The sequence below is a fragment of the Nuphar pumila genome, chromosome 7, assembly GCF_984573655.1.
Source record: "Nuphar pumila chromosome 7, dmNupPumi1.hap1.1, whole genome shotgun sequence".
In the NCBI taxonomy this organism is placed as follows: domain Eukaryota; kingdom Viridiplantae; phylum Streptophyta; class Magnoliopsida; order Nymphaeales; family Nymphaeaceae; genus Nuphar; species Nuphar pumila.
The window spans coordinates 45,076,857-45,221,035 of NC_143255.1; the positions used below are offsets into that span (position 1 = coordinate 45,076,857).

Genomic DNA, 144,179 nt, shown 5'->3' on the forward strand with positions numbered 1-144,179 from the left:
TAGATCTTAGAATTAGACAATGCCGCAAAAGAGATAGACATAGGATAGATCCTAGAATTAAGTGGTGGGCACTGAAAGGAGCTAAACAAGGAATGTTTGTAGAGCAGGTAGTTAAAGAAGTTGATTGGTGTCTCGAGGAGGATTCAGAATCAATGTGGAATAAGATAGCGGGTGGCATGAGAAAAGTGGCTAAGGAGGTATTGGGTGAGTCTAAAGGCGGTGCACCACTAGGTAAGGATACATCATGGTGGAACGAGGATGTCAAATTAGCTATTAAGGTTAAAAGAGAGTGTTATAGAAATCTAAGTAAGAGTCGTGATAATGAGAATTTGGAGAAGTATATGATAGCAAATAAGGAAGCTAAAAAAGTTGTTCGAAACGCGAGGGCTAAGGTATATAAGGAGGTTTATGACAAGTTGGATACCAAAGAAGCCGAGAAGGATATTTATAGGCTTGCAAAGATGAGAGATAGGAAATCGAAGGATTTGGGTATGGTTAGATGTATCAAAGATGAAACGCAAAGGGTTTTAGTCAAAGATGAGGAGATTAAGGAGAGATGGAAAGATTATTTTGATAAGCTTTTTAATGATAGTCATGCTCAAGATCTTGAAGACTTCTCCATTCCTTTTCATGAGATAAATCGTGACTTCATGCGCAAGATTCAAAAGAAAGAAATTGCAAAGGCTTTGAAGAAAATGAAATCAAGAAGGGCAGTTGGCCCAGATGGTATACCTATCGAGGCTTGGAAATGCTTGGGAGAAAAAGGTTTAGAATGGTTGACAAATCTTTTTAACTCGATTTGGCGAACAAATAAGATGCCTAATGAGTGGAGGAAGAGTACTTTGGTGCCTTTATATAAGAATAAGGGTGATATACAAGATTGCACAAACTATCATGGTATAAAACTCATGAGTCATACTATGAAACTTTGGGAGAGGGTGATTGAGTCTAGGTTGAGGAAGGTTGTCATGATATCGGAGAATCAGTTTGGTTTTATGCCTGGAAGATCAACTATGGAAGCTATACATCTTCTTAGACAACTTATTGAAAGATATAGAGAGAGGAACAAAGATTTGCATATGGTTTTTATTGATTTAGAGAAGGCTTACGATAGAGTACCTAGGGACGTTCTCTGGTGGACAATGATGAAGAAAGGTGTTTCTCTCAAGTACATTAGTATAATTAAAGATATGTATGAAGGAGTAGTAACCAATGTCCGCACTTGTGGAGGGGTGACAACCAATTTTCCGATAACGGTTGGGTTACATCAAGGATCTGTTTTAAGCCCTTTCCTATTTGCGATAGTGATGGATGAGCTTACGAGATCAATTCAAGAAAATGTACCGTGGTGTATGTTGTTTGCTGATGATATTGTTTTGATTGATGAGTCTAGAGCTGGGGTTAATGCTAAGTTAGAATTATGGAGACAGACATTGGAAGCTAGAGGTTTTAAGTTGAGTAAGAGTAAGACTGAATATATGGAATGTCAGTTTAGTAAGCAACGAAGTAGTGATGGGAGTGTAGTGAAGCTTGGTGAGCAAGAAATACCGGTGAATGATTATTTCAAATATTTGGGATCCATCATTCAAAAGTATGGAGAAATTGATGGAGATGTAAATCATAGGATAAAGGTTGGGTGGATGAAATGGAAAAGTGCAACTGGAGTGTTGTGCGATCGTAGAATGCCATTGCGGTTGAAGGGAAAGTTTTATAGGACGACTATTAGACCCGCTTTACTATATGGTACGGAATGTTGGGCTGCCAAGAGACATCATATTCAAAAAATGAGTGTAGCTGAGATGCGGATGCTTAGATGGATGTGCGGAAATACAATAAAAGATAAGATTCGGAACGAGGAGATACGTAAGAAGGTAGGTGTTGCACCCATTGAAAATAAGATGCGAGAGAATCGTTTACGGTGGTTTGGACATATTCGGCGAAGGCCTAATGATGCTCCAGTTAGAAGGCTGGAGAAATGGGAAAATATATTAGTTAAAAAAGGTCGGGGTAGGCCTAGGAAGACTTGGATGGAGATGATAGGAAAGGATATGAATGCTTTGAACCTCACCGAGGACATGGCATTGGATAGAAATGATTGGAGGAAAAGGATTCATGTGGAAGACCCAAAATGAATTTCTTTTTTGGTTCATATCGCTGACCCCAATTGTTTTGGGATGAAGGCGTAGTTGTTGTTGTTGTTGTATATATATATATATATATATATATATATATAACAAGGTCTATAAAATTATCAAATTTATCATCCAACATCACATGCCAACCATCCATGTTTATCAACACTAAACTATTTAGATACAAGTTCAAAATATAAAAATGCATTCAATCAAAATAAAGCATTCCCAAGTACTTCAAGGTCCACCAGTAATCGGGTCCATGAGTCATACCCTCTTACTTGCTGCACTTTCTGATCCTACAGTTGTAACCAAGAGAGGCTAAGTCTAAAACTCAGTAAGATTTTATTTACAAATATAAGACACGTCGACCGTTACAATTATAGTGAGCTCCAAGTTTCTAATCTAAGCTTAGTTCTCTAATTAGCACACAAGTTGTTTACATATTTTATTTTTTATTTTTACCTTTTTTCCTTATTTTTTCTGAAATTATTCTCATTCTTAGAGTAGACATTCTTAATGTCGTACTCTACACTAATCGGCTATTTCAAAAATTACCTCTTAGGGCATAGCAACCCATGTAAACAACTCCAGAGTTTTTAAATGTTGGTCAGACTTATGAAACACTCCACAATAACATAGTCTAAACCAGTACAAACTATGAACTTTCAATCGATGCAGCTTTGCTCACCGGTTACAAGTTTGAGAGCCTAATATGCCCATCAGTAGCTAGCCGAAGAGTCTGGAAGGCTATACCTGCCCTAAGGTGTCCAAAAAGCTATAACTTCCTCTTAAGGTTTATGGTTCATGCTACTTTCTACATGTGTCTAATAGGTAATGTTTTTAGCCTGTAAGGGTTACCTAATAATTCTTCAAAAATCTCATGCACAAACGAAGTACACACACCTCTAATAAAGTCTTAGATCATGTTATTCTTATTAGAGTTCTTTATCACTCTCTATGTTGTTACCCTAGGTGTATTATTTTTTTCTTTTCTTTTCCTCTCTCAATGTTAGTGTATTATACAGTTTTAAATGTATGTTTACTAACTAATGTTCGATATGTAATCACATATACTAACTATAGTTCTAGGGACAACAATTCATCACAGCGACACATTATCAATAATCATGACACACCACTTATAATATAACTCCAAATGTATAAGCATAACATTCTCATAATAAATACATTTTTTTCAAGAACCTTGGAACTCTACTTCCTTTTCTCAAAGCCCAACATTCCTTTCTGCTTTCCACATCATATTACATGTATCCAACAATTATCTCTATTTTCACAACAAGCATAAATATGATACAAGGCATATAATCTATTAACATTTATATGACATGTTCGAGTACTAAAAATAAACATGTAATATGCACCACAATCTTCATGCATCTTATTGAAAGTATCAGATATATAGATTCCTAAGCATGCAATTCACTCAATATATTCATATATATGAAATAATCTGCATACTTCTAAACAACATGTAATCACATAACAAGATGCATTTATGAAAAAACCTATATTTTATTATCTAGGGAGTCATTTGCAAATGTCCACTTACCCCGAGTCGTCCAAATCTCAAACTAAGGATCAACCTTCGTCTTTCTATAAATCTTGATCTAAACTGAGTAGAAATCTCCGCATTCACTAAAAATATTATTATAGCCTCTGCTTGTATAAAATTATGAAAAATGCCCCTAAGCCTCTTTGTTAAACTCTGATCTCAAACTCTCAAAGTTTTTCAACTTTCTCCATGTCAATGGATCCCTCTTGAGAAGAGAAGTTGAGGGGTCCAAAAATCACTTGAATCTGATATCAAGGTGAAGAGTTATGCTCGATTTACTGATTGGGCATAACAAGAGAAAAGTAATATTTTTACCTATTCAACGAGTCTGAATCTGGATAATAGAATTGTGAGGGTTATATCCGTCCCTCTGATTCTATTTTCCAATTTTGGATCTGATCTGACCCTTATCTGCATCTTATACCTATACTTAAATCAGGTATAAATACAATTTGTTTGCTACTCCTAACCAATTTGCCTACTAGTTAGGGGTAGTTCTTTTCTTATGAGAGGTTGGGGATTTAAATCCTAACCCCTCCCCACCCTCTCATACACACATATTTATTTTCCTTTTTCTTCACTCACTTATGTTTTTAGATTCACTAAACTAAGCCTTTCATTGAACCCCACCTTTCACTGAACCTAACCCAGACCCATCCTGGGCTGGGTCCAGTCTTGACCTCACATTAAGCCTAACCCAGACCTAGCCTGATATAAGTTTAATCCAAACTAGACTTTCTAGTTTAGTTCTTTATTCCCCAACTTGGATCCAGATCTAAATCTAATCTAATGTAGATCCCAAACTAGATAGAGATCCAGTCTTTGTTTCATATACTAGGTTCAGATATGGTATAACTGATCCAAATCAGATTCGTTTTAGGTTTGGTACCTTATAGAACCAAAAAACCTAATCCAAATTAGGTTTGGATCTGAACTAGACTCAAACCCGATCCATTATGGTTAAGTCCTACTGGATCCAAATCTGGTTCGATCTGCTTTGGTCTTACTGGATCCAAACTCGATATGTTCTAGTTTGGTCCACTTGATCCAAACCCAATCCATTCTGAGTTTGATCCAATTGGATCCGAATATGATATGTTCAAGATAGGAAACTAAGACAACCACTGTCGTGATTTTTTCCCACAAATATATATATATATATATATATATATATATATATATATATATATATATATATATATATATATATATATATATTATTTTTATTATTTTTATTTTATTTTTAACCCATGCTTTGTCTGAGTCCCACCCAGACCGAACCGGTCTGAGTGCGGACCCACCTGACTCGGTCTGGGTTACACTGAGATCGAGGGTCGTGGCTGGCTCGGTCTGATTCAAACTCAGACTAAGCCAGTCCCAGGTTCTCACAGATTGAGACACAGAGAGAGGCTTCTCTGTGTCCAACTCATGTTTGTCTGAACTTGTTCTAGGTGAACCCAGACTAAGACGATCTATCTACATACCGACCAAGACCTGAGAGTATCAAACTCGGTCTAATTCAAACTGGGTTTGGTCCCATCTCATTCGGGTTGAGACAACCTCTATCTTTACCAAACTAGTTTTGGTTTCATCCATATCAAGTCGGTCTGCGAATACGCTGAGATAGATAGTATTACTCTATATCTCGCCCTACTTTTGACCAGAATCGGTCTAGGTGAATCTAGACCGAGTTGGTCTTTCTGCTTACCGAGACAGAAAGTGAAAGCTCTTTGTCTTATCCAAGCCTTGACTAGACTCAGTCTAGTTCTTCACCCAGACCAAGTCGCTAAGTAAATAGGTTGTGACAGAGAGATTTTGCTCTTTGTCTCACCCTTGACTTGACCAAGCTCGGTCTGGGTTACAACCAAATCGAGTCGGTTTGATATAAAGGTTGAGATAGAGAAGTTGGCTTCTCTATCTCGCATTGTGCCAGTGACCAGGCTAAAAATTTATAGCAGGTCGAGACAAAGTGAGAAGTCTCTCTGTTCCGTCCTACCAGACCCGACTAAGTTTGGTTTACCCAAATAGAGTCGGTCTGGTTCTATTGTCCACATCAAGATAGAGAGCTTTGTCTCATTTTTTCCCCTATTCGCAGCCAAGCCGAGTCGAGACAAAGAGCCTCGGCTCTCTGTCCTGGCTTTAACCAGACTGGGCCCACTCGGACTGGTCAGCCTGATGGCCAGTCCACCATAGACTATGACAGAGAGGGCTGCCTCTCTGTATCACCCTTCTTCGGCCTGACTTGGACTAGGTTTGCCCAAACTGAGTCAGCCTGATGGCTGGCTCGCGACTGATTGAGACAAAGAGAAATGTCTCTCTGTCTTGCCTCCAACATGGTCAAAGTCGGTTTGGGTTAACCCAGACGGAGTCGGTCAGGCTGTTGGTACCATGGCTGAGATAGAGAGCTTTCCACGGCCTGCAAAAGCGTCAACCCGCCCGATCGCAACTTTTGACCAATGAGCCAAAAGTGTCTAACAAATTTCCTTTGTGAATTGTGATAGTGACAAACTTATGTGCATGTATGTCTAGTCTTTTTCATTCATTGGTGTTCCACAAGCACTCGTGGGTCCGACCGAACTTAGGCTCACTCATAAGCCATGTTCATGCTCATACCACATATTCATTATCATTATGCATATACCGTGTTACATGCCCACATGTTTACATAAAAGTTGTATATATAATTCATTCATGACAATGCTCATTCAACAAAATCACATGTGCATTCATTTCTTTCTCAATGATTATGCATCATGATACATAATGCACCTTATCATATATGACATATAAATTCTTAACATTAATGATTCAGCATGAAGAACATTCAGTTAACATTCATATCACATCACAAATCATGTTTTAAGCATCACTCATCATATTAAGCAATGTAAGAAACAACTAAGCATTAACACATGTTAATTGTTTAATTCAGATCCCTGTTTACCTGATTTTTAAAAAATCATAGAAAATCACATAAACCAATTTTAGCCTTCAAAATTTAGTTGGAGTTGCCTAAACATGTCAAGAACACAATCCAAGAAACATAACTTTGTTTCCCTGTGACCTACTTTGTACAGTTGTGTCTAGAATATGTTTTGCTTTTGTTGAGTATTAATGTAAGTGTTAAGTCACTTGTAACTTTCTTTGGGCCACCCTTACACTTTGGTTCAAGTTGATCAGTACCCTAAAGGGTTAGCCTGTAAATCTAAATTGTAATGAGCCTACGGGCAAATTAGTGAATGAATGCAAATACGTTGAGTTTTCTTTGTTCACTCTCGTTGTGATTACTTTCAAGTGATTACAATTTCTCTCTCTCTCTCTCTCTCTCTATATATATATATATATATATATATATATATGTATATATATATATACACTCAAAGCTTCTGCAGCAACAAGCAAGCGATCAAAAAGGCTTGCGGCGGTAAGGAAGGACCGTTGCACCGCACTAGCCCACTGAAGAAGTAGGCCCGTGATAAGTGGTAACAGATCCCATTTTCAAGCAGAGGAAGGGACTCTAGAGACAATGTTGAGAGATGCGCCAATAGGCTGCGATTTGTGAGCAAGATATCATGGTGCCCCAATACATTGTGTGTAGCACCAAAGGTAAGACAGTCATCGAGACTGAAGAGATGGGTTCACCACGGTGCCAAGAACAGATGGCCGAGACTGTCAATAGACTGGTGGCTGATGTGATTTTGAATGAGGAAGTGATTTCATGTGAATTTGAGTCATTTGAAGGACTAAACAATAAGGTAAATAGCCTGCGAGAGCAGGTGAACTTGCTGATGGGACATGTTACTTCACTGGATATGATAGTGACCACCCTACAGACTAAAGTAGGGGAGCTTCAATTGAAGAACCACACTTTGCAACGGATAATGACCCTAAATGACAGAAATGGCGATAGGCCATCAAAGATAGATGTGTCGAGGCCAGCGAAGTTTAATGGTTTCAGAGACAGCAAGGCCATAAAGAACTTTTTGTTCCAAGTAGAAGACTACTTGGACATTTAGAACGTATTGGCCGAGGACCTTAGAGTGAAAGCAACATCAGCTCTACTTGATGGAGATGCTATAGCCTAGTGGAGAAGGAAACATAGCGACATAAAAAGAGGACATTGTGTAATTTATACTTTTTAGGCCTTAAAAAATGAGCTACACAACTACTTTATGCCAAGTAATGCACAAAGACAAGCTTATCGGATGGTGACAGAACTTAAGCACATTGGATCACTGCAAGACTATGTCAGAATGTTCTAGAAGCTCATGCTAGAGGTACCCAATATGCTAGATAAAGACAAACTCAACTATTTTATTGTGGGGCTATAGCCGTGGGCACAGTCCGAAGTGGAAATGAGCAATCCCGAGATTTTGGAAGATGCATATATGATGGTTGAGTGCTTAATGGATACTCAGCACAAACCCTTCACTCCATCGACCAATGTCGGGAAGAAGCCAGACCACGGAGGCAAGAAAGAGGATCAGTGTGACAACAAGGGTGAGGTGTCGACCCAACACCACTTCAACAAGAAGCAAAATTACAATAAGTATAACAACGACAACAAAAGGCGGGTTGTAACTTGTTGGTTCTGTGGTGATAGGCATATCGCAAGGCAATGTTCAAAGCGCCTTGTGAAGGACGACAGACAAGCCAATGCAGTACAGGCAGAGAGTAGCAACACTGAGATCATACAACTAAGGATGGGAGCTATGCGGTCGGTTAACACAGTAAGAAGCTGCACAATCAAAAGCATACTGGTTAGCAAAGAACTCATATATCTAGAAGTCATTGCGAATGAAAATTTTACTACGACAATAGTAGATTTCAGGGTCACGCATAACTTCGTCTCGCAGGAAGAGGCAGAGCGGTTGGGCTTGAAGCCCGGGCCAAAGCAAAGGACCATCAAGACGGTGAACTCTGAGTTCAAGCCCATCCTTGGTGAAGCAAGGGATGTGGTCATCCAAATTGGGAGTTGGGCCGACAAAGCCAACTTTTCAGTGATGACCTTGGACGATTTTCAAATAATTTTAGGCATAGAGTTTCTTCGTAGCCAAAATGTGATGATGTTGCTGAAGTTTAACTTGTTGATGATCATGGGAGAAAATTCTTCACACATGGTGCATTGTCTTACTGTTGAAGGCAAGTCTTCAATTTTATCTGCCATGCAATTGAAGAAGGGTATCAAGTGGGAAGATCAAACATTCCTAGTTGATGTGCGCATTGAAGAAGGAACGGGAGAACCAATAGTGTCATCGACCCTTGTCCCACTATTAGCAGAGTTTCGGGGAGTGATGCCCTCGAAACTGCCAAAAGTGTCTGCCGTCGAGACGCGAGGTCGACTACAAGATAGAGTTGACCTTGGGAGCAAAGTCCCCTGCCATGGTTCCTTATCACATGGGACCGTATGAATTGAAGGAGTTGCGTAGGCAGCTGGATGAGATGTTAAAAATAGTTATCGTTCGTCCTTCGAAAGCACCCTTTGGCACCCCTGTGCTCTTCCAGTAAAACATTATGGTTCTAAAAGGCTATGTGTAGATTACAGTACATTGACCAAGGTTACAGTAAAAAAAAGTATTTGTTGCCACTAATAGCAGACTTATTCGATCAACTAGGTAGAGACTGTGTCTTTTCGAAGCTAGATTTATGATCGAGTTACTAGCAAGTGAGGATTGTTGACAACGATGAGCCAGAGACAACTTGTGTCACTCGCTATGGTGCCTATGAATTTTTGGTGATGTCATTCGGGTTGACTAATGCTCTGACCACATTTACAAAATTGATGAACAAGATCTTCTACCCCTACTTAGACAAGTTCGTGGTAGTCTATCTTCATGACGTTATGATTTACAGCAGCAACATGGAGAAACATGGCGGGCACTTGCAAACAATGTTTCAGGTACTGAAGGAGAATGACTTCTATGTCAAGCGAGAGAAGTGTCTCTTCGGTCAGGAGAAGATCAACTTCCTTGGGTATGTCGTGGGGCATGGTTTGTTGTGCATGGATGGGCAGAAGATAAGAGTCATCCAAGAATGGAGTCTGCCAACCACAGTGCCAAAGCTGCGATCATTTCTTGGCTTGGAAAACTACTATCAATGGTTCATCGAAGGCTACTCACTCATTGTTGCACCCCTCACGGATTTGCTGAAGAAGAATCGGGTATGACTCTAGACAAAAGACTGCCAAGATACTTTCGATGGCTTGAAGAAGGCCCTGGTGAGGGAGCCAATGTTGTGGTTGTCGGACCACACAAGACCCTTTGAAGTCTACACAGATGCTTTAGACTTCGTTATCTGTGGAGTTATAATGCAGAAGGGTCATCTGATTGCTTACGAGAGTCGAAAGTTAAAGGATGCAGAAAGGTGCTACACTGTGCACAAGCATAAGATGATGACCATCGCGCACTACCTCAGAACCTGGCGACACTATCCTTTGGGTGCCTAATTCATCGTTAACACGAACAATCTCGCCATGAGCTATTTTCAAATACAGAAGAATCTGACACCCAAGCAAGCTCGATAGCAAATGTTCCTAGTTGAGTTCGACTTTGCTTTAGAGTATAAGGTGGGGAAAACCAATGTTGTTGTTGACACCCTGAGTCACAAGACAGAACTGATGGTTGCGCGGGTGAAGCCTTTCAAAGTTTACTTGGAGGGTGCATTGCTGGACCACATCCGCATAGGTATACAACAGGACACAATGGTGCAACACCATATCTCTCTGGCGTAAGCGGGAAAGACTCAGCAATTTTGGCTATGGGGCAGCGTCCTCATGATTAAAGAGGGATGTGTCTTCGTGCCGCGGTGGGAAAGCATTCACCATAAATTGCTTAAAGAGTGCCATGATACATTATGAGCTGGTCATCTAAGTCAGGAGCAGACCTTAGCACTCCTTGAGCATGGGTACTATTGGCCGCAGATCAGAGATGATCACTACAAGAAATATGTGGATTAGCGATGGTCGTAATCCGTTGCTAATCCGTCGCCAATCAGTCGTTGAACAATTTAGCGATGGATAACTTTCATCATAATTTCCTATTCGCTAATTAGCAATGGAACATATCTATCGATACTTCAGTTGCTAATTTGTGATGGATTAGTGAATGCCATGATTCATCATGAGGCCATCGTTAATCCACAAAGATTTGGTTTTGCAACAGATACACATCTGTCGCTAATTCTATCGCTATTATAACAACAAAATTATGATAGATTACAATCCGTCACAAAAACATTGGCCGATTTAGTTTTGTGATAGATAAATATTTGTCCTTAATTCATTGTTAATATGGAGGCCGATACTAATTAGCGACGGATAATATCCGTCGCAAAAAAAAATTGTTTGAAATATAAATATTGAGAAAAAATTTCTCGTTATATAATTTATATATCCTGTGTATAAAAAACAAAGTACACATAAAAACATATATATACAAAGCAGGTGAAACAAATTTAACACAAGATATAAGGTGAAAAAATTTATCGATCCACTACAATCCTTGCCAAGTTTTAATTATTTATAAGTGAACTTTTACAAAGAGTTTATTTTAAAACAACAAGAAGGTGCAACAAATTCAACATATGAATCTAATCATCGCCAAGATTCTGAGCATCATCTACTTCATTGTCTTGATCTGCCCCTTCATCCATGCCTTCATCAGCTCCTCTACGCTGATTATCTCCAGCATCCTACAAGATATAAGAAAGGTTAGTATTGATAAAGAAAATATAATGAAATAAATTATATGCAATGCACCTAATCTAAGGCAATCAAAGTAACATGAATGAATTACACATAGACTAGCTAGCAATAAAGTAAAGGACATTAACAGAATTCAGATATGTGTTCTAAGGCTGACAGAAAAAAATTCATAGTGATTCAATCATGTAGATATGTGTTCTAATGTTGTCAAAAAAATATCATAGTGATTCAAGCATGCATATATGTGTTATAAGGTTGTCAAATAAATGTGTTCTATATCACAATCATGCATATATGTGTTATAAGGCATTTTAAAAAAAATCATAGTGATTCAATCATGCAGATATGTGTTCTAAGGTTGTCAAAAAACGGTCATAGTGATTCAATCATGCATATATGTGTTATAAGGCAGTCAAACAATTTCATAGTGATGAAATCATGCTTATATATGTGTTCTAAGGTTGTCAAAAAACTTTCATAGTGATGAAATCATGCTTATATATGTGTTCTAAGGTTGACAAAAAACTTTCATAGTGATTCAATCATGCATATATGTGTTGTAAGGCAGTAAAAAAACTTTCATAGTGACGAAATTATGTTTATATGTGTTCTAATGTTGTCAAAAAACTTTCATAGTGATTCAATCATGCATATATGTGTTATAAGACAGTCAAAAAATTTTCATAGTGATGAAATCATGCTTATATGTGTTCTAATATTGTCAAAAAAACTCTCATAGTGATTCAATTATGCATATATGTGTTCTAAGGTTGTCAAAAAACTTCTATAGTGATTCAATGATGCATATATGTGTTATAAGGCAGTCAAAAACCTTTCATAGTGATGAAATAATGCTTATATGTGTTCTAATGTTGTCAAAAAACTCTCATAGTGATGAAATCATGCATATATATGTTATAAGGCAGTCAAACAATTTCATAGTGATGAAATCATACTTATATATGTGTTCTAAGGTTGTCAAAAAACTTTTATAGTGATTTAATCATGCATATATGTGTTCTAAGGTTGTCAAAAAATGTTCATAGTGATTCAATCATGCATATATGTGTTATAAGGCAGTAAAAAAAACTTTCATAGTGATGAAATCATGCTTATATGTGTTCTAAAGTTGTCAAAAAACTTTCATAGTGATTCAATCATGCATATATATGTTATAAGGCAGTCAAAAAACTTTCATAGTGATGAAATCATGCTTATATGTGTTCTAAGGTTGTCAAAAAACTCTCATAGTGATTCAATCATGCATATATGTGTTATAAGGCAGTCAAAAAAATTCATAGTGATGAAATCATGAATATGTGTTCTAAGATTGTCAAAAAACTTTCATAGTGATTCAATCATGCATATATGTGTTATAAGGCAGTCAAAAAACTTTCATAGTCATAAAATCATGCTTATATGTGTTCTAAGGTTGTCAAAAAACTCTCATAGTGATTCAATCATGCATATATGTGTCATAAGGCAGTCAAAAAATTTCATAGTGATGAAATCATGAATATATGTGTTTTAAGGTTGTCAAAAACTTTCATAGTGATAAATTCATGCATATATGTGTTTTAAGGTTGTCAAAAAACTTTCATAATGATGAAATCATGCTCATATGTGATGAAATAATGCATATACTAGCTTGAAATCTAACGACATGAAACAAATGACATGAAACTTTCATACCAAAGAGGCACCTGCAGACGAAGTTCCTCTATCCTGAAAAAAGTTGCACAACTCATTACGGACAACGTCGAAAATGACTTCATATAAATAGTCACGCATTGTGTCATTAACAAGCTGATGGACACCATCCCAAGAATTAGCAAGGTCAATCGGACGTTGGGAGTTGATGCTGGCAGAAGAACTCTGAGAGCCCTGGCTGGAGGAGGCAACGACTGGTGTGGTGTTCATATTACTCTTAAACCCAAACACACGACCCTGTTTTGGTTCACCGGGTGCAGTCAACCATGCTGCAGGATCAAAAGGCAGATGCTGAGTGAAGTTATCGCCATATCGCTCTACCATCAGTTGCTCGTATGACTCCTACAAAGTAATGATTATAGTATGGATTAATAATTAAGAATTACAATGTTTATTAATACAATAAATACATATCGTTATCGCTCTCGCCTTTTCTAATGCGAACTTTCCCGTGCTCTTACGTTTATGTGTTTCAACAAACACATCCTTGTAAGGCACAATGCCTTCTTTTTCTACTTCCTGCAAGGTTAAATGATAAAAAAATCAATTAAAAAGTATATAACAATACTTATAAATTTGATAATATATATTGATGAGTTACCATTTTCTTCAAGTGGTTTATGAAAGTCCTAGATCCACCTGTGTGTAGATGGGCATCATGCATCTTCGTTCGGTTTTGTATAGCCTTTGCTGAGCAATTTCAAAATTCATGGCCCGCCCACTTATTGCACATTGCATCCCAATAATATGATCTGATAGTAATAGGGTCATGACCCTTCTACTATAGTGGATCATCTATCCCACTAGATGCTTTTATTACTGAAGTCTTCATATTGTGCAACATGTCTGCAAATCGACTGGCAGTCACCTTCTGCCACACTCGTCTTGCGTCCTGCTCTTTATTCGAAATCGCAAAGCGATTCGAAGCCTACAAATAATTTTAGAAAGTTAGTACACATGACTATAACAAAAATTTAAATATGAAATACATTAGCTATGATAAACGATTGCATACCATGAATGATGACCATAATCTGCCCAACACCTCCTTCGAGTACTCTTTTCATTGAGCGATCGATCCTAGAAGATGCTGAACTAGTGACTGCTTAATTTATCGTATTACTTCTTGTGGCTTGAACCTCGCATTGCACATGAATTTGTACACATTAACTATCGATATACACTATTTATAAGATAAGTATTGGATAAGAGAAAATAAAATACTTACGATCGATTATCGATACACTATTTAAATGAGTCATCGTGAGTTAGACTGAGAAGACCCTGCATTCGACGTTGTCTCGTGATGTGTATGAATAGCTGGTGTAGGTGAGTCATGTGCAGGCGAAACATCATCTATAGAAAAATAAGCTAGAAATTTACACAATGTACATTTAAACTAATCAAGTATACAATTAGTTAAATGATATACCTATTGAATCAGCCCATGAAGATGAAGGTTGAGACTAGCTACCACTGGGTGCTCGACCACTGACCTCCATGAACCATATTCTAACAACTAAAAATTTTATTTGGATCAATTATACAACTCTATATCTTCATGGATACATAATCAAATAAAAAATAACTTCATGCAATATATTCAAATATCACAATACATTCAAATCATGGCAATATATTCAAATCATTCACATCAAACATTGCAATACATTCAAACATAAGATATGACATCACTTGTCAATCATGGATAACTTATCATTAACTTGCAATACAATTGGATCAGTTACACAACTCTATATCTTCATGGATACATAATCAAACAAAAAATAACTTCATGCAATACATTCAAATCATTGCAATACATTCAAATAATTCACATCAAACATTGCAATACATTCAAACATAAGGTATGTATTACAAGATGTATTTCACTAGCTCGAGTATGCTTCCTCATCACATGTTTGACTTTCATAGTCTTTTTCTTCCTCCTCCTCCTCTTCGTCCTCTTCTTCTTCTTCTTTATTGGGTGCCCATCCACTTAGTATATCATTTGGATCACATTTTTTCATATATGTGTCATCGAACAATAGAGATATGACATGCATACCATGTGCGACATTGTGACCATAAGAGAACACTGTCATCCCACAGTATTTTCAGTTCATCAATCAATGACCTTAAATATACATCAAGATTTTGGCTCGGAGAGGTCAAACCAGGAATCAATAGAGACAAGAAAAGATTTTGACACTTCATACATAAGCTTGGATGACGGTTGTATGGGGTGACAAATACTGACCAACATGAGTATAGAGTTGATCTACTCTAAAATGGATTAAATCCATTTATACATAAATCGAGTCTAACATTTCTCAGTTCCATTGTGAAGGTCTAATGAGTACGATCAAAGTGCTTTCAAGCTTCCGCGTCAACAGGATGTGTGATCTTGTCTTCATCATGTCAAACTTTATTTGCATGTCATCTCATGTGTTTAGTTGTCCTCAAAGATATATATAATCGTTGCAATCTAGGGGTCAGAGGAAAGTAGCGAAGTGACTTGTATGATACTTCTTTTGACCTTATGCTACCATTGCCTCTTATCTTTGGCTTGAATCGATGATGCCCACATGACGAACATGATCTGCTATTTTCTTAATCTTAAAAATACAACATGCAGTGATTTAGACAAGCATTTATCTTTTGATACCCCATACCTAAAGCGTTGACCATAACCTTCGCATGATAAAAATTTTATGGCAATTTCTCATCTTTGGGCAACATACTCTTCACAGTAGAGCACAGACGGTCAAAATATGATTGACTCAAATTGTACTCGGATTTCAAATCCAGTAATTGAAGAACTTCAGACAAGATAGTGTGACTTTCGCAACCATTCCAAAGTGGCTCATCAGCATCTCTAAGTAAATCATAAAATCTACTAGTTGCATCATTTACTGTTACTTTCTCTACCCCAGTTGGTACATCACTAGGACCCATAGCAGAACCCATTTCTGGTTCTGCGGTATCAAATATCAAATCCATATATGGATTATCATACACCACATACACTCGTGCGTCAAAATTATTCTAAAATTCTTCACCATAAAGCATCTAATTCTGATAATCACTCACAAAACCCTTCATGTATAGGTGATGTCTAACGCCATGAGGTTCTATAAATCGATTGTTCTTACACATTATGCAGGGGCACCTGATCCAACCTATGGGATCCACTGTACTGACACTTGCCATTGCAAATTCAATAAAACTATCAACACCATCCATATATTCAAGTGATACCTCATTGTCAACTATCCTACGGTACATTCATTCATGGTTTGTAGCTATTTTTTTTAATGATATTTATGTATATTATTTTAAATGGTTAAAAGATAATCATAAGAATGCTATGATGAAGAAAATATTTAATTTATCATGTATTCATGGTGGATGTAATGATTTGATATATATCACACACACACACACACACACACACACACACACACACACATATATATATATATATATATATATATATATATATATATATATATATATATATATATATATATATATATATATATATATATATATATATATATATATATATATATATATATATATATATATATATATACACGATGTCATTCAATCACAAGAACTATGATGCATGCATTGATAACTTAATATTTTCACGTGCAAAACCATTCATTTGAAGCATTGATAACTTATCATTCATTTTCATGTGCAAACCCATTCATAACACAATACATTCATTTGAAGCATGTTTTCATTATACAATTTCACATGAAAAGCATAATCAAATTGAAAATAACTTCATGCAAGGATAGATGCAGTCACATCAAACATCGCAATACATTCAAATCATTCATATCAAAACAATATCAAACATGTACCTGCAGCAAACACACTCCAATATTCTGCTAACTACTAGCATGACTAGCATGGAATCCGAACTCCAAAAATAAGAGCACTTTCATTTTTATACATCAAAATCATGCTCAACATGATCTTTGAACTCCATCAAAGTAGTCCTAGATATCCACAACTAAGTGAGTGTGTGAACAAAAAAGTGTTGCATCCAAGAAATTAAATAACTTGTGATGTTCTTGCATCACTTACTCACCATGGGTATTTACTCGATTTGCATGTTATTGCTTTTGTATTTTTTCCTTATTATTTTTTATATTACATTTTTAGCCGCATGCGATGCTTAGCACTAAGCATCGTGCAATTAGCTCAGGTACGCACCTACAAAGCACATTTATATACGACAGGGGTAGTAACCTTAACCGAGAAGGAGGTGGGCTCGGCTACCTGGTCGAGCCCGACCCCATCGGAATAGAGAGAGAGAGAGAGGGAGAGTAGGGAGGGTCTCCCTCTCCTCTGTCAAAAAGAGAGGACAAAGAGCGAGCGAGCAAGGAGGGGCGACACCCCTCCCATTGAAATCAGGAGGCAGAGGTTGGGGTTACATCGTGCGAGCAAGGTGAGAAAGGGTGGGGGGCGAGAGAGGGGCATTGGCCCCTGCCGAAAATAAAAGAGGGACAGAGGCATCGGCCCCTGTCGAAAATAAAAAGAGAGGCAAAGGCATCGACCCCTGTCGAAAATAAAAGAGAGACAGGGGTTGTCGGACCAAGAAGAAAAAAATGAGGGGGGGGGGGGGGGGTTGCACAGGGGCAAAAGGCTCTTGCGACTCTTGAAAAGGAGGAGGCAGGGGCCAATGACCCTTGTCATCCTTGAAAAGAATCGGGACAGAGGCCCCTACCGAATTTTGAAAAATGAAGCAGGGGCCAAAGCCCTCTGCCGAAATCTTTAAAATAGGCAAAAGGGGGGAGGGGGGGTCCAGACCCCTTCCACCTGCCCGCTAGGTGATAGAGGGCAAAACGAGAGAGAGAGAGAGAGAGAGAGAGAGAGAGAGATGAGGGGAAATAAGAAGGGAAGGGAAGGGAAGGGAAGGGAGGAGATGTACCTAGGTGAGGAGGTCACCGACATTGGCGTCGGCAGACAAGCAAGAGGGAAGGAGAGAGGAGACGAGCAAGAGGGGGCAAGAGAAAAATTGGACCACCAACAAGGTGGTGCTGACGAAGCTGCCAGAGAGGGATGCGATCGCCAAAAGGGGGAGAAGGGGCGAGAGAAAGGGCAAATGTGTGCGATGAATGAAACAGAAAGAGAAAAGAAAGGGGGCTCACATTAGGGTTTTATGAGAAATTTAGCGATGGCAAAATTCCGTCATAAACGTTGTCACAAATTTATGATGGAGTAGCGATAGAAAAATGATGTCACTCATCTGTCGCGAAGTTGCGACAGAGTGTGAGACAAAAAATTTTTATCGCTAATCTGTCATAAATTTGTGATGACATTTATGGCAGAATTTTTTCATTGTTAATTCTGCAACTAATTCCAATTTTAGAGACGGATAGTTTTCTCTTGCTAATCTGTCGCAACTTTGCGATGGATTATTTCTGTCGCAAATTTTTGTCGCTAAATAACATTTTTCTTGTAGTAGATATGGAGGGGTATATGCTAACGTGCCTCATCTGCCAGCAAGATAAGGGGACCAACAAGAAGACTATCGACCTCTTTGAGCATCTACCTATTTTAGAACGTCTTTGGGAGAGTATTTTTATGGACTTCATTGTTAGTCTGCCAAAAGTAGATGGCTTCAGCTTCATCATGGTGGTGGTAGATCGTTTATCTAAGTATGCCACCTTCATCCTAGCTTCGAAGGAGTACCCCACAAAAAAGACTATGGAGTTGTTCGTCAAGCATGTTGTGAAGCACTGAGGTATACCAAGAAGCATTGTGAGCGATCGTGATGCTCATTTCATGGGCAAATTCTGGCGTAAAACATTTTGGCTACTCGACTTCGATCTATTATTTTCAATAAATTTTCACCCATAAACAGATGGGCAGACAGTGCATCAATGGACTGTTGGAGAAATACCTCAGGTACTTTGTTAGAGTCAATAAAAAAGACTGAGTGAAGCTCTTGGATGTGGCCCAATTCGGCTATAATCTTCAGAAGAGCGAGTCTTTAGGCCACAACCCATTCGAGATAGTTACGGGGCAACAACGGCTGACTCTGCATACTCTAGCCACACAAGATAAGAGAAGGTCATCCTTCACCTATTAGTTTGTTCGAGACTGACACAAGCAAATCGAACTGATGAAGGCGTTTTTGTACAAGGCAGCTAAGATAATGAAGAAGTGGGCAGACAAACGTCGTCGGCCTGCTGAGTTTCGTATTGGAGACTAAGTGTTGGTGAAGCTTTATCCAGATCACATAGGCATCTTTCATGGACGACAACGCAAACTGATCAGGAAGTACGAAAGACCATTCACCATCATCAAGAAAGTGGGCAACCTAGCATACAAGTTGGACCTACCTCCGGACTTTAAGGTGCACCTAGTGTTTCATGTGTGTAACCTGGAATTGTTCTATACGAATGAGAGAGATCTGAAACGTAGCATGCCACAACACGCTCCTATTCTGCAGAGAGCTCAAGCAACACAACAGGCCTAGAAGGGTCTCAACAAGATACTTCGCCATAAGGATTCATGGATCACGAGGCATTGCGGTGCAAAAGGACTCACTGATAGCTAGTCGAGAGTCTGTCTTAGAAGAGCTATACCTATTCTGAGGTTCGTGGTTCATGCTACATCCTAATCTACCTAGATTCCCACTCACTGTGTGAAAATAGCCCCTAGAATATTTTATGCAACTCTTGCTTTTTTAAGTGAACTGCCTCAAGTTCATTTTATCTCTATCTCAAGTAAGTATCTCAGAATATATCTAAGTTTATGATATTTATAAATATCAAAGCATGCAGAAGATATAGGTAGTAAAAACTAAACTAAGGCTTGAAGCTTAGACCACACTATAGTTGTAAGTCAGAGTTTTCAATTATTTATCATTATTTTTTATTGAGTTTTAGACTCATCTCCTTAATAATTACAATTATAGGTTGTAGGAGATCTACCTGAGGCAGCTCGATGTAGTTGCTTCCATCAAATGGCCAGAGAGCCGAGCAAATACTTGTATTTGATATTTTGTATTATTGAATATTTTATAAGTTGATACTTGTTATGTTATGAATGATGCAGCGTGTGAGGGCTTTTGATTATGAGATTGTGATGTTTATTTGAAAAAAAAATTATGCCATGTTTTATCTATACTCACTTTAAGTATTTTTCTCGAAAAAGTAATATCCACGAAACCAGACTCTAGTGGTCTCAAATCGAGGTGTTACAGAAACTGAATTGGCTTTTGCATCTCCATTTACAACATAAACAAAGTCCCACCGGTGATAGTCTGAGTTTGTTTGTACTGCAGTACTCTCTATGTTGTGTTATGCAAATGCCACCTAAAATCCACAAAAGGATAAGCACCTGAATGATTAAGTAAGAGTAATTCTTTTAAAAGTCACGAAAGAGCAAAAACAACCGAATGCTTGAGACTTAATAGTGGTGTTTCTAAAAGTGACAAAAGAAAGCAATCGCCCGAATAATTGAGAGTGGTGTTTGCCTTATGAAGGCGCAAAGCATCGAGTGACCCTTTTGGGCAGCTCTAAGGCAGAATACAAACAACTTGTGCTTCAGCATCAAGCCATTTATGGTATCGGATATTGGGGCACATTTTTTCAGCTTTGAGCCGGAGACCTGCTGCGCTAGCTGGAAAGTCCGGCCTAGCTGGTGCCCATGGCCAATAGTGTAAAACCCTGAGGCTGCCCTCTTCTCTTAATTGGTAGCCTGCTTCTTTGCCCTTGCAGCAACAAAAGCATACCCCGGGTGATCAACTGGTGAACGTCCTTCCGCTTGAATGTCTTCAGTCAATCCAGTTAGCTAGGTGTAAAAAGCACTTGTGGGTAGATAAGGGCATTCCTGAAAGAGAAGATTCATAGTATTACAAGTGGCAGCAGGTAACTGAGTGACTTATTTGCAAGCTCACCACATTGTCAGGGTATCATTTTCCCTGTTGATTCCATGCTTGGCAACTGAAAAAGGATTTGGATGAATGACTAAAGGTAATATACCCGTACTCCTTCTTAAACAGACCTATATATTAAGGTTCTGTGTTCTCAATGTACATAACATCTTTTTCTCTCTGAGACTAAAGAAATGGAGGCACTGTTATTACCCGTCATCGCCATCATCATTATCATCATTGGTGTGTTGTTTAGAAAATTGAATCGAAGTACAGACTCAACGAGCATCCCTTTCAAGGAACAAAATCATGGTTATGGTTTCGATGTATTTTTTAGTTTTAGTGGAGCAGACACCCCAAAGGGTTTTACTGATCATCTTTACAAGGAGTTAAACCAGCGAGGTGTTCGGGCATTTATCGACAGCAAGAGATTGGAAGAAGGGAGTGAGATCTCAGAGCTGTTTGGTATCATTGAGAAGTCGCAGATTTTCATTCCCATCTTCTCAAAACGATATGCGGAATCGAAGTGGTGCCTGATGGAAATCGCCATGATGGTCAAGTGCAAGAGGTTGGTTATTCCCATATTCTTTGATGTCACTCCCTCCGATGTTCGCCATCAGATGGGACCCTTTCAGAGCGACTTCGATGACCATGAAGGGAAGCAGAAACCAGAAACAGTGAAAGAATGGAGGCAAGCTTTAAAACAAGTAGGAGACGTTTCCGGCTTTGATCTCAAGACTGAAACTGATGGGTATGTGCTAGCTTCTTTTTGTTTAGTAATCAGAAAAATTGAGTTCGTCTGTTTTCTTCAGTTGGGTAATTGACATTTGTTGCCATAATTATTAGTTTATGTAATACAATCTCTCTTTCTGAACCCCAAAGCGTCTTTCTTCTCCACTTCTCTCCTCTTCAGTAACTCCAAAGACCAGATCCTCTAACCTCCCTTTCTCTTCCTCTATCTGCTCTTTGACTACCGTTGATATCGTCTGCCTGCCTCCTCTTGTTTCTTTTCTTCGTTCCTTTCTTTCCTTTTTCTCTCTTCTTCCTCTTTATCTTCATCCTCCATCTTTTACTCTTTCTCTCTCTTCTTCCAGTTCTTTCTCCGTTTTCACTTTTTTCTTTTTCTTTATATTCGTATTTTCATTCATCAAACATGGAGAGAGAGAGAGATACCATTGCTTAGAATGACCCTGGGTAGGTCCATCTAAACGTGTTTGCTGGATTGGTTAGGACCTTTGTGGCGGTGGAAGCAAATTCAAATCCATATTGAAGATGGATTACTCGATGTCTTAGGCCGTGTTTGATTCACAAGACAAGCCCCTTGCAGGAACTATCTAGTGTTTGACTGCAGCGACAAAGCAGTCGCTGCGAGGCCTTTTCGTCCCTTTTTGTTATTTTGCAAGGGGCGAGGCAGGACTCGTGCGACTGTCGCATTCAAATGCACTCTTAGGTGGATTTGCGTTCAATTTTGTTTGTGAAAGTGGATCCAAACAAAAAGGTTGGAGAGAATTTGTTTTTATTATGTTGAATTACTACTTTGGTTTGGACATTCGTTACGGCGGGAGGCATGGCTCTATTTTGATGTTAGTGAATAAAACTTTGCGTGCTGAGTAGTTTAGTGTTAATTAGCTTCAGCTTTGTGACAAGGGATGTGAACCCCAAGTATAGAATTATAAGGTACTCTTTGGATGACACCAAAATCTAGGGTCAAAATCTGGTTTGTATGTCAAACTAGGGTTTACTGAAAAAAAAAAACATGATTTGGTGGCTACATGGGTGCCACCAAAACTAGGTTGGTTTTGAGTAAAACCCTATTTGCTAAAACTCAGTTTTAAACCAGGTTTTACCATTCACATCTCCACTTGTGTCTGGCCATTTTCAAACAGTGTTTGGTCAGATTGGTACTACTCATGTTGAATGTGTGGTATCATTTCGACCATTTTCTAGCTAAACACCTATAATACCTCGATTCGGGACCTCTAAAGTATATGTCCAGTTTATTTTATTTCTTAGAGAGAAAGTATACAAAGTTCACAAAGAAAAAATAGGACTAGTTTTTTTTTTAATGGAATCAAATTCTTTAACAAGGTTTATCATCACAACATATAAAAATAAATATTATACGAATGTTCAATGACAAAAAATAAACCTAACAAATAATTTTGTTTCACAATCGAAGTACTTGATCATGTCTTGCCTCTTCTCGTGTACCTAGAACCTACAATTGTAATTATTTAGGAGGTGAGTTTACAACTCGGTAAAGAATATTTATAAGTAATAAATGACTTTAACTTACAACTGTAGTGGACTCTAAGCCTCTAATTTGAGTTTAATTTTCGACACACCACACAAGGTTTGTATATTTTAAATTTCTTCCTTAATTCTCTTAATCTAACACTCACTCGCAACATATTATAATACTAAGTCGCTATATCGGTCATAGTCGTTTATGGGTGTAACAAACCATGTAGAGTATCTCAATCCTACTTTGTTGACCAGACTATGAACCATATACTCCCAGTAATCCCTGGATCATCAGGCACTGTGCTGAAACAACAAGAGAGACCCCACCGCTAACTAGCTGCGAGGTCAGGATCAAACTCGACATAGTTCATACTACATTCTAACCATAAATGACTTTCAACCATCTATAGTTGCTTAAAGTCCTAAATATTATGTGAATATAAAATCTTAAGACATATCTTAAGTTCATTACCTTGAACCTTACTCTCAAGCTAGTGTTTCACTTGTTCTCCCATGAGTGTTATCGTAAAATAATCACGACGAGTCTCATTACTAGTGTACATACTTTATATCATACTAAGCATACAACGAGGTAGAGTCTTTACACTGTTAAATCGTTGATGACCCACTCTCCATAGTGGATGCACTCTAATCGCGAACCAGGTAGCCCTTTTCACAGGTCGCAACTTTCAAAATTTAAAGAATTAAACATGCTAATTTTAATTTAAATTTAAACAACATGATTAAATTCAAGGAACTCAAGGCTAATCATCATGTTATTCGAAGATTCTAATATAGATATGTTGTCAAAAGACAAAATTACTTTCTAATATGCATGACATATCACGATCGACATGTGCATATAATCATTTCATTGCAATTAACTCATGCATAATCATTCTATACATATCATGTTAACACTCAAGAGTTACATTTCTAAATATGCTAATATACAATAACCAATGATAACATGCAATGCAATATGATTTATTCACAAGTAAGATTACTTATAATATTTCTTACCTCGAATGCGAGTGTTGCACTCTAATCGCAATTGAGTCTCAAGTGGCTCTGACAATAGAATCTGATCATCACACAAGTATGTTCATATATATATATATACTATTTATATTTTGACAAAATTATCAAAACACCCCTTTCAAGATGGTCTGTCAAAATTTGTTTTTTGTGCCTTTGGTTTGGTTAGAATCATAGAACATGATGATTCCTCTATGTAATATGAATCTAATGCACTAAATCTCATTCAATTTTGAGTTTGAGGTGTGAAGTTATGCCTATTTTACTTAATTGAATATTGAGTACATATAAGGGTAATTTAGTCATTTCAACTTTGTAATTTGACCTGACTCATCCTAAGTTAAAACTAGTTCAATTTGAGTTTAAAATACTAGGTTTAGTGAAACTAGTCTAGACCTAGCTGAGTCTAGTCCAGACCTAGTTGAGTTTGGGTTCAAACTCAATTGAATTCTTAAAAAACCATAATGGATCTGCTAACTAATAGGTACAAATCTATATTCAGTTTGGTGTAATTGGACTGAACCCAACTATTCCAATTGAGTTCAGTTTTGTCTTAGTCAAGGATATATTGGACTAGTTCAGTTATGTTTCAGTCAGAAACAGACTGAATTGGATCCAATTTAGTTTCAAACTAGATCCATACTAAATTATAAACTAGATCTGGATCCACTTATGATCTAGATCCATAACTATCAGACTAAATTCAGGCCTAGTTCTGATCTGGATTCAAAATTGATTCATTCAGCTATATATTGGATCTGGGTCCACCTATGTGTTATATGCAGAACTGATCTGAATAGTCTTGAACTAGATTCAGATCCAATTTTGATATGAATCCAGGATTGATCCATCTAGCTCCATACTAGATTTAGACCCAATTATGTCTGAATCTGGTTCAACTTGGATCAGACTAGGTCAACTAGATCAAACTGAATCCTGATCAAGTTTCATCTAGTTTAATCCAAACCGAAACAGGGAACCGAGACCCTGTCAGACCTGACTCGGTCCAGTTCGATCAGAATTGGTTCAATCAATAGAATCTGGTTCGAGACTCATTGACTAGACTCGGTTTAGACCAACCTAGACCGAGTCAGTCTTGGTGACTAGTCTGGGTTTATACATAGACTGGTTTGATTAGACTGAGTTAGTGCAGACCGGTTCGGTTAAACCGAGTCAGTTCAGTTCAGCCCAATCTGGTTTGGTCAACCGAGACTCCTTTTTTTTTGTTCAGTCTAGGTTGCACCCAAACTGACCTAAAACATGACAGACCCTACTCTGTTTAGTTTAAACCCCCAAGATCAAGTCGGTTTTGCCGACATTTGGGTTAGGGTTAAGGCGGAAGGGGCACAACTCGTTCCTGACTTCTACTTCCCCATTATAGAGGTTGACGGCAACATCGGGTTGTTGCCGCCTCTCTCTCTTTGCAATAATGCCTACAACCATGTCTGCCGATTTTTTTCTCTATAATATGCTGCCATGGCGGTCAGCCTTAAAAAAAAAATAGACAAAAGGGAGAACAAGGGAAGGGTGTACCTGTTGGACCTCTGTTGAAGGAGGAATCTCACAACAATAGCCTGGAAGAACAACAAAAGGGACAGTGAAAGAAGAAGGTGGAATGCCTTTTGGAGGTTTGCTTCAGGAGAAATTCAGATTCTTATTATGTTTTTGTATGCTGAGCATGCCTCTTTATAGGCTACTTTCTCTCATGGATTCCCTCAGACTCGATGAGCAGTTGCGCCAGCTGGGAGAGGATTTTGGAGGACCAGAATTTTGATAAGCATGCTTTTGAAAAATAATTTAGAAAAAATGGTCCACGGTTCATCCACGAACGGGCCCTTGTTCGTGGATGAAACCGGTTTATGCGGTTTATGGCCACATAGACTATCAGTACCTACCGGTGATGGCTCCTCAAGACGGCGTGTTTCAAAAATCCTCCTCCCACTCTCTTTGTCCCTCTCGAAAGCTCTCTCTCATTTCTCTCCTTTCGTGGGTAGAGAGGTTCACCTAGAACCCTCACAATGGGTGAGGATAAGCCTCACCCTCCCACCCAATGATCGTAGAGGGAGAGCTTTATCCTCATCCCCCACATGTCTCCTGACATGTGGGGGAGACGGTTGGGGAACCCATGTTTGATTGGCAAACTCCTTGTTTAATCCAAACAATCAATTCTATGTGAGTTTTGATTTGAATATGAGAAAAAACTGGGATTGGGGTTTTGATGGAACCCTATCCTTTTCCATGGAGTAACGCTGGGAAGAATTACTAAGAAATAAAGTAGATAAATCATATCCAAATCATTTGAATCACAAACATCATCCACTTCACTGCATGTTTGAGGCAGCAAGATCATTCAGATGCATCCGACTTTAGTATGATAAGTAATTTCAGAAGTTTAGACCATTGCAAGCTAAATTATGTGGTAAAAAACAGAGCAGGGAATTGGACTCTTCAATGTTTACCCACAGTGACCTTTCCTGGGACAAACCTGTTTACCCACAGTGACCTTTCCTGGGACAAACCTGACCTCAAACCATTTTCCAGTGAGGGCTGACACAAACACTAGATTCCTTCTCATAGAAGGTACATACATAACATCATTAAACAAGACATTTGTTCTACCAATGTTCAACCTATAAAATCCAAATCCCAGCACATCACAATAGGAATTGTTTTCCATATAGACTTTATGTTCACCAGGTTTCAGCTCTTTTAGATCCACAACACCATCGGTAGTCTTGGCTATGTGACGAGTAGCTCCTGGGTCTACCCACCACCCTGAAAGCTCCTCATTCGCAAAGTGGCATTCCGACACAAGATAAACAATCTCTTTGTTGTCATTTTTCTTATGGTTGTTGTTGTTGTATCGATTATTCCCGTAAGTCTTGTTGTTTGAATTCTTGGATCTACAGTTTCTCTGGATGTGACCCAATTTTTCACACTTGAAGCATTTGACTTGGGAGTCATTGTTCCTTTGAGGTTTACGAAACTTTGAGCCATGTCCTTTGTTGAACTTGCCATTTCCTTTTTTCTTAAAATTATTGGTTTTAAAAGGTACTCAACTACTAGTGGGTGTCTCTTTGGCAATCAACAACTCAGATTTTTTCTCTTTGTTTATGTGTTCTTGTTCTATAGCTAATTGCAGGGGCAACTCGGTTAGCCTAAGATTTTTGGAGTTTAACCTAAGGGCAGTAGTTACCATCTTCCAGGAGGATGGTAGGTTGTTCAAGATAGTGGATACTTGCATACAGTCTAGTATAACATTCCTGGCTATGGCTAGGTCTTTTGCCATGACTAACATCCTATTTACATGATTCACTACACTCTCATTTTCTTTCATTCTATATGAGTTATATTGCTCTAACAGTAGCTGGATGTGAACCTCAATTATTGTGTCGTATTTTGCAGCAATTGCTTCCATCACATCCTTTGCTGAGGTGAAGTCTTCAAACACCCTAATTAGGTCATCATCCACATATGTAAGCATGATTGTCCTAGCCATTTAGTTATCTTTCAAAAACTTTTCATATTTGCCTTTTTTGTCTTTAGTTGGGGGTTCTTCAGGTTTAGATAAGGGGCATTTAGGATGTACTCTAGACCTTCTAAAGTAATGGCTAAGGGTATACGTCTTTTCCAGATGGCAAAGTTTGATCCACTCAATTTGTCAGTTTTGGCTAGTTCAGAAGCGCACACTCGACTGCCAATTTTTTAAGACTATTGATTTTAACAAGTTCAACAAATTCAGATAAAAGAAAAATAGAAAATTAATGAATTAATCCATGACTTAAAAGAAAACTTAGAAGAATACACTCTCTTAAAAAAAACTGTCCATTTATGTATAATTTTTGTTTTATATTTTTATTTTATTATTTTTTTGATAAACCTCTTTCTAAGATTTTCAAAAAAAATAGGTACTCAAAAGTAAATTCTTAAAAACTAAAATGGTTTTTGAAATTTCAAAAAACCGCAAACCCTGTTTTGCAATTTTTGAAAAGAAAAGAATGTGAAATAAAATGTTTTAAACTTTAACCCGATTTTTAAAATACTCAAAAATTTTAGGGTGAAACTGAAAATTTTCAAAACCGGGTATAAAAAACCCTTTTCTAGATTTTTTTTTTCAGTTTTCTTTCGCTGGTTCTCTCTCCTCTCTCAACCGACTTTAGGGCTATAACATCATTGGTGGTCTTTTTGGCCGATCCCGACGACCCTCCAGCTTGTTGGAGGCTTGAGTTTGTAGATCCGGTTGCAGACTTCTATTTTCTGAGTGTTTTGATGTTTTCCTTTCTTTCATCTCTCAGTTTTTCAAAGGTACAAGTCTATCGAAGATTTTTTCAGCAACGCTCTGGCTCAACGAAGGTTTTGGGTTTGTAGATCCGGTTGCAAGCTTATATTTTCTGAGTGTTTTGATGTTTTTCCCTCTTTCCTCTCTTGGTTTCTCAGAGGTACAGGTCTGCCAGAGATTTTTTCAGCAATACTCTAGCTCAACAGAGGTTTTGGGTTTGTAGATCTGGTTACAAGCTTCTTTTTTTTTAGCCCCAACCTTAGACGACTTTGGTAAAAACCCTGTTTCCCGTCTCCCTGTGTTTTTGTTGTTATTTTATTTTTTCTTTTAATGAGCTTCCCAGTTGTGGGTTAAGGCGCAGTATGCTGGTGGTTGTCTTTCAGCCAGTCTTAGGGGTTTTATGGATATGCTGGTGGTTGTCTACCAACCGGGCGTTCAAAGAGAGGAACAAGAAAAAAAGAGCAGAGTTTTCAAGGTGAACGCTGGAAAACAGCGTCGACCTAAATATATTCTGCCGACAGAATATATATGTTTATTTTATGTCTAACATTAACTAAGTTGACATGCTTGAAACATATACTGGCTAATTTGCAAAAAATGGCCTTTGTATGTCGAGGTTCTGACAGAGATTTGAGCAGTTTCAGATGAGCTTTGGTGTGCTATTTCGCACACACAACCCCTTTAAAAAAAATCCTTTTAACCCAAAAGGAAAAAATCTTACCTGGTTTTTGCAGACGCCGATATACAACGACCATAGGAGAGTTTGATTGCTTCAGGCCACAGGCTGCAATTCAGGACCTAGCCTCGCTTTGATACCACTGTTGGACCTCTATTGAAGGAGGAATCTCACAGCCTGGAAGAACAACAAAAGGGAGAATGAAAGAAGAAGGTGGAATGCCTTTTGGGGTTTTGCTTCAGGAGAGCTTCAAATTCTTATTCTATTTCTGTATGCCGAGCATGCCTCTTTATAGGCTACTTTCTCTCTTGGATTCCCTCAGACTCGGCGAGCAGTTGCGCCAGTTGGGAGAGGATTTCAGAGGACCAGGATTTTGATAAGCATGCTTTTGAAAAATAATTTAGAAAAAGCAGTCCATGGTTCATCCACGAACGGGCCCTTGTTCGTGGATGAAACCGGTCTATGTGGTTTGTGGCCACATAGACTATCGCTCCCACTTGGCCATAAATCTGTTGGGCTTGCTCCCACTTTTGTGGGTTTTCCCTTAGAGATGACAGTTTTTCCTTTTTAATGATTTTCATTGTAATCATAAATATCTTAAACCCATAGGAGCAACATGTTTGGAAAATAGATCCTCATGGATTCCTTTTGTTAGAGGACCAGCTATCATGTATGATGTTGGTAGATAATCAACAATTATCTCATTTTGCTCAATCATGTCATGTATGTAATGGTATTTTACTATTATATGCTTGCTTTTTGAGCTATCAGCTCTACTTTTCATTAAGGAAATGATGGCTTGATTGTCACAAAATAGTTGCACATGTTCAACTTTTAGATTTAGTTTTAAATCATTTATGAACCTACTGATCTAGACTGCAAATGTCATGGTTGCATTACACGCGATATACTTAGTCTCTTGTGTATGCTGAGCCACACATCCCTGTTTCTTACAAGACCATGCAACAGCTCCTCCTCCAAAGAGGAATATGTAGGCAGAGGTAGATTTGTTGTCATCTTTGCATCCTGTAAAGTCAACATCAGAATATCCAATTAAATCAAGGTTGTCAGCTTGAAAGCTTAGTTGTAGGCCTTTAGAGCCTTTTAAGTATCAAAATATTCGTTTTACTGGTTTCCAGTGAGGCCAATCAGGATTACTTTGATATCTACTTACAAGACCAACAACAAAGCTTATATCCTGCCTTGTATACAACATAAGATACATTAGGCTTCCAACAACTTGAGCGTATGACACGTCCAATTTTTGTTGGCCTTCTGATGGGCAGTCACTCTTACTCAGATTTACTCCTTTGGCAACAGGAGTACCAATGGGTTTTTAGTCATGCATTCTATATTTATTTAAGATATAGTCAATGTATCTTTCTTGATTTAAGTTGAGAATTTTTTATTTTCTGTCTCGAGTAATTTTAATGCCTAAAATATATGAGGCTTCACCCATATCTTTCATTTCAAAGTTAGTATACAACCAACTTTTTGAGTTGGCTATCATTTCATTATTATTCCTGATTAATAATATGTCATCTACGTATAACGATAGAATGCAAAAGTGACTCCCACTTTTCCAAACATACACACAGTGATCTAACTGATTGGCTACATACCCAATCTTGGTTATTGCATTATGAAAAGCCAAATACCACTATCTTGGTGACTGTTTAAGTTCGTATAATGATTTTTTTAACTTGTATACTTTGTTACTATCTGTGACATACCCTTCTGGCAGAACCATATAAATGGTTTCTTTTAAGTCACCATTCAAGAAGGCAATTTTTACATCCATCTGTCATACATCAAGATCGAAGAAAGCCACTATGGACAAAATTATTCTTATGGATGCAAACTTGGCCACTGGTGAATATGTTTTAGTGTAACCAATTCCCTCTTTTTGGGAAAAACCTTTAGCAAACAGTCTAGCCTTAAAATTTTCTATGGTTCCATTAGATTTGTATTTTTTTCTTTAGGACCCACTTGCATCCAATAGGTTTTCTTCCTTCGGGGAGATCGGTCAATTCCCAGACCTTATTCTTTTCAATAGATTCTATTTTCCCATTCATAGCTTTCTTCCATTCTGAAGCTTCATGTGATTTTATTACATCAGAATATGACAAGTTATCGGTCATTTCATCCAGGTCTACTGAGTAACATAGCTCCTCAGACAAAAATACATAGTAATCATCCAAATAGGATGGAGGAACTCTAGACCTTTTATGACCACTCATTCTTTGAGAAGTAGAGGGATCAGAATCAGTAGGTTAATTGCCTGACTGTTTCACAATTGGTCCATTACCAGACTGTTCTGTAGTTGATTCATTGCCTAACTGCTCATCATTTTTTTCAGTAAATCAAACAAGTCTTCACCTTGATCACTGGATTCATTATTGAGTTCTTCAAGAAACTCTACATCTCTACTTTCGATCAGTCCCAACCTTTGATGATATAACCTATAGCCTTTTGATCCTTTAGGATAACCAATAAAATGCATCTAGTAGATCTATTGTCTAGTTTATACATAGTAGGATCTAAAATCTTAGCATATGCTACAAATCTCCATCTTTTGAGATGGACTAAGTCTGGTTTCACACCAGTCCATCTTTCGTAAGGTGTGGTTTGATCAACTTTGCCGGGCACACGGTTCATTATATACATAGTTGTACTCACAACTTCTCCCCAAAATACTTTGGGTAACTGTAGACCTGCCAACATGGATCTGACCATGTTCAAGAGTGTTCTATTACATCTTTCAGTAACACCATTTTGCTGAGGTGTTCTTGGCATGGTTCTTTGCCTGTCAATGCCAAGATCTTTACAGAACTCATTGAATTCATTAGAGGTGTATTCATCGCCTCTATTTGACCTTATTTTCTTTATGTTTCTACCAAGTTGTCTTTCAATTTCACTTTTATATATTTTGAATTTCTCAAGTGCTTCAGATTTTTGTCTGATAAGATATAAGTATCCATACCTCGAGAAATCATCAATGAATGTTATATAGTATAACATGCTACTGTGAGTTTAGACCCTGAATGGTCCATAAGTGTCTATATGAATTATTTCTAATAGTTTATTAACTCACACAACATTTGATGAAAAGGGTTTTCTTGCCATCTTTTCATATATACAAGACTCACATTTTTCAAAGTGAGACTCATTAAAAGCAGGAATAATGCCTTGTTGGGCCATTTTCTTTATCTTTTTAATATTTATGTGACCTAATCTTTTATGTCATATATTTATATCAATGCTAATGGCACAATCAATATAAACAGAAAGAGTTTCTTTATTGTCACATAGTTTGAACATATTATGTTCTTTTACATATTTGCCCTCAAATAAGACTCTTTCATGTTTACCCACAGTGACCTTTCCTGGGACAAACCTGACCTCAAACCCTTTTCCAGTGAGGGCTGGCACAAACACTAGATTCCTTCTCATAGAAGGTACATACAGAACCTCATTAAACAAGACACTTGTTATACCAATGTTCAACCTATAGAATCCAAATCCTAGCACATCGCAATAGGAATTTTTTCACATATAGACTTTATGTTCACCAGGTTTCGGCTCTTTTAGATCCACAGCACCATCGGTAGTCTTGGCTATGTGATGAGTAGCTTATGAGTCTACCCACCACCCTGAAAGATCCTCATTCACAAAGTGGCATTCTGACACAACACAAACAATCTCTTTGTTGTCATTGTTATGACAATGAAGCAATACACGATACTTCAAGTACAAGGTTTTGATAATGAACAAGTGAATCAACTGTATTTCAGCTAAGTCAATGAAGAAAGATGACAAGAATTGAAGAATTTGATGAAGAATCTTTGAAGATTAGTGTGCAAATATAAAATTCATTAAATGTCTTAGATTCTTGTAAGAGCCTTACTTAGGGTGCATATTTCGATTGCATTTCACCTAAAAAGTCTTTAAAAAAACTTTTTTAAAAGAACCCTTCATGAAAATTATTTTAGAAAACTCTTTACTTAATTTTTCATGTTTATTAGTAGACCAACAGACTCACCAGTCGACCAACTTTTTCGCGCCAAATTTTTCTAAGCTAAAATGTCAACTGTCTGAATTAGTCGACTAATCGACTCTTAGTCGACTATACAAAATGTCTGTTTTCTGAAAAACTTTAGCAGCAGTCGACTGAAGGTTTTATCAGTTGACTGGACAAAACATGTGTTTTCAGAAAAATTTAGCAGCAGTCAACTGAAAGATTTTTCAGTCTACTAATGATATTATCAGTCAACTAACTTTTTCTTTAGTCGACTAAGTTTCAAAACTTCAGATTTTCAAACAACTATGATAAACACATTAGTCGACCGACGATAACTATCAGTCTGCTAATATTTGATTTCAGTCGACTAACTATTGTTCCAATCGACTAATTTTGTCATTTTTCCTAAAACTTTTAAAAGGTGTGTCTTCATTTTTCAAACATTTTGATCATTCAAAAGTAACTATTTTGACACCCTTTCATACTCTCAACGTATGGAATCTTTCAACTATAAATATGAGTTCATTCTACACTCAAAAACATTTAATCCAATCAAATTACATTGAATTACAAAGATCAAATTCTTGGCTTTTTACTCCTACTCATTCAAGTATTCATTTTCTCACTTTTTTGATATTTTCACTCCAGTTTTTCACTCAAATTCTTTTGAGAGACAGTGAATTTGTGAGTTGAGTATTTCAACAACCTCAAAATCCAATTGCATTCCATTTGCATTCATAAGAAGGGCTCGTAGGTTGATTATAAGTTATTTACTTATATTTTTTTGTGAAAGGAAAGGACTCATTGGTTTAAAAGAGTTATTTGCTTTCAGTAGGATTGTTAGTGAAAGTGTGATCGGATTTGGTTTGTATATTCTTGTGGTTACACAAGGTTGATAGTGGAAATCTCAAGCGGGTTTTGCTTAGGGACTGGATGCAGGTCTGGAAGACCGAACCAGGATAAATTCTTGTGTTCTTTGTGTGATTGCTTTGCGAATCTCAAAATCCTTCAAAATTCTAAAGACGTTATTTAAAAGCACTATTCACTCTCTCTCTAGTGTTCGTTGCATCGATCCTACAATACTTTCATTTAGTATTAGAGCAGGTTAGCTATATTTTGATCTTACCATCATCTAGCATGGCAACAACATCTTCTCAGCATAAAGAAGGATGCTCATTTGTTCGTCCGCCTCTCTTTGATGGAACAAACTATGGATATTGGAAAGTAATAATAACAATATTCTTATAATACATGGATCTCAAAATTTGGAGAGTTGTTTTAGAAAATTACCAAACACCATCAACTTATTTCAACCTATAGACCGATGAAGAAAAGAAGGTTGTTTCACTCAATGTCAAACTATGAATGTGTTGTATTGTACCGTTGACAAGGTAGAGTTCAATCGCATCTCTTAATGTTCCACAACAAATAAAATTTGGCATACTCTTCTTGTTACTCATGAAGGTACGTCAAAGGTAAATGAATCTAAAATTGTCTCTTTAGTTCATAAGTTAGAGTTATTTAAAATGAAGCAAAATGAGTCTATATCGGACATGGTAACAAGAATGACCGATATTACTAACACTCTAAAATTTCTTGAAAAAGAATATTCGCAAGTGGATTTAGTTAGAAAAATTCTAAGGTGTTTAACTTCTGAATGGGAAAGAAAAATCATTGCAATAGAGGAAGCAAATGATTTAAACACACTTTCTCTTGAAGATTTGGTTGGCAACTTAATGGCATATGAAGTCTAATTTCATGATAGACAAGAAAAAGAACCCAAGAAGAAATCTATTGGTTTCAAGGTCACTTCTGACTCTGAAGATTCAGAAGAAGATGAAGATATTGCCCTTATCACTAGGCAATTCAAAAGATTCATAAAAAAGGAAAGATTTCAAAGGAAGGTAAAGAAAACTGATTCTTCTAATTCTAATGAAGTCAAGTGCTTTAACTGCAAAATGGCAGGACACATCAAGAAAGATTGTCCTCTTCTCAAAATCAAGCCCAAGGACCAATTCAAGAAGAAAAAAGCATTTCAAGCAAGTTGGGATGATAGTGACTCCTCTTCCGATGAAGAAGTCGCCAACATGTGCTTTGTAGCACAAGAAAACTCGGTAAGTCAATTTGAGTATGATGATTTATTAGAAGCATTTAATGATTTATATGCTAAATTTAAGAGTCTAAGTTCTAACAACAAAGAGTTAAAAACTTAAAATTTAACTCTTGACTCTCAAAACAAAGTGTTACTTCAAGAGATAGAAGATCTCAAGAAGGAAAACTCTTGTCAAGCACTTGAGATAAAAGAAATTGAAATTCGAACCAATCTCTTACAAGAAGAAATAACAAGTCTAAAAGAAAAATCAAATGATCTTCTTTCTATAGTGACCAAATTCACTAATGGACAAGAAAATCTAGAAAGACTTCTTTGTTCTCAAAGATGCTCAGTTAACAAAACCGGATTGGGATATAGCTTCTTTGATACTCAAAATTGATCAAACTATGTGGTGAAAAATCAAAGACAAAATTCTTAATTATTGATTCAAAGAACTCAATTTTCTAGTCATAATAGAAATGCATCTAATCATGATACTTATAAAGCTTATAAGCCTAGACATGATTATTCTAGAAATGCTAAATCTTTTTATAGAAAGAATATTTATTCTCAAAGGAAACCAAAATCCAAATGGATATGGGTTCCTAAGACTAACTCTCATTAACTCAAAAATAGAAAGCGGCCAAATGCTTTGTCTTTCAATTTTGTTGTAGGTATACAAAATAAGGAGCAAATGGATCTTGGACAGCGGTTGTTTCAAACATGACTGAAAGGCCGGAGTTATTTTCCACCCTGTAAAGTAAGGGCGGAGGAACCGTCACCTTCCGTGACAATAACAAGGGAAAAGTAATCGGTATTGGTAACATTGGTAATCCAAAATTTCTCTTGATAGAAAATATTCTTTTAGTTGATGGTTTAATGCATAATTTATTATCCATTAATCAATTATATGATAAAGGTTTTCTTGTTTCTTTTGAACATGATTTATGCTTAATTTCTAATTTTCAATCTAAAAAGATCAATTTTAAAGGTAAAAGAAAGAATAATGTATATGAACTTTATCTAGATGAGTTACCCACTTTTAATGAAAAATGTCTTATTGTTTCAAATGAAATTCAATGGTTATGACACAAGAGACTTGGACATGTTAACTTTAAATTAATTTCTAAGTTATCCAAGAATGATTTTGTTAGAGGCCTACCTAGAATACCATATAAGAAGGATCACTTACGTGATGCTTGCCAAATGGGTAAACAAATCAAGAGTTCTTTCAAAACAAAAGATATAGTTTCAACAAAATGTCCTCTTGAACTTTTATATTTAGATCTATTTGCACCATCTAGAATTCAAAGTTTGAATGATAGCAAGTATGCTTTTGTTATAGTAGATGATTATTCTCGATTCACTTGGGTAATTTTTCTAAAAAGCAAAAATGTTGTTTTTTCTGAATTTTCTAAACTTTGTAGAAGAATTACAAATGAAAAATCTACATCTATTATTACAATTCGTAGTGATCATGGTGGTGAATTTGAAAATGAATTTTTTCTAAAGTTTTGTGATTTACATGGTAAATCTCACAACTTTGTTTTTCCTAGAGCGGCTCCACAAAATATACAACAACTCTCGTCTGCAACGCCTGACGACTATCTCTCTACACCAGCTGCAAAACAACATCCATTGCAGCGTTGAAAAGCCACACGACATCTATTGTGTCTCAGCCTTCTCTTCTCTGAGATCTCGTCATTTTCTGTAGCAGCCAAATCCTCTACAACCACTTTCCTTAAAACCCTTAAAAAAATGACTTCCCTCTTCCGGTGGACTGCTCTCACCGAATGATTTGGCCACTAACAAAGACCTTGATCGTAGAAGGCACATTGTCCGCATCGCACAAAGGCCACTTTAGTCTCTTTGACAGCAAGCTACCATCTTCCACTCACCGTAATTTGCTTGACTCGTCTGACATTCTCACTACCGTGTCAGAAGCCATCCTCAACAACGTCTCAACCTTGTCGATCAGCCACTCCCTGTGACACCGATTCTTTTTGACAGGTTCATCCATTTCACTTTGTTTCATGACAATGATGCCTCATCAAAAAATAGCCTCCGCACAAGGTTTCCCTTCATCTACACCGCAAGCACATCATGATTTTTCTCTTAAACTACTCAGAAATCTCCTTTTATACGATACTTTTGGATCAATTTCTACACTTCCTATTTTACCGGGTCGAAATGTTCTGTTTCACCTATTTTCTCGCTACAATATCAGAGAATTATTTACAGGCATTTCACATCTTTTTGACATCAGTTCAGATTGAATTCATTATCCTTTATTGATCCATTTGTTTTACACTAATTTACAAATTGATCATGCAACTGAAATTCTTTCCTCTCTGGTTCGCGATGTTGAAATTATGTTTAATTCTAAACTTCTTGGACAAATCCTAGACATTCCACCTTCAGAAACTCTTTTCAATACTATTGAACTTAATGATGAAAGAATTTTTGAACAAATTCTTCTTCCTGGTGTACCTCATTGTCCTCCTTTCAAGAATATCAATCTTCAAACTCGCGCTCGCATTGCTGGATGAATTCTTGCCCATAACGTTCTACCTAAAACTGAATCTTTTTATTATTATTCCACAGATCTATCTACGACTCTTTATATCTTATTTAAAAATATTTTTGTCAATTGGGCCAACATATATTTTACTACTTTGTGGAAACAAAAACCCTTTCTTCCGTATGGATGTCTCCTTACCCATATTTTCAGATATTTCAAAGTACCCCTAACCAATAAAAAATCTGTTGAAAAAAGGAAATACTTTGATCAAATTGTTTTTAAATGAATGAAAATCAAATATCTACCTCCTTTAAATTTTGATCAAACTGAACCCTCTGAACCATCACTATCTCCTGTGACACCCTCATCTCAAGTAAAACGAAAAAAAGTCTCTACTAATCACGACAATGATGAAATTTTGCAATGAATTGAAGCTTTGGAGCTACATCAACATACTTTTTGTGAAAATGTAACTCAACAACTTTCATCAATTCAGAAGGATATTGCTGAACTCAAGGAGATGATCAAGCAACATTTTTCTTGAACTTTGTTTACTGTTATTGCTTTGATAAAACAACATTACTTTTCATGAACTTTGATACTTTATGGGTTGTAATATTTTGAACTTAAATTTGCATTTTGCTTATGCTATGACTGCACTTACTCATTTTGATTATGACAAAGGGGGAGAAAAAGACAAACCTAGAAATTGCATCATGTGAAAGCATTGAAAAAGGTTTAGAAATGCATGAAGTAATGATGGAAATGCAAAACAATCCATATGTGATATATATATATATATATATATATATATATATATATATATATGCTTTGATTGTGCTAACTTCTTATGTTTTGCAGCATATTGATAGGGGGAGTAAAATCTTCATCTATGCATCTAAATGCTTCATCTTTGACTAGTTTGTCATCGTAAAAAAGGGGGAGATTGTTACAACAATGAAGCCATACACAATACTTCAAGTACAAGGTTTTGATGATGAACAAGTGAATAAACTGTATTTCAGCTAAGGCAATAAAGAAAGATGACAAGAATTGAAGAATTCGATGAAGAATCTTTAAAGACTAGTGTGCAAATGTAAAATTCAATAAATATCTTAGATTCTTGTAAAAGCCTTACTTAGAGTGCATATTTCAATTGCATTTCACCTAAAAAGTCTTTAAAAAAACTTTTCTAAAAGAACTCTTTATGAAAATCATTTTAGAAAACTCTTTACTTAATTTTTCATGTTTATTAGTCGACCAACAGACCCACCAGTCGACCAACTTTTTCGCGCCAAATTTTTCTAAGCTAAAACGTCAACTGTCTGAATTAGTCGACTAATCAACTCTTAGTCGACCGGACAGAATGTTTGTTTTCTGAAAAACTTTAGCAGCAGTTGACTGAAGGTTTTATCAGTCAATCGGACAAAACGTGTGTTTTCAGAAAAATTTAGTAGCAGCCGACTGAAAGATTTTTCAGTCTACTGATGATATTATCAATCGACTAAATTTTTCTTTAGTCGACTAAGTTTCAAAACTTCAGATTTTCAAACGGCTATGATAAACACATAAGTCGACCGACGATAATTATCAATCTGCTAATATTTGATTTCAATCGACTAACTATTGTTTCAGTCGACTAATTTTATCGTTTTTTCTAAAACTTTTAAAAGGCGTGTTTTTTAATATTTTAAATGTTTTGATCATTTAAAAGTGACTGTTTTGACACCCTTTCATACCCTTAATGCATAAAATCTTTCAACTATAAATATGAGTGCATTCTACACTCAAAAACATCGAATCCAATCAAATTACATTGAATTACAAAGATCAAATTCTTGGGTTTTTCACTCCTACTCATTCAAGTATTCATTTTCTCACTCACTTGATATTTTCACTCCAGTTTTTTACTCAAATTCTTTTGAGAGACAGTGAACTCATGAGTTGAGTATTTCAATAACCTCAAAAGCCAATTGCATTCCATTTGCATTCATAAGAAGGGCTCATAGGTTGATTGTAAGTTGTTTACTTATGATTTTCTGTAAAAGGAAAGGACTCTTTGGTTTAAAGGAGTTGTTTACTTTCAGTAGGATTGTTACTGAAAGTGGGACCAGATTTGGTTTGTATATTCTTGTGGTTACACAAGGTTGATAGTGGAAATCTCAAGCGGGTTTTGCTTGGGGACTGGATGTAGGTCTGGAAGACCGAACCAGGATAAATTCTTATATTTTTTGTGTGACTGCTTTGCAAATCTCAAAATCCTTCAAAATTCCAAAGACGTTATTTAAAAGCATTATTCAACCTCTCTCTAGTGCTTGTTGCCTCGATCCTACAACACTTTCAGTCATTTCTCTTATGGTTGTTGTTGTTGTATCGATTATTTCCATAAGTCTTATTGTTTGAATTCTTGGATCCGCAGTTTCTCTAGATGTGACCCAATTTTCCACACTTGAAGCATTTGACTTGGGAGTCGTTGTTCCTTTGAGGTTTGCGAAACTCTGAGCCCTGTCCTTTGTTGAACTTGTCATTTCCTTTTTTCTTAAAATTATTGGTTTTAAAAGGTACTCGACTACTAGTGGGTGTCTCTTGGGCAATCGACAACTCAGATTTTTTATCTTTGTTCATGTGTTCTTGTTCTATAGCTAACTGCAGGGGCAACTCGGTTAAGTTATGATTTTTGGAGTTTAATCTAAGGACAGTAGTTACCATCTTCCAGGATGATGGTAGGTTGTTCAGGATAGTGGATACTTGCATACTGCCTGGTATAACATTCTTGGCTATGGCTAGGTCTTTTGCCATGACTAACATTCAATTTACATGGTTCACTACACTCTCATTTTCCTTCATTCTATATGAGTTATATTGCTCTAACAGTAGCTGGGTGTGAACCTCAACTATTTGTGTCATATTTTGCAGCAATTGCTTTCATCATATCCTTTGCTGAGGTGAAGTCTTCAAACACCCTAATTAGGTTGTCATCCATGCATGTAAGCATGATTGTCCTAGCCATTAAGTCATCTTTCAAAAACTTTTCATATTTGTCTTTTTCGTCCTTAGTTGGGGGTTCTTCAGGTTTAGATAAGGGGCATTTAGGATGTACTCTAGACCTTCTAAAGTAAGGGCTAAGGGTATACGTCTTTTCCAGATGGCAAAGTTTGATCCACTCAATTTGTCAGTTTTGGCTAGTTCAGAAGCGCACACTCGACTGCCAATTTTTTAAGACTATTGATTTTAACAAGTTCAACAAATTCAGATAAAAGAAAAATAGAAAATTAATGAATTAATCCATGACTTAAAAGAAAACTTAGAAGAATACACTCTCTTAAAAAAAAACTGTCCATTTATGTATAATTTTTGTTTTATATTTTTATTTTTTATTTTTATTTTTTGATAAACCTCTTTCTAAGATTTTCAAAAAAAATAGGTACTCAAAAGTAAATTCTTAAAAACTAAAATGGTTTTTGAAATTTCAAAAAACCGCAAACCCTGTTTTGCAATTTTTGAAAAGAAAAGAATGCGGGATAAAATGTTTTAAACTTTAACCCGATTTTTAAAATACTCGAAAATTTTAAGGTGAAACTGGAAATTTTCAAAACCGGGTATAAAAAACCCTTTTCGAGATTTTTTTTTTCAGTTTTCTTTCGTTGGTTCTCTCTCCTCTCTCGATCAACTTTAGGGCTATAGCATCGTTGGTGGTCTTTCGGGCCGATCCCGACGACCCTCCGGCTTGCTGGAGGCTTGAGTTTGTAGATCCGGTTGCAGACTTCTATTTTCTGAGTGTTTTGATGTTTTCCCTCTTTCATCTCTCGGTTTTTCAGAGGTACAAGTCTGTCGAAGATTTTTTCAGCAACGCTCTGGCTCAATGAAGGTTTTGGGTTTGTAGATCCGGTTGCAAGCTTATATTTTCTGGGTGTTTTGATATTTTTCCCTCTTTCCTCTCTTGGTTTCTCAGAGGTACAGGTCTGCCATAGATTTTTTAGCAATACTCCAGCTCAACAGAGGTTTTGGGTTTGTAGATTTGGTTGCAAGCTTCTTGTTTTTGAGCCCCAACCTTAGACGACTTCGGTAAAAACCCTGTTTTCTGTCTCTCTGTGTTTCTTTGTGTTGTTATTTTATTTTTTCTTTTAACGAGCTTCCGAGTTGTGGGTTAAGGCTCAGTATGTCGGTGGTTGTCTTTCAGCTGGTCTTAGGGGTTTTATGGATATGTCGGTGGTTGTCTACCAACCAGGCGTTCAAAGAGAGGAACAAGAAAAAAAGAGTAGAGTTTTCAAGGTGAACGCTGGAAAATAGCATCGACCTGAATGTATTTTGCCGAAATAATAAATATGTTTATTTTATGTCTAACATTAGCTAAGTTGACATGCTTGAAACATATACAGGCTAATTTGCAAAAAATGTCCTCTGTATGTCGAGGTCCTGACAGAGATTTGAGCAATTTCAAATGAGCTTTGGTGTGCTATTTCGCACACACAACCCCTTTAAAAAAATTCCTTTTAACCCAAAAGGAAAAAATCTTACCTGGTTTTTGCAGACGCTGATGTGCAGGGACCAGAGGAGAGTTTGACTACTACAGGCTGCAGACTGCAATTCAGGACCTAGCCTCGCTTTGATACCACTGTTGGACCTCTATTGAAGGAGGAATCTCACAGCCTGGAAGAACAACAAAAGGGACAGTGAAAGAAGAAGGTGGAATGCCTTTTGGGGGTTTGCTTCAGGAGAGCTTTCTATTTCTGTATGCCAAGCACGCCTCTTTATAGGCTGCTTTCTCTCTTGGATTCCCTCAGACTCGACGAGCAGTTGCGCCAGTTGGGAGAGGATTTCGGAGGACCAGGATTTTGATAAGCATGCTTTTGAAAAACAATTTATAGAAAAAATGGTCCACGGTTCATCCACGAATGGTCCCTTGTTCGTGGATGAAATCAGTCTATGCGGTTTATGGCTACATAGACTATCAGTACCTACCGGCGGTGGCTCCTCCCGATGGCGTGTTTCGGAAATCCTCCTCCCACTCTCTTTGTCCCTCTCGAAAGCTCTCTCTCATTTCTCTCCTTTGGTGTGTAGAGAGGTTCACCTAGAACCCTCACGTTGGGTGAGGATGAGACTCACCCTCCCACCCAACCATCGCAGAGGGCGAGCTTTATCCTCATCCCCCTTCTCCCGACATGTGGGGGAGACGGTTGGGGAACCCATGTTTGATTGGCAAACTCCTTGTTTAATCCAAACAATTATTTCTATGTGAGTTTTGATCTGAATATGAGAAAAAACCTGGATTGGGGTTTTGATGGAACCCGATCCTTTTCCATGGAGTAACGCTGAGAAGAATTACTAAGAAAGAAAATAGATGCATCATGTCCAAATCATTTGAATCACAAACATCATTCACTTCCCTGCATGTTTGAGGCAGCAAGATCATTCAGTTGCATCCGACTTCAGTATGATAAGTAATTTCAGAAGTTTGGACCATTGCAAGCTAAATTGTGTGGTGAAAAACAGAGCAGGGAATTGTCTCTATTGAGCATCAGGTTCTGCCAATTTTTTTTCTGTTATATTTTCTGTTCTTCTGTTTGTTTCCATCTTCTGTTTTATTTGTTGGATGACCACTCATCATCCACTTAACTGTTTGCTTGTGCTTAATTCTTCCCATCAGCAATAAAACTTCCATTCATTAATCTTTTCTTTTAATCTTGAGTTGCCATGTTACTTCATGTCACAATCATCATGATATCTTGTATATACTTCTTAGCATCTTGCTATAGTCATCAGTATAACTACTTTTTGTTTTTTGTTTTTCGAAAACCAATCAGGGATGAAGCAAAGCTGATAATGTTTGTTGTCAAGAGGGTTCTTAATGAATTAAACAAGGTGCGCTTTGATATAGAAAAGGGCCTGGTTGGGATTGATGCTCGCGTAAATCATGTGATGACAATGTTGGGGCTGGGAGACGAAGCTAATGATGTTCGCATGATTGGAATATGTGGGCAAGGTGGTATTGGAAAGACGACAATTGCGAAGGTCATTTATGACCGAATAGTTCACCAGTTTGAGGGCAGCTGCTTCATTTCAGATGTCAGGGAGAAGTCGAAGCAGCGCAATGGACTTGCCCTTCTTCAAACAATGCTTATCCAAGACATTTTAAATGATCAGGATGTATCAGTACATGATGAGAAGGAAGGAATGGCCATGATAAAACAAAGAATTGGACACAAGAGAGTTTTACTGGTTCTTGATGATGTTGACGATGAAAGACAAATCGAGGCATTGGCCTGCTTGCAACAGGAAAAGCTGAAAGAAAGGTTTGGTGGCGGAAGTAGAGTACTGATCACAACAAGAAATGAGTTGCTACTAAAAGGTAACGATAGTTATAAGCCTGAAGAATTGGATGAGTTGCAGTCACTTGAGTTGTTCAGTCGTCACGCATTTGCGAGTGACCAACCACCAGAAGGCTGCTATCTTGAGCTGTCTAAGGAGGCCACAAGTTTTGTTGGTGGCTTACCATTAGCCCTTGAGGTATTCGGGTCGCATTTTTTTGATCTATCAACCAAAGAAGAGTGGCAAGAAATGTTGTTGTTGTTGAAGCAGGTTCCAGACGAGGATTTTTTCAATAGATTGAAATTAATTTATGACGGATTGAAAGAGAGAGAACAATGCATATTCTTAGATATTGCGTGCTTTTTTATTGGGAAGAATATAGAAGCAGCAATGTATATGTGGGAGGCTTGTGGCTATTTTCCAAAGTTATCTATCAAATATCTTCAGCACAAGTCTCTCATCAAGATTGATGGTCAAAATAGGTTCAGAATGCATGATCAAATTCGAGATATGGGAAGAGAGATCGTTCATCGGGAAGGAATTTCAGAGTTTGTGATGCGGAGCAGACTCTGGGACTGTGATGAAATACTTAAAGTTGTGATGAATATTGAGGTATGATTTTATTTCCAGAAGTTTTATTCCGTGACCTTCCTTACTTCCAACCATTTGGAACATAGTATCAGGTGGGGGACCCAGAAAAGATTGATGCTCTGGTATATGGCCCACCTGCAAGCCCTCGGCTGCCCCTCTCGCCCACCAAGGGCGAACTGATCTGACCCGACCTTGATAAAGGCATGGGTTCACGCTGGCTCTGAAATCTATAACATCTCGAAAATATGCAAGTGTTTGGGTTAAAAAAAAAACATATAAACCTAAACCCATCTGTGCCTCTTGCCAGTAAAGGTGGTTGGTTAATTACTTGGTTCTTACAAGTCCAACATGTTAGAGCTTGGACTTGGGCAGCCTTTACAATCTTTTGTTTCTTTCTTCTTATTTTTTAGTAAGTTAAGTCAGCTTTTCAGTTATTACATTATTTAACCGCCTGTTTTTGTCATCTTTGAAACTTGGTGTCAAAGGCTTGCTCGGTCCACAAAATCTGTCGGTTGCCCATTATTTGGTCGAACAAACTCATATTAATGCCTTGCTAATTTTCAACAAAATTATATAATGAATCAATTAGTCAACAAAGGTTAGGGGGAATATATATATTTTTTCACTTTAAGAAAGATAGCTGTGGAGGATAACTGTAAAATTTTTGGATGTTTTTTGTAAATAACTAATAAGTTGGCCGTTTCTTTAACCCTTTTCTATCCTTTAAAAGCTAAAAGTGATTAAATTTGAATTTACCCATTGGTTGGATCAAATGAGATTCAATTCCTAATATATTTTAAAAAGTTAATCTCATTTTAAGAGTACCCAAAGCCTTAAAAGCAATCAAACATAAAACTTCTTTGGCAAGTAACCCTAAAAAACAAAAATAAGTTGACATATAACCTAAAAATGAGATTTAAAATGTGAATCTCATCACTTGACCACAGTATTTTCACTTTTCAAAAATACACCTGGCACTGCGACCTAAGGTATGGCAGGCTTAGCCAGCACAACTAGATCTTTGTGTCGGGTGTAGTTTTTTGGGGATGTAAATAAAATAAAAAAGTTATGTAGTGGTTTCTTTCATAATGCCAAACTGATTTTAGGAGATAGAGAAGGACAAGATCCAAGGGATCGCTCTGCGCGTGGACCAGGAAAGACAAAGACAGCATTTGAGTGGAAAGGCTTTTGCAGCAATGAGCAATCTCAGGATGCTCTTTATTACCGGCGGTGTTTCTATGCAAGAACCTGTACGGTGGCCTAGCAACCTAAGATGGCTCCAAATGGAAAGCTGTTCAATGGAGTTGATGCCATGCGATGATGAAAGCAACCTTGAGGAACTTGCCGTGATCCAACTGCACAGCTGTGCAAATCTCCAAAGCGCCTTACTGTCTGCAAAAACGGTTAGCCATTCAGTATATATATGAGATGTTAGGGTGCTGTTGTATTTTCTCAATTAAATCTTATGGATGTAGTCATCATAGTTCATTTGATAGAAATAATGTTTTGATCATATTTTTTTACATAAAAACAGGATTTTTGAAGTCATGAAATTTTGATACAATGTGAGTTACAGGTCTTAATAAAATATACATGATCCAAAACTTTTTTTCTATAGGGACTGGGACTGATCAACTAAAAAGTTTAAAAAAATTGACAATCTAAAGCTTCTATTAAGTACTTAGCGTGCACCATATTATTACTATATAATATATATACATTAAGGGTTACGTCAGTCTTCTCTAACCATATGAAACGACGGCGTGCAGGTTTTCAAGAGACTGAAGGTGCTGGAGATCTGCGATTGTTCGAGTCTAAGCGCATACCCTGATTTTGCTCTGATGCCATGCCTAGCGGAGCTGGTATTTGATGGGTGTTGGGGATTGGTGAAGATTGATGAATCAATCGAGAATCTTTCACGATTACAGAAACTCGTCATCAAGAGATGTTCACAAATGAGAACAATTTCAGATCTTTCAAACCTAAAGGATTTGCTGGGATTGCATCTGGTGGATTGCAAACAGCTTGAGGACGTTGCTGGCATTCAAAACTTGAAATCTTTAAACGAGTTAGAGATGATTGGTTGCTATAGGCTTAGGCGTAGTGTGAGAGAAAGCCTCTCCCAGGTACCTCCTTTTTCTTTCTTGCTGATCGAACAATGCCTTGATTAAAACTTGCTTTGTGGCTAATGATGTTTTCTTTCTTTCCGCATTGCTGCTGGCGGCAGGCCACGTTCGAGCATTTGGTGAGATGTAGAATCTCAGGATACCCTGAAGGGCAGCACTGGCTGTTTAATCTTCCTAAAGTTTCACCAGATAGTACTCTTAGATGGAAAGCCACCTTCACGGTCAGGCTGCGTTTTAGAGTTCCAAAGGAGTTAGGCGTTGCCATCAAAGTCATGGCAGAAAGCCACGAGGTAGTCTTCCAGAAAAGGGTGACAGCTTCACATAGCATCTCCCGTCGTTTGCATTGCTTCTTCAATGATGCTGAGTTGCAGAGATACTTGAGGGAAGGATATACCAATATTCTGATTCAAACAACCTCCCATCACTATGAGTTGCTCAGTGTTGTCGTTGAGACATACTAGAGACAAAGAATAAAGGGAGGAGGATGGCTTTGGAGAAATATGCCAAAATAAAAGATTTTATTTTGCCTATTTTAGAATTCGTCACCGTTTGCACAACGAACGGTGGTTATGACTTATGACTGTGGGGCCGTGGACGGTGATGCCCTTGTGCACCTTTTATGTTTTCTCTGTTTTATTATATGTCATGCTGCTTCATGTTTTCTATTCACTACTTGTCACCATTTACCTTTATATATATATATATATACCTAATTCTCCTGACGTTGGTATCTGACTTTATTTTCCCTCACCAAAAAACAAATGAAAACTGGAAAAAAGAACACCTCTTTTCTCAGTCAAGAATGACAAAATAAAGAAAGTACACCAAACACGCAGTCTATATTCAAATCCCATGGGTCACCTCCTTCGTAAGCCAATCCTACGGGCGTCACCCTCTGTTTAAGCCAAAGCTAGCGACTCTCGGGGGTCAAGGGGTAAGCCCTCATAGTTGTATGCTAACACGACAACGGCCATCAGTATGTCTGGCTGAGCAAGTGCGGCTAAGATTTTGTGTCTGGGGCAGTTTCAACGAGTAAAAAAAAACACACCAAACTTCTTAATAAAAATTAATATTTAACACCAAGAGGGCTCCACTTGTCCGGTAGGAGCAGCTAGTGCACGTCACCTTGTGCTGGATAGTTTCAGGTTCAAAACCCAATGGTATAGTTGTATAACTGATAAGGGGTCTGCCTAACCCGAGCTTCCTTTAAAAAAAAAATCATATTTAGCAACTAAGTAAAATATATCATAAACGTCTCTCTCTCTCACTATATATATATATCACTAAAACATGAGAACTACCATGTGAATCACTATTTTCATGAATTTTTTGTTTTTTCTTTTAAATCTAACCATATTGATGTGAAGATTTATATGCTTGGTTTTGTAAGGACCAACTCTTGTGATGTATAAGCATGATATTTTAAGGCTATAAAATCAATGGCTCATAATTTTTACAAATATTTAAACATCCAAAAATTATTTTTTTTTATAAAAAATACAAGATCCAACAGTTGATTCACAATGCCAAAGGTTGGATTTGCATACAAAGTGTTAGAAATGCTGTGTGAACTGTGATTTTCATAGAATTTTTGTTCAATTCTCTTAAATCTAGTCTTATGGATGTAATGTATATTTTTAGTTTTATAAAGACTAGTTCTTTAATCATCTAAGTTATATATATATATATATATATATATATATATATTGAGAGAGAGAGAGAGAGTAGCAGCCTATGTGGACCAGTGTACGTTTGTCATCCATTGTACCTAGGGGTGGCAAAACTTGACATGACCCGCCAACCCGCCTCTTAGGCGGGTTCAGGTTGGGCTTAAACTAACCCGTTTAATAAACGAGTCGACCCGCCTAACCCGTTTATTAAACGGGTCAGATTAGGGGTATGCCAACCCGCCAACCCGGCTGACCCGTTTAATAAACGGGTTAGGCGGACGGGTCGACCCGCCAACCCGCTCACCAACCCGCCCACTAACCGCCAACCCGTTTACCCAACCCAACCCATTTATTAAACGAGTTGGCGGGTCGTGTCGGGAATTACCCATTTAATAAACGGGTCGGGTTCGGGTTGAGGTATGCTGACCCGACAACCCGACCCGATTGCCACCCCTAATTGTACCTGCTAAAGAGGTCCTTAACGGTGGATGCGAGCACCACTATAGGTCATTTTTGGGCATGCAAGGTGCATCGGCACCGTCCATCAGCTGCAATGGCAACACTAATGTGTTGGCCAATGTAGGTAGGGAAGGGGTATATATATATATATATATATATATATATATATATATATATATATATATATATATATATATATATATATATATATATATATATATATATATATATATATATATATATATATATATATATATATATATATAATCAATTATATTTACAATAAAGTTGAGGTCTCATCATTTGTGTTGTTTTGACTCAATTTAACCTCATAGATGTGTTCAGCATTTGGTAGGACTTGATTCTTGGATCATGTTTTTTTATGAAAAAATATGTTTTTATGAGTTAGAAAAAATTGATGCCTTAGTAATTGTTGATTTTAGAATCACTGAAAAAACCTATACATAGGTTAGATTCCATTGTGCCAAAAGTTTTCACTAAATAAAACATATAAACCATATTTATGGTGTTATATGTGAGAAAAAAATACTAAGAAAAAGGCATTTAAGTTGAAAAATCACAAATATTGGTCATTGATCACAATTTTTTGTTGCAAAAAAATCATAAAATGTTAAGCATTTGCGGAAAGTTTATAAATTGTTTATGTGAATTTAGTAAATTTTTTATGCAAATTAACTCAAGTATTTGCAAAGTTTCAAGGTTCGAGTTTAAAAGAAACTCCACTGTTTTTTTATCCAAGTGCTTATATTTTTTATGCGAAGGTTTGAGTTTAAAAGAAAGTTCACATATTTTTTTTATGCAAATTTTGTGAATCAAATTTATAATGAATAAAAAAATGGCAATGAATCAAATTTACAATGAATCAAAACATTTACAATGAATCAAATTTCTAATGAATCAAATCGATTCCATATATTAACAAATGAACATGTTCATCAAATTTACAATGAATCAAAAAATTTACGGTAAATCAAATTCATAATGAATCGAATTGATTCTATTCATTAACAAATGAACTTGCTCATACAATCATTTATTTTATTAATTTATTAATAAATCAAATTTATAGCAAATCAAATTGATTTTATTCATTAACAAATGATCATGCTCATGCAATCATTTATTCTAAGGATCCAATGAGGCGATGTTGCCTCCTTTAAACTTACATCGACAAGTTTAGGAAAAGTTAAACTTGTGTTGTCTTGTGACTCTTATCATATAAAGACTGATTTTTACAATGCGTCAAATACACATCCAATTTTCAGAGCGAGTTGCTTTGAACTGTGTAGACGGTCTACGACAAAAGAAAAAAGTTAACCAAAAAGTATCAATACATTTCAGGCAAAGGTCTAGTTTGAGAATAGTTATAATGAAATTGACTCCTCAAACCAGCGCTTTGCCTCTAATGTATTGGTATTTTTTTGTTAACTTTATTCTTTTTTTCTTTCGTCGTAGACAGTCTACACACTTCAAACCAAGTTGCTCTAAAAATTGAGTATCTGTTTTTATGCACTATGAAAATCAAATTGTGTATGAGAAGAGTCACAGGACAAGCTTAACTTTGCCTAAACTTGTCGATGCAAGTTCAAAGGTGGTAGCAACACCTCATATGGTCATCACTGTCATTATTTAACTACCGCCCTTCACTCCAACACATTATAGCCTTCCCTTTATCCTCTTCACAAACTTGCATACAAGTGACATACAACTAGAGAGAGAGAGAGAGCGACAAACATTCTAATCGTTTCAATTTATTATCTTATAATAACAATGAGAGGTCCCTTTTATAGGTCAAGGGAGGCTTCATAAAAGCTTCATAAACTACAAAATATTTCATAAATGAAATTGCAAAGTGTCAAGAGGTTTAAACTTAATTTTGGTTGGGCATTGAAGAGGGGAGGTCGACTGATCGATCGTATCTCCTTATGCACGTCCACCTAAAGCATTAAAGATTCCTGTAAAAATAACAACTCATAAAAAAATCTGTAAAAATTTCTTAAATTGAATCGACAAACTTCATAAATACTTGAGTTACCTTGCATAAAAATTTTGCAAACTTTCTTTTAAACTCGAACAGAGAAACCTCATAATTACTTGACTTGCGTCACATAAACAATTTATGAAATTCACATAAAATAAGTGCGAGAAAACTTTTTTTAAACTCTCAAACCTCCAAATATCGTAAATACTTGAGTTCCATTGTTTAAAAAATTCCTAAAATTGCATAAAAAATTTATAAAAATTCTTTTAAAGTCGAACCGATGAACTACACAAATACTTGAGTTACTTCACATAAAAAATATAATAACACTGCATAAAAAATCTATATTGTTTTTTTCAAACTTAAAGCTCCAAACTACGCAAATACCTGAGTTACTTCGTATAAAAATTATAATATTTTGCATAAAAAAGTTGTAAAATTTCTTTTAAACTTGAACTGACAAACCTCACAAATATTTGAGTTACGTTGTATAAACAATTTACGAAATTCACATAAAATACGTGCGAGAAAACTTTCTTTTAAACCTCTAATTATCGTAAATAGTTGAGTTATGTCGCATAAAATTTTTCTAAATACGCATAAAAAATTTATGAGGTTTGTCAGTTTGAGTTAACAAATATTTTACAGATTTTTATGCGATGTTGTTATATTTTTTATGCAAAGTAACCCAGGTATTTGTGTTGTTTGTTAGTTTGAGTTTAAAAGAAATTTTCCAAGTTTTTAATGCAAATTTAGAATTTTTTTATATAAAGTAACTTAGATATTTGCGATGTTTGGAGGTTAGAGAGTTTAAAAAAAAGTTTTCTTGCACTTATTTTATGCGAATTTCATAAAATATTTATGTGAAGTAATTCAAGCATTTGTGAGGTTTGTCGGTTCGAGTTTAAAAGAAATTTTACAGTTTTTTATGCGATGTTATTACATTTATATATGAGGTAATTCAAGTATTTGCGATGTTTGTCGGTTCAAGTTTAAAAAAAAGTTTGCTCACGCTTATTTTATGCAAATTTGGTAGAATTTTAATACGTAGTAACTTAGGTATTTGTAAGGTTTTGAGGTTTGAGGTCATTCTCCACCGCTAAGTGGTGTCTCGTCCAATTGCGACAAAATCTTTCATACTCGCATTTTTGACAGGATGATGGAGATTAAGCATCAGTTGAGGTGGTGATTGCCGGCGATGACAATAGTTAAGGAGTTTTTGGTGGAGACGGATGAAATTCGCATATGTAAAAAATTTGCAGAGAAAACAATAAGTGTGAGGTTTTAAAAGGTCACAAAAATAACATATTTGTGATTTTGGATAGTGATCATATTTGAAAATTTTCATGGCATTTCAAGAAAATGTCATTTTTGTGGTACAATAGAGTCATTTTTTGAAAAATAATTTATGTAGCTGATGACACACATGATCTCTCACACGCGATCAGTGGCAGGGGTTCGTTTGACCTTTTCTTTCACTAAGACAACTGTCATTTTGTATATATATATATATATATATATATATATATATATATATATATATATATATATATATATATATATATAATCACTAGAACATGAGGAACTACCATGTGAACTATGACCATTTCAATGTTTTTTTTTGCAAATCTAACTAAGTAGATGTGTTCGACATGATGAGTTTGCTAGGAATAAATTGTTGGATCATGTATTTTTGATGAAAAAAATATGATTCAAAAATATGATATGTTGATTTTAAAGCTTTTAAAAATCTTGTTTATGCATCATAATTGGATTAATCAAGAGATTGTTTTTATAAAAGCAAACACGTAAATCACATCCTTATGGTTGTATTCAAGAGAATGGATGTTACAGACCGACTTGAATCCATTTTTTTTGTTTAGATCGATCAAATCCATTTTTTTTTGTTTGGACCTGTGTGTATCTGAGTCAGGCATTTTGTTAGGTTTTAATCTATTTGTACTAGATCGGATCCACACCGAAACTGATCCACCTCTGAACTATTTAAGGGAGATTTAACCCATAATGAAGTATATTGGAAGTTGTTTTGGGAAACTTTGATTTCTGAGATCTTGTTTCTCCTTTCTACTTCTTTCATGCTTTTGGATGGTACAATATCAGGATTGAGGATCTTATTTTGATTGCACCCATCGTTTTCGATTGTCGAGAACATGTTTCTTTTTTCGATTGTGGCATCTAGGGTTTCTTGGCTGCTATGAGCACATTAATGAGAGCCCAAGTGTTTTTCGAAAAAAAAAAAGTTGTTAGGACACTAATCCCAAGATCGGCATCCTACCAAAAGAATAAAAGGTTCATGAAACTCATAGTTCACAAGATCATTTTCTTACTTTCAGTTCTCGTATTCTAGTTACTATATATATATATATATATAACATAATGTACCCAAAAAATACTTAAGTGGTACTACTTTACTAATATCAATGCAGGTTTATGCAAACCTACAGCAATAGCATACTGTTCCAAGAAGTCCTTATGCTTTATTGCTTTTTTTTTTTATTGGTGAGCTAGTTCACACAGACCTTGACCAAATTACAGCAAAAGATTCATCACTACATTGAAAATGATTTGTGTTAAAGATGCCACTTTAGTGGTTTATCCTCCTCAATCCTATCATACTATCATAGTTGGATAAAAGTAAAACACGATCTAGCCAGATCACAAGGAATATAGTAAGATTTGATGTTTAGAAGCCGATTGTCAGTAAGATTTTGACTAAGGCACCCTTCATGCATCCTCTTAATAGACCTGTCTGGGAAAATCATACTCTTTGCCAACTTTGACCCAAACCTCTTTCTATTAGACAACAATCATGGTTAAGTGGAGCATTTAGGGTTTCATTCTAGTCATTAGACCCCCGATGAATCCAAAATTTAGCCAACGCGTTGCTATTTGATATTCCTTTTCACAAGCCCACATAATTCAATAAAATCTAAAAGGTAATGATTGCTATTTTTTAGTTTCATGCATTCTGAACGAGAGAATATTTGAAAGTAAAGTTTTTTAAAAAAATATGATATTTATAAATAAAATTCTTTTCGGGTAACAATTTTTTACTATTAGAAATTCTTTCTGCAGGCAATCATTCACCCACAGCCTCCTTCGTCTTCATCTTCCTCTCACCCACCACCAGGTCTCTCTCTTCATCTTCTTCCCACCCACCACCTTGTTCAAGTTTCTCTCTCTGTGGTATGTCGTCTCTATCCCTCTGTCTCGTCTTCTTCTTCTTCTTTTTTGTTTTTTTCTTCTTCTCCGTCTCTTACCCTCTGTCTCTTTTTCTTTTCTTCTTCTCCGTCTCTGTGCCTTTTGTCTCTTCTTCTTTTTCTTTTACGTTTTTTTTCTTCTTTTTCTTTCAGTTTTTTCTTCTTCTCCTTTTTCTTCTCTCTCCCTCGGTCTCTTCTTTTTCTTCTTCTTCTCTGTCTCTCATCCTCTGTCTCTTTTTCTTCTTCTTCTTCTCCATCTCTTACCTCTGCGTCTTCTTCTCCTTTTTATTTTCTTTGTTTCCTTTTTCTTCTTCTTCTCCGTCTGTCACCCTCTATCTCTTCTTTTTATTTTCTTCTTCTTCTCGGTCTCTCACCCTCTATCTCTTCTTCTTTTTATTTTCTTCTTCTTCTCGGTCTCTCACCCTCTATCTCTTCTTTTCCTTTTTATTTTCTTTGTTTTTCTTCTTCTTCTTTTTATTTTCTTCTTCTTCATCTCTGTCTCTCTCCCTCCGTCTCTTCTTATGCATTCAATTGATTTTTTTTTTATGCAGGAAAAGCATACCGGCTGATTGCGCACTAAGGCCCTTTTCCTGTGTTTCGTGCTCTCTTGGTGAACCGCAAACAATCACAATTTTAACGGGGGTTTGTTGATGTGAGGGCACCATTCTTGGTATATTTTCATATATGATTTTCTTTTCATTAGCTTTTTTTGTTATGCTCTAATTGTATTTAGCCCTCTTTGGTGTTCAATGTTCTAAAAACCTATCCATGCATCGCAATGGTTTCGTCTCTTGTTCAAAGTGGTCATTAACTATGTTTGCAGTAATCCTTAATAATGAAAAAAATAATTATTTCTACCAATGACATGATGAATTCAGTGTGTTATCATGTGAAAGATCTTTTTTTATTCATGAAATCATTATTTTTTTTTTACTTCAAAAGTGATTGTTACAAGCAAATCTGGTTAAGACAATTCAAAACCAGGTTTATTGCCATCCATACTGCGTTTTCAGGTAACCAAGTTATAAATCAGGTTAACAGGTGTCATTCAAACAACAAAAGCAGGTTAATAGAGCTTTGTCATCCTAACGGTACCCAAACAGCACACAAACTAAGCAAAAATTTCTTAAAAATAGCCAAGACCGGCATCATTTCTACGTGACAGGCACGACATCTCTGTCGGTCCCGGTCTGCTATTTTTTAGAAAGTTTTGCTGATTCTGTGTGCTGAGTTCAAGTCAGCCCCATAATAATAAGACCACACGAAACAAAACCTGTTGCCTTGCTGCCTTCGGTTTATGTTTCTCTTGGCTGCTGCAAAGGAACAAAAGATCGGATTGATAAAGCACATCAAAAGGAACAGCTGATATCAATTAAGGTGAACAAAACATCCATCTCTAAGGAGGAAGAGGTGATAGATTCTCACACGTTGTACCACCATTTTTGCTGATACGAAGTTATGGAGGTACTCTTAACACCCACTGCCATCTTTCTTTCCATCATCATCATCATCATCACAACCATGATCATTTGCTGGCTTGAGCAAAAGAGAGAAAATTACAGAAATTCAGTTGGTGTCTTAATGCAAGAAGAACAAGCAACACTGCCACCACCTTCATCTAGCAATGACAGTTTTGAATTCGATGTTTTCTTAAGTTTTAGAGGGGAGGATACACGGAGAAATTTTACTGGCTTTCTCCATGATGCCTTGAATCTGCAAGGCATACGTGCATTCATAGATGAGGAAGATTTGAAAAAGGGAGAAAGGATCGACGATCTACTTGGTGCCATTGACAAGTCGAAAATTTTCTTGCCTATTTTTTCCAGAAACTATGCAGAGTCAAGGTGGTGTCTTATGGAGATCACCAAGATGGTAATGTGTGGAAGATTGATCATTCCCATATTTTTAGATGTCACACCATCTGACGTCAAGCGACAAAAGGGACCCTTCCAGGACGCCTTCAGAAAGCACCAAAAGAACAAGGAATTGAATGAGGAGATGATGAATGAATGGAGAGATGCATTGAGAACAGTAGCGGAACTTTCTGGTTATGAACTCAAAAATGAGACTAATGGGTATCTCTCTCTCTTTGTGAATCCCATCGTTATGTGTTCTCAATTAACTGACAGCAATCAAATCCTATTATTCTTAATAAAAAGTATCATATCTTAAATTTAGATACATTTAATGCTTCAAACAATTCTTTTTGATCTTTTATGCTTCTTGTAACACTTTTTTGCACCGATTTATGTCATAACATTGCAGGCATGAGGCTAGGCTGATCAAAATCATTATTAAGAGGGTTCTTAGTGAATTAAATGATATTCCCTTTGATGTCGCCAAACAGCCAATTGGGATTGAATCCCGTGTACAAGATGTGATGAAGTTGTTAGACATGGAAGCTAATGATGTTCGGATGGTTGGAATCCATGGCAAGGGTGGAATAGGGAAAACAACCATTGCTAAGGCTATTTATAACCAACTATTTCCAAGATTTGAAAGTAGCAGCTTTCTGTTTGATGTTAGCAAAACAACAAAAGAAAGCAATGGGCTCATCTCTTTACAGAACCGGCTCATAGTTGATATTTTAAAGTCAAAAGATATATCCATATCTAGCGTTGAACAAGGAGTTAGCGTGATCAAGCGGAGAATTGGTCGTAAAAAGGTTCTACTCATTCTGGATGATGTCGACCATATAAATCAACTTGATAAACTGGCAGGAAAGAAAGATTGGTTTGGTACAGGAAGTAGGATCATTATTACGACGAGAGATGAGAAAGTGCTAGTGCAACATCAGTTGAAAGGTCATGAGATGTACATCCCGAAAGAATTGGACCCAGTTCAGTCGCTTCAATTGTTCAGTCGTCATGCATTTATGAGAGACCAACCCATGAAAGGCTATGTTGAATTATCAAAAAAAGTCGTCCTAGTTACAGATGGGCTACCTTTAGCACTGGAAATATTTGGATCTCTTTTCTATGACATAACAACTGTCGATGAATGGGAAGAAATGCTGGAACAGTTGGAGCAGGTTCAAGATAGAGATATTTATGAAAAACTTAAAATAAGTTATGATGGATTGACTTCTGAAGAGAAGATCATCTTCTTAGACATTGCGTGTTTTTTCTTTGGAGTGCGTAAAGAAAGTGCAATGTTCTTGTGGAAGGATTGTGGCCTTTTTCCAAGTAGAGCAATTAAAGTTCTCCTTCACAAATCTCTCATTAAGTTAGAAGGTGACAATGATACATTCATAATGCACGATCAGATACGAGATATGGGAAGGAAGATTGTTCGAGAAGAGAATATTCTATACCCTGGGATGCGCAGCAGGTTATGGGATGAGGATGAAATATTGGAAGCGCTTGGAAATCCACAGGTAAGATCTAATTGTTGTGAGTAACTCTGATTTAACTGTTTTTCGTGGTACTGCCATCAGTGGGTTGAAGACAGAATTCTCACTGACTGACATTAACTTAGCCGTCTCCTAGTAAAAAAAGGAATTGTTCCCTTAGATACGGTGAGTCCTGTGGCTGTTGATCAACAGAGAGGAGATCCAGTGGTTGGACCAAGTACCATGCAACGTACACAGTTCAAGCACTAGTAGGGTTGCAAACGGTTTGGATTTCGGATCCTAAAATACATTGGGGAGCTGGATCGGTTCAGTTCCTAGACAGCCAACATTTGCACAAAACACTTCCTCAATCTAATCCTAATCATTGGCATGGCCCCATGGCATCCAGTCATTGGGTTGAGTCCTTTGCAAGGTACTCGACTGAGTTCTGATCTTCTCTCTAATCAACACAACCAATAGTGACCTAGACTATTGACATTAAACAAAGTGTGGCCACACTGAAGGGGGATCTTGAAAGGCTCAGCTAGTGTCTAGCGAGTCATGAAGTGGTCTTCATGCTTGATATAAAGTATTTAATCCTAGGAATAGGAGATGCTAAAATTCTAGTTGTACCTTGACTATATGGCATAAGCAAGATTCTAACAAACCCATTCTGGGTCCTCATGCTGTCCAACGTAATGACATTTTGCCTCAAGATGGCCATGTTTGATGCATCAATTGGAGGCTTTGTCCAGCAGCAGTAATTTATCAAAGAGTAGCACATAGTAAGCAAGAGTACAATATAACAGTTTAAGTCTAGCTGCCACTTTTTACCATAGTCACAGATATCGGTGATATTTTGAAAATATCGCGATATTATCACGTTATGTTCATCAAACGATATTGTAGGTAAATTATCATGATATTTTGAAAATATCGCCAATTTGATAATATTGCGATATTATCAATTATTGTTACTGTTTTTACTTATTTTTTACATCTTAAAAGTTAAATGTGTTTTTCTTCTTTATTTTATTTTGTATTTTTTTACTTATTTCTTTTAATATATATGTATTTTATTAACTAAACATGATATTTTCTTACTTATTTTTGTTATTAAATAGATTTTTTATTTTTTATTTTTTATGCCCCGAGATTTTCCCAAGATTTTCCTGAGATTTTTCATCAAACCTATAATATCGCGAGAAAAAGCCTCACCGGGATATAACGGATACCAATATTTGTGACTATGCTTGTTATCAAAATAGAGATAACCAAAAAATGAGTGAGAATTTTCAAGAGAAACTACAGTTACTTAGTAGCAGATTCCTATTGGGATTATTTTTCAAAATTCAATAGCTAGGTCAGGTGATAACTGAGGCTGAAGCCAAAAACTATGCATAAAACAAGCCCATTAGGCCTATTAAGCTAAATGAAGTCAACAGAGACCCAAGCCCAGCAAACAAGACCTAAGGAAGAACCACTCAACTTGCTTGGCTGACTAAAGAACACATTAAGGGCTCATTCCACTCTAGTCAATCCAGGTGAGTCGGTTCATTTCTAAATCTTAATAGCATGGGACAGCTCTGAAGCCCAAAATGAGATTCTTATCTTGATGCCACAATGAGTTGTTTTTACATGTTTATCTCCAGGAAACCAGGAATAAAACTGAAGGCCTCAGTTTTTCTTTCTATTACCCATTCAAGAGATATGCATATTTAACAACAGAGGCATTGTCAACAATGCCCAGGCTCAGAATGCTCCTTCTCAATTATTCAACCTTCGAAGAATGTGATCTTCGACACTTCCCGAGGAAACTAAAATGGTTGCAGTGGAGAGGGTGTCCATTGGAGTCCTTGACATTTGATGGCAGCCTTCTGGAACTTGTAGTCCTTGACCTATCTCACAGCCCGGCTATCAAACATGTGTGGAGCAAGCAACAACCACAGAAGTTGAGGGGGCAGTTACACAGAGGAAACATGGTGAGTGAATGTTCAGTGACGATGATGATGGAAATAATGGCTGATAATAATAACAATAGTTGTAAAAAAAAGCCAAGTTTTTAGACTGAAAAACACATACCTTAATCCTAATGTCAAAATATGAGTAAATAAAAAACGTCTTTATAGTAAGTTTCCTTTTGTTTCATTCCCGTGAAGGGTCTTTCTTGTGAGGCGGCAGAGATTTCTAAAAACTCCTACCAGATAAGCTTTCCCATAAAAGTTTTTTCATACGGGAGGAGGTTTGTAGGGATTTATGCATGAAAAGAGAAAGGTGGTAGAAAAAACCCATGTGCGAGCATGGCACTTCCACTATAATCTTGTATTTAACCCCATGGTGGGAAATGGAGGAAACAGATGTTAGCTCAGCAATTTCCTGGGAAAATTAATGAAACAAATATGGGCCCTTAAGGGGTGTTTGTTATACTCTCACCTAGATAAGTTTCTGCTGAAAGAAACTTACCCGAAGTATCAAACACACACTAAGGGAAGCCATTTTCCCTTTAAATAAACAAAGGGAAAGTGCCTTCCCATGTGTGGAGGTGTGAACCCATTTTGACAGGAAAGATGTTTGTTTGCATTTATTATGTGGATCTCACTATATATTTCTTGTGCAGATATTTGTTTTATCCTTGTTAGGGAAGATGCCCTCTTTCCTATGAAAGAGGGTCTCTTTCATAGGAAAGGGCATGAAACAAATGCCCCCTGAATGTAGGAAAATAAATGGACCAACATCACCTTTCCTGTAACGTCTGTCATCATTCTGGCCATGACTTGGCTATGTCAACAATAATTACAAGTTAGAATGCCACATCATTACTGATTTTGGGCCAAGTTGGTGCCAGAACACATTCTGGAGTATCATCAGCATAACATACTCAAATTGATCATATATTCTTTGGTGTGCTGTTTTTCTTATCAAAAGGAATGATTGACAGGTGTTTCGCAAACTGAAAGTTCTCAATTTCACTGGTTGTTCACAACTTATTACCACTCCAGATTTTGCCAGCCTCCCGTGCCTAGTGAAATTGGTATTTGATGGCTGTCACAACTTGGCTGAAGTTGATGAATCAATTGAGCATCTTAAGAAGCTGGTTTACTTGAGTATGGAGTATTGTCTTGCTTTAGGAGAACTACCTGATGGTATTACTAATTTGTGTTCTTTGGAAATTCTCAATCTTTCTACTTGTGTGAACATTAAAACTTTGCCAGAACTATTGGGGGAAATGGACTCACTAACCGAGCTTATCCTAGATCGAACAAAAATAAGCAATATACCTGACTCCATAGTGGACTTGAGTAACCTCCTTAAGCTCTCTTTAAAGGATTGTGGATCATTAGAAGAGCTGCCGTCTTCCATTGGAAAAATGGAATCTTTGCAACAGATGAACCTTCAAGGGACTTCATTGAGAAATTTACCCGAGTCCATAGGTGAGCTCAAAAACCTTAGACAGTTATCTCTAAAAGGTTGCAAATTACTAGAACTACCAGATTCCATTGGACACCTAGAATCTCTAGAAGATCTGATCCTTAGCAGCACTTCATTAACAATGATACCTGATTCCATTGGCAATCTAAAGAGTCTCTATAAGTTATCTCTAGAACGTCATGAATTGGAGAAAGATATACTGATACCTCTTGGAAGTTCAGAGGCTTCATCTGTAGAACCCATCATTGTTTGCAGTTTATTAAGAAGATTACCAGGTTCCTTAGGAAGCTTGAAGAACCTCCATCAGCTATCCATAGATGGGTGTCCATCACTAGAAGAGATGCCAGATACCATTGGAAAGTTGGAATCTTTAGAAGAGCTCATTCTTGTTGGAACTAAAGTAAGCAAGTTGCCTGATTCCATAAGGGAGTTGAAGAACCTCTACAAGCTATCTCTGAAGGATTCTGAATTATTGAAAGAGCTGCCATATTCCATCAAAAGTTTGGAGTCATTAAAAGAGCTCATCCTTGATGGATGCACTTCATTGAAAACTCTACCTGACACAATAAGACATCTCAAAAACATCTATGAATTATCGTTGAAGGGATGTAAATCACTTGAAGAACTGCCAGATTCATTTGAAAGTTTCAGATCTGTGAAAGAGCTCATCCTTGAAGGAACTTCCTTGAGAAGGTTACCTAATTCTATAGGATGCATGAAGAACCTAATTCAGCTATCTTTAAAGGGCTGTGAAACATTTGAAGAAGTACCATATTCAATTGGAGGTTTAGAGTCCTTAAAAGAGCTCAACCTTGATTGCACTAAAATAGGAAACCTACCAGATTCCCTAAGGCACCTGAAGAATCTCTGCCTGCTATCTCTGAATAAGTGTGAACTACTAGAGGAAATTCCACATTCGATTGGAGAACTGAAAAATCTTGAGAGCTTAACATTGGATGATTGCAAGAGCCTCAAAGCTCTTCCTGGATCAATTGGATCACTAGAAAGGCTTGAGACATTGTCAATGAATGGATTGGTAAGCATAAGAGTTCTGCCTTCTTCCATTGGGAAATTGACAAGCCTGGTTCAATTAGAGATGTCAAACACTGGAATCAAAGAAATCCCTCAAGACTTTGGAAGCCTAGTCATGCTGAAGGTTTTAAATATAAGTAACAATCCTCAGTTCACCATGCTTCCTTCCAATTTCTTTCAACTCAACTCCTTAGGGAAACTGGTTGCCCATGGATGTAACTGGCTAGAGGGTGTCAATGACACTTGTTTTAGAAGACTATCATCATTGAAGACACTAGACTTGAGCCACAGTGAATTCAGACACCTACCTTCAAGTGTTCGCCGACTTCCTCAGCTTGACGAACTCATTTTAGAGGATTGTCAAAAACTCGAGTCTTTGCCTCGACTGCCTTCATCTCTGAGCACTCTTAGTGCCAACAGATGCACTGCATTGGAGTCAATCTCAGATCTCTCAAAGTCAAGTGGCTTAAGTCAGCTAAGTCTGCGTGGATGCAAGAGTCTTGTTGAAGTTGATGGCCTGGAGAAATTGGAATGCTTGCAGATCTTGTACATGGGTGGCTGTGAAAGCCTTGGTCCAGACATGATGGAAAGACTCTGTCAGGTATGTGCTTGGTGTAATAGTACTGTAGTAGCATATTGCAACTTGACAATAAATTAGTTCTGGTCAGGTGATTAGGCTGAGTACTTTATAAAGTACACAGGCTACACAAAACACAGAAAATCACTAATGGGTGCTGGTATTTTCTGCATAAAACACAAATACCGAAAATTGTTACTCAGATGGTAATTTGATTCTGTGTAAAACACAAAACACAGAAAATCGCTACATGTGTAGTGGTTTTCTGTGCTTTGTGCAACCCCTGTACTTTGTAAAGTACTCGGGCCTGATCATTAGATCTGCTCCGACAAAGAACAGGTGGATCATGATAGAATATGGGTGATCCAAAACATATTAAAGTCAGTATGTGACGGATCTGGACCTAAGTTGCATTTCAGGTCCCTGCTGGAGTCCAGTTCAGACAATTAATGAACTAGACCAGGCATACCCTGGCATTTACTTGGGAAAAGTGCACAATTAGATCGAATTTGGTTGGATCTCCAATCCCAATTTGCTGCACATTTTTTGGATGTGGACTTGGATTAGAATCAGAATGTGTTTTCAAATTAGGCTCCGCCTGGAGCCGCAGATTTGGTGCTTGGCGGAGTACCTCCGTGAGGCACTCAGCCCAATCACTGATAGCTGCGTCCCAAACAACTTGGGATTTAGGGATCTCTTAACTGATCCCTCACATGACAGTATTTTGTTTGGGGCTTGCTTTCTGTTATTGTGGGGCCCATTGAAGGTTGGTTGGAGGCACATAAGGGATGGGCACGCTGCTGTCACTGAGTGGACCAAATACCTCTGCTGAATTTGCTCTCTATTTTAGATGGAGATGGGAGAGGCGATGAGGATTCACTGAATTCCCCACCTTTCTGCTGTTTGGCAACATGTATTTGGAGGTGAGAGCGAAGATCAAATTGGAGATGGAAACCCGTCTCCCCATTTTCATCTACGCTCCTATGTCCTCTCCAACACCAGCTACCAAACAGAGCCATAGATTTTTTTTTGAAAGGCAAGCTGTGGTTAGGCGGACCCCTACCAGAAGAACAGCCGGCCTATGTGGCAGAGGGATTCGATCCTGGGCCTTCAGCTTGACACAGGACCCCTCTTACCACATGGGATTCCACCTCGGTAAACAGAGCCATTGATTTGGTCTTACATGGTTGGCCTCTTTTCAGGTTCACATTTGGGTATGGGACCAACAGTTTTCTGTTGGATCTGTATTCAGATCTGGATTAAGTCCAATTCATTTGCAGTACTTTACATTCCCTACATGTTTTAAATCAACTTTTACCAGATCCAATAGTACCACAAAAAGCTCAGATTCTGATGCCTACCTACTTCAATGGACCTATTTTGAATTTGGATTCAGACTTAGTGCTTAAAATTCAAACTTGGGTCAGCCCTTATCTGCCCTGTATCTAAACTGTTTGCACCTCTAGTCCAGTCCACTTCCAACTCAACTTGTCAGATCTGGTCATGGCTGAAACTGAAATTTATCCAAAGTGGATGGCCAACTGTGTAGGTCAGCCCTTCCTTTCACTTCTTGGTTGCATATGTAAGTATTGTTTAATCTGTAAGTGCAGAGTCTAATGGGTTTTTTTACCGCAATTAGTATTTCCATCAAGAAAAGACTTATTCAATCTGTAATCATCCTGCCATATCTAGAGTCATTTATGACACATTACTGAGGTTTTTCTAACATAGCAGGCCTCGTTTGAGAATTTGATGATGTCCCAGCTCTCTGGATGTGTGACTAGTAACGACCAACAGTTGCTATTTGGGGTTCCAGGCAGTTGTGAAAGCGAGCCCATGCTCGTAAACAGTTTGCATGTCTACAGCCGGTTCAACTCTTGTGAGGACTCAATCCCTGACCGCAGCTCAATGCTCATGCACATTGAAGTCATGCGTGAGGATGTTGTCTTCAAAACCACAAGAAAAGCTAAAGATTGCCATTCTGATGATGAAGACTATGGTTTTCCTTTAATGATGAGGCACCCACCAGGATCGAGCCCTATTTCGCAGTACCCTACAGTGGTAAACCCTGAGAGAGTAGAACGGCCACACGGTGCTGATCATGACCACTGCTGCCAAGTAAAATTTGAACTTGATGATGAGATACATAGGTATGTGAAGGAGGGAAATGTGATGATTAGAGTTTCAACAATGGGTGACGGCTCCAAGGGGCTGACGGGAGGTGACATTTTGTTTGTAAACAATTGGTGACTTTTGTGGATGATCAGGTTTAGGCTATGTGAGCCTGTAAGTTTATTTTTGTTTCATTTAGACTGTGTTTTCTGTTTTTTTTTTAAGAGGAAAAAATCTTAATTTAAATAAATGAAATAGAAGGAACAGTACATCAACTCAATGTGAGGTCGACAAGAAGTGGATCGGCGGATAATTGCATGAACAAGCCTGAATGATTGTGAAACAAAGGGCGCAGCCATGAATCAGAATGAAACTCTCCTTTTGCATGAAGCAAGAGGAAAACATCGATCAAAATACGCCTGAAAGTGGTAACAGGTGATGAGCCACCATCTTGAAATATTCGGTACTTTCTTTTCTTCAAACGGGGAGTCGAACAATGTCATACAATCTTGGTATCAAGATTTTTTTATTACTTTTGTTTATTTTTTATTGCAGAGATTTTGCCAAACAAACGTGAGATTTTTGAAAAAAAATTACTTTCCCGGAGATTTTGGCTGCCAATATGTTGCCGTTTTTTACTTTTTGTCACAGAGTCGCACTTAACATGTTAATTGCAGGCATTTCGACGTGCCCCTAAACCATTCTAGGGTGAGCAAGAGACCCACCACGTTGAACAAATGCCCCATTATGGGAACAATCATTAGATGGAGCAGGTCCAAACCAGTGTTGCAAATACTAATATCAGGATTTTCTTAGCCGGGGAAATCTCATTATAAGTTAAACAAAATTTCAAGAAAAATCTTGGAAAATATAGGCATTTAAAGTGTCAAGAAAAATCGAACATAAAAAACATAAAAACTTCAAAAAGCGATAAGATAGAATTAATGTCGCAATAAAACATCTTGATCTTTTTGGGATTGTATCTGCTTCCAAAATGATGCTATGATTACAATAATTTTAATATTTGGCTTTGTTAGATATGTCCAGACTTGAACAATCAATCATCTTTAGCATTAGGGTTATATCATCACAATGTTACAACCGTAGCATGTTTGGTAGGGATGGCAGTGGTTCGGACCGACATGAAATGGGAATGGAGGTTCAAATCGAAATCCGTATGGAGATGGAGGGTATGGACTTAAGCTTTTCCCCACCCTGCCTTGCCTCGCCCGGCCTTGCCGCGCCTGCCTCATTCCCAATATTTCTTTAGGGATGGCAATAGACGGAGGGGAAATGGAGCCTCGCCCTGCCTCACCTCATTTGGATCAAGGATGGAGCACATGAAACACGGATGGAGGTTAAAATCCAAACCTGTGCGGGGATGGAGGCCAAGATTTTGAGACGGGGTGGGGGTGGAGACCTTGTCCCCCACCTCGGTACCCTGCTATCCCTAATGTTTGGATCAAGGAATTGAAAGCTTATTCTATGTAATGAAGAATCTTATTTAGTGGAGTTCATTCATACTTTAATCATGGAAAACAATAAATAACCTAAGACTCATTTTGGGAAAGCCAGGCATACCTTTAAAGGGGAAAAAACTATGAAGAAAATTTTCTACCTAGTAAGCGTCCCTAAGACCCAAGACCTAAAACTGGTGGTGGTATAGCTTTGAGTTTTCAAATAAATTACAGCTCATATCAAACAAGGTGGATTCATAATTGACCCCTTATACAGAATGAGCAAATCAAATGGTTGGGCAGATTTTGTCATTTTAGATTTATTAGGACCAGCCTACATGTCCTTTCACCCATGACCGACTGATCCATTAGAGGACAAATTTGCAAGTCCCAACCTTGTTCACACTTTCATCTTATCTGGCCTCATACAAAAAACAAGATTCAACAAACAACTTTCATTTACCCTTTAATTATTGTACTCTCCATGTTCCCTTGCGACTTACATTGTACAGTTGCGCTTAAAGCCTATTTTGCTTTTGTTGAGTCATATGTAAGCTGCCCGGTTCAGGTGTATCAATACCCCGAAGGGGCAGCCCGTATACTTGAACTGTAATGGCCTGCGGGCAAAATTGTGAATAAAGTAAATGCGTTGAGCTTTCTTTTGTTCACCCTCGTTGTGATTGCTTCTTGTGATTGCAATTTCTCTCATTCTATTTTCTCTTGCTCTCTTGCACTCTGATTACAAGTTTTTGCGATCGGCAAACGAGCTGACAAGTAGACTTGCGGTGGTAAGGAGAGACTGTCACACCGCGCTGGCTCATTGAAGGAAATAGGCCTGTGACAAGTGGTATCAGAGCCCGTTCTCGTATTGGAGAAGGGACTCAAGAGTCGGTGTCGACAGACACGCCGATAGGCTGCGATTTGTGAGCAAGACATCGTGACGCCTTATCAAAACTTCCACAACACCAAAGGCAAGGCAGTTGCCGAAGCTGTGGAGATGGGTTCACCTTGGGGCCAAGAAGAGTTGGCTATAACTGTTAACAAGCTGGTGGAAGATGTGACTTCGCATGAGGAAGCGATTTTACGCACATGTGAATCATTCAGTAGACTGAATGATGTGGTGGCGAGCCTACAAGAGCAGGTAAACTTACTAATGAGACAGGTCACTTCGTTGACGACTACAGTGACCGACTTGCAGATTGAAGTAGGGGAGTTTCAGTTGAAGAACCGTACGTTACAGCAGACGGTGACCCTAAATGGTGGAAATGTTAAGAGGCCATCAAGGATTGATGTGCCAAGACCTACAAAATTCAATGGTTCTCATGATAGCAAGGCCATTGAGAACTGCTTGTTCAAAGTAGAAGACTACTTGGATATCCAGAATGTGATCATTGAGGATCTGAGGATTAAGGCCGCAACAACCTTACTCGATGAAGATGCTCTCGCTTGGTGGAGGCGAAAGCGCAACGACATGGAGAGGGGTTAATGCATGGTAGACACCTTTAACGAAATTCAAAATGGAGTTGCGCAACTATTTCATGCAAAAAAACACAAAAGCAGGCGTACCGAATGATTCAGGAGCTCAAACATTCTGGTTCGTTGCAAGACTATATCAGAATGTTTTAGAAGCTTATGATGGAGATACCTAACATGCCAGAAGACGACATGCTCAACTGGTTCATTGCGGGACTTCAGCCCTAGGCACAGTCTGAAGTGAAAATGAGCAACCCTCGTATTTTGGAAGATGCATATGTGGTGGTTGAGCGCTTAGTTGACACTCAGCGCAAGCCTTTCACCCCATCAACCAAAGAGGGGAAAAAGCCTAACCACGGAGGCAAGAAGGATGAGCACCACAATGATAAAGGTGAGGCGTCAACATGCCATCAATCTGAAAAGAAACAGAACTTCATAGAGCCTAACAACAACAACAAGGGTACAGTTGTGACATGATGCTTCTGTGGCGATAAACATATCGCCAGGTAGTGCACAAAGCGCCTCGTAAAAGATGACGAGCAAGCTAATGCTGCACAAAAAGAATGCAACGATACTGAATGCAGTGACACTGAAGCGATGCAACCAAGGATGGGGGCCATGCAATCGATTAACGCGGTTAGAAGTTGCACGACTAAGAACATGTCGGTCAGTAAGGAACTTATGTACTTGGAAGTCATTATGAATGGAAAGTCTACTTCAGCAATGATAGACTCCGGGGCCACACACAACTTTATCTCGCGGGAAGAGGCAGAACGGTTGGGCTTGAAGCCTAGGCCAAAGCAGATGACCATCAAGAGGATAAACTCTAAAGCCAAATCCATCCTTGGCGAAGCAAGAGATGTGGCTACTCAAGTGGGGAGTTGGGTCGGCAAAGCCAACTTCTCTGTGGTGCTTCTGGACGATTTAAAAGTGATTTTGGGTATGGAGTTTCTGCGAAGCCAGAATGTTCTGATTCTGCCAAAGTTTAACACGTTGACAATCATGGGGTCAAACTTGTCCCACATAATGCAGTGCCTTAAGCAAAAAGGAAAGTCTTCAGTGCTATTGACAATGCAGCTGAAGAAGAGTGTCAAGCATGGGGAGCAAACATTTTTAGTTGGAGTGCGCGCAGAAGAAAGGAATGTAGAAGCAGCAGTGTCGCTGACCCTAGCCTCACTATTGGAAGAGTTTTGGGGGGTGATGCCTCCAGAATTGCTGAAGCGTCTTCCGCCAAGACGTGAGGTCGACCACAAGATTGAGTTAACCCCGGGAACGACGCCTCTCACAATGGTTCCATACCGTATGGGGCCAGCTGAGTTGAAGGAGCTGCGCAGGCAGCTAGACGAGATGTTGGACGCAGACATTGTTCGTCCATAGAAAGCCCCATTTGGGGCCCCAGTCCTTTTTCAGATGAAACATGATGACTCCAAACGGTTATGTGTGGATTACCGTGCTTTGAACAAGATCACAATAAAGAACAAGTACCCATTGCCCTTAATAGCAGACCTGTTCAATCAGTTGGGCAGTGCTCGAGTCTTTTCAAAGCTACACTTGAGATCGGATTATTGGCAAGTGTGGATTACAGATGGCGATGAGCCGAAGACAACTTGTGTCACCCGCTATGGAGCTTACGAGTTCTTAGCAATGCCATTTGGGTTGACGAATGCTCCAACTACATTCACGAACCTAATGAATTAGATTTTGTACCCGTACTTAGACAAGTTCGTGGTAGTCTACTTGGATGACATCGTGATTTACAACAACAACATGGAGGAACATGTCGGGCACTTGCGAATAGTGTTTCAGGTGCTGAAGGAGAATGGCCTCTATGTTAAGCAAGAGAAGTATCTCTTCGGGCAGGAGGAGATTAGCTTCCTTGGCCACGTTGTGGGGTGTGGTGTGCTGCGCATGGATGGGCAAAAGATAAGAGTTATCCAGGAATGGGTTCCGCTTTACAAAGTGCCAGAGTTGCGGTCATTTCTTAGTTTGGCAAACTACTATAGGCGTTTCATCAAAGGCTATTCCGTCATTTCTACGCCCCTCACCGATTTGCTAAAGAAGAATCAGGTATGACTCTGGATAGGAGCGTGCCAAGATGCTTTCGATGGCTTAAAAAAAGCCTTAGTGAGGGAGCTAGTGCTGCGACTACCTGATCATTCAAGACCCTTCGAAGTTCACACGGATCCCTCAGACTTTGCCATTGGCGGAGTTATTATGCAAGATGACCATCCGATTGCACATGAGAGGCGTTACACGGTGCATGAACGTGAGATGACAACAATCGTGTATTGCCTTAGAATTTGGCGGCACTATCTTCTGGGTCTCGAGTTCGTCGTCAAGACGAACAATGTGTCCACGAGCTATTTTTAGACACAAAAGAAACTGACGCCTAAACAAGCTCGATGACAGATGTTTTTGGCTGAGTTCGACTTTGCGTTAGAGTATAAGGTTGGAAAGACCAATGTTGTGGCGATTGCCTTGAGCCGCAAGGCTGAATTGACAGCTGCGCGTGCAGAGCCTTCTGAAGTGCATTTGGAGGGCGCATTGCTGAGCTGCATCCATGAAGGTATGCAACAGGATCCGACAGCATAATACCTTGTTTCTCTGGTGTAAGCAGGGAAGATTCGACGATTTTGGCTACAAAATGACCTCCTCATGACAAAAGGGGGACGCATCTTCGTGCCGCAGTGAGTAAGCCTCCGCCAAGAATTGCTTAAGGAGTACCATGATACACTATGGGCCGACCATTCTGGTCAGGAGCAAACCTTAGCACTCCTTGAGCGTGGTTACTATTGGCCGCAGATGAAGGACGACGTGGAGGGGTATGTGCGAACATGCTTCGTCTGTCAACAAGATAAGGGGACAAACCAAAAGGTTGCGGGTCTCCTTGAGCCTCTACCAATTCCACAATGTCCTTGGGATAGCATCTTCATGGACTTTATTGTTAGTCTGCCAAAGGTAGAGGGCCTCAGTTCCATCCTAGTTGTGGTGGATCATTTTTCAAAGTATGTCACCTTCATCCTAGCTTCGAAGGAGTGCCATGTAGAGAAGACTTCAGAGTTATTCATAAAGCATGTGGTGAAGCACTGGGGCATACCAAAGAGTATTGTGAGCGATCATGATGCTCGCTTCATGGGAAAGTTTTGACATACTGCTTGACTTTGATTTGCTGTTTTCAACAAGCTTTCATCAACAGACAGATGGGCAGATAGGGTGCATCAATGAGCTAGTTGAGCAGTACCTTAGGCACTTTGTTAATGCCAATCAAAAAAATTGGGTAAAGCTCCTTGACGTGGCACAATTTTGTTATAATCTGCAGAAGAGTGAGTCTTCAGGTCACAACCCGTTTGAGATATCCAGAGGCAGCAGCCACTGACCCCGTACACTCTTGCCACACAAGAAAAGGAAAGGCCATCTTTCGCCTATCAGTTTGTTCGCGACTGGCACAAGCAGAATGAGTTGGTGAATGCATTCTTACACAAGGTGGCAAAGAGAATGAAGAAGTGGGCAGACAAGCATCGTCGGCCCACAGGGTTCCAAGTTGAGGACCAAGTATTGATGAAGCTATATCCTGATCGCACAGGCATCTTCCGTGGGCGGCACCGCGGACTGCTCAGAAAGTATGAAGGACCCTTCACCATCACAAAGAAGGTGAGCAAGTTGGCATACAAGTTGGAGTTTCCCCCAGACTTCAAGGTGCACCTGGTGTTCCACGTATGCAACCTCAAGCAGTTCCATCTAGATGATAGAGACCCAGAACGCAGTGTGCCACAACGTGCTCCTATCATGCAGATGGCCCCGATAGCACAACAAGCCGAAACGCACCTCAGTGAGATCCTTCACCACAAGGTCAACTACTTGAGTGAAGCAAAGAAATACTAGGTGCAGTGGGAGGAACCAACGTGGGAGCTTGCATTCCGAATGAACAACCATTACCCGACTAAAGTCAGGGCTTACCATGAAACGGATGGCGCCGAGAATGATGCATGATTTGAAGGGGGGAGCATGTTCCCTTGCAACTTACATTATACAGTTGCACTTAGAATCTGTTTTGCTTTTGTTGAGTCTGATGTAAGCAGCCCGGTTCAGGTGAATCAATACCCCAAAGGGGCAGCCCGTATACTTGAACTGTAATGGCCTGTGGGCAAAATTGTGAATGAAGTAAATGCGTTGAGCTTTCTTTTGTTCATCCTCGTTGTGATTGCAATTTCTCTCCCTCTATTCTCTCTTGCTCTCTGATGACAAGCTTCCGCGACCGGCAAGCGAGCTGATAAGTAGGCTTGCGGCGGTGAGGAGGGAACATCGCTCCGCGTTGGCCTATTAAAGGAAATAAGCCCATGACACTCCATACCATCCACATACTCTCAATGGATTCCACACTCAAAATATCCTCTCTAGCAATATGCATCCTCCTTTGTGTTCCAGCAGCCACCCCTGCATTAGGTTCTCATTTCCTACTCTTCTTTGCCTAAAAGATGGCCTTTGAATCACTTCATTAATACATTTATCTTTAGTTTTTTTTTGTTTTTCATGATTAAAGTATGAATGAACTCCATTAAATAAGAATTTTAATTACATAGGATAAGCTCTCAATTCCTTGATCCAAACATTAGGGATGGTAGTGGACCGGGGCGGGGGACAAGGTCTCTACCCCCATCCCATCTCAAAATCCCGCCCTCCATCACTGCACGGGTTTGAATTTTAACCTCCATCCTTGTTTCATGTCCTCCATCTCCAGCTCAAACGGGGCGAGGCAAGACAAGATCCTATTTTCCCTCGGTCCATTGTCATCTCTAAAAAAAGATTAGGAATGGAGCAGGGCGGGACAAGGTGAGGATCAAGACAGGGACAGGGCAGGGTGGGGGAAAGCATAAGTCAATCCTCGTCTCCAACCTTACACAAATTTTGATTTAAACATCCATCCCTGCCTTGATTCCTGTTTCATGTTGGTCCAAACGGGGTGGGGCGGGGCCCCATTCACCCCCCCCCAGTCCATTGCCTTCCCTGCCAAACATGCTACATTGTAACATTGTGATGATAACCATAATGTTAAGGATGGTTCAAGTCCGAACATATCTAACAAATATGGCCAAAATTTTAAATTATTGTGATCATAACATCATTTTGGAAGCAGATACAATCCCAAAAAGATCAAGGTGTTTTATTGCGACATTAATTCTATCTTACTGCTTTTTAAAGTTTTTTTTATGTTTTTTATTTTTGATTTTTCTTGATACTTTAAATGCCGATATTTTCCAAGATTTTTCTTGAAATTTTGTCTAACTTATAATGAGATTTCCTCGGCTAAGAAAATCCTGATATTGGTATTTGTGACACTGGTTTGGACCTGCTCCATCTAGTGATTGTTCCTATAATGGGGCATCTGTTCACCATGGTGGGTCTCTTGCTCACCCTTGAATGGTTTAGAGGAATGTCGAAATGGCTGTAATTAACATGTTAAGTGCGACTATGTGACACAAAAGTTAAAAACAACAACATATCAGCAGCCAAAATCTTTGGTAAAGTAATTTTTTTTAAAAAATCTCATGTTTGTTTGGCAAAACCTCAGCAATAAAAAATAAACAAAGTCATTATAAAACTAGATACCAAGATTGTATGACATTGTTTGGCTTCCAAGTTTTTTACATGATTCATCAATCGACAATTTAGAACCACCTTTGGTCGCCATTGGCATGCTGATTGGCTTACAATCCATCATATTAGCTCGTTCTAAAATATTGCGAGCATATTTTCTTTGACACAAAAATAGCCCTTTCGATGTATGAACAACTTCAATTCTGAGGAAAAAATGCAAGTCCCAAGTCTTTCACACGAAATTCTTTTTGTAAATCCTTTAAAAAGGTGTTCAAAAGACTTCTTATTGCCAATGAGAACCATGTCATCAACATATACCAAAAGAATAAGACAACTATATTTATCATGATACGTAAACATAGAAGGAACATAAATACTACTTTTAAAACCATATTGAAAAAGAAAATCACTTAGTCTCTCAAAATATGATTGAGAGGCTTGCTTTAGCTCATATAAAGCTTTCTTAAGACAACATACATGATTCCAAAGAAGTAGATCTTCATACCCAGGTGGTTGTTGAAAAAAAAGAATTTCATTCTGGCATCCATGTAAAAACGCATTTTTTACATCAAGATGTCATATTTCCCAATGCTTTACTATAGCAATTGTAAGAATGCTTCTAATACTGGCTGGTCGAATAACTTGAGAAAATGTTTCTTGAAAATCAACTCCTTCAATTTATGTGAAACCTCTAGCGATAAGTCTAGCCTTGAGAGGATCTAAAGTTACATCAGACTTGAGTTTTGTCTTAAAATCCCATTTTGATCCTACTATATTCATGTCAGATTTGAATGAAACTAATTCCCAAGTTTGATTCTCAACTAAAGTTGTCATTTCTTCATCCATGGCAGTCCTCCATCCAGGTTGTAAAAGAGGAATCTTAATATTTTTTGGTCTTTTTGGAACTAGCGCATAAAGGACGTGAAGATTGGCATACTTGGGGTTTGGCTTAAAAGCACCTATCATCCCACGGGTAGTCATTGACCTATTTGAAGGCTCAAGAACATAAAACTCATCGACATTTGCATCAGGTAAAAAACCAGTCTCAAGAGTAGAGTTATTCTCAATGTGTTCTTGAAGAGCATTTCAAGTAATATAACAGCAGACTCAATTAAAACTAACATGTTATTGTCCTTATAGGAGTGATTTCAAGCATCAGGTTCTGAGTTGGCAGTTTTGACATCACCCCTCACTTTGAATGAGAAAATCGATTTCTGGGTTGACACCGTGTTCGCCATATTCAAACTCTCCATCAATAAAGCTAGAAAAATCATTTCCAATATTTTCAAAAATGACATATCTTGACATATAAATCCGTCATGTTTAAGGACGGTAACACTTGTATCCCTTATACTTTGGACTATACCCAAGGAAGATACATGGCAGCGACTTCGGATCAAACTTATCCTTCGCTTATTCCTTAAGATACGAAAACACCGGCAGCCTAAAACTCGCAAACTGGAATAATTTGGTTGACTTTCAAATAACTTAAAATAAGGGGATTGCATGTTTAGATTGAAAAAAAGCAAACGATTGATTAAAAATATTGTAGTAGAAAATGCTTCAACCCAAAATATTTTCAAAATCGTAGCATAATATATCATGGTCAAACCTAACTCTTTTATATTCTGATGCTTTCTCTTTGCGACTCCATTTTGTTCAGGAGTCCTAGGACAAGAGACTTGATGTTTGATTTCTAAGTTATTCAGACAACTAATCATTTTAGCATTTATATATTCTCCACCACCATCCGTTTGAAAGATTTTTATTTTTTTATCAAATTGTCTTTCAATGATTTTTTTTTTAATTCATAAAGATCTCAAAGAAGTCTAACTTATTTTTCATTGGATAGAGCCAAGAAAATCGAGTACTATCATCAAAAGAACTAACATAGAACCTATAATGTTTATGGACGGGTTGAATAGGAGCTGGCCGCCAAACATTAGAATGAATTTTCTTAAGCGATTGATATTCAACACCATCAGATACAAAAAAGGAAGGCGACAAGCTTTTTCCATTTGACAACTTTCACAAATATGATTTTTTAAATCTTGAAAAACCACATCAATAATTTTTTTAAGAAAACAAACCATTTTAACTCGTGGATGACCAAAACAAGCATGCCATTTATTTATGCTGACTTTCCTGAATCGATTAGAGAAAAGGGCTGCATGATCTTCATCAATGGCATAGAGTCCCCCACACCTACTCCTTGTGGCTATTGTCGTTCCTGTTCTCCTATCCTTTAACATACAACCAGATGAAGTAAATTCAAAAGAATAAGGTATATCATTTCTTAACTGGCTCACAAAAATCAAATCTTTCCTTAACCCTGTAACAAATGTAACATTCATTAAAACATTATTAGAAGGTTTTAATTTAATTTTTGCCTCTTTAATGTGAATAATGGCAATTTTTTGTCCATTATCTACCATGACTAGATCATTTCCATGATATAGAATGAGTTTTTTAAGTTTATGAACATTAACTGAAAAATGCATTGAAGCACCTGTGTTAGCAAACCATTCCTCATCTTGACTTTCATTCATCGTCATGGCGGTTGCGGCTTTAAGAGCATCATTGACTTAGAAGGCATGATTGAAATGCTTATAGCATTTTAAAGTTGAATCATTTCTCTTTCTGCAAATTTGGCAATTCACAATCTCATTTTTATCTTTTTTACTAGAACCTTCATGACCTTGCTTGTGTGATTGAGTGTTCTCTCCTTAACCTCATTCACCGTGGACGAAACCATGACCTTTAGAATTGAAACAGTATTTGATTACCGCCTTTTTTCTTGTATTGATTTTGCTGAGTATAATAGGCAACATGGTGACCACTGGGTTTATGAAGTTTATTTCGAACTTCATGATCTTGAAGTAAGGACACTACTTTTTCATATGGGGGAACAGGTTGTTTCAACATTGCTGACACAACAAACTCGTATTCATAACCAAGTCCTCGAAGCAATCAGAAAGCATTTTCTTCGTCTTTAATCGGTTTTCCTATAGCTGCTACAACATCACACACAACTTGAATTTTTTTGTCATATTCTTCAAGCGGATCAGATCATTTCTTGAGAGTTGTTATCAGATGGAGAAAATGAAAGGCACACACTTGAGACTCTTGAGCGAAAGTATTTACGAGAGTTTTTCAAATTTCTTTTGAAGTCTCAATCCAAACTCACTTTTCGAAAGAGTGCCAGTAATTCAACCTTTCAATAGTTGATTAGATCGACCACAAGCAACATAAACTGAATTTTGAACAACCTTTATAGCATCAGGCGGATCCACAATAATAGGCATCAGCATGAGCGTTTCATCACTTACAAACCCTTGCATATCCTTGCTCTTAATGAGTGTCATCATTTTAATTTTCGACAACAGAAAATTCGTTTGACTCAACTTGAGTGAAACTAAATTGGCAACATTCAACTGAAGTTCGTATGGGTAACACTACAAGAAAAACATCAATTAGCGAAGGAAAATTGCAACGGAAATAATCCGTCGCAATTTTGCGACGGATTAGCGAGAGAAAATGAGCCGTCCCTAACATTGAAATTAGTTGTGGGATTAATATCCGTCACTACTTAGAGACGGATATTATTCTGTCACAAAACATGTCGAAACTTAGCGACGATGTAGCGACAAATATTATTTCGTCACTAATTAGCGTCGGTGTCAGAATTGTTCCATCGCGAATCCGTCGCTAAGTTTTGATGTAAAACACCCATCTAGGGCACGAAATTGTGTTTGCTCTCTCTCTCTCTCTCTCTCATTCGCACCGCTCGCTCCGGCCAGTTACCGCTCTTCGGCAACCGCCCCGGCCACCTCCCACTCTTTGGCAACCTCCTGCTCTCCGGCGACCGCCCCGACCACCTCCTCCTCTCTGTGTCTGGCAGACACCCCGACGACCCCGAGAACACCCCCTCTCTGTGTCTCCTCTCGCTTCCCCTGCAACAACTGGCGACCCGCATCGGAGCTCTGGTGAGCCATCCCCTCACTGACACTGTCTCTTTCCGACCTCGTTTCATTTTTCGCTAGGGAGGGTTCGAGCCTCTCTGTCTTACGGGATGCAAGGGAGGGGCTCGACCCCCTCCCTGTGCTTTTTTCGCTGGGGAGTGGCCGAGCCCCTTCCCTGTCTTATGGGCTGCACTGGAGAGGCTCGACCCCTTCCCCTTTTTTTTCACCAGAGAAGGGCCGAGCCCCCTCCCTGTCTTGCGAGTTACGCTGGAGGGGCTCGATCCCTCACCCTTTTTTTTTCTGCCAGGGAGGGGCTGAGCCCCCTCCCTATTTTTTTTCGCCAGAGAGGGGCTAGGAAGGGGCCGAGCCCCCTCCCTGTCTTACGGGTTGCACTAGAGGGGCTCAGCCCCTCCACCTTTTTTTTTGCCAGGGAGGGGCCGAGCCCCCTCCCTGTTTTTTTTCGCTTGGGAGGGGCCAAGCCCCCTTCATGTTTTTTTCGCCAGGGAGGGGCCGAGCTCCCTCCCGATCTCTCTATCTTACGGGATGTGCGGGAGGGGCTCGACCCCCTCCTCTATTTTTTTTGCCATGGAGGGGCCGAGCCCCCTCCTTTTTTTTTCGCCAGGGAGGGGCCGAGCCCCCTCCCTGTCTCCCTGTTTTACGGGATGCGATTGAGTGGCTCGACCCCCTTTAGTGTTTTTTTTTGCCAAGAAGGGGCCGAGCCCCCTCCCTGTTATTTTTTTTGCCATGGAGGGGCTGTGCCCCCCCTCCCTGTCTCCCTGTCTTACGGGATGAGAGAGAGTGGCCGAGCCACCTCCATTTTTTTTGTTTTCACCAGGGAGGGGCCGAGCCCCCTCCCTATCTTACAAGATGCGAGGAAGGGACTCTGACCCCTCTCTGTTTCCTTTTTCGCCAGGTAGGTGTCGAGCCTCCTCCCCGTATTGTTTTGTATATTTATACTTTGCAGGTACATTGCTGAGCTAATTGCACGATAATGCTTAGTGCTAAGTATTGCATGCGGTTAAAAATGCAATGCAAAAAGAAATAAAAAAAAAATACGAAGGCAAAAGCAATTCGAATCGGGTAAATACCCGTGGTAAGTGAGACAAACGCATCACATGTTATTTAATTTCTTGGATGCAACACTTTGTTGTTCACACACTCACTTAGTTGTGGATATCTAAGACTGCTTTGATGGAGTTTGGAGATCATAATGAGCATGATTTTAATGTATGAAAATAAAAGTATTTTTATTTTTGAAGTACGGATTCCATGCTAGGCATGGTATTAGTTAGAGGGATATTAGAGTGTGTTTGTTGCAGGTACATGTTTGATATTGTTTTAATATGAATGATTTAAATGTATTACAATGTTTGATGTGTCTGCATGAAGTTATTTTTCATTTGATTATACCTTTCATGTGAAATTGTATCATGAAAACATGCTTCAAATAAATGTATCATTTTATGGAATGTGATTTCATATTTCTAAATATCCTCGTGATGTGTATAAATATGATATGATGGTATTATGTGAAAGTGCAGTAGGATTGAGGCAACGAGCACTAGAGGGGGGGGGGGTGAATAGTGCTTTTAAGAATTGTCTGCGGAATATTGACAGATTTTATAATTTGAAAAGCAAACACACAAAGAACACAATAATTTATCCTGGTTCGGTCTTTCCCGACCTACATCTAGTCCCCAAGCAAAACCCGCTTGAGATTTCTACTATCAACCTTGTGTAACTACAAGATCATAGAGACCAAATCCGGTCTCACTTTCAGTAACACACCTACTGAAAGCAAACAACTCCTTTAAACCAATGAGTCCTTTCTTTTACAGAAAATTGAAACAAGTAACAACTTACAATATAACCTATGAGCCCTTCTTTTGAATGCAAATGTGATGCGATTGGCTTTTGAGGTTGTTGAAATACTCTACTCACGAATTCACTATCTCTCAAAAGAATTTGAGTGAAAAACTGAAGTAAAAATATCAAGTGAGTGAGAAAATGAATATGAGTGAAAAACAAAGAGTAATTGATTCAAATTGATTGAATTGAAGTGCTTTTGAGTGTAAAATGCACTCATATTTATAGTTGAAAGTTTTCATACGTTAAGGGTATGAAAGAGTGTCAAAACAGTCCATTTTGAACGATCAAAATGTTTGAAAAATGAAAAGACGCCTTTTTAAAGTTTCAGGAAAAACAATAAAATTAGTCGACTGGAACAGTAGTTAGTCGACTAATAGTTAGTTATTAGTAGACTGACAGTTATCGTCGGTCGACTGATCTATTAATCGAGCCGTTTGAAAATCTGAACTTTTGAAACTTAGTCGACTAGAGATAAAATTAGTCGACTGATAATATCATCAGTAGACTGAAAAACCTTTCAGTCGACTGCTGCTAAAATTTTCTGAAAAACATACATTCAGTCCGGTCGACTGATAAAAGCATTAGTCAACTGCTGCTAAATTTCCAGAAAACACATGTTCTGTCCAGTCGACTGATAAAGTCATTAGTCGACTGCTGCTAAATTTCCAGAAAACACATGTTCTGTCCAGTCGACTGATAAAACCTTCGGTCGATTAATTTGACAAAAATGTCTTTTTAGAAAATATGGCGCGAAAGGATTAGTCGACTGGTGAGTCTATTAGTTGACTAATAAACACAAAAATTTAAGAAAAGAGTTTTCTAAAAAGATTTTCATGAAGGGTTCTTTTAGAAAAGTTTTTCTAATGGCTTTTTAGGTAAAATGCAACCTAAATATGCACTCTAAGTAAGGCTTTTACAAGAATATAAGACTTTAAATAAATTTAACATTTGCACACTAGTCTTCAAAGATTCTTCATCAAATTCCTCAATGCTTGTCATCTTTCTTCATCGCCTTAGCTGAAATGTAGTTAATTTCACTTGTTCATCATCAAAACCTTGTACTTGAAGTATCATGTACAACTTTAGTGGCGTAACATTATGTATGAAAATATTTAGTTTGTAAATGCATGCATAATAGTTCATAGAATTACCTTTTATGTTAAGCATATTTATGGTATAGAGGAGAAGTAAATTTACGCATTAATTGAAACAAAAAATTTCTCACAAACAATCATCAAACAAGAATTAATAGATAAATTAGATATTTTTTTCATCATAGCAATATTAAGATTCTCTTTTAACTAGTGATGATAATATCTGTAACATTATAGGACAAAATAACTGCAAACCATGAATGAATGTAATGCAAGATAGTTGATAATGAGGTGTCGCATGAATATATGGATGGTGTCGACAGTTTTATTGAATTTGTAATGACAAGTGTTAGTACAGTGGATCCCACCAGTCGGATCAGATGCCCTTGTACGATGTGTAAGAATAATCGATTTGTAGAACCTCATGGCATTAGACATTACCTATACAAGAAGGGTTTTGTTAGTGGTTATCAGAATTGGATGCCTCATGGTAAAGAATTTTAGAAAAATTTTGACGCACGGGTGGATGTGGTGCAGGATAATCCATATATGGATTTGATATTTGATGCCGCAGGACCAGAAATGAGTTATGCTATGGGACATAGTGATGCACCAACTGGAGTAGAGGAAGAGACAACAAACGATGCAACTAGTAGATTTTATGACTTACTTAGAGATGTTGATGAGCCACTGTGGAATGGTTGCGAGAGTCACACTACCTTGTCTGCAATTCTTCAACTACTGAATTTGAAGTCAGAGTATAATTTGAGTCAATCATGTTTTGACCGTCTGTGCTCTATTGTGAAGAGTATGTTGCCCAAAGATGAGAAATTGCTAGAAAATCTCTACTGTGCGAAGGTTATGGTCAATGCTCTAGGTATGGGGTATCAAAAGATAGATATTTGTCCAAATCAATGCATGTTGTATTTCAAAGATCAAGAAAATAGCAGATCATGTCCATAATGTGGACGTCCTCAATTCAAGCCAAAGACAAGTGGAAATGGTAGTACGAGGTCAAAAGAAGTGTCATACAAGTCACTCCGCTACTTTTCTCTCACCCTTAGATTGCAACGACTGTATATGTCTTCGATGACAACTAAACAAATGATATGACATGCAAATAAAGTTTGACATGATGAAGACAAGATCATACTTCCTGTTGACGTGGAAGCTTGGAGGCACTTTGATCGTACTCATCAGAACTTCAAAATGGAAGTGAGAAATGTTAGGCTAGGTTTATATATAGATGGATTTAATCAATTTGGGGATAGATCAACCCCATAGTCATGTTGGCCGCTATTTATCACCCCATACAACCTTCCTTCAAGCTTGTGTATGAAGTATCAAAATCTTTTCTTGTCTCTATTGATCCCTGGTTTGACTTCTCTAGGCCAAAATCTTGATGTATATTTAAGGCCATTGATTGATGAACTAAAAATACTGTGGGATGATGGTGTTTTCACGTACAATGCCCACAAAAAACAAAACTTCAATATGAAGGCTGTTGTTCTATGGATAATCAGTGACTTCCCTGCATATGGTATGTTATCTGGTTGGAGCACATATGGAAGGTTGGCATGTCCGTACTACATGCAAGATACAAAATCTTTTAGATTGACGCATAGAAGGAAGTCGTGCTGGTTTGATTATCACCGTCAATTTCTACCCAACGACCATTCGTTCTGACAGCAAAGGAATGTGTTTCGAGCAGGCACAACTGAAATGGAAGGTCCACCCATAAGGTTATCTGGCATAAAAATTTTAAGAAGATTGCGATACTTTTCATGTGGACTGCCAAATGTCTGTAGCCCAACGCCCTTCCTTGGATTTAGGAAGGATCACAATTGGACAAAGAAATCTATATTTTGAGAACTACCATATCGGTCGGCCTTATTGATACGACATAATTTGGATGTCATTCATGTGAAGAAAAATATGTTTGATAATGTATTCAATACGGTAATGAATATGAAAGAAAAAACGAAGGATAATTCGAAGGCCCGTATGAATTTAAAAGTAATATGTAAAAGACTAGAATAAGAACTCAAATAGTACAATGGCAAAGTACTGAAACTAAAGACAAGTTACGTGCTTGGACCAGATCAAGTAAAGCAGGTATGTTAATGGTTGAGACAGTTGAGATTTTTCCATGAATACGTCTCTAACATTGCTCAGGCTGTGAAGATAGACAAGGGACAATTATATGGGTTGAAGAGCCATGATTGTCATGTCATTATGCAACGGTTGGTACCCCTAGCATTTCATGATATGTTAGACAAACCTATATGGGGGGTATTGTCCGAGTTGAGTATATTTTTTAGAATATTGTGCACATCAGAAGTCGTAGTATTTGAGGTAAAAAATCTCGAGGATTCTGTCGTAACTACTATTTGTCAGCTAGAAAAGTTTTTTCTACCAACATTTTTTGATGTTATGGAACATGTGATCATACATTTGCCATATGATCTATGGGTTGGTGATCTTGTGCAATATCGCTGGATGTATCCATTTGAAAGATATATATTTTTTTATATTTTTCTCTTCAATGCTATTGAGAAAATTACTGTAATTCGAGATGTATATTGTTGACAAATGCATGTTTGACCTAAAAAAAAAGGTTCATAATAAAGCAAGAGTAGAGGGCTCTACTTGTGAGGCGTACACTTTAGAAGAGATTTCAAATTTCTTATTTATGTACTTTGAACCTCATATTCCAACATGTTACACATGCCCACCTCATAATAATGATGGAGAACAATTTACTGTAGCTGACAAATTGTCGATATTTCATCCACTTGGGCATGCATTTGGTAGTTGCTGGTCAAGACTCTTGGAAGATCGAGAGCAAGACACAACACAAATCTATATCCTTTTTAATTGCTCAGCAATCGACCCATACATTGAGTAAGTATACTTAATATGTAACACTAAGTTCTATACGTGCATACATGATTCGGTAATATAAGTATTTATTAAGTATAGACGATTTGATCTGGAGTTACGAAGAAAAATTCCACATCTCACTAATGCAGAAGTACAAAAAGAGCGTGGAAATAAGTTTGTAGCATGGTTGAAAGAGTTGGTAAGGACGATGACATACATTCTTTTTGTGTAAACAATAATAAGTTACTTAATTGATCGTGATCACAATCATTGTTTATGCTTGTAGGTTCGCCATGGTGATGTTAAAGATCAAGAAATATGTGATTTACAAAATAGTCCGACCAAACTTATGCAATGTTACAACGGGTACATTGTAAATGGTTATCAATTTCATACAAAAGACTACGGTGTTAACAAGTCAACAATGAAGAGTAGCATATGCGTCAAGGATATCAGTTACGGTGAAAATGAACATGACTACTACGGTGTTATAAAAGAAATAATGGAGTTGACTTACTTAGGAACAAATAATAGTGTAACTTTATTCAAGTGTCATTGGTTTGATCCCACAGCAACAAGAGTCAACAAAGCCTCAGGCATTGTGGAGGTGAATCATAAATCAAGGTTTGGAACATATGAACCATTCATATTAGCTTCGCAAGTTCAACAAGTTTACTATACTTCATATCCGAGTACAAGAAAGTCAGATAGGAATGAATGGTGGATAGTTTGTAAGGTGAAGTCTAAACTATACCCCGAGTATGATAAGTTACAGGAGGACAAATTAACTGAAGATAGTGATTACTATCAATCAGATGATATGTATGACTTCTCTTATGGTCACGATATCGCACATGGTATGCATGTTATATCTCTATTGTCCGATGACACATGCATGAAAGAATGTGATCCAAATGATATACTAAGTGGATGAATGCCCAATGAAGAAGAAGAAGACGACAAAGAGTAAGAGGAGGAAGAAGAATAATATGAAAGTCAAACAAGTGATGAGAAAGCATTCTCGAGCTAGTGAAATACATCTTGTAATACATACCTCTATTTGATGTGAATGATTTGAATGTATTGAAATGTATTGCAATGATTTGAATGTATTACAATGTTTGAATGTCTTGAATGAAGTTATTTTCGATTTGATTATGTATCCATGAAGATATATAGTTGTGTAACTGATCCAATTGTATTGCAAGTTAAAGATGAGTTATCCATGATTAGCAAGTGATGTCGTATCTTATGTTTTAATGTATTGCAATATTTGATGTGAATGTATTGAAATGTATTGTAATGATTTGAAGGTATTGCAATGTTTGAATGTATTGCATGATATTTTTTATTTGTTAGAATATGGTTCATGGATGTCACAGTCGTCGAACACCCAGTGGTAGTCAGTCTCAGCCTTTAACTTCACGGGCTTCTTCGATATATATATCATTTAAATAATTAAATACTTGATTAGTTTAAATGTGCATTGTGTGAATTTTTAACTCATTGTTCTGTAGGTGATGTTTTGCCTACACATGACCCACCAACACCAGCTGCTCATACACATCACGAGACAATGCCAGATGTAGGGTCTTCTAAGTGTGACACATGATGACTCATTCAAATACTGTATATCGATAGTCAACCGTAAGTATTTCATTGTCACTTGTCTAATACTTATCTTATAAATAGTGTATATCGATAGTCGATTATTAATATGTATCAATTCATGTACAATGCGGGGTTTGAGCAGTAAGAAGTAATACAAAAAATTAGGAAGTCACTACTGCAGCATCTTCTAGGACTGGTAGCATAATGGAAAGAGTACCCGACGGAGGTGTTGGAAAGATTAATGTCCTCATTAATGGTATGCAATCATTTATCATAACTAATGTGTTTTATATTTAATTTTTTGTTATACTCATATGTGCTAACTTTCTGAAAGTATTTGTAGGCTTCTCATCGCTTTGCGACTGCGAATGAGGAGAAAGACGCGAGGGTAGTGTGGCAGAAGGTGACTGTCAATCGATTTACCAACATGCTGCACAATATGAAGACTACAACAGAAAAGCAGCTGGTGGGATAGATGATCCACTGCAGTGGAAGAACCATGGGCCTTCTACTATCAGGAGAGATTATTGGGAGGGCATGTGCGACAAGTGGGCGAGCAATGAATTTCGAAACCGCTCAATAAAAGCTGCACAAAACTGAGCAAAGTTGCCCGATGCCCATCTACACACAGGTGGATCTAGGACTTTTGGGAGCCACTAGAAGAAAATGGTAACTCATCAATATATATATATATATATATATATATATATATATAATATCAAATTTGTAAGTATTTTTGCATACTTATTAATCAAATTTTTTATCATTTAACATTGCAGGAAGCAGAAAAATGAGACATTGTGCCTTACAAGGATGTATTTATTGAAACACATAAACGTAAGAGCACAAGAGATTTTGTATCAGAGAAGGCGAGAGCGACATCAATATGTATTTATTGTATTAATAAACATTGTAATATACAAGTTACTATAAATTATGTTATCATAAACATTATAATTTTTAATTATTAATTCATATTCTAATCATTACTTTGTAGGAGTCATACGAGCAACAAATGATACAACAATATGACGATGACTCCACTCAACATCTGCCTTTTGATCTTGCATCATGGGTGACTGCAACCGGTGAACCCAAAAAGGGTCATGTGTTTAGGTTTAGGAGTAACATGAACACCACAACAGTCGTTGCCTCCTGCAACCATGACTCTTAGAGTTCTCCCGCCAGCATCAACTCCTAATGTCTGATTGACCCTGCTATGTCTTAGGATGGTGTATGTCAGCGTCTTGAGGATAAAATATAGTACTTTTTAAATGAAGTCATTCCCAACATTGTTCGTAATGAGTTGAGCAACTTTTTTCAGGACAGGATAACTTCGTCTGCATTCAACATGAGCTTCGGTGCCTGTCAGGTATAAAGATTCTTGTCATTTGTTTCATGTCGTTAGATTTCAAGCTAGTATATGCATGATTGCCTCACTATGATTTTTTTGACACCTTTTAACACATATATGCATAATTGATTCACTATATAATTTTTATAACACCCTTATAACACATATACGCATGATTGAATCACTATGAAAGTTTTTTTACAACCTTACAACATATATATGTATGATTTCATCACTATAAAATTTTCTTTCTGCCTTATAACACATATATGCATGATTTAATCACTATAACAATTTTTTGACAACCTTAGAATACATACAAGCATGCTTTCATCACTATGACAACCTTAGAACATATATGATCCTGATATTAGCATATATGAGAGTTTTTTTACTGCCTTAGAATACATATGAGCATGATTGAATCACTATAAAATTTTTTTACTGCCTTAGAACATGATACACATGATTGAATCAGATATAAATTTTTTTGACTGCCTTAGAATACATATGAGCATGATTGAATCACTATAAATTTTTTTGACTGCCTTAGAACATGATACGCATGATTGAATCACATATAAAGTTTTTTGACTGCCTTAGAACACATATGAGCATAATTAAATCACTATGAAAGTTTTTTGAATGCCTTAGAACACATATAAGCATGATTGAATCACTATACATTTTTTTGACTGCCTTAGAAAATGATACGCATGATTGAATCACATATAAAGTTTTTTGACTGCCTTAGAACACATATGAGCATGATTGAATCACTATGAAAGTTTTTTGAATGCCTTAGAACACATATGAGCATGATTGAATCACTATGAAAGTTTTTTGAATGCCTTATAACACATATGAGCATGATTGAATCACTATGAAAGTTTTTTGACTACCGTATAACATATATGAGCATGATATTAGCATATATGAAAGTTTTTTGACTGTCTTATAACACATATATGCATGATTAAATCAATATGAAAGTTTTTTTACAACCTTAGAACACATATATACATGATTGAATCACTATGAAAGTTTTTTGACAACCTTAGAACACATACAAGCATGCTTTCATCACAATGAAATTGTTTTACTGCCTTAGAACATACATATGCATGATTGAATTACTATAAAATTTTCCTTAGAACACATTTATCTATGATTGAATCAATATGAAAGTTTTTTTACTGCTTTAGAACACATATGAGCATGAATGAATCACTATGAAAGTTTTTTGACAACATTAGAACATATATAAGCATGATTTAATCACTATGGAAGTTTTTTGACTGTCTTGTAATACATATATGCATGATTGTGATACATAACACATTTATTTGACAGCCTTATAAATCATATATGCATGTGTGAATCATTGTGGCATTCTTTGACAATCTTAGAACATATATCTGCATGATTGAATCACTATAAAAAAAAATCAGTCTTAGAACACATATTTAAATTCTGTTAATGTCCAGTTTATTGCTAGTCTATGTGTCATTCAACCATTTACTTTGTTGCATTAGATTAGGTGCATTGCATATAATTTATTTAATTATATTTTATTTATAAATACTAACATTTTGGTTCTCTTGTAGGATGCTGGAGATGATCAACCTAGAGGAGCTGATGGAGGCATGGAGGAAGCGACAAATCGAGAAAATGAAGAGCATGATGCCCAAAATCTTGGCGAGGATTAGATTCATTTGTTTAATTTGTTTGACGTACTTGTAACTAATTATAACTTAGCAAGGACTGTATTTGGTTGTTAAAGTTTGTTTAACTTAGAATTTGTGTTAAATTTGTTCCACCTGTATATGTATTTTTTATGTGTACTTTGTTTTTTATAAGCAGGATATATGAATTGTATAATGAGAAAATTTTCTTGAGTTTCAGAATATTTTTAAAAAAAATTATTTATTTTTTTTTAAAATTAGCGACGAATAATATCAGTCGCTACTCCGTCGTCAATTTAAAGCAGTCGTCGGTTTGCGACGAAATTTAAGCTGTCACTAATGGCTGTCGCCAAATTGGTGACGGACATTAGCGACAAATACATATCCCTCGTTAAATAGTAGCGACAGATTAAATTTTGTCGCATGACCAAATCAGTCTCTATTTAACGACGGATTAACTACGAACATGATCCATCGCTAAAGTCTTTAGCGACGGATAGTGTCTGTCGCTAATACACATTTTTCTTGTAGTATAAGTAGAAGAGTTGGCCATATCATAGAATAAAAAAAAAAAACTTTCGACGCCTTCGCTTCAAGCTTGTTCTGATACCATAAAGAAATATGGTAGAAAGAGGAAACGGTCAAACCATACAGATCCTACATCCACTTGTAAAACACACTTACTCTCACACTTTATTTAAATAGAGATGGGTTACATATATAAACTCTTTGAGTCTATCTTTATATCTTCTGTAATGCTCGAGAGTTGTCTTTCCTTTGAAAACTTCTTTATCCTTTCCTTTTTGGTTTGAATTGATTACAGTAGTATTTGCCGATTCCTTGATTTCAGCTATCCAGCGAGTTTTCCTGTTGAGGCATTGATCCTGCTGATCTGATAGCTGTTGTGTCTGCATCATCTGGCTATCATGATCCATATTGTTAACATTAAGCACTTAATGATGCACTATAGGAGAAGATTGAAGGTTAATGGTGTTTAGGTTTACCAGCCACATGGCCACACGTTCCTCTCCTCGGCGTCTTTGGTCAACCTAACCTTCTCCTGTAGCGACTACAACATCCAGAACACGCGGAGTTGCACGAGACTCCGTTCAACGATGCCGCGTAGGCATACCCACGCCATCTCATTTGTGAGGCCGATACTTACCCACCATTTGTCATGGGCCCCACACTGTATCTAATCATGCAGTACACTCATTGTGAGGGCTCTGTCAATGGATCAGCCATCCCATCCGACATAAACCCTCCACACAACCATTTGACTGATCCAAGTTGGAAAATTGAGAGAGGGAGACTTGGAGGCATGGAACCGCGTCAGCAGTTGAGCAGAATCAAGGAGCTTTCTGGAATTATAACAAAGGGTTTGTCCAAGTCCACGGTCTAATAAGATTGGGATATCCAACCCATCAATGTTTACTTGGATCCGACCAAATATCCCTTATCTGGCCTCATAATACAAATCAAGGATTCAACATACAACTTTCATTTGCCCTTTAGTTATTGCACTCTCTCCATACCCTCCACACATTCTCAATGGATTCCACACTCAAAATATCCTCTCTATCAATATGCATCCTGCTCTGTGTTTCAGCAGCCACCCCTGCATCAGGTTCTCATTTCCTACTCTTCTTTGCCTAAAAGATGATCTTTGAAATCACCTTTTTCTTCATTGAATCACTTCATTAATACATGTCTTTATTGTGTATAGTTGATGGGAAGCTAGTGTCATACGATACTTACATAAACAAAGATGGTGATGGCTGCAAACAGGGAGTGAAGTTTACTGCTGGCCGGAAATTCGGACCATCGGCCGAACCACGGCACTGTTTCGTTGTTCTGCGGCAAGGTGGATGGTACTCACAGAAGAGAGTTCCCATATTCTTCCCACCAACTCCCTTGAGAAGTCCCACCACACACACGTCCGTGGCTTCACCTCCTCCAATTTCCAATATTAACAACTAAACCAGTTCACTTTTACTACAGCCATTGTTATCAAGGATGGTTTATAGCGTCGTTGCGTTTTCGACGATTATGACTGGATCTCTGTAAAATATTTTTGTACGCGCTGCTTTGATGAATTAAGATAGGGTGTCATGCCTACATGGTGAAACAAATTGCTCATCATAGAAAGTTTACTCAGAAAGACAGAATTGCTTATCTCATTATAGTTTTCTCTGCACGTACCTTCTCCTAATGTGGTTTTGACAGAATGATCTGAAATATCTAATATTTAGGGCTTATTTCACCATAAATGTTGGCAAGAACCAAAATCTAGGCCTCCCACTGTTTTGAAGAAAAGCCAGTTTAGTTTTCATACAAAGTGCATAGCATAAAGCAAGCTAGTAACTTGCAAACAAAACAAATTACAGCTAGACAGAGCTCCACGTAAAGCATGAGAAGTATAATTCTTGCTTTGCAGCTTGGATCCCTTCTAGATCTTTAATAAAATCAGTCTTTATTTTGGACTTGAAAGAAATTAAGGCCTCGTTTCAAAGCCTTGAATTGAAAAATAAGGTTTTGCCAAAAGGTGGTATTGAGGATGGAATTGCCAAAAACATCATCTCATCAATGGTGTTGAAATGTGGTGTTGCTGCTGCCAACTCCGTTGCCAATGCAACGTTTTGGCAACACCGCTGCTCCCAAACAGCAGGTAGTAGGGGGAAACCTTAAAACACCTTCGATTCAAGTCTCATTAGACAGAGCCTAAGGGTAAGTCGAACAGCTTGAATGTGTGATGTGAAAGCATAAGTGCCTTGTGAACATCCAAAACGCCCGACCATCATTAACCAAAAAAAGGATAGTTTTGCTCCTTACATGCCCAGAACGATTATCCATTTCCAAAAGTTTGCAAATCTTTGGAAAGCGTTTTTTCATCAACACTAATGATAAAAAAAAAGCTTTTCTAGAATTTGCTTTGTATATTTTTTTCAACCCTTGTCGAGGACTAGGGATTGCAATGGACCGGGGTGGGGGTGGAGCCCCATCTCAAAATCTGGACCTCCATCCCCGCACGGGTTTGGATTTTAGCCTCCACCCCCCGCCTCCATCCCGTTTCATGTCCTCCATCACTGATACAAATGGGAGCGAGGCGGGGTCTCATTTTCCCTCGGTTCTTTACCATCCCTTAGAAGGATTGGGGACGGGGCAGGGCAGATATCGGGACCGGTCATGGCAGGGGAAAGCGTAAGTCCATCCCTGCCTCTATTCCCGCACGAGTTTTGATTTTAACCTCCATCCCTGCCTCCATCCTCGTATCATGTTCATCCCCGAACCAAACGGGGGGAGGCCGGGCATGACCCCATTTCTCCCTGGTCCACTACCATCCCTATTGAGGACCGGGTCACTTAATGGGCTTGCCTCCTTGCAAAATAAACCTCTTTTGTATGACTACCCAATCCCTACAAAACCCACTAGTTGAAGGCACCTGTACACTTGGTGGAATTCAAACATAGGACGAAAGGGTCAGCACCTTCGAACCATGTAGTCTATTTTTCTTTTCTTTTTTTCTGAAAGGCAAGCTGGGTTGGGCAGACCCCTACCAGATATCTCTTAAGCCTTATGTGACAGAGGGATTTGAATCTAGGCCTTCAGCTTGACACAGGACCCCGCTTACCATATGGGATAACACCTCGGTGGTAAGTAGTCTGTTTTTCATTAAAACATTTTTTCGTGGGTTTGCTGTTTAGTCAAAATGCTGCAATTCTTGCCAAAGAGGGCTCCCCTTGTCTGGTAGGAGCAGCTAGTGCACGTCACCTTGTGTTTGGGACATTGCAAGTTCAAATCCAATGGTATCGTTGTATAACTGTACAGGTCTGCATAACCCATCTAGACTTTAGAAAAAAAAAATGCTGTGATTCTTAGTGTCAAGGAGGAGTTGCATACTTTGAATAGGGCTGACAATGGGTGGGGTACCTGACCCAACAGGGTGTACTTGAACCCATCCAAATAATTAAGTGTTGGGTTCTGGTTTTGTCAGGCCATGAAAATGAAAATCCCAAATCCAGATCTGTACAGTTTTAAAAATTTTATTTTAGTTAAAATATATACTAAACATTTGGGTTTGGTCAGGCAATAAAACACCTTGATCTTTTTGGGATTGTATCTGCTTCCAAAATGATGTTATGATCACAGTAATTTAAAAATTTAGCCATATTTGTTAGATATGTCCAGACTTGAACAATTAATCATCCTTAACATTAGGGTTATCATCACAATGTTACAACGGTAGCATGTTTGATAGGGATGGCAGTGGACTTGGGGGAAATGGGGTCCCGCCTCGCCCCATTTGGACCGACATGAAACGAGAATCAATGCGATGATGGAGGTTAAAATCAAAATTTGTGTAAGGATGGAGACAGGGATTGACTTATGCTTTCCCGCGCCCTGCCCCGTCCCTATCTTGATCCTCACCTTGTCCCTCCCCGCTTCATCCCTAATCTTTCTTTAGAGATGGCAATGGACCAAGGGGAAACGGGTCCTGCCTCGCCTCGCCCCGCTTGAACTGGAGATGGAGGACATAAAACAGGGATGGAGGTTAAAATTCAAACCCGTGCAGTGATGGAGGGCAGGATTTTGAGATGGGACCGGGGTAGAGACCTTGTCCCCCACCCGGTCCACTACCATCCCTAATGTTTGGATCAAGGAATTGAGAGCTTATTCTATGTAATCAAAATTCTTATTTAGTGGAGTTCATTCATACTTTAATCATTAAAAACAAAAAAGAACTAAAGACACATTTTGGGAAAGCCAGGCATACCGTTAAAGGGGACAAAACCTATGAAGGGTATTTTCTGCCTAGTAAGCGGCTCTAAGACCCAAGACCTAAAGGTGGTGGTGGAATATCTTTGAGTTTTCAAACAAATTACAAATTATATCAAACAAGGTGGATTCATAATTGTCCGCTTGTACAGACTTAGCAAATCAAATGGTTGGTGGAGTGGTTCAATCTGGTTGAAAATCCTCACACAGAGACGACAAAAAGTTGGCAGATTTTGTCATTTTAGATTATTAGGACCAGCGTACACGTCCTTTCACCCATGACCGACTGATCCAGCAAACAGAGGACAAATCTGCAAGTCACAACCATGTTCACACTTTCATCTTATCTGGCCTCATACCACAAATCAGAGTCAACAGGCAACTTTCATTTATCCTTTAGTTATTTCCCTCTCTCCATACCCTCCACACATTCTCAATGGATTCCACACTCAAAATATCCTCTCTAGCAATATGCATCATGCTCTGTGTTCCAGCAGCCACCCCTGCACCAGGTTCTCATTTCCTACTCTTCTTTGCCTAAAAGATGATCTTTGAAATCACTTCATTAATACATGTCTTTATTGTGTATAGTTGATGGGAAGCCAGTGTCATATGATACTTACATAAACAAAGATGGTGATGGCTGCAAACAAGGAGTGAAGTTTACTGCTGGCCGGAAATTCGGACCATCGGCCGAACCACGGCACTGTTTCGTTGTTCTACGGCAAGGTGGATGGTACTCTCAGAAGAGAGTTTCCTTCTTCTTCCCACCAACTCCCTTGATAAGTCCTGCCAGGAACATGTCCGTGCCTTCACCTCCTCCAATTCCCAATATTAATAACTAAACCAGTTCACTTTTACTACAGCCATTGTTATCAAGGATGGTTTATAACGTCGTTGCGTTTTCGACGATTATGACTGGATCTCTCTAAAATATTTATGTACACACTGCTTTGATGAATTAAGATAGGGTGTCATGCCTACATAGTGAAACACATTGCTCATCATAGGACGTTTACTCAGAAAGACAGAATTGCTTATCTCATTATAGTTTTCTCTGCACGTACCTTCTCCTAATGTGGTTTTGACAGAATGATCTGAAATATCTAATATTTAGGGCTTATTTCACCATAAATGTTGGCACGAACCAAAATCTAGGCCTCCCACTTTTTTGAAGAAAAGCCAGTTTAGTTTTCATACAAAGTGCATAGCATAAAGCAAGCTAGTAACTTGCAAACAAAACAAATTACAGCTAGACAGAGCTCCACGTAAAGCATGAGAAGTATAATTCTTGCTTAGCAGCTTGGATCCCTTCTAGATCTTTAATAAAAACAGTCTTTATTTTGGACTTGAAAGAAATTAAGGCCTTGTTTCAAAGCCTTGCATTGAAATGGCAATGGAAACACCATTTTCATGTGTAGCTGAAATAAGGTTTTGCCAAAAGGTGGTGTTGAGGATGGAATTGCCAAAAACATCATTGAAATGTGGTGTTGCTGCTGCCAACTCCGTTGCCAATGCAACATTTTGGCAACACCACTGCTCCCAAACAGCATGTAGCAGGGGGAAACCTTAAAACACCTTCGATTCAAGTCTCCTTAGACAGAGCCTATGGATAAGTCAAACAACTTGAATATGTGAGGTGAAAGCATAAGTGCCTTGTGAACATCCAAAACGCCCGACCATCATTGACCAAAAAAAAAATAGTTTTGCTCCTCACTTGCCAAGCACGATTATCCATTTCCAAAAGTTTGCAAATCTTTGGAAAGCATTTTTTCATAAACACTACTATTGATGAAAAAAAAAAAGCTTTTCTAGCATATTCTGTCTTTTTCCTTTTTCTTTTTTAACCCTCGTCGAGGACCGGGTCACTTAATGGGCTTGCCTCCTTGCGAAATAAACCACGGGGGTATGACTACCCAATCCCTACAAAACCCACTAGTTAAAGGCACCTGTACACTTGGTGGGAGACAAACATAGGACCAAAGAAAGGGTGAGCACCTTCAACTAGGGATGGCACTGGACTGGGGGAAAGCGGGGCCCCGCCCCGCCTCGCCCCGTTTGGACCGGGGATGAAGGGTATGAAACGGGGATGGAGGCGGGGACGAAGGTTAAAATCCATCCCCGTCCGGGGGTGGAGGCGGGGATGGATGTGCACTTTTCCCAGCCCCGCCCCAACCCCGCCCCGACCACTTTTCCCCGCAATATCCCCGCCCCGCCCCGCCCCACCCCACCTCATCCCCGCTTGAACCGAGGATGGAGGACATGAAACGGGGATGAAGGGGGGGATGGAGGATAAAATCCATTCTCCGCCGGGGATGGAGGTGGGGGTGGAGGATGAAATCTTGGGGCGGGGCAGGGGTGGAGACCTTGTCCCCCGCTCCGCCCCGCCCCTCCCCACTGCCATCCCTACCTTCCACCCATGTAGTCTGTTTTATTTTTATTTTTTGAAATTCAAGCTGGGGTTAGGCAGACTTCTACCTGGTATCTCTTAAACCCCATGTCACAGAGGTATTTGAACCTAGGCCTTCAGCTTGACACAGGACCTCGATTACCACACGGGATACCACCTCGGTGGTAAGTAGTCTGTTTTTCATTAAAACATTTTTTCGTGGGTCTGCTGTTTAGTCAAAATGCTGTGATTCTTACCAACGAGGGCTCTGCTTGTCTGGTAGGAGCAGATAGTGCACGTCACCTTGTGATGTTTTCAAACCAAAAAGGAAAGGATAAAAGACATTTTCAAATTTGAAGATAAAGGAAAGTCATCTTTCGAACATAACAAAAAATATAAAGATAGACTCAAAGGGTCTTTATATGTAACCCATCTCCATTTGAATAAAGTGTGAGAGTGAGTGTCTTTTACCCGTGGACGTAAGATCCGAACCATGTAAAATATTGTTTTTCTTGTATGGTTTGACCATTATGCCTCTCTATCATATTTTTTTTTATGGTATCAAAGCTAGCTTGAAGCAAAGGTTTCAAACGTTCATTTTTTTTTTATTCTATGGTATGGCCAACTCATCCACTTACCCATATCCACTTTAGTTAAATATCGCAAATTTGGTGGGTCAAACAAATTTTCTGCTGTGGAAAACTCAAATGATGGCACTCATTGAGAGCCAAGGTATGCAGGGGTTTCTAAATGATAAAACACTCATGCCGATGCCTACTATTGTAGATCCGTCTAATGCTATAAAGGTTATTCAAAATCCAATTTATGTTGCTTGGCATTGATCTGATCGACTATTGAAAGGTTGAATTACTGGCACTCTTTCCAAAAGTGTGTTGGGATTGAGACTTCAAAAGAAATTTGGAAAACTCTTGTAAATGCTTTCGCTCAAGAGTCTCAAGAGCATGCCTTTCATCTTCTCCATCTGATGATGTCTCTCAAGAAATGATCTGATCCTCTTGAAGAATATGTTAGAAAATTTAAAGATGTACGTGATGATCTAGCAGCTATAGGAAAACTGATTGAAGATGAAGTGAAAGCTTTCTGGTTGCTTCAAGGACTTGGTCTTGAATACGAGTCTTTTGTGTCAGCAATGTTGAAACCACCTATTCCCCCGTATTAAGAAGTAGTGTCTTAAAATCATGAAGTTTGAAATAAGCTTCATGAACCTAGTGGTCAACATGTTGCCTATTATGCTCAACAAAATCAATACAAGAAAAAGGCAGTAATCAATACTGTTTCAATTCTAAAGGTCGTGGTTTTGTCCAAGGTGATTGAGGTCAAGGAGAGAACACTCAATCAGACAAGCAAGATCATGAAGGTTCTAGTAAGAAAGATGAAAATGAGATTGTGATTTACAAAATTTGCAGAAAGATAAATCATTCGACTTTAGAATGTTATAACCGTTTCAATCATGCCTTCCAAGTCAATGATACTCCTAAAGCCTTAGCAGATATGACGATGAAAGAAAGTCAGGATAAGGAATGGTTCACCGACGCAGGTGCTTCAGCGCATATGTCAAGTATTGTTCATAAACTTAAGAATCTCATTCCATATCATGGAAATGATCTGGTCATGGTAGAGAATGAACAGAAAATTGCCATTACTCACATTAGAGAAGCAAAAATTAAATCAAAATCATCAGATATTGTTTTAAAGAATGTTTTATTTGTTCCACGGTTAAGGAAAGATTTAATTTCTGTGAGTCAGTTAACAAATACTATGTCTTATTGTAATGCCTCAAAATTTTAAGTCTCGAAAAATGTGATTTTTTTTATCTTTTTATAAAATTGTAGCGAGGTAAAATCAATAGGGAGTAAAACTTAGCACACTACTTTTCCTTTATATTCACATTTGGATAGACATTCAATCTTAGAATTTTGAACATCCATAATAGAAATAACAATTTCACATGTTCTTTATTAATAATAAAAATCAAGAATTTAATCAGAGTCCTAAGCAAATAATATGCTCTTATTCATCAACATTGGCGAGTTTGGGAAAGGTTTTACTCGACCCCTATTGCAACCTCCTGCTATCGCATGTAAATTCAATCACCTCCTGAAAAACATTGAATATTCATAGGGTCAGTCAAACATGTCTCAGTAGAGTAGAGCTATACTAAGCAAGTAATCTAAAATTCACAAGTAGAAATCTCTTCAATTTCAGACACTTATATTTCAATTTTTGACAATGATTAATAAGTATTGCAAGTATATCGAATAAGCAAGAAATCACAACAGATAACTATTACTCATCATTCACTTGAGTAAAATGTATGAACAATTAAATATGTATGAACTTACCAATACAGAGGCCCTTCTTATGCATGAATAAATTCTTATCTTTGATTATCTTTCTTTCTTATATAATGCATGACATGCCCATATGATGCACATACAATTAGGTTTCACTTGTTAGCTCTATTGGTACCACACAGGCAATAACCTGATGAAGGATCATGACTCAGGCATAATTTCATGAGGGTGGCTTTGTCTTGGCTAGGTACACTTCACCAATCTATGTGCAGGATGCCAAGAACGAGAGAAACTCTCAACACAATAATAATATACGTGATGCATCAGATTTTCTTCATGAGTTCTGTATTCTCTATGTTGTAGACAATGCAGAAGCTTCCTCTCTCTTCGTGGGTGGAGAAAAGAGCAACCTTCCATGCTCAAACAATATCCATGAAGCCAATATGTACTGCTTACCCTCTCTTAATAAGTCAATGCTTTAGTGTTATGATTTTATTTATTTGCATTAATATTTTTTGTGCAATACTATAACCAAATTTATGAAAGCTAATTCAGCTACTTTAAGATCCCAAATTTACAGGTTTGAATAGGCATTAAAGCATCCATTCATACATCTTGCTCAGTAAGTATGTGCATATATCAATAACTATCATGATAAGCTTTCATATTTTTGTAAACATAGCAATAATTTCAATACATATCATAATTCGTAGTTTTGGGATTCTGTCAGTACAATTTTAGAAAATTCATCAAAATTTATAGATTACGATTCATATTTTTTTAATTTTTCTATAAATACACATGTGTTTCAGAAAAATAACCCAAGAAACAGAACTAAAAACTGCATCATAGATAAATAAATTTTTTTTTAAGACTAAACCCTGCTCTGGACAAATATAAGACATTCCCTGTTTCTACAGAAATAATTTTTTGGTTTCAAAATTTTCTCCAGACTTCTAGATAAATCTTTTCATAAAACCCTTTTTACAGGACCATCTTATATATGTTAGGATTCACCTATATATATATTTTTTATTTATTTTGATCAGCCTTGAGTAGGTCTTTAAGGTCCTCAAAATCATGGGTTAGAATAGTTCTGCAGACAGAGCAGAACATCTGTACTCTGTTACAAGAAACATTTTGGCCCCAATATAGATCCAAACAAAATAAATTAAAATTTCAAGTTTAAGACCTGGATGTGTAGAACACTTCAGTATTTTATTTGAATTTATTGGACTCGTTATTGAAGATATATCGATTTATTTCTAAAATAGGTCAAGATTCAAAACAAGGACAAGAATAACAAGATTCAAGGTCATGCAAGATTCATCAAGAAAGAGCAACCTCAAGGTAAAAATCTATATAAATCATGAGTTTTCTGATAGTCTAAACATGTTTTCATTATCATTAAATAAAGATTTGCTCATGTCCAAGCTTAGCTTGCTAAAATATTAACAAACATCGTCAAAGAATCGTAAAACTGTCAAGAAATATCTCGAATAAGATTTTCGTTAAGCAAGAATCATAACAAACCATAAACAATCATGAAACATGAATTATTTATACAATAACGTAATGTTTAATCATGCTAAACATAAAATATTCTACCCTAGATGTTCAAATTATCTTTCTTTATCAAGATTAACAATAAACCCGATATTAAAAGCCATTCTTGAACAAACTCTTAGATTCTAAGAAAACCCCAACTCTATTCGACTGTTACAAAGGTTGTAAAAATTTTTGTGTATGGTGGACATACCCAAAATTTTCTCAGAATGTATAAAACTTTGTTAGCTTTCCGATGCCCCAAATCGTTCATAAAAACTCCTCTGTATGAGAGAAATACAAAGGTTTTGGTGTAGACCTATACTTTTTTATTCCGATAGTCACCGATTCGTGCTCATTTCGTGAACAAAGTTCAAAATTTTACAACAGATGCAAAATCTTGTTAGCTTTTCAATACAACAAACCACTCATTAAAACTTTTTCAGACGAGAGAGATACAAATGATTTATCGGTCGAGTGTCAGACCAGATAACGAAAAACAAAACATGTTTTAAAGAAACTGAATTAAAAAACTCATATTTTCTCAGAAAAACAACCATAGCAATTCATAAATTTTTTACAGAATATTAATATTATTGAAATCTACCAACCCAAAACAAAATATTCAGAAAAACAATCAGCTACCATGGATCTTTTACCGTTCTTACAATTTTAGTTTATGAAGAAATCAGTTAGATGAAAAATGATTTTTCTTGGGATTTTTCTTTCGAAAACCCCTTCCAAATACATGATCCGATAGTCTTAAATAAAACCCACACATGGAATGCATGATCGAGGGTCTGTACTCATGAAAAAATCAAAGGTATTCATACCTACGAATCCTGGTTTAGGTGTTGAGTATAGAACTCCCTACCTTAATGATGAAAATCGATTATGAGAGAATAGATGACTGTCATCACACAAACCGGCCATTCCATGCCAACGAAGGCCTCACTCAAGACCTTTCCAAGCTTCTTCAATGTGCGTGGAAGCCTCTTATGATGGACCACGTTGAGAAAACTCAACGTTGAAGTATAGAGAAGAAGAATAAGGGAGATAGGTTTTTGGGAGAGAGAGAAAGAGAGCTAAAAAAATATGGCAATAATGGAGGAGCGTGCAACCCTCCTCTATATATAGGCATTGCCCTTTAGATCAAGGACTGAAAATAATTCCAGCCTTTTGATCTAAGGGTTAGAATAGAGTGCTAATTTTTTTCTTCCTTCCTTACTTGCCAAATAAGCAAGTTGACTAGTCAACAATAAAGTTTTAATTTTTTGTTAAATAGCTTGTTGTCTTATTAATTCAGCCCTCAACTCCATTTAAGACTCTCTAGAGATGATGCCATCCTTATGGAGCTCTCTAGAAAATTGTCCTCTTCTCAGAAATTAAAAAAAAGAAAAATGCTAAACTTTTAATTGCAACAAATAACTAGTTTTTTTTATTTTAACATTTTTCACTTGTATTTTGGTATCATATTTTAAATCTTTATTTTGGAGTGCCACATAGGATGTGACGGCCCACCTATGGACTCCTACCATTATTAATTTTAAATAAATTTCTTATTTAATTCCAATAAAAATAAATAAATTCCTCAAAAAATTACGGGTGTTACATCCAACCCCCCTTAAAGAAATTTCATCTTCGAAATTTGATTAAGGTAACATACCGAATAGGTATGGATGCTTCACTCTCATATCCACCTTAGGCTCCCAAGTACACTCTTCGAGCCCATGGTGCTGCCATCAAACCTTCACTAACAGAATCGTCTTGTGTCGTAGCACCTGATCTCGTGGATCCACTATCTCATTGGGACGTTCTTCAAATGTAAGGTCTTTCTGTACTTCTATCTCGACAAATTGAATAATGTGCTTAGAGTCTTGGTACATACTTCCTCAACATTGACACGTGAAACAAGTTGTGAATGCTGAAAAACTGAAGAGGAACTATGAGTCTATATGTTGCACCTTCAATCCTTTCAAGGATGAGAAAATGTCCGACATACTTCAGACTCAACTTTCCTTTCTTTCCGAACCAAAACATGCTCTTTGTAGGCGAGACTTTGACAAACACATGGTCTCCTACCTCAAAAGTAACCTCACGACGCTTCAAATCTATATAGCTCTTTTGGTGGCTCTATGCGGTCAAAAGTCTTTTTTGAATCAGCTGAACTTGATCTGAATAATGCTGCAGAACTATAGGTGATTCGATTGTTCATTCTCCAACCTCGCTCCAACAAACAGAGGATCTGCAGGGTCGTCCGTATAATGCCCCATAAGGGGCCATACCAATACTTGAATGGTAGCTATTATTATATGCAAACTCAGCTAACTTTAAGTGTTTACTCCAATCGCCTTTCCACTCTAGGGCACACACTCGAAGCATATCTTCTAAGGTCTAAATAGTCCTTTCTGACTGTCCGTCCATTTGTGGGAGGTGGTGCTAAACTTAAGCTTTATTCCCAAAGCTTTCTGAAGTTGCCCCCAAAATTTGAAAATAAATCTTGGATCTCTATCTGAGATGATCGAAACAGGTACTCCATGTAACATGACGATCTCTTCAATGTACAAATCTGCCAGACTCTCTAGCGTCTGATTCGCCCTGATCGATAAAAAGTGTGTCGATTTAGTATATTGTATCATTCCGCTGGTGGGTCCTGGGTAAACCTACTATGAAATCCATGGTGATATCTTCCTACTTTTATTGTGGAATCTCGTCTGTAGCATTCAGCTAGGTCGTTGATGCTCTATTTTGACCTATTGGCAAATTAAGTATCTCGATACATATTCAATGACTCTTTTTATGTTGTGCCACCAATACGATCTCTGAAGGTCCTTATACATTTTTGTGCTTCCCGGATGTATGATGAACTTAGACTGATGTGCTTCATTGAGAAGTTCTTTCCTTAATTGAGGATCCTCCGGTACCCAAAGTCTATGGCCATATCATATGCTTCTATCCTCCTCCAGATGAAGAACTGACTCATCCTGCTTGCAGGTTGCAACCGTCTTCATAAATTTTGGGTCATCCTTTTATAGAGAAATGATTCGATCTGTAAGTTCTGTCTGAACTGCCAAACTGACTATTTGTATGCGGTCTGAGTCAGGGGTGAAAGGCTTCCAATCAATCAAATCTTCTAGTAATCGCCACTCGCTACTAATAAGGCTTGCAAGGCTCCCTGCTTTTCTACTCAAAGCATCAGCCACTGCGTTGGCTTTAACTAGGTGGTAAGATATAGAAAAATCGTAATCTTTTAAAAACTCCAACCACCTTCTCTGCCTCATGTTGAGGACCTTTTACGAAAAGATGTATTTGAGGCTCGTTTGATCAGAGAAAACCTCAAATTGTTTCTTGTAAAGGTAATGCCGCCACACTTTAAGTGCAAAGACCACTGCTGCAAGTTCTAGGTCACGCATGGGATAATTTTGCTCATGCCCTTTCAGTTGATGTGACACGTATGCTATCACTCTGCCATGTTTCATCAACACGCATCCCAATCCTGTGCCTGATGCATCACTTTACACCATAAAACCTCCCTGTCTGGTCGACAAGGTGAGAATTGAGGCAGAAGTAAGCCACTTCTTCAACTTCTGAAAGCTCTCTTCACACTACGAAGTCCATACAAACTTAATGCCTTTGCGAAGTAGCTTTGTCATCGATGTAGCTATCTTCAAGAAATCCTGTATAAACCATCGATAATACCCTACCAGACCAAAGAAGCTACGAATATTTGATACATTCTTAGGTTGTTTCTAGTCTAAGACTGCTTCCACTTAGTTCCATAATAAGATTTATAAATCAAAATAGAATTCCAAACAATATTACAATATTGGATGTCACACAATTGATGAGATAAGTTACCTTAACAGGGTCTACTGACACCCCATCTTTGAAGATCACGTGACCCAAGAACATAACTCGATTTAGCCAAAACTCGTACTTCAAGAACTTAACGTACAACTAATGTGGTCAAAGTGTCTCAAGGACAATCCTCAAATGATCTTCCTCGCTCTTTGAGTAAATCAGGATGTCGTCAATAAACACGAACACAAAAAGATCCAGGTAGGGCCGAAAGATCTGCTTCATTATATCCATAAATGTTGCAAGAGCATTGGTTAGCCTGAAAGACATCACCAGAAACTCATAGTGGTCGTACCGTGTTCTGAAAGCCGTCTTATGCACATTTGTCTCCTTGATCCTTAATTGATGGAAGCCTGATTATAGGTCTATCTTTGAGAAGACCTTAGCCTCACGAAGTTGATCGAATAAATCATCGATTCTCAAGAGAGGGTACTTGTTCTTGATCGTCACCTGATTCAACATATAATAGTCAATACATAGGCGCATTGACCCATCCTTCTTCTTAACGAACAAGACTAGAGCTCCCCAAGGTGAAACACTGGGTCGAATAAAGCCCTTGTCCATCAATTTTTGCAGCTGCCTCTTCAATTCCTCCAACTCTGCTGGGGTCATACGATAGGGTGCTCTGGATATCAGGGTTGTTCTAGGCACTAACTCGATTGCGAAGTCCACCTCTCTAGCAGTCGTCTAGGAAGACGTCTGCATAATCATGAACCATGTTCAAGTCCTCTATTCAAGTCGTACTGGGGTCTATCAAAGACACACAAGCCAAAAATGCCTCATAACCCCTATTTATACATCACTGCACCTTCAATACCGAAATCATATGTCCCTTACCTTCTTTTTCACTTGCTTTATACTCAAGTACAGGTTGGTCTGAGCGAGTAAACCGGATATGTTGCTCGCAACATATCATACAAACATTGTGGTCATACATCCAATCCATGCTAAGGATAGCATCATAGCCCACCATATCCAGCAATATAAGATTGACAGAGAGATTCTGCTCTGATATTAATACTTCTACCATAGGAAAAAAAGGTACGAGCAATAGAACTATTGTTCGATGGCGTAATCACCTCCAATATATATCCCAATAAAACTGGTGTGATGTCAAGTAACTTAGCAAACCGCATAGACACAAACAAATGCGTAGCGCCGGTATCAAATAAAACCTTAGCATCAAACATTGTAATAGAAATAGTGCCTTCGATGACGTTTGCATCCTCTTGCAACTCTTCCAAAGAAGTTGCATATACACGTCCCATGACCCTTTTATGTCCCAGGGTTTGGGACTGCTGCGGCTGTTGAGGGCGTGGTTGCTAAGAAGGCCCTCGAGGCATAGAGGGTGCTCCCTTTTGAATCGGCGCCTTAGGGCAATCTTTGGCAAAGTGCCCCATATCTCCGCATCTCATATATTCTCCCCTTAACCTACAAAAAACTCCTGAGTGATTCTTACCACAATGATGAGAAATTGCAGCTGGTTGCTGTGGTCGATCACTCCCTTGTGACCCTTTGGCCTTCTTTGCAAGCGACACTTTCCTAAACTTGGTAGCATGTCTAGGGTTTTTATTTACGTTGCCCTTTGACCCGTCGAATCGCTTGGGTTGAGCCATCCTAGAAGACTCCCAGTCATCCTATGACACGATAGTTGTTACTATTTCTTTAGAAGTGAGCTAGGAACTTAAGGAGTTTAAGGATTTTAATTCTTTTTCCCACCTGAAGCATCATGGCCATCTTAATGGCCTGGTTAAGGTTCTGGGGATGGCTCGTGAGCACTTGGATCCTCAATCCGTCTCGTAGTCTATGAACACACTTCTTTGCCCATGCCTCATCAGTAGTGTACGTGTGTGAGCAATACTTCTCTAGGTGCCAAAATTGTGTGGTACACTCTACAACTCCTTTGGAACCCTGTTTGAGATACAAGAATTCTTGCATCTTGTGGTCTTTAGCAAACTGAGGAGAGTAGGTGTCCATAAACACTGTTGTGAACTCCCCCAATGTGAGGGCTCATCGCTCATCCGGCATGTAGCGTACCTCACACGTTGTCTCCCACCAGCTCTTTGCGTCGCCTTGGAACCGATAGGTGGCAAAGAACACCTACCTCTCAGTAGGAACCTCGAGAATCTCAAAGATCTGGCCAATCGCGCAGACCCAGTCTTCTGCCACGTCAAGATCCTCCTTACTAGTCAAAGCAGAAGGGCTCAATTTCATCAAGCATTTGTAAGACGCTCCATGAACCGTGGTAGTAGGTGGTGTTGCAGGTGCATTAGGATGGTGGCCAGTGCCATTGCCATTACTCGTATTGCGAGCAAGGTTCTGACAAGTGGCCGTCAGAGTCATGAAGGTTTAAAAAATGAAGTCCCTCCGGGCAGTTCAACCTGCAGGTTGTCGGCTGGCCATCTACAAACACATATAAGGATTCTAATTACTTTTAAGTTCAGCATAAAGAAAAAATTCTTGTTTATATGACATTGTAACATCCATATTCTGATTTTGCAATAACTAACAAAAAAAAAAGCAATTTTTAAGCATAACATATCATCAAACTTAAACTAAAATGAAACATACTTACAACGATGGTGATCGGCTGGATATGTTTGAGTCATACTTTCCCTCCGCTTTGATACCAAGTTTATAATGCCTCAAGATTTTTAAGTCTCGAAAAACGTGATTTTTTTTTTATCTTTTTATAAAATTGCAGTAGGGTAAAATCAATCAGGAGTAAAACTTGACACGCCACTTTTTCTTCACATTCATATTTGGACAAACATTATATCTTAGATTTTTGAATATCCATAAAAGAAATAACGATTTCACTTGTTCTTTATTAATAAAAAAAATCAAGAATTTAATCAGAGTTTGAAGCAAATAATATGCTCTTATTTATTAACTTTGGCGAGTTTGGGAAAGGTTTTACTTGACCCCTGTCACAACCTCCCGCTATAACATATAAATTCAATCACCTCTTGAAAAACATTGAATATTCATAGGGTCAGACAAACATGTCTAAGCAACTAATCTAGAATTCACAAGTAGAAATCTCTTCAACTTTCAAGCACTTAGATTTCAATTTTTGGCAATATTCAACAAGTATTGCAAGTATATCGAATAAGCAATAAATTACAATAGATAACCATTATTCATCATTCACTTGAGTGAAATCCATGAACAGTTGAATATGCGTGAACTTATCAATGCAAATGCCCTTCTTATACATGAATAAATTCTTATATTTGATTATCTTTCTTTCTTATATGATGCATGCCATGTCCATATGATACACATTGATACCACATAAGCAATAACCTGATGAAGGACCATGACTTAGGCATAATTTCATGCAAGGGTGGCTTTGACTTGGCCGGGTACACTTCACTAGTCTATGTGCAGAACGCCAAGACCGAGAGAGACTCTCAACATAATAATATACCTGATGCATTAGATTTTTCTCATGAGTTCTGTATTCTCTGCACTGCAGACTATGCAGAGGATTCTTCTCTCTTAGTGGGTAGGGAAACGAGCAACCTTTCATGCTCAAATAATATCAACAAAGCTAATATGTACCGCTTACCCTCTCTTAATAAGCCAATGCTTTGGTGTTATGGTTTTATTTATTTGCATTAGTATTTTTCAAGCAATACCATAACCAAATTTATGAAAGCTAATTCGGTCAATTTAAGACCCCAAATTTACAAGTTTGAATAGGAATTAAATCATCCATTCATACATCTTGCTCAAAAAGCATGTGCACAAATCAATAAATATCATGATAAGCTTTCATATTTTTGCATACATAGCAACAATTTCAATACATAACACAATTCGTAGTTTTGGGATTCTATCAACCCAATTTTGAAAAATTTACCAAAATTTATAGATTACGAATCATATTTTCTTAATTTTTCTACAAATACACGTGTTTCAGCAAAACAACCCAAGAAACAAAACTAAAAAATTTGTCATAGATAAATCAAGAAAACTCTGGGACTAAACCTTGTTCTGGACAAATATAAGATAGTCCCTGTTTCTGCAGAAATAATTTTCTGGCTTGAGAAATTTCTCCAGACTTCCAGATAAATCTTTTCATAAAACCCTTTTTAAAGAACCATCTTATATATGTTAGGATTCACCTAGATTTTTCTTGATTTTTTTATCAGACTTGAGTAGGTCTTTAAGTTTCTTAAAATCGTGGGTCAGAATAGTCTTGTAGACAGAGCAGAACATCTGTACTCTGTTGCAAGGAATGTTTCGACCCCAATACGGACTCAAACAAAACAAATTAAAATTTCAAGTTCAAGCCTGGATGCGTAGAACACTCCAGTATTTTTATTTGAATTTATCAGACTTGTTATTGAATAGATATCAATTTATTTCTAAAATAGGTCAAGATTAAAAATGAGGATTAGAATAATAAGATTCAAGGTCATGAAAGATTCATCAAGAAAGTGCAACCTCAAGGTAAAGGTCTATATAAGTCACAATTTTTCTGATAGACTAAACATGTTTTCATCATCATCAAATAAAGATTTGCTCATGTCTAGGCTTAGCTTGCTAAAACATTAACAACATCATCGAAGAATCATAAAACAGTACTCATTGCCATTGATAGCGGACTTGTTTGATCAACAAGGTAGTGCCCGTATCTTTTCCAAGTTAGATCTGTGATCGGGTTACTGGAAGGTGATGATTGTTGAAGGTGATAAGCCGAAGACAACTTGTGTCACTCGCTATGGTGCTTACGAATTCTTAGTAATGCCATTCGAGTTGACAAATGCCCTAGCCGCATTCACAACTTTAATGAAACAGATCTTCTACCCTTACTTAGACAAGTTCGTGGTAGTCTACCTGGATGATATTGTGATCTATAACAGCAACATGGAGGAACATGTTGGGCACTTGCGAATTGTGTTTTAGGTGCTGAAGGAGAATGGCCTTTGTGTTAAACAAGAGAAGTGTCTCTTCGGGCAGAAGGAGATCAACTTCTTTGACCACATTGTGGGGCATGGTGCGCTGTGTATGTATGGGCAAAAGATATGGGTCATCCAGAAATGGGTTCCGCCAAACAAAGTGCTAGAATTGTGATCATTCCTTGGTTTGACAAACTACTATTGACATTTCATCAAAGACTATTCCCTCATTGCTACACCCCTCACCGATTTGTTAAAGAAAAATCGGGTATGGCTCTGGATAGGAGCGTGCCAAGATGCCTTTGATGACTTGAAGAAAGCCTTAGTGAGGGAGCTAGTGTTGCGACTGCCTGATCATTCAAGACCTTTTAAAGTCCACATGGATGCCTTAGACTTTGCCATTGGCGGAGTTATTATGCAAGATGGCCATCCGATCGCATATGAGAGTCGCAAGCTGAAAGATGCAGAGAAGCATTACACAGTGCATGAACGTGAGATAATCGCCATTGTGTACTACCTCAGGACCTGGTGGCACTACCTCTTTAGGTGCTGAGTTCATAGTCAAGACGGACAATGTGGCCACGAGCTATTTTCATACATAGCTCGATGACAGATGTTTTTGGCTGAGTTTGACTTTGCCTTGGAGTACAAGGTTGGAAAGACCAATGTTGTGGTGGATGCCCTGAGCCATAGGGCTGAACTGACAGTTGCATGCACGAAACCTTCTGAAGTGCATTTGGAGGGCACATTGCTGAGCCGCATTCGTGAAGGTACGCAACAGGATTTGATTGCACAATACCTTATTTCTCTAGCGTAGGCAGGGAAGACTCAGCGATTATGGCTACAAGATGGCCTCCTTGTGACAAAAGGGGGACGCATCTTCGTACCACGGTGGGGAAGCCTCCGCCGAGAACTACTTAAGGAGTGCCATGATACACTATGGGTCAACCATCTTAGTCAAGAGCGAACCTTAGCACTCTTTGAGCGTGGCTACTATGGACCGCAAATGAGAGACAATGTTGAGGGATATGTGCGGATAGGCCTCATCTGCCAGCAAGATAAGAGGACAAACCATAAGGTTGCTGGTCTCCTTGAGCCTATACCAATTCCAGAACGTCCTTGGGATATTATCTCCATAGACTTTATTATTAGTCTGCCAAAGGTAGAGGGCCTCAGTTCTATTTTGGTTGTGGTGGACCGTTTCTCAAAGTATGACAACTTCATCTCAGCTTCCAAGGAGTGCTCTGCAAAGTTGTTCGTAAAGCATGTGGTGAAACACTAGGGCATACCAAAGAGCATTGTGAGTGATCGCGATGCTCGCTTCACGGGCAAGTTTTGGCGTAAAGTATTTTGGCTACTTGGCTCTAATTTGCTGTTTTCAACAAGCTTCCATCCGCAGACAGATGGATAGATAGAGTGCATTAACAGGATACTTGAGCAGTACCTTAGGCAATTTGTTAGTGTCAATCAGAAAAACTGGGTGAAGCACCTTGATGTGACACGATTTTGTTACAATATGCAGAAGAGCGAGTCTTTAGGCCACAACCCATTTGAGATTGCTACGGGGCAGCAGCCACTGACCCCGCACACTCTTGCCGCACAAAAAAAGGGAAGGCCATCCTTAGCCTATCAGTTTATTTGCGATTGGCACGAGCAGAATGATTTGACAAAGGCATTCTTACACAAGGTGGCAAAGAGATTGAAGAAGTGGGCGGACAAGCATCGTCGGCCCACAGGGTTCCAAGTTCGGGACCAAGTGCTGGTAAAGCTATATCCTGGTTGTACAGGCATCTTCCGCGGGCGGCACCACAGACTGCTCAGAAAGTATGAAGAACCCTTCACCATCACAAAGAAGGTGGGCAAACTGGCATACAAGTTGGAGTTGCCCCCAGACTTCAAGGTGCACCCGGTGTTTCACGTGTGCAACCTCAAGCAGTTTCATCTGGATGATGGAGACCCAGAACGCAGTGTGCCACAACGCTTTTCCATCATGCAGAGGGCTCCAACAACACAATGGGTCAAAAAGCACCTCAGTCAGATCCTTAGCCACAAGGTCAACTACTTGGGGGAGGCAAAGAAATACTTGGTACAATGGAAAGAAACAATGAAACCAACGTGGGAGCCTGCATTCCGAATGAACAACCGCTAACCGGTTGAAGTCAGAGCTTACCATGAAACAAATGGCGCTGAGGATGGCGCATGATTTGAAGGGGGGATCATGTTTCCTTGTGTAAAACCCACAAAATTTTGAGAATTATCAAAATAAATAAATACCACCATTCTTGTTAATAGATACGCTAAAGTGATAGGGAGTTGGATCTTGAATCCAAATTGGATCTAGTATCTGGATTCGGGTACGACGAACGGATTTGGATCCTAAATAGATTTAAAACTCAATTAGAATCCAATTGGGTCTTAATGGATCCAAATATGGTTGAATCTCGATCAAGATCCAAATATCTAGTTAGAAAGTGCAGCAGATCTAAAATATATCTTTGATCCAACTCGTATTTGAGATTCGTCGAAAACCCTTTTCATATATAAATAAATTAATAAAGATGCCATATACACTTAAACGAAATGGACGACGAACAAAGAGCAACAAGTGACGGAGTAGCAACGTGGTGAAGCGCACTGCCAGAAGAGGGGACGTCCTAAGTTCAAAGCCTTGGACTAAGGAAAAAGACGTGTGAAAGCATTCTTTTTAAGGATTTTGGAATAACGTTGGAAGGAGATAAATAAAATAGCGTTGCAAGGTTATGCAACGAAACAGGCCATGGTGCAGTGGTCAGGGTGGTTGTCTCTTAGGGAGAAGAACCCGATTCAAATCCCCTGGGTGCCGAGTATAAAATTTTATTAAAGAAATTTCTAAAACTTTTTGGAATTCGAAAAAGTTTCCATAACCCCTCAATGAAGATGACTTTAAATGGAGAGGGGAGTTTGCTTCAAAAAAAAAAAAAAGGCGGAACGGTCAACCAGATTTGGGAAAAACAATAGATATTTTTAGAAAGACTCCCTTGCCACCTTTCAACGTTTTTTTAAATTGGGAAGGGAGGGGTCCAAGATAAGGTAGGTGGAAAGGCTGCACATTCTTTTTTTTTGGAAAGAAAAGAAGTCATACCTACCATAATAAATTAGGTTTAACGTAAAGAAGCAAAAGACGTTTTGATGAAGGCTTTAAAACAAAAATGGTGGAGAAGGGAAAAGTCTTTCTTCTTCTCCCACTGAAATTTCTGTATAACTTTCACCTCTCTTCCCCCTCTCAAACCCTCTTTCTCTTTCTCTCTCACCTCCCCTCTCTACCAGCCGTGTGACTCTCTTTTTCGTATCCCTTCCACCATTGCTTCCGGTGAGGTATTAGTGCGGAAGGATTGGACGTCCACAAGGAAGAAGATCTTACCGTCGGGTTCATGCTCTCACGAGGTAGGGGCATAATCTCTTTATGCGTGTGCATAGGGCCATGGGATACCTACATGTATGAGATTATCCGGATATAGGCACAATGATACACATAAAGTTTTTTTTTTCTGTTTACATGGGTGAAAGGGTGTATATAGCTATTGAAACGAATATGCATATTTTCTGCAGATGTAATTCCAAATCCATGTATTCACGTTGATCATAGTGTTTTTCTGAATTTCTTGTCCGATTATGCATATACCAAAAGGCTAGAAATTAACCTGCATAACGTCTCTACTAATTGTGTGATAAAATATGCATTTTTTTTCTAATTGTGCAAATACAAAAGAAAATTTTAAAAAATCATGTATGCTTACTATAGGGTGTTTATCATTTTATCCTGTAGTTTATGTTGAATCTGTATGAAATCTAGTTCCAAATTCTGGACCATATTGCTATATACCACTCAAGATATTTTGGAGCTGCACAAACAAAATAAATAAATAAATAAATAAATGGGTATAACCGAATTATAATATGGGCTATAACATGTAAGTTCTCATGTTATTATGCGATATAGTTTAGTTCAAATATATATATTTATATATATGAAAATGAGGGTCTGATCATATCATGGTGGCATGTGAGATCAAATTTCCTCATTGTTGCGCATATAGCAAAACTTTATATATATTGTGTTACCATTGAACTACTTCAATATATATATATATATAATTTACAGTCGTGATATGTGTTGTATCCATGATTTAGTTATGTTGAAAAGACATATATATGTATGTGAATGATCGGATAGTATGATTATTTAGTGCAAACACTGTAGAATTAATGTTTTAACTATTCAGGACATGTATAAATAGAAGGCAAATAATGATTATTGAATCATATTATGGTTTCCATTTTAAACTGGTCTAGAATAGGTATCATGTTACGTTGGATCTTTATCATTATTAGATCAGTTAATGTATACAGGGTGGCTATGGTGTTTCAATTCTCTTCCAAATTGATATGTCTTGCAAATATATATATATATATATATATATATATATATATATATATATATATATATATATATATATATATATATATATATATATATATATATATATATAGATAGATAGATATCACAAATTTTAAATACATATATATAGCCTGCACGACCCCAGCCCACAAGGTGGCCCCACCGGTTAGATCAGAAAGATTGGTTGGTTTGACACAGCTTGACCAAAGGTCTATTATACCAGGTCTGGGTGCAGCTATTGCGGCAGGGTGCGCCATACCCTAGCCTAACAACATCAACAGGGTGTCTGCGTGTTGGTTGAAGCCATTAGTACTCGTTAACTTGTTTTAGAAAGTTGGAATTTTTAAACCTAATGACACTCTAATATAGGTCTGCCTAGCTGAGTTGACATAACATTGGTGTCCTTTGTTTGGTACCCAGACAACCATTCGAATGCACCACGTGTCAATGGCACCGTTGGAAAGCTCACGACCTACACACACATCATCAAACCAGATAGAAAAAAAAAAACAAAACAAATTTCAGCATGTGAATAACATGCTTAGATAATGTGTTAGTTGGTGGATTTTGCGATTATGCTAATCAGCTCGACCAGCAAGCTGTGGGACTTTATCGACCCTACTCGGGTGGTGTGCTGCTATGTTTTGGGTGCATAGTTAGTGTAAGTGTTAGGTCGGCTTGAGAGCTGCAAACCATTACAACACTACGTGTTATCTCTATGGGGTTTGCCGCAGTACTAGCTTGACTTACAAAATGTATATATGTATTTCTTTGGTTTGGTAAGAATTTTTATATCCGATTAATAGTTGAATTCAGGTTGTTCACTTAGTTGCGCATTAAGTCAGATTTGGTAATGCCTAAATATGACCCGAGTTTGGTTCAAAAATATATGTATTCATACGGGGTTTTTCTTTTGAGACCTTCCAATATCTAATATTAGATATACCATGGCTACTACATGTTGATGGATAGTCGCATACTGACGATGGTTTTAAGAGTATAAAAATACATATAATAACTCCCTTTGATCAACGAGGGTTTTATGAAATCTTTAGATAATAAGGGCTTGAATTCGAAAGACATCAATTTTATACACATACTCATTTTTGTTCGACTACCTAAATTAATATGAGAAGTTAAATGGTTTTGTTGCTATCACCGTGTACACATACAGACTTTCACAAAAGTTGTACATTGTCCAATTCGTTCCCTGAAAATGAAGGTTTCTCTCATTTATGAATTTATCGATTTCACGGGATATTTTAAATGATATGAATAAAAATGGGAAATTCGTGACCATGCACATATTCACCTTAGAACTCAAAACTCACCAATGTATAAGGACATTGGTAATGGCACACCTCACTATAACGCTCATGTCTAAAATGGCATAATTCGTGTACTTTCTACTTAGAGAGAGAATGTATGTAATAAGGTAGTCATAATGCCTATGGTTTTGTATGTGGTTTGTCGATAAATACATACGCTGGCTATAATTGTTCAATCAATGAGAAGCTACAGTGGCATGGTGGTAGGATATTATAATTATACTTACAATACTCTTGTAATGCTCTATGACCATTTATGATACGCATGAATTTCATGATGATCGTGTTTAAATCATTATCTCCATGTTTAGTGTCGGTCATATGTGATCGTTTTGCAAATGAATAAGATGCCCATGATGTATTCATGGTGCACGTAGTTTTGTATGTGGTTGGAATATGAAGGTTGCGACAAATGTTTCAGTGCATGAACCGCTGATTTGCATATTTTTGTTACGATAGCACAAATAAGAAATTCTACAAAGGACACAGTGTTACAAATTGAAAGTGAGCATGTCAAATCCTTATGATGCCATATATGCACCTATGATGCTAGGAGAATTGCATATAATTGAATCATGATTTCATGTTAGGACATGTTTACGTGCTAGCAGATCTATGTATTCTGCAAAAGTTTGTATACATGAGGACATTTTCGTGCCATGATCATGTGAAAGCTTAAAATCGAGCTTGCAGCTTCGCAGCAAGCTGATAGTGCCATACGAGCACTTATGAATTGTTAAAATTGGGTTATGCCATGTTGCGGCACAACTAGTGAGGTACGATATGTATAACCTAGCACCAAAAACACACCTAAATTAATACAGTGACATAAAGGAAAATTCTAGACTCTGGGTATACCTGAAAGACGGTATATGTGACCAGTTTCTATTTGGGATTCTAGGTATACCTGAAAGAGGGTATATATTACTGGATCCAAACAAAGCAAGAATGAAAATTATGCACATATAATATAATTAAGGGATTCTGGGTATACCTGAAACAATATATGTTACTGGTTTCCCGAGATACTGGGTATACCTGACAACGGTATATGTTACTAGTTTCTCAAGGCTCCGGGTACACCCGAAAGATGATGTATGTTACTGGACCCATGGTTTACCTTGGAGAGGGTAGATGGTACAAATTCCGTGAGACATTTTTGTTTTTGTGAGAGCGAGACGTCTCACCCGGTCCCCAGTCCTCGGAGTTAGGGGGCCAAGACTACCAATTCGTCCTAGATGGTAGATCCAAGTCTTCTGCAGAAGTACAAGGTGCATCCTAATTCTAGTTCTAGCCATTGGGGAATACTCTCTCGGTCGTGAACTGTCCCCTTTGGATATCTGTACGGCTAGTCATACGAGTTATAAAAAATAAGCCTCCGTGTGGTCTCGGTCTGCTACGATGTCGAATGCCTATGCGTACCACAGGGTAATTAACAAGATAAAACATAAAGTCAGTGCATTAAGAAAAATCTTCAAGTAATTGCATACTGCTTGATGTTGAAACTGTTGGAGTAAGCTGTGACTCCTGTAGTGCATGATTCAAATTAGTTTTCTGTTACATGAAAATTGTGATAACTTATGAATGATGTGTTGAATGTTGATGTTTGTGCTTTATACACACTTTACATGAATTGCTTTAGTTAAGTCAGGTGTACATCCTCATTAGTTTCAAAGTTGTTATTGCTTATATAAATATGGTTCATGTATATGATGTATCGTACTTTGACGTTGATGAAATATATCATGAAATACTTGGCTTTAGTGACCTGTACATTTATCACTTGTTAAATGATTATTAGTTCTATCTAAACATGGTGTACATATACTTGTACATGTGACATTGTGCACATTCATATGGATATTATGCTTCTTACTCAGACGTGGTAGTCTGACTCCTTCTGGATTAATATTTTCAGAAAAACTGTATGGCGAGCAATTGCGGTCGTCGCTGCGGACAGTGCTATGTGACCATATCTTCTTCGGATGTCCTGAGGATTTCTGACTTGTAATAAATCTTCAAGTTGTAAATGATAACTTGTATTATTTCAATGCAAGAATTTATTTTACTTAAATGCCTAGAGTCTGTGCTATTACTTGTAACCCGCCCAAATAATTTGACGAAGGATTTAATAAAGCTTTTCCGTTGTTGTTTAGAAAAAAAATTTATTCGAAAATTTTAAAGCTAAATATTTGGGGCGTTACACCTTGTGACTTACATTGTACAGTTGCGCTTAGAGTCTGTTTTGCTTTTGTTGAGTCTGATGTAAGTTGTTCAGTTCAGGTGAATCAATACCCCGAAGGGGCAGCCCGTATACTTGAATTGTAATAGCCTGCAGGCAAAATTGTGAATGAAGTAAATGCGTTGAGCTTTCTTTTGTTCAACCTTGTTGTGATTGCTTCTTGTGATTGCAATTTCTCTCCCTCTATTCTCTCTTGCTCTCTTGCACTTTGATTATAAGCTTCCACGATCGGCAAGCGAGCTGACAAGTAAGCTTGCGGCAGTGATGAGGGACCGTCGCACCACACTGACCCATTGAAGAAAATAGGCCCGTGACAGTGATATTTGGTTCTTTTAGTGTCAACTACTCTGAGAATGCCTTTAGCTCTAAAAAATTTTGGATCACAATTCTGACTTAAATACTCCCGAAGACTGGGAAAGTGGGTTGGAGAAGTTGAAGGCAAAACAGCATAAAGATATTCATGAGAGTTTGAAATTAAGTTACAATGATCTTGATGATTGTGAGCAGAAAGTATTTTACTGAATGAATGAGAAGTGTACTTCAAAGGTTTATTGCTCACAATCAAAGAGTTTTTTTGAAGGGGAGAAGCTTACAAGGAAGTATCTTAATTGCTCATGAGATGATGATTCGATAAGACAACAAGATTCCTAATTTTGTCTTCAAAACAGATCTTATTAAAACCTACGATTGGGGTTTTGTAGAGAAGTCTTTGTTATTTTGGTTTCAGCCCTAAATGGATTATTCTTATCATGACGTGTGACATCAGTTAGCTTCTCAGACCTTGTGAATGGTCAAGCTGGTGGTATCTTTTTTAGTATCCGGGGCTTAAGGCGAGGAGACCCATTATTTCCTTATTCTTAATTATCATGGAAAGATTTTCTCGTCGTTTGCAAATGGCTGAGCATAGAAAAGAAATTATTCCAAGTAATGTTTGGTATTTTACTTGGAGTCATAGTTTTTCGCTGATGATGCAGTGTTCTTTATAAAAGATCAAAATTCATCGGTGAATACGTTTTTTGAAGATTATCAAAGAGTTTAAGAGTTGTTTGGACTGCTTGAGTGATGTGAAGTCTCTCTTTATTACTTTCAATGTTGGTGTTTCTCGTTGCTGCTCTATTCAAATAACTACTAGTTGGAAATACAGCAGCCTTCCAATTAAATATTTGGGAATTCCTATCTTTCATGGGAAACTCACAATGTATTATGTGCTCCCCTGCTGGACAAATTTCAACATCAGCTAGAATGTTGGAAAGTTAAGCATCTTTCCATGGTAGGGCGTATTACTTTGATATATTCTGTTTTTGGAACTAATCCGATTTATTGTATGTTGGGTTTTCGCTTGCTATCTAAAGTGATTCATAGGATGAAAAGTATTATGAGATGCTTATTATGGGGAGAATATGAAGGTAGGAAATCGTGTCTTCTTTGGTTGGATGTGGCTGCTTGTCCTGATTCGGAAGGAGGCTTTGACATTAGGAGATTGGAAGATATGAATAAAACGCTACTTGCAAAGATGGTGTGGTCCCTTGCTTCCTACAAGAATAACCCTTGGTGTCTGATTATGATGGTCAATATCTTTTTAAGCTTCCTTTATGGATGAATGTAAAGACAGTTCGGGGCTCATATGGACAGTGCAATATTAAACAAAGGTATTGATATTATGCTTGATTACTCTCAATGGAGGATTGAATCTGGGAATTCAGTGGATTTTTGGTGGGATCCTTGGGTAGGGAGTTTTCCCTCAGCTGGTATGGTTGAATGCAAGATAACTTGCTCTGTTTTTAAACAGTAGAGGTCTACTCTCATCATAATTCTTTGTGCAACAGAATGCCAAATCCTTTTAATAGGATGCTTCAACAGATTCTTCATTCACAACTGATTTCTGTTAGTTTTACTAATAGAACGAACTGATTACAGTGGAAAGGTTGTACTACTTTTTCTACAAAAACAGTTTGGAATGAAATTAGGAAGCATTTTCCTGTTTTTTCTCTTCTGCTGTTTGGATTAAATGGCAGACCTCAATCGGCCATCACCTTGTGCCTTGCTCTGAAAGACAAATTGGCTACTCATACTTGGCTTCAAATATCTGGATGGTATATTGATAGCAGATGCGCTCACTGTGCTGGGGCCGTTAAGTGACCATCTGTTTGTGAATTGCAGAATTGCTCATATGATATGGAATCAGATATTGAATCTTTTTGGTAAGACCAATCCTGCAGGCTCTTCCTTATCAGAGAAATTAACTATATCGAAAGGTATGAAAATTTCAAATAAATATTCTTACCGTGCATGGGTGATCTATTTTCAAATAGCTAGCCACTTTTCCTGGTCTTAAGACTGCAGAGTTTTTAAGACGGGTTTGTGCTTATCGATGGGCGGCTCCCCCCGTTGGATGGATCTAAGTTACAGTTTATTGTAAATGTGTTGGTTCATTGCAGATTGGATATGCGATTAGAGACCATGAAGGTTTTTCTTAAATACGGGTTGGTTTGTGAATGAGGTTCATAGTGATGCAGGAGGTTGGGCCAAATGGGATCAGTTTATTTCTGAGATTTCCTATCAGAAAAACATTCTTGTTGAGTTGTCTCATAAAGAGAGGTTTAGCTCTTTGCAACGCTGTTTGGAGAGCAGAACATGTAGTAATTCTATTTTCAAATTGTCTAGATTGCTGTTAAGATTTGACAGAGTTCAGTGCAGATGGTTACCTAAGCTCAACGTAGCTCGGCAATTGGCATATTTGGCGACTGTTGGTGTTAGCTGATGACAGAAGGATAAGCCTCCTGATTGGTTTCCTTTGGATTTGGATGCATAGTTTTTTCATGTTTTCTGTTATTGTTCCTATTTTTCCATTGATTATGTTTGTATTCTCGTGGGGGACTCACTAACCCCAGCTTTGCTTATCCAAAAAACAAAAAATTCAAGTGCAACGGTTACACCTACGATGGTCCTGCAATGAAGTATACAAGAAAACCAAGTCCATGACCACGACCAAGTGGGCTTCTTGTACCGCCATTTCAGATCTTGTTAAAAGTTGATGCCTAAGGGTCAAAGAACTGTTATTAATAACAAAATGTAGAATTTATCTTCAAAAAAGTAACAAAATGTTGCACAGGGAGTCTTTGAATCACCAGAAACGAGACCAACTTCGTAAACTTGAGAGCTTTTCTAGTAGCATTAACCTTGATTTTTGGTGCTTGCATGATGATTTACCGCAGATTTGCCAAAAGGATTTTGTTCAGATTCTGCAAATCTACTGTCAGGAGAGAGAGAGAGAGAGAGACTTATTTATTCATTTTTTATGAGGGAAGAGTTTGAACTTTATTAGTTTTGCCATACATATTGCCATGGTGCGCATCCAGTCATTCTCATCCTTTATAAAGCACCTATATGTTCACTAGTTTCAGTCATTCTGCCTTCTCTAATTTGGCCAATCCTTGATATTAAGCCTTGGAATCCGGTGGACCTGGTGGTGCTTCCATACTCTTGCGCAAACTTGAAACAGGAGATGGTGGGCTCGAGTATGATCTCATGATCCCCATCAACACCCGTGGATGCTCCTCATATTGATTTCCACCTAATGTTCTTGTCCCAGCTCCAGCCTTTCTTGGGATACAGCCCCCTTCTATTCAAGTCCAAATATAGGAGAATAAGAACACAAAAATGAGATATATGTTGGACGAAATCCCTGTGAAAACAAATAGACAGGGTGCGTACCTGGATTCGCCATTATCGTGTAGGTGATTCGGCGTTCTCCTCAGCCGGTCGACGCCCACAATGAGCCCAGGCCTTATGTCGACGGTGAGCAGGACCCTTTCCGCAGCGTCCGAATGCGGAGCAGAATTTGGGCAGGGAAACAGCTACAAGTCACTCATCATCCCAGTAGCCCCTAACCCCTTATTTGTAATGGGAGATTAGGCAGTTACGTGAATGTGGTCTCTCCACATTCACGTAACTCCCACCCACTATCTCCATTACTTGGCCAGTTACATGACCCACTAATGGCTGTGTCAAACCAGGTCAGACTGCGGGTTGGACCCGTAAAACCCAAAATGTCCAACATTCTCCCACTTGACCCATTGACACCAAAAGTGTACTAAATCGAGGTGTATACCGTTATCTCGATTTAATTCTTCATGTGGGTTCACATGCCACCCTTTATCACAAGGATAAATCGTATGAGTCAAGGATATGAACACCCCTTTATGAAATGTCATATTTTCTTGTACTACACTACAATTCACCTTCATTGCTTAGGCATGTAAAGTAATTACCTTTATGAATAGGTTGGTCTCTCACCTATTCTATTGGTCCTTTTATATTGTTATTCTGCTATTCTCTCTAACACATATGAGAGATTCTTTATGCAAAATCAACAATAAGACAAAACTTTAGAGAATCAAAACATAAACACAAATGTGATTACATAATGTATTGTCATACATCAGAAGGAATCAAAAAGACCCATCCCCTTTACATGTTGGGAATACAATCCCGGTGCTAGCCCTTTAGTAAGGGGATCCGCAGTCATTTCCTTCGTCCCAATTGTATCAATACATACCAGATGATTCTCAGTCCTTTCTTTAACAACAAAATATTTTAACTCCATGTGCCGACACGATGTTGAGCTCTTGTTGTTATTTGAAAAAGACACGGCTGCTTCATTATCACAAAAGATCTTTAGTGGTCTCTCAATAGAGTCCACTATACCAAGACCCATAATGAAGTTTCTTATCCAAATGGCCTGTGACGAAGTCTCGTATAGAGCAATAAATTCCGCCTCCATGGTATGAGCAGCAGTGGTAGACTGCTTTCCGCTTCTCCATGAGACAACACCACCCGCTAGAAGGAAAATGTATCCAGTAGTGGATTTTCTACTGTCAATACACCCTCCTAAGTCCGCATCAGAGTATCCAACGACCTCTAGGTGGTCAGCTTTCCTGTAGATCAACATATAGTCTTTCGTTCCTTGTAAATAGCGCATGACCTTCTTCGCTGCCTTCCAGTGCGCAATGCCTGGATTTGACTGATATCTATCAAGCATTCCCACAGCAAATGCTATATCAGGTCGAGTGCAGGTCTGCGCGTACTGTAAACTCCCAACTGCTGAAGCATATGGGACAGCATCCATCTGAGCCTTCACAATATCATCCTGAGGACAATCCTTCAAGCTCAATTTATCCCCTTTCACTATAGGTGCCGAACTAGGAGAACAATTCTCCATCCCATATCTTTTAAGAACCTTAAGGATATAGGATTTCTGAGATAAGCCAAGGACACCTTTAGTTCTATTACGACGGATCTCAATTCCAAGGACATAAGTAGCCTCACCCATGTCTTTCATATCGAAATGAGAGGAAAGAAAATCTTTTGTTTCATGTAAAAGACTCAAATCATCAGTTGCAAGAAGAATATCGTCAACATATAAAACCAAAATTATGAACTTACTCCCACTAGTCTTAATGTAAATACACTGATCAATAATGTTTTCAGTGAATCCAAAGTTCATTATAACCTGATTGAACTTCTTATACCACTGGCGGGAGGCTTGTTTAAGTCCATAAATTGACTTATTCAATTTGCAAACTAAGTTATTTGAGTCATCTATACTGAAACCAGGAGGTTGTTGCATGTATACCTCCTCATCCAGATCCCCATTTAGGAAGGCGGTTTTCACATCCATCTGATGCAGCTCTAAATCAAAATGAGCTACAAGGGCCATGATTATTCTTAATGAATCTTTAGTTGAGACAGGAGAAAAAGTCTCATTATAATCAATGCCCTCTATCTGTGTGAAACCTTTTGCAACAAGCCTAGCCTTGTACCTCTCCACATGACCTTTAGAGTCTGTTTTGGTTTTGTAAACCCATTTGCAACCAACAGGTCTAACTCCATCAGGTCGAGGTACAAGATCCCACACTTGGTTCTTTGCCATAGAGTCAAGCTCTTCTTTCATGGCATTAATCCAATGTGTTGATCTTTCACTTTCAATGGCTTCTGCAAATATGAAGGGATCTTTATCAATGTCTATGAAATCATTTGACTCTTGTAAATACACCACATAGTCCGGATGGATAGCAGATTTCCTAATTCTGGTGGACCTCCATACAGGTGCTACAGGTGGATCAAAATGAACCTCTGTATCCTGTTGTTGTTGTATATCCTCATCAACAACCGGATCTAGTTGGGATTGATGTTCATTGACTGTACTTTCTCTTACATTACTCGAAGGAACAATGATAGAGAAAGTCAGGTCATTATCCTTAGCAGGTGAGAAACCTGAATCCTGCATTTCCTCAAAATTAATATTTTGAGATGCATCTATCCCAACAGAACCATTTTCAAGAAATCTTGCTTTATCTGTTTCCACTATCTGTGGTGTATGAGATGGACAATAAAACCTAAAGCCTTTTGATCTTTCTGGATAACCAATGAAGAAACCACTAGTTGTCCTAGGATCAAAAGCTTTTATATGTGGGTTATACAATTTAGCTTCTGCTGGACATCCCCATATGTGCATATATGACAAAGAAGGTTTTCTACCTGTCCATAACTCATAAGGAGTCTTTTGAACAGCTTTCGTAGGAACCTTATTCAAAATATGCACTGCAGTCCTAAGAGCTTCACCCCACAAGGTTAAAGGAAGGTTTGAGTGATTCAACATCGCTCGAACCATTTCTTTAAGCGTACGGTTTCTTCTCTCAGCTACACCATTCTGATAAGCACTACCAGGCATGGTATACTGAGGTACAATGCCTTCCTCTTTTAGAAACCGTGCTAATGGACCTTCCTTTTGTCCCATCTCAGTGAAACGACCATAATATTCGCCACCTCTATCTGACCTGACAACCTTAATTACTTCACCGGTTTGTTTCTCTACTTCTTTCTTGAAGTCCTTAAAAACCTGAAAGACTTCTGATTTTTCAGATAATAAGTAGAGATACATATACCGTGAGTAATCGTCTATAAAGGTGACAAAATACTTTTCACCCGTATAACACGGTGAAAAAGGGCCGCAGACATCCGTATGCACTATTTCTAACTTTCCATTGCTGCGTTTGGCATCTTTCTTATATGTGTTAGACTGCTTAGCCTTTATGCAGTCAACACATGGCTCTATATTCGTAAAATCAAGGGATCCAAGGATTCCCTCTTTTACGAGTCTTTGGACTCTCTCTTTCGAGATATGTCCTAACCTCCGATGCCAAAGCAAATAGGATTGATCATCCTTTAGACCACGTTTATTGCCAATCATTGTGTTCTCAATGGAGTGAGATTCCTGAATTTGGAGTTTGGTTCTTAATCGATACAAACCATCACACATATATGCAGAACCTATATTCATTGAATTTTTCATAATAATAAGTTCAGATTTTTCAAATTTAAATATAAAATCAAACTTATCAAGTTTTGAAATTGAAATTAGGCTCCGACTATAAGATGGAACATAAAATGTATCGACCAAATCCAACATGAATCCCGACTCCAACACAATTCTGCAGGTCCCAACGCTCTTGACATGTGAACGCATCTTATTTCCTGAGAAGATGCTTCTTTCATGCTTCGTTGGTTGCCTTTTGTTCAGAAATGCCTGCAAAGAGTTGGCAATGTGCACCGTGGCACCAGAATCAATCCACCAACTATGCAATGGAACATGAATTAAATTGCACTCATGAGAAACAAATGACTTATTACCTTTATTTTCGAGCCACTTCTTGAACTTCAAACAGTCCACCTTCTTATGCCCTTTCTTTTTGCAGAAGAAACACTTTATAGAAGGGCCACCAAACTGGGATTTAGCTTTCGCCTGAGAGTTTGAACTCTCCCCAGTGGCTCTCTTCTGATTCTTCTTTTTGAAAGAGCTTTTCTTTGGCCTCGACCTCTGTTTATCCTTATGAGAGGCCATATGTGCACTTGGCACCCTCTCACCCTTCAACCTCTCCTCTTCCTCAACACACTTACTCAAGAGGTCATTAAAAGACCACTCATCATTATGTGTGTTGTAGGAGATTTTAAAGGGTCCATACTCAGTAGGTAACGAGGTTAAGATCAAATGGACTAAAAAAGAGTCAGAGATGGCGAACTTCATGTCATTCAGTTGAGTCGCAATATTCCTCATTTCCAAAATGTGCTGTCGGATGTGACTGTCACCAACATATTTCATAGACACTAATTTGGACATAAGGGTACTGGCCCTTGCCTTATTAGAAGTGACGAATTGAGCCTCAATGGCTCCCAGAAATTCCTTCACAGTCCTACAATGAGGAATTGCACCTCGAATGTTCTTAGCCACCCGAGATTGCAAAAGCAACAGGCTAAGTCTGTTCGAGCGCTCCCACTTCTCAGAGGCAGCTTTCTGATCAGCTGTACTCTGCTTTGTAAGAGTGGGAGGTTCGTCAATTCTAAGGGCCAGATCTAAATCCATATAGCCCAAAGTGAACAACACAATTTCTTTCCAATCAGAAAAATTCGATCCGTCTAAGATAGGGATACTACTAGAACCGTCGATATGGAAGGAACCTGATAAAATGAACGAAAAACATAAAGATGTTACTATTATTGCTCAAACGAGACTCGTGTTGAAAAGGTAAAAGTGAGACCCTTTATTTTCACCTTTTCTGAGACAAGCATAGTTGAGCCATTATCGTTTCACTTTGGTGAAAACGATAATACTCATGATTGCTCCGTCTCTTCAATTCCCAAGGAATTGACTTCAATTGGTGAAACTAGTAGATCATGAATCCAGAGGCAATTCAGCACTGTACCTTTGGGTACGAACATGCTTCATGGGCTGGAATGCATATCTACTATCACACCCTGTGTAAATTTGGAACACAACGACCTACCTTTGGGTAGAATCGATGTTTCATAAATTCACACACAATCATAATTACGAATCTTAATACGGTTCAAAGAATCCTCAATTAACACGACTCAGATCACTTTGGTGATTACATGAATCGGTTAATCAAAATCTTTTACCGAAAAATTTATTCGTATTATGGAGCACACCCATGCACACATTTTAATGCATGTATATTCATGACATAATATTAGTTTATACTATAACAAAAATGCATAAACTAATTATCATAAATTTAGTCATAATTCATGCTTAAAATCATCATGCATAACTTAACCAACGCTAAATACATGAATTAACATGCATAAGTCATGCATTATTCAAAATAAATACTTTATAAAGCATGAAAAATAACAAAAGCATGCTCATATGGGTAAAACCCAGGGTCCATATGTAGGAACCGGTCTAAAAACACTCTGAACCGGTCCGAAACCGCCCCGAACCGGTCATCTAAGGGTCCGAACCGGTTCTGAACCTCATAAACCGATACATAATATGAACAAAAGTTCATAAAACCCTATAACCGTATGCCAAAATCCCTATATTTCTTTAAATCTATGAAAACAGGGTCTCAGCGTCCCGGAACCGGTGAAAAACTGGAAAGAACCGGTCAAAAATGGCTCCGAACCGATTCCGGAAGGGGTCAGATCAAGTTCCTGATCCGATTCAGTCTCTATAGTGTTTGGATCCTGTTTTTATGGATCCAACCCAGTTTCAAATGGGATCCGGGTCTGACCCGACCCATACTTAATACGGGTCGGACCCGGCCCGAACCAAAAACCAGGTTAGACCCGGTCCGAAACAGGACCGGGTCGGACCCGGTCCAAAACAGATACCGGGTTAGACCCGGTCCAAAACAGATACCGGGTTAGACCCGGTCCAAAACAGATACCGGGTTAGACCCGGTCCATCATGGACCCGGGTATGACCCGGTTCAAACCAAATACCGGGTTCGACCCGGCTCTTAATGGGTCTGGATCAGACCCGATCCAAAATGAACCCGGGTTAGACCCGGTCCGAAACAGGCCCGGGTCGGACCCGATCCAAAACAGATACCGGGTTAGACCCGGTCTAAAATGGATACCGGGTTCGACCCGGTTCAGACCGGATACCGGGTTCGACCCGGTCCATCATGGACCCGGGTACGACCCGGTTCAGACCGGATACCGGGTTCGACCCGATCCAACATGGACCCGGTTCAAACCGAATACCGGGTTCGACCCGGTCCAATATAGACCCGGGTATGACCCGGTTCTTAATGGGTCCGGATCGGACCCGATCTAAAATGGGTCCGGATTGGACCCGATCCTTTTCGGATCAGACCCAGACCCGGTACCTTTATGGGTCTGGGTCAGATCCAAAAGAAAAAAGCAGACCCCGATCCACCCAAAAGGGTTTGGATCGGGTCTGTCATCGGGTTTCCTCTCCGGACCCGATCCGGTCCAAATTTAAAACCTAAACAGAAACCCGATGGTTTCTGTTTCAGTTTTTAGGGAAACCGAAAAGGGGGTTATCGGTTTCCCCCTTTTTCGGTTTCACGACGACCCACGTCGCCGTCACGGCGACCGGCGCAGCTGCCGGCGACCTGCGTCACTCCACAGTGACGCCGGTCCGGCGTCATCCACCCCGACAAAAGACGTCGTCCCACGGCGACGATTTGCGGCGGTGCCGACCGATGGCTGAAGGGCACGGCCGAAAATACAGTGCCGGCAAGATCGCCGGCGAACGGCGGAAGATTCAGCCGGCATATCGCCCTACGGCGATGGTCCAATCCGGCGACAGCCCCGGCGAAAACCCACCCCCTCCCCGGCGACAGGTAAGGGTTTAAATATTTTTTTTTTATTGTCGCCGGTTTACAAGTAACTCCGGCGATGAGGTGGGAAAACCAGGGCGCCGGCAAGACTGCAGTGGCAGTTCTGCTGTTTTCCGGCAAAAGCCCCTGACGCCGGCCGTCCGGCGTTCAACCCCGACAATATCTCCGGCAAATGAAACCCGGCGATGGCAAACCCTCTCTGCAGCCCAACGACCACATGTATAAAACGATTTTTTTTTTTTGTTTGCCTGAACCGGGAATATTAAGTCGCCTTTTTCCGGTGACACTTGCCGGTGATGACTGTCGCCTCATAGCGACAGTCTTTGGCTAATCGGTGGTTGTCGCTCCACGGCGACTCCACCGACGCCAAAACGCCGTTTCAGCCTACACGGCCACGCGCAGCGGGAATGCGTGGTACCGTGGGCCCATAACCCATTGTTGGACGAAATCCCTGTGAAAACAAATAGACAGGGTGCGTACCTGGATTCGCCATTATCGTGTAGGTGATTCGGCGTTCTCCTCAGCCGGTCGACGCCCACAATGAGCCCAGGCCTTATGTCGACGGTGAGCAGGACCCTTTCCGCAGCGTCCGAATGCGGAGCAGAATTTGGGCAGGGAAACAGCTACAAGTCACTCATCATCCCAGTAGCCCCTAACCCCTTATTTGTAATGGGAGATTAGGCAGTTACGTGAATGTGGTCTCTCCACATTCACGTAACTCCCACCCACTATCTCCATTACTTGGCCAGTTACATGACCCACTAATGGCTGTGTCAAACCGGGTCAGACTGCGGGTTGGACCCGTAAAACCCAAAATGTCCAACAATATATGCTTACTTATATCTTATATGAGAGAGAGAGAGAGAGAGTGGTGCTAATCTAATAACTTAAACTACTAAAATTTGTTCATACCTACAAACTCGGGAAGATGAGTGCTTAGGAGGAAAAAGGCGAGGATGGCAACTTGAATTTTCACTGGAAACTTCATTGCGAGAGGATCAGTTTCTGAAGATGGAGATTTTGGTTTGGGATCTTTGTGAGGGAGAGTCACGAACATCTGCATATATATAGATAGATAGGAAAGTAGAAGTGTGAAACGGGATTTCTTTATTGGGCTTGTTTTGACTTCAAAGTCCAAAAGTTGGTCACCGTATCCTGAAACACGGTTTTCTTTAGACTTGGCTGATATTGAGAATTAGGTGGCTACAAGACTTTTATTTAGAAAACAACGGAGTGTGTTTAATCTTTATATACTAACCAGTCATGTATAAAGATGGGGGGCTACGCAGTCCCCTACCAGTTTATATTAGAAGGAAAAGAGCCAATTTACAAATTTACAAAGGTGGAGCCCAGTCTGGGCTCATGTTACACCATTGACAGTTCGACTTTGTGATGGCTAAAGTAGCCAATTTTTTGGCCAACCCATTGAACATTTTTGGAACATGACGGAAGAAAATGGTGGGGCCAGTTCATAAACTGGATCGGACGAGCTAGGAGTGACGCTGTCATACTCTTGTGTCACTTTCCGTTTTTAAATTTTGTTTAATTCACAAAGCTGTACACTCTAAGCAGAGCGTGATATCTCATCACGCTTTTGTTCTTTCTGTTATCTGAATGATCGAATATATTTTTCTTTCGAAAAAAATAAAAAACACTGGTCAAAAGACCATGATCGCTAAATCAGGTTATGAAGTCGATGATGTTTAGGGCTGTTAACGATAGAGCTACCGATCGGGATTGATATGCTACTAGCAAGAATATCGGGCACGATAACAGTGCACACACCAGTGGGACTCTTATCAGGGTGCTGATAATGCCAAATGTAAAAGCAGTTACGATGGAGAGTCCACCAATATCGTATACGATAATGGGACTCTCACACAAAGTCTTAATAAGGCTAATGGGACTCTCACACAGAGTCTTGATAAGGTTACACGAGAAGCAAATGTTATCAAAGTCATCGGTAATGAGATTCGATTCATGATGGGACACAGAATACTTAGAATATTAAGATTATCATTGATAATGTTAATCTTGATAATTCGGATATGAATTCGGTTATGATAGAGAGAAGTCAATGTAATAATGAAGAGACTAAAAAAATCGATAATCATGTAACCTCTTTATATTGTGAAAACCTCTACAAGTAAGTTGTTGAGTAGAGGATCATGGATGTAGGTGTTTTCACACCTAACCATGTTAAATCGTGTGTGACTCTTTTTCTTTTAAGGGCCTCTCTCCTCCGGACATCTGTTAATAAACTGCACCTGATCTTTGCGTGATGTTTCCAGCTCTATGAAGCCACAGTCAAGAATACAATCTAAAATCTGATTCCAGCTTTGAAACTCACGATCTGAAAGAGGACGCACCCACTATCCATCCATCAAAGAGGAAGCAGCCCTGGTCATTGCGAATAACGTAACCTATTTGCCAACGACCTCTGAATATGCTGTAAATATAAAGTTTCAGCCAAGAGGGTGGTGGAGATTCCCATTGGCCAGCATTATTCCACTTCCAAAGAACAGGGTGATGAAGATTCAGACACAAACGATCCATCTGTTGACGAACAGCATGAAAGCACTGCTTTAAAATATGCTGAGTAGAATAATGCTTCCTGTCAAAGATGAGCTGATTCCGAATCAACCAGATCTACCTGATAAAATTGTGAAACGAAATGATCCATGCCTGCTTGACTCGTTTAGGCATCAATTTCTTTCGATGCCAATCTCGCAAGGAAACAACCAAGTTCTGACCGTCCGAAGGAGGAGGAGATTAAGAACCAAACCTATTTTGAAACTGAACATTGAAGAAACAAGTGTTGAGAAGATTATTTTTGGACACACATAAATAGCATACATTGGCAAGCCAAGTTGCTGAAGGCACTGTTGAGTGAGCAAACAACCCAACAGTGCAAGATAAACAGTGAAAGCTGCATATGGGTTGTGATTGGAACACCAAACCAATTTGGCCATGTCCCACTTAAGATGAGAGATCCGATTCACGCCAGGCGCTACTCGACATGAGATGGGTAGAGTCATTAGTAGAGATTATATCTTCAACTTGCTCACTTGATGAAGATAAAAAAACACCATACCCTGCAGATTCTAAGGCGTAACGAATATGCAGGGGAAGATCAGAATGCAAAGGGCGAATAGAGAATATCTGCCACACTTATCGGTTGCAAGAACCTAATCAGAGAGCAGGACATTGGCCATTGAAGCTGCTCCACGAAAGAGGTGTTCGAGAACCAGGGATCAAGCCAAAACTGGAAACGTTGACCATTACCGACTTTCCATTGAAGCCTCTCTTTATTCGATCGAAGACCAACAATAAGCAGAGCAGGTTATATGTTACCCCCCGAACAGGGCATCTCATGCTCGGGGGTCCCAAAAAGCACCACGTATTTAAGGACGTGTGTCTCGTATCCCCACGTTTGTCAGCATTAATTAGCATTGGAGTTTGATGCGATTGCAAAGACTTAAGTACCCTCCCCTCCATTGGTGCAAAAAAAAATGACGATTCTAGAAAAAGAGTGGTTGTAAAGACTTAAGTGCCCCAAAGATGATTATTTAAGACTTTGATTCTGCACTGTAGGATTATCTGAGAAAGAAATCTCCCCTAGAGGAGGCCATGAACATCAACCCTCTCACTCTCTCTCTCCCTTCTCTTTATGCTTCTGTGCACATCCAGCAGAAAATCCTACATTGCTCCATCAAGCACTGACTGATCTGCACATTGACTGTTGTGAAGCTTTATTCAGAGTTTTTACCCTTACAGGAGGAGGGTTTGGGGGCTCCTCCCAGCATGGGTAGCATCATTCAACTAAATGAGTTGTTAATCCTGATTCAGAGTTTTTACTCTTACAGGACAGGGGTCTGGGGGCTCCTCCCAGCATGGATAGCATCACTCAACTTGAAGAGTTGTGGAGCCTGATTCAGAGTTTTTACCCTTATAGAAGGGGGGTCAGAGGGCTCCTCCCAGCGTGGGTAGCATCATTCAACTTGATGAGTTGTGGAGTTTGATTCAGAGTTTTTGCCCTTACAGGAGAAGGGTTTGGGGGCTCCTTTGGATCTAAGAAACCACTTGAGAAGAAAGAGGACAAATAACATGAAGAATGAAGAAATATGTTCTTTAGTTGATTACTTACAGAAGAAATCAAACAATGACCATAGTTTCTTTAGTGCAATGCAACTGGATGAAGATGGATATGCTGTGAATATGTTTTGGGTAGATTCAAAGTCAAGAGTAGATTATGAATGCTTCAATGATGTGCTTGTATTTGATACTACAGTAAAGATTAATACTGAACGTACACAAATATATTACGATTCTCAGCGTGGATAACATCATTCAACTTGATGAGTTGTGGTGCCTGATTCAGAGTTTTTGCCCTTACAGGAGGGGGGTTTGGGGGCTCCTCCCAGCGTGGGTAGCATCGTTCAACTTGATGAGTTGTGGAGCCTGATTCATAGTTTTTGCCCTTACAGGAGGGGGTTTGGGGGCTCCTCCCAGCATGGGTAGCATCATTCAACTTGATGAGTTGTGGAGCCTGATTTAGAGTTTTTGCCCTTACAAGAGAGGGGTCGCGGGTCCAGCTGCGCGGTCAGCGGGCGGGGGTCCAGGGGGCCACCTCTGGCAGGGGGCTCGGGGGGCAGCGCCCCCTAGATTAATTTTTTTGGGGCCTTGTACATTTTTTTTTATTTTCTTTCCCTCTTTTAACTATCGAAAAAGCGCAATAAAGCATTTTGTTTAATCGTGGGGCTCATGTTTCCTTCGGTTGTTTCTTGCTCGAGGTTTTCGTAACACCCCTTCTTACGATTTTTCTATTTTTCTTTTTCTGTTTCTTTCCCATGATTTTTTCAATGACTACCCTACAATGTTTTTTAGTGTTGTCGGGTCTCCAACAAGCTCCACAATGATTTATAGTGTTGTCCGGTCTTCCAACAACGATTTGTAGCATTGTCGGGCATTCCTACAGCGATTTGTAGTATTTTCGGGTCTCCAACGAGCCCAACAACGATATTTAGTGTTATCCGGCCTTCCAACAACGATTTGTAGTATTGTCGGGCCTTCCTACAATGATTTGTAGTATTTTTGGATCTCCAACAAGCCCCACAACGATTTATACTGTTATCCGGTCTTACAACAATGATTTGTAGTGTCTTCCGCAAATCACTATAGCGATTTATAGTATTTTTGGGTCTCCATCGAGCCCCACAGCGATAAATCACTGTAGGGTCTTACAATAGCAGAACCTGCGCCGGGGGGAGCCCCCGGACCCCCCTCCTATAAGAGAAAAAACTATGAATCAGGCTCCACAACTCATCAAGTTGAACGATGCTACAGTCAGTGTGCAGGTCAGTCGGTGTTTGATGGAGTAATGTAAGATCGTCTGCTGGATGTGCACAGAAGTAGAAAGACAAGGGAGAGAGAGTGAGAGGGTTGATGTTCATGACCTTCTCCAGGGGGAACTCTTTACCTCCCTTGATTTCTTCTCTAGAGAGAGAGAAAGAGGGTTTCATAGTGTTTTATGGAGAAGGAAGAAGAAGAAGATGAAGATGAAGATGAAAAGTTCAAACAGACATTTTTGATGGCTCAGGTTTGTTTCGCCGGATGACCATCAGATCGTCGGCTCACCATCGGATCGTCGACTCACCATCGTTTCGTTGGATCACCATCGAGAGAACGATTAAGGTTCGTTTCGCTGTGTAAACTTTGAAGAGTCAACATCATCCTCGACTTTCTGGATGGAAGACATGTTTGTCATTTTTTTAAATCATTTTTTTTTGTTTTTTGAATGAAGGGTATTTTTTTCATTTTCTCAAACTGTCATTTTATGAGAAGAATAGCAAGAAAGGGTACTTAAGTCTTTGCAACCACACCAGACTCCAATGCTAAGTGATGTCAACATACACGGGAATACGAGCCTCATGTGCTTGTATACGTGGTGCTTATTCAGACCCCCCGAACACAGATGTGAGATTCAGTGAATCATCGGGGGGAGAACGTACACCACCCTCCCAACAATAAGACTCTGCCACCCATGAGAGCCTGCAGAGACTATTTTTGATAACCAAATTAAAATATTTCTTATGAATGATCTGAACCCAGAGATTCGAAAATGAATTAATGACTGCCTATCCCAATTTGGCCAAGTATGCTACAATATTATGCTCTTTTAGAGGCTTAATACCCATCCACCTTCAGACAAGGCCTGACACACCTGATCCCATGCTAACAAATGTATGTGTTGAGAATCACCAACATCGTGCCAAAGTAACTGGTTCATCATACATTTCAACTTGAAAAGTATTGAGACTGGGAGGATAAAACTCGACATCTAATAAATCGAAAAAGAGGCTAAAACCGATTTAATTAAGTTAACTCTCCCAGCCCAGGACAGGTTACATATATGTCAGATTTTAAGATAATTGAAAAATCAATGGCTTATAATGTATCCAATTTTCAAACATCAAGAAAACATATTTTTACATCAAAAAAAAATGATGGAAGGGTTGATTAGTACTATTTTGACTATGCTGAATACATTTATGAGGTGGGATTTGGTCAAAACAACCTCTTTAATGAGTTTCAACTAAGGGTGTGAACATAAGGTTTGGTTAGGACCCAAGTGGGAGCAAACCTAGATTTGATTTGATATGCTGGTATTGGATCCAGACTTGAGTCTAATCAGACCTACCATATATAAGCAAAACCATACCTAGATCTTATAAGAATTACATGAATCCAAACTCGGTAAAATAATATTTTTTTTATCTTTTTTATATGAAAATTTGGAGATCTTAGTCAGAACTTGGGTTGGTCTGGTACAAATTTCATAAACCATACCTGGTTCCTTATATTCATTGGACCCTTTGAATCTGACCCTGATTCTAATCCAATGTCCTTGTTTATCACCGAACCCTGACCCTACAGGGTTGGTTACAGGTCCGGTCCGTGGGTCAAAGGCAACCCATTGACACCCTTACCCAAATGCTATCCCTAGGAACGTCACTGTCACATTGATTTTGCACTAAATTCCAAAAGGCATCTCATTGGTGGTGGCCACGATTGCATATCCTAAATTTTTCTTTTTCCTTTTTCCTTTTTGGAAGTTGTCCTCACTATGAATGAAACAACTGGACCAACCTATAAACGCAAGCCAGGGATTGCAGAAAATTTGTGATTCTAGTTCTTCAAACCTGATTATTTCAAATATTTGGGATCCATCATTCAAAAGTATGGAGAAATTGATGGAGATGTAAATCATAGGATAAAGGTTGGGTGGATGAAATGGAAAAGTGCTACTGGAGTGCTGTGCGATCGTAGAATGCCATTGCGGTTGAAGGGAAAGTTTTATAGGACGACTATTAGACCCGCTTTACTATATGGTACGGAATGTTGGGCTGCCAAGAGACATCATATTCAAAAAATGAGTGTAGCTGAGATGCGGATGCTTAGATGGATGTGTGGAAATACAATAAAAGATAAGATTCGGAACGAAGAGATACGTAAGAAGGTAGGTGTTGCACCCATTGAAAATAAGATGCGAGAGAATCGTTTACGGTGGTTTGGACATATTCGGCGAAGGCCTAATGATGCTCCAGTTAGAATGTTGGAGAAATGGGAAAATATATTAGTTAAAAGAGGTCGGGGTAGGCCTAGGAAGACTTGGATGGAGATGATAGGAAAGGATATGAATGCTTTGAACCTCACCGAGGACATGGCGTTGGATAGAAATGATTGGAGGAAAAGGATTCATGTGGAAGACCCAAAATGAATTTCTTTTTTGGTTCATATCGCTGACCCCAATTGTTTTGGGATGAAGGCGTAGTTGTTGTTGTTATTGTAGTTCTTCAAACCTCTCTTTATATAATCAATTTAGCCTTACAAAGTTGTTTATCTGGTTAGAATCACAAATATGCCCCAACACAGCTTTGCAATTTATTCACTTGCCTCACTTCCATTTTTTCCCCACTTTGTCATTCTAGCATTCTTCCTTTAGGATGTGAGCAGCCAGAAACTTCAATAGGAAAATCACTTTCATATTTGTATTTTGAGGGTAAATTCTAGGGATGGTAGTGGACCTGAGGAAAATGGGACCCCATCCCGCTGCGCCTCGTTTGGAGTTGGGATGGAGGATATTAAATGGAGATGGAGGCAAGGATGAAGGTTAAAATCAAAACTTATGCAGGGGTGGACTTACGTGTTCCCCCCCGCCCCGCCTCGCCATGCCCCATCCCAGATCTGCATTAGTAAAATAATTAAAATACCTTTCGACGGTTCAACCTTCTTCTTTAGGGATGGTAGTGGACCTGGGAGAAATAGGGCCCCATCTTGCTACATTTGGACCAGGGATGGAGGGCATGAACGGGGATAGAGGCGAGAATGGAGGTTAAAATCAAAACCCGTGCAGGGATGAAGGTAGAATTTTGAGACAGGACCGGAGTGGAAACATTGTCCCGGCATCCTCCCGATCCACTGCCATCCCCCATAATCTAAATAAAGGACAATAGTTTCCTTTAACGACATCGACCGAAGCTAACCACAAGGACCATTTTGGTAGGGTTTGTAAGCCATAAGAATGTATTTGAAAATAGGAACAAGGCAATGACCAAATTAGTCATTGGCTAATGTGGAAAAAAGGCCAAAAAAAAAAACATTTTGAAGGGGGAAAATATTGGTTACACCATTTTTGCTTTTCCTTTCTTAAAAATCAAATGTTCTGATGTGCTCTACCCAGTGTAGCCATCCTCGAGCGAATCATCGACTAAATCATCAATGAATCTGGAGCCATCGGAAACAATTTTCGACCAAATAGATCTTCATTGAAAATCATCGGATCACCAAGTCACCCATTTAAACAGGTGGTGCAAAAGTTGATATATCAATGAGAGAGGTAACAGATGTAGAGGGAGAGAGGGACCCTATCCGTTTTTTATGTAATTCCTCATTTAGAATTTCAAAATTATTTATAATATGTTAACAAAAATAATATAAAATATAATTTTTAAAAATGAAAATAAAAAAATAGAACATTGAAAATATTTCATGCATATTCAATTTTTTTGTAAAGTAATCTTAAGTTAACAAATTTAATAATATAAGTTTAAAATTAATTAATAAATTGATAAGTTTTTACGTAGCTTTGGTTCATTGTGACTGTGAGTTTCACCTCATGGGTACGGTGTAGCCAATACTTTTCTTATTAAAATTGCCCAGCTTTTAAAAAAAAATAACGTAAGATTATCATTTCTTTAATAGGGTACTGGCTGGATTTCTAAATTGACATATGTTGGACATAATGAGTCTGGGTCTAAACCCACAGGGTGACCCAGCTTGACAGTCATTAGTGGGTCACATTAGTAACCACATAATGGGGTTAGTAGGTGGGAGTTACGTGAATGTGGAAAGACCACATTCACATAACTGTCTATTTCTTCCATTATATAAGGGGGTAGGATGCTACGAAGATGATGAGAGATTCGTAGCTGTAATCCTACCCAAATCCCACATCCAGTTTACATTGTATAGGATCATGCTCACCGTTGACCTAAGGCCTGGACTCATTGTGGGCGTTGACCGGCTGAGGAAAACGCTGAATTCCCTGCACGCGCTCTATGACAAATACAAGTACGCTTTCTGTGTTTGTTTCTCGGTAAAATGCCATCATTGGGTTATGGGCCCAAGTTCCACGCATTCAGCTGCGCATGGGTGCCTGTAGGGCCTTTCAGCGTTTTGCTGCTACTGTCGTCGTAGGGCGACAACCTTCACCGACGACAAAGCCATTCTAGTGGGTGACCGCCCATCGCCAAAGGGCAACTTTGGTTGCCAGATGACAACAACTATTGCCGTGGGGAGACAACCATTCCCGGTAGTTGTTGGCTGAGGCGACCCTCTATAAAAAAAAATGCAAAGGGTTGAGGGCTTACCCTGTGCCGTTGGGTAGCAGGGTAGTCTTCCAGTACAGAGATCACTGTGGGATGACGCCGGGCGAGGGGGTTTTGCCGAACCACTGGATTGCCTGTAGAGTGCGGCAAACTCCTTACTAGTTGTGCCACTCGCAGAAAAAAGCAGGGTTCAAAAACCCCCTTTTCACCAAAACCCTTCAGTCGTCGGGCTGGGGATTTTTGTTCGGTGGTTTTTCGCCGAGGAGGTGAAAGTAGAGGTGGTAATTGGGTCGGGTTGGTCGGTCGACCCGACGGGTTGGCGGGTCAGCATACCTGAACCCGAACCCGACCCGTTTATTAAACAGGAAACCCAACACGACCCGCCAACCCGTTTAATAAACGGGTTGGGTCGGGTAAACGGGTTGGTGGGCAGATTGGCGGGTTGGGTTGGCGGGTCTACCCGCCCGCCTAACCTGTTTATTAAACGGGTCAGCCGGGTTGGCGGGTTGGCATACCCCTAACACGAACCCGACCCGTTTAATAAATGGGTTAGACGGGTTGACCCGTTTATTAAATGGGTTAGTTTAAGCCCAACCTGAACCTGCCTAAGAGGCTGGTTGGCGGGTCATGTCAGGTTTTGCCACCCCTAGGTGAAAGCGATGACGGCGGCTTTGTCGGCGTCACTAGCTGCCCGATGGCATCGCCAATTTACTGATTGTTCTGGTGGCAGATCCATAAAAAAAAAATAACCCTTACCTGTCGTCGAGGAAGAGTTCGCCGGTGGATTGGGTTGATCGTCGTGGGGCGATATGTCGGCAGGGGCGGCCGTCGGTCGCCGACGTCGTTGGGGTGTCGCCGCGGGCATTAGTGCTCTTCTGATGCACCAGCTGCCATCACCATCTGGATCTGCCGGTGTCGGGGCTGTCGCTAAAGGAATGTCACCAGGGGAGGTGACTGTCGTCGACTGGTCACCATACGACAATGTGGGTTAATGTGGGGCGATAAAGGGGAGAAACCCTTCGGTTTCTTAGTAAAATGCAAACAGAAACTGAGGGTTTTTGTTTTCGTTTTAATAACATTAGGGGCGGGTCGGGTCTGGGTCTGATCCAGGCCGGACCCGGGTTCTTGTTCGAACTGGGTCCACTTTGGACCGTGTTAGATCCAGGTCCACCGGGTCAGACCTGGGTCCCTGTTCGGCCCGGGTCCATCGGGTCTGACCCGGGTCCCTTTTCGGATCGGGTCAGACCTGGGCCATTTTCGAACAGGTTCAAACCCGGGTCCACTTTGGACTGGGTCAGACCCGGGTCTATTTTGGACCGGGTCAGACCCGAGTCTCTGTTTGCACCGGGCCCAACCCGGGTCCTTGTTCGGACCGGGTCCAACCCGGGTCCACTTAGGATCGGGTCAGACCTGGGTCTGATTCAAACCGGGTTAGACCCGGACCCTATTTGGACCGGATTGGATCCATACTTTTGTATGATTCAGGCACTATTTGGCCTGAACCGAATCATGTACTGATTCGGCCCTTTTCGGGACCAGTTCAGAGCCGTTTTGACCAGTTTCTTCTCGTTTTTCACCATGTCTAAGATGCCAAGACCCTGTTTTCATAAATATAAGGATGTACAAGGATTTTGGCATACAATTATAGGGTTTTATGAACTTTTGTTCATATTTGGTACCGATTCATAAGTTTCAGAACCGGTTCAGACCCTTAGATGACCGGTTCAGAGTGTTTTTAGATCAGTTCCTACTTGAGGACCCTGGGTTTTACCCATATGAGCATGCTTTTATTATTTTTCATGCTTTATAAAGTATTTATTTTAAATAATGCATGACTTATGCATGTAAATTCATGTATTTTATGTTGGTTAAGTTGTGCATGATGGTTTTAAGCATGAATTATAACTAAATTCATGACAATTAGTTTATGTATATTAGTTGAAGCATGAACTTGTATTATGTCATGAATATACATGCATTAAAATGTGTGCATGGGCGTGCTCCATAATACGAATAGGTTTTCGGTAAAGGATCTTGTTTGACCGATTCATGTAATCACCAAAGTGATCTGAGTCGTGTTGATTAAAAATTCTTTAGACCGTATTAAGATTCGTTATTATGATTGTGTGTGAATTTATGAAACATCGATTCTACCCAAAGGTAGGTCATTGTGTTCCAAATTTACACAGGGTGTGATAGTAGATATGTATTTCAGCCCATGAAGCATGTTCGTAGCCAAAGGTACAGTGCTGAATTGCCTCTAGATACATGATCTACTAGTTTCACTAGCTGAAGTCAATTCCTTGAGAATTAAAAAGACAAAGCAACTATGAGTATTGTCGTTTTCACCAAAGTGGAACGATAATGGCTCAACTATGCTTGTCTTAGAAAAGGTGAAAATAAAGGGTCTCACTTTTACCTTTTCAACATGAGTCTCGTCTAAGCAATAATAGTGATGTCTTTTTGTTTTTATTTTTGTTCTTTGTTTTATCAGGTTCTTTTCTTATCGACGATTCTAGTAATATCCCCCTTTTAGACGGATCTAACTTTTCGGATTGAAAAGAAATCATGTTATTCACTTTGGCCTATATGGATTTAGATCTAACCCTTAGAATTGACGAACCTCTCGCTCTTACAGATCTGAGTACAGCCAATCAGAAGACTGTCTCTGAGAAGTAGGAGCGCTTAAACAAACTTAGTTTGTTGCTTTTGCAATTTCGGGTGGTTAAGATTATTCGAGGCTCCATTCCTTACTGCAGGACAATGAAGGAATTTCTGGGAGCCATTGAGGCTCAATTCATCACTTCTAATAAGGCAAGGGCCAGTACGCTCATGTCTGAATTGGTGTTTATGAAATATGTTGGTGACAGTCACATCCGACAACACATTTTGGAAATGAGGAATATTACGACTTAGTTGAATGACGTGAAATTCTTCATCTCTAACTCTTTCTTGGTCCATCTAATCTTAACCTCATTAGCTACTGAGTATGGACCCTTCAAAATCTCCTACAACACATATGATGATGAGTGATCTTTTAATGATCACTCATAAGAATAAACAGAGGTTGAGGCAAAAAAAAAGTTCCTTCAAAAATAAAAATAAAAAAAAAGCCATTGGGGAGAGTTCAAACTCTCAGGCAAAAGCTAAATCTCAGTTAGGAGGCTTTTATATAAAGTGTTTCTTCTGCAAGAAAAAGGGGCATAAGAAGGTGGATTGTTTAAAGTACAAGAAGTGGCTCAAAAATAAATGTAATAAGTCATTTGTTTCTCATAAGTGAAATTTAATTCATATCCCATTGCATAGTTGGTGGATTGATTCTAGTGCCACGGTATACATTACCAACTCTTTGCAGGCAGTTCTGAACAAGAGGTAACCAACAGAGCATGAAAGAAGCATCTTTTCTGAAAATAGGATGCATTCGCATGTCAAGAATATTGGGATCTGCAAAATTATGTTGGAGTCAGGATTCATATTGGATTTGGTCGATACGTTCTATGTTTCATCCTATAGTTGGAACCTTATTTCAATTTCAAAACTTGATAAGTTTGACTTTGTATTTAAATTTGAAAATTCCAAACTTATTATTATGAAAAATTCAATGAATATAGATTCTGCATATATGTGTGATGATTTGTATTGATTAAGAACCAAATTCCAAATTCAAGAATCTCACTCCATTGAGAAGACAATGATTGGCAATAAATGTAGCCTAAAGGATAATCAATCCTATTTACTTTGGCATCAGAGGTTAGGACATATCTCGAAAGAGAGAGTCCAAAGACTCGTGAAAGAGAGAATCCTCGGATCCCTTGATTTTACGAATATAGAGCCATGTGTTAACTGCATAAAGGGTAAACAGTCTAACACGTATAAGAAAGATGCCAAACACAATAATGGAAAGTTAGAAATAATGCATACGGATGTGTACGGCCCTTTTTTACCGTGTTATACGGGTAAAAAATATTTTGTCACATTTATAGACAATTACTCACGATATATGTATCTCTACTTATTATCTGAAAAATCAACGGTCTTTCAGGTTTTTAAGGACTTCAAGAAAGAAGTAGACAAACAAACTGATGAAGTTATTAAAGTTGTCAAGTCTGATAGAGGTGACGAATATTATAGTCGTTTCACCAAGATGAGACAAAAAGAAGGTCTATTAGCGCGGTTTCTAAAAGAGGAAGGCATTGTACTTCAGTATACCATGCCTGATAGTGCATACCAGAATGGTGTAGCTGAAAGAAGAAATCGTATGCTTAAAGAAATGGTTCGAGCGATGTTGAATCACTCAAACCTTTCTTTGACCTTATAGGGTGAAGCTCTTAGGACAACAGTGCATAATTTGAATAAGGTTCCTACGAAGGTTGTTCAAAAGACTCCTTACGAGTTATAAACAGGTAGAAAACCTTCTTTGTCATATATGTGCATATGGAGATGTCCGACAGAAGCTAAACTATATAACCCACATATAAAAGCTTTTGATCCTAGGACAACTAGTGGTTTCTTCATTGGTTATCCAAAAAGGTCAAAAGACTTTAAGTTTTATTATCAATCTCATACACCACAGATAGTAGAAACAGATAAAGTAAGATTTCTTGAAAATGGTTCTGTTGGAATAGTTGCGTCTCAAAATATTGATTTTAAGGAAATGCAGGATTCAGGTTTCTCACCTGCTAAGGATAAAGACCTGATTTTTTCTATCATTGTCCCTTTGGGTAATGTAAGAGAAAGTTTGGTCAATGAACATCAATCCCAACTAGATCCGGTTGTTGATGAGGATATACAACAATAACAGGATACAAAGACTCATTTTGAACCACCTGTAGCACTTGTATGGAGGTCCACCAGAATCAAGAAATCTGCTATCTATTTGGACTATGTGGTATATTTACAAGAGTCATATGATTTCATAGACATTGATGAAGATCCCTTCACATTTGCAGAAGCCATTAAAAGTGAAAGATCAACACATTGGATCAATGCCATGAAAGAAAAGCTTGACTCTATGGCGAAGAACCAAGTATGAGATCTTGTATCTTAACCTGATGGAGTTAGACCTGTTGGTTGTAAATGGGTTTATAAGACCAAAATAGACTCTAAAGGTCATTAAGAGAGGTACAAGACTAGGCTTGTTGCAAAAGGTTTCACACAGATAGAAGGCATTGATTATAATGAGATTTTTTCTCCTATCTCAACTAAAAAATCATTGAGGATAATTATGGCCCTCGTGGCTTATTTTGATTTAGAGCTACATCAGATGGATGTAAAAACTGTCTTCCTGAATGGGGATCTTGAAGAGGAGGTATACATGCAACAACCTCCTGGTTTTAGTATAGATGACTCAAATAATTTAGTTTGCAAATTGAATAAGTCAATTTATGGACTTAAACAGGCCTTCCGCCAATGGTATAAGAAGTTCAATCAGGTAATTATGAACTTTGGATTCACTGAAAACATTGTTGATTAGTGTATTTACATTAAGACTAGTGAGAGTAAGTTCATAATTTTGGTTTTATATGTTGATGATATTATTCTTGCAACTAATAATTTGAGTCTATTACATGAAACAAAATATTTTCTTTCCTCTCATTTTAATATGAAGAACATGGGTGAGGCCACTTATGTTCTTGAAATCGAGATCCGTCGCAACAGAACTAAGGGTGTCCTTTGTCTCTCTCAAAAATCCTATATCATTAAGGTTCTTAAAAGATATGGGATAGAGAATTATTCTCCTAGTTCGGCACCTATAGTGAAAGGGGATAAATTGAGCTTAAAAGACTATCCTCAAGATGATATAACAAAGGCTCAAATGAATGTTGTTCTATATGCTTCGGCAGTTGAAAGTTTACAGTACGTGTAGACCTGCACTCAACCTGATATAGCATTTGTTGTGGGAATGATTGGTAGATATCAGTCAAATCCAGGCATTGCGCACTGGAAGACAATGAAGAAGATCATGCGCTATTTACAAGGAACAAAAGACTATATGTTGACCTACAGAAAAGCTGACCACCTAGAGGTCGTTGGATACTCTGATGCGGGCTTAGGTGGGTGTATTGACAGTAGAAAATCCACTACTGGATACATTTTCCTATTAGCGGGTGGTGTTGTCTCATGAAGAAGTGGAAAGCAGTCTACCATTGCTGCTCATACCATGGAGGCTGAATTTATTGCTCTATACGAGACTTCATCACATGCCATTTGGATAAGAAACTTTATTATAGGTCTTGGTATTGTGGACTCTCTTGAGAGACCACTAAAGATCTTTTGTGATAATGAAGCAACCATGTCCTTTTCAAATAACAACAAGAGCTCAACATCGTGTCGACACATAGAGTTAAAATATTTTTTTGTTAAAGAAAGGACTGAGAATCATCTGGTATGTATTGATACAATTGGGACGAAAGAAATGACTGCGGATCTCCTTACTAAAGGGCTAGCACCGGGATTGTATTCTCAACATGTAAAGGGGATGGGTCTTTTTTATTCCTTCTGATGTATGACAATACATTAAGTGATCACATTTGTGTATATGAATTTGATTCTCTATGTCTTTGTATATTGTTGATTTTGCATAAAGGATCTCTCATATGGGTTAGAGAATAGCATAATAACAATATTAAAGAACCAATAGAATAGGTGAGAGACCAACCTATTTATAAAGGTAATTTTCAACATGCTTAAGCACTGAAGGTGGATTATAGTGTAGTACATGAGAATATGATATTTCATAAAGGAGTGTTCATATCCATGACTCATATGATTCATCCTTTTGATAAAGGGTGGCATGTGAACCCGCATGAAGAATTAAATCGAGATAACGGTATACACTTCAATTTAGTACACTTTTGGTGTCAATGAGTCAAGTGGGAGAATGTTGGACATAATGAGTCTGGGTTCAACCCACAGGGTGACCCAGTTTGACAGCCATTAGTGGGTCACATTAGTGGCCATATAATGGGGTTAGTGGGTGGGAGTTACGTGAATGTGAAGAGACCCCATTCACGTAACTGCCTATTTCTCCCATTATATAAGGGGGTAGGATGCTACGGAGATGATGAGAGATTCGTAGCTGTAATCCTACCCAAATCTCACATCCAATTTACGTGGTATAGGGTTTTGCTCATCGTCGACCTAAGGCCTGGGCTCATTGTGGGCATCGACCAACTGAGAAGAACGTCGAATTTCCTGCACTCGCTTTAGAGAATACATGTATACTTTCTGTGTTTGTTTCTCAGTAAAATGCCATCAAGATATCCTTTGCATCAAGTGCAATTTTGATGGCCATCTTACCCCGGATGATTAAGAAAAAAAATAATTAAAAAGGAAAACAACAACGAACTAAGTATCCCATTTTCGTATGGAAATCAAGGTGTAGGTCTCCACACCTAAAAAAGAAAGACGTCAAACGCTGGGATATGCATGGCTTACCACTACACTACAAAGTCAATTTGAAAAAGACATTCAAAGGTAGTAACATTATACTTTTTCTTATTTTATGAGCATTGAGATTAGACTAGATAGGACTTTATATATATATATATATATATATGATTCGTGCTAAATGAGTTTTTTAGGGTTCTTTCATTTTATTTTTAAATTCTGACGGGACAGATGTGATCTATGAAATTGATTTTACAAGGATCTGCTTTTGAAGTGTTGGATTCCGACACATGGATGGGTTTTTATAAGGTTCCAAGGCTCCAAATATCGTTTTGTTCATGAAAAACACATGATCCAGGTATGAATTCCTCATAAATCGATCATATCCAATACATTTATGGGTTCTGAACTGCAAAAAAAAAACAGAGCAAATATCCGTGATATTACAGAAGGATAAAGATTTGCTATGGTTGTTTTCATCCGCAAGACTTAGCACAACCTTATTTATTTAATATTTTTTGGTACATTGACATTATAGATGTCATTTACATGGTTGGTTTTGTCAATTTTTGGTCTATTTGAATTTGAGAGTAATTCAAATCAGTCGGATCGTTGGGTTCATAAAAAGAGCAAACTGACACAAGCAACTTCAGCCTGCTATAGCTTTGTTTAACCGCTATTCACGAT

General features: G+C 38.5%; 3 protein-coding genes and 2 long non-coding RNA genes across 10 annotated transcripts; 3 read left to right on the top strand and 2 right to left on the bottom strand.

The window, feature by feature from the left end:
- Positions 1-21,220: 21,220 nt before the first annotated feature.
- LOC149832121 (disease resistance protein RUN1-like) lies at positions 21,221-47,384 on the top strand. Its single transcript, XM_090013166.1, has 6 exons — positions 21,221-21,777; positions 43,702-44,404; positions 44,582-44,818; positions 45,904-46,200; positions 46,567-46,923; positions 47,025-47,384. The coding sequence occupies exons 1-6, from the start codon at positions 21,221-21,223 to the stop codon at positions 47,382-47,384; spliced, it is 2,511 nt and encodes an 836-aa protein (XP_089869292.1).
- Positions 47,385-54,137: 6,753 nt separating this feature from the next.
- LOC149832122 (uncharacterized) lies at positions 54,138-65,104 on the top strand. 6 transcript variants are annotated; one of them, XM_090014328.1, is made up of 8 exons: positions 54,138-54,261; positions 54,827-54,945; positions 55,260-55,288; positions 55,597-56,350; positions 56,541-57,651; positions 59,259-59,588; positions 60,545-62,668; positions 64,379-65,102. In XM_090014328.1, exons 4-8 carry the CDS (start codon positions 55,734-55,736, stop codon positions 64,892-64,894), a joined length of 4,698 nt encoding a protein of 1,565 aa, XP_089870454.1. In that variant the 5' UTR covers positions 54,138-54,261; positions 54,827-54,945; positions 55,260-55,288; positions 55,597-55,733; the 3' UTR covers positions 64,895-65,102. The 6 variants fall into 6 exon arrangements, with proteins under 6 accessions (XP_089870454.1, XP_089870458.1, XP_089870452.1 ...); XM_090014332.1 differs by lacking the exon at positions 55,260-55,288 and having other exon boundaries at positions 56,102-56,350; positions 64,379-65,104; XM_090014326.1 differs by having other exon boundaries at positions 55,260-56,350.
- A 24,103-nt stretch (positions 65,105-89,207) lies between these two features.
- On the top strand, positions 89,208-89,919 carry LOC149832123 (uncharacterized). Its single transcript, XR_016433081.1, has 2 exons — positions 89,208-89,366; positions 89,466-89,919. It is a non-coding gene; the product is annotated as an uncharacterized LOC149832123 (long non-coding RNA).
- A 12,811-nt stretch (positions 89,920-102,730) lies between these two features.
- Positions 102,731-104,965, bottom strand: LOC149832124 (uncharacterized). Its single transcript, XM_090013167.1, has 2 exons — positions 104,727-104,965; positions 102,731-102,881 (listed from the first exon to the last, which is right to left on the bottom strand). Exons 1-2 carry the CDS (start codon positions 104,963-104,965, stop codon positions 102,731-102,733), a joined length of 390 nt encoding a protein of 129 aa, XP_089869293.1.
- Positions 104,966-118,832: 13,867 nt separating this feature from the next.
- On the bottom strand, positions 118,833-127,248 carry LOC149832125 (uncharacterized). Its single transcript, XR_016433082.1, has 2 exons — positions 127,126-127,248; positions 118,833-119,162 (listed from the first exon to the last, which is right to left on the bottom strand). It is a non-coding gene; the product is annotated as an uncharacterized LOC149832125 (long non-coding RNA).
- Positions 127,249-144,179: the final 16,931 nt, after the last annotated feature.

Coding starts and splice junctions, on each gene's coding strand:
- LOC149832122 (XM_090014326.1), top strand. CDS start 55,734: ATGGAGGTACTCTTAACACCCACTGCCATCTTTCTTTCCATCATCATC. Junction 57,652..59,258: donor AAGCGCTTGGAAATCCACAG/GTAAGATCTAAT, acceptor GTTTATCTCCAG/GAAACCAGGAATAAAACTGA. Junction 62,669..64,378: donor TGATGGAAAGACTCTGTCAG/GTATGTGCTTGG, acceptor CTAACATAGCAG/GCCTCGTTTGAGAATTTGAT.
- LOC149832124 (XM_090013167.1), bottom strand. CDS start 104,965: ATGACTCTGACGGCCACTTGTCAGAACCTTGCTCGCAATACGAGTAAT. Junction 102,882..104,726: donor CTCGAGGTTCCTACTGAGAG/GTAGGTGTTCTT, acceptor GATGTCTTTCAG/GCTAACCAATGCTCTTGCAA.
- LOC149832121 (XM_090013166.1), top strand. CDS start 21,221: ATGGAGGCACTGTTATTACCCGTCATCGCCATCATCATTATCATCATT. Junction 44,819..45,903: donor AAGTTGTGATGAATATTGAG/GTATGATTTTAT, acceptor AACTGATTTTAG/GAGATAGAGAAGGACAAGAT. Junction 46,924..47,024: donor TGAGAGAAAGCCTCTCCCAG/GTACCTCCTTTT, acceptor TGCTGGCGGCAG/GCCACGTTCGAGCATTTGGT.